Raw genomic sequence first — 141,855 nt, 5'->3', positions numbered from 1 at the left:
GACTTCAGCTCAGGTCATGATCTCGCGGTCCATGAGTTCGAGCCCGGCGTCAGGCTCTGGGCTGATGGCTCAGAGCCTGGAGCCTGCTTCCCATTCTGTGTCTCCCTCTCTCTCTGCCCCTCCCCCGTTCATGCTCTGTCTCTCTCTGTCCCCAAAAGATAAATAAACGTTAAAAAAAAAAAATGAGGACACAGAACCTTGGCTGTTCCCATGTCAACAAAAGAAGTTATGGAAATATTCCACACCTCATAGAGCATGGTCCTTAAGAGTGCCAGAATGCTTGGCTACCACTTGATTTCCAGTATTCCTGCCCACTTACATGACTTTGGACATTTCTATGTGCTGCTTCCTCTTCTTTCATGTGAGGGACAATAATCTGCTGTGCGGAGTTGTTTTCAGAATTACACTTAGCACAGGGTCTGATGCAAAGGCCCAGGAATTATCATCAAAACTTATAAAGCGCTATGGGCGAGAGACTTTTGTGAGTGCTGTTATTATAGGTAGGTATTAACTCATTTAATCCACCGAAAAGCCCTGAGGTAGGAATAGATATATTCCCATTATACAGATGAAGAAACAGACTCCATGTCAAGACAATACCTATCTTAACTGCAGTTTCATTCTCCATCCCACTCCCCGGATGTGAACTTCAACCAGCCACATTGGAATATCTCGGTCAACCCCTTACCCTTTGGCAGGGATGCATTGCCAGAACAATGCAATCCTTGGTAATAAATTGCTTTTATGCCCTCTCTCTACCTTAAAAACAAACAAACAACCCAAAGCCTTTCTGCAGCTCAGCAGAGCTCCTTTTGATTTGCTAGATGGGCGCTGCCCCACTCAGGAATCCTTCAGTAAAGCCAATTTGATCAATTACTCACTTGAATTTTTGTTATTTAATAGTGACTAGTGTAGGCTTAAGCCACAAATGAGTGGCACAGGCAGGACTTAAACCCAAGCCGTCTACTCCACAGCCCCTGCTCACAAGTGCTGTGCAGTATGATACATTTTCACTAATGAAGAGGAAAGGCATCCCTTCACTCAGACTCGTGGTTATTGGAGGCGGAAAGCACCATCTATTCCAACACTTTCCTCTTAAGCCCGGGAAAGGCACATGCACAGAGGGCGTGTTCCCTGCGAGACGACGACAGGCCCAGCAGGTCAGAGGCCAGCAAGCCTCGCTGTCCGAGTTTCCCAACACGCAGGTGCCTCGGGCTCCCGGGAGTAAGGAGGGAGGGAGGAGCGCTCGCCCAGGCCCCGCCCCGCCTCGCCGCGCGCAGCGGAGCGCCCCGCCTCGCCGTCTCGCTGAAGTGTCGCAACCATGGGGACAGCGGCAGGCGGTAAAGCGTACTTCCAGAGGGGCAGTCTTTTGTGGTTCACCGTCATCATCCTTTCATTTGGGTATTACACGGTAAGGGCAGCGGCCGCCCTGAGCGGTCCGAAGAGCAGAGCAAGCGCTCCTCAGAGTGCAGGACCCGGGCCAACCGGGCCGGAGGGGTCGCGCAGGCGCAATAAGGCTCGGAGCCCCGGGGGCGGGGACCGGGCCGGGAAAGAAGACGCAGGCGCACTCGTGTGCCCGCGCCTCTCCCGGGTCTCGCGGTCCTGAGAAACCTGCTGCCCAGGCTTTGTCGGGATGGGGGCGGGGGCGGGGATGGTTCCCCATCCCACGATTCAGTGTGTAGATCTTTCAAGATGGTGGTGACGAAGTCCGAGGCCGGCAGGGCTGCTTCTGGCTACTTCCGTCGAGCCAGACGTTTGCCCTCGCTGGTCACCGTCCTGGGACTGGGCTATTTCGCGGTGAGGAGTAGGGAGGGGTGGTGCATCTATTTGGGCCCTCCAGGCCCTCGTAGGGCGAGGGGAGCACAGGCAGCGAGGTCTCGCGCTTGCGCGTCCGGCGGTTGCCTAGGTTACTATCGTAAGCGGAAGGTCGGTGGGCTCAAGGGATGGTTTCTACTCCACCTGTCCCTCCTTTGCGTCCTCGCCCCTCCACACTTAACTGCGGCATAACCGGGTGTGAGTAGAGTTCACCGAGGAGGAATTCATGTTGACAGGCTGTCGTAGGCCTGCCGGCTCAGAATAGGGCTTCCGAAGCAGAATGTTTGAGGCAGTTAGAATTGTTTGGAAAACGGGGATAAACCTAAAGAAGGAATAGACAGGATATAAATGTTATGGCATAGATGTGGTATCAGGAAGAAGGGATCTCTGCTGAGAGAGGAGCGACTTTTGTCTGGCTGACAGTTCGTTTAAAGGATAATGGGAAAGATCCCTGGAAAAGTAGCTTGGGGACTAGGTTGGTATAACTTTGAAGAGAGGGAAATCTATTTGGATCTTGACGGGGAGATCCTTGGACACTGGGGCTTAGAAGTGTGTTGTCGTGTCCACAGTGTTGTTTGTTGTCAAATCTGAGCTCCTTGACTCTGATTTCCTCATATGTAAAATGGAGGGATTGAACCGAAATTCTGCAAAGGTGCATTTCTGTTCTATGGTTCTGCATTCCTGACTAGTTAGAAAAATAGATGGAGGAAAGCGTTGGGGACCTCAAATTGGGATATTATGGGGCTGGTAGGTGCTGCCCCTTCCATTCCCTTTGGTTTTGGAAGGTGCAGTGATATTTTAAGCTTTATTTAAATTTTAGATGTGTTACAACATAATGGGAGAGGTAGGACTGCTCTTGCCTGAGATCTGAATGAGACAATAACATTTTGGACCTGTTGGCATTTAATTATTCTCAGAAAAATCCGGCAGAGGTTACAACATAGAGATTAAAGGAAAGTCGATCAGATTACACAAACCTAATGTGATTAGGTAGTTGGTGTTAGCACTTCACAAACTTGGTTCACATACTTTTCAGCTCTGAGGTGGATCATTCCCAGTTTTAGAGGTAGGAAGAGTGAAAGAAGTGAAGGAATTCTAAGTTAAATGGGGGTTTTGTTCAAGCTGTAGCTTCTGTCATAAAGAAGCTACCAAGGACGCAGAAACTTAAACATTTATTAGTAACCTGTATAAAAATAATGTTTTGGGTGGAATTCATTAAGGATAGAAGTCATCCAGCCTGGACACTGAGTCTGATAATCACACAGCTTCCTTGTCATAAATCTCCCGGCCAGATAACTTTTAGGAAATATTAAGTGGAGGGGCACCTGGGTGGCTCAGTCAGTTAAGTGTCTGACTGTTGATGTAGGCTCAGGTCCTGATCTCACAGTTTTGTGAGTTCGAGCCCCACATCGGGCTCTGTGCTGACAGTGTGGAGCCTGCTTGGGATTCTCCCTCACTCTCTGCCCCTCCCCCAGTCGCACTGTCTTCTCTTTCTCTTAAATAAATAAAACTTCAAAAAAAAAAAAAAAGAAAACAGAAGTGGAGAATGGAAACCCAAATGACTTAATTCAGAGTTTCTTTGGTCTTTAGTTGTTTTTGTAGAATCTGGGTTATTTCATAGTTTCTTTGAAAAATAAACCTGTGCTGATTTCAGCACCCTAATAGGTATTCTGTGCCTCTGATTCTCTTTCAGTGGGTTGTCTTCTGGCCTCAGAGTATTCCTTACCAGAGCCTAGGGCCACTGGGCCTCTTCACTCAGTACTTGGTGGACCATCATCACACCCTCCTCCGCAGTGGGTAAGGAAAGCTCCGGAAGTGGAGTGTGGCCAGCTCCAGCCCTACCGAAGACCTGGAAGGCCTGCACTTGCCTTTAGATATCTAAGAGTGTTGCTGGTTCACATTAAGGCACCTTTCTTTTTGAGGTTTCTGTGTTAGATTTCATCAGCAGATAACCATCACCTTAAGCAAGGCTGACTTTTGTTTCAGGTATTGGCTTGCCTGGCTGATTCACGTGGGAGAGGCCTTATATGCCATGGTTTTGTGCAAGTAAGTGTTGGGGTTTTTTTGTTTGTTTGTTTTTTGCAAGTAACTGTTTTTAATAGGTCTTTATCATTTTTCTCTTGGTATCTAATGTAAGTTAAGAGTAGCCACATTTAAATAATTCATGCCTTTGTAGGCCAAGAGCATTCCCAGGGTAGGGTTGAATCACCATGCCTAATACTGAGCCTAGCCCAGAGGGAGTGCTCAGTAAATATTTAACAAATGGATTCATTTCATTTGTGTTGGCTAGTCAATTAATTAGCTACTTAATTTAGATGTTTTTTCTCATTAAAAAAAAAAAAATTCTCTGAATAGCCCCAACTAGAACAGAAGATTTGGAGTTTGCTTTCTAGTTTGAAAAAGAGCCAAGTTAGGGGAGCCTGGGTGGCCCAGTTGGTTGCGCATCTGACTTCGGCTCCGGTCATGATCTCACAGTTCGTGGGTTCAAGCCCTGCGTCGGGCTCTGTGCTGACAGCTCAGAGCCTGGAGGCTGCTATAGGTTCTGTGTCTCCCTCTCTCTCTGCCCCTTCCCCTATTTGCTCTTGTCTTTCTCTCTCTCTCTTAAAAATAAATAAACACTAAAAAAAATTTTTTTTTAATAAAAAAAGAAAAAGAGCTAAGTTATGGACATAGGCCATCGATTCTCAGATTCTCAGTCCTAGTTTCATGACTGAATCACCTGAGGAGCTTTCTCGGAATACACATGTCTGGTTTCCAGACCCAGAGATCCTGATTTGGTAGGCCTTGCTTCAGAAATGGGAATATGGGGGCGCCTGGGTGGCTCAGTCGGTTGAGCATCCGACTTCAGCTCAGGTCATGATCTCGCGGTCTGCGAGTTCGAGCCCCGCGTCGGGCTCTGGGCTGATGGCTCAGGGCCTGGAGCCTGCTTCCGATTCTGTGTCTCCCTCTCTCTCTGCCCCTCCCCCATTCATGCTGTGTCTCTCTCTGTCTCAAAAATAAATAAATGTTAAAAAAAAAAAAAAAGAAATGGGAATATGTTCTTTGTTTTCAAGCTCCACAAATAATTCTGGGTTAATTCTGCAAGTTAAAAAAAAAAAAAGAAGCCTCTGGACTAGACCCTACTCAGCAGATGCCAGCATAAGTTAATACTATGTGAGCATATTTGGAAAGATTCTCTTTCCATTAGTACTTTACGTAAGCGTGTAGAGACAGCATGCTGTCATGAAGCAATGGTTACCGTCATGCCAAATTTACTTTGCAATTAATTTTTTTCTGGTCGAGATGAACTATCACCTCTATTATTGTATTCTAAAGGTGAGAACTAAGATACTTTATAACAACTATCTTTTAATAATAAAAGTAATTAATATTTATTGGGTGCACACTCTGCCAGACCCCTGTTAAGTGCTTCAAATAGATTATGTCACTCTGTCTTCTGATTTATGAAACAAGCTGGGCTTTCTAGGAGAGGAGCAGAAAGCTGCTTTATTCTTTCTCACCCCTCTCCAGTTACACTCCCCCTATGGGTTATTGTCTGCCTCCCACTGGACCGTGGATGAAATCTGAAGTGGTTCCATAGGTTTTCCAGTGACTCTCTGATGTAATCCAGTCTAGTCCAGGCTATTTATTAAGACGATGAAACTGTTAACCAAAGTCAAAAGTGTCTGTTCTCATCCAGCTGGGTCTCAGGAGGCTGCCCTGGGGAAGAGAGTGTAGTTAGTGTCTTCTCTCTCGGGCCACCTCTTTTTCCTATTTGTTAGCGACAGCTGCTTGTGGCCCACCAGGGTGGGAGTAAGTTTGGGGAAACAGGGCACGGTCCGCCTTGTGGTCAGGCAGCTGGGGGCTGTGGATGTTGCATGCCCGGTGTTGGCTCGTTTTCTCCGGCGGAGGCCCGGTGGGTTTTTGAGAAAGCAGCCATCACTGGGGATCAGTCTCCCTTCTGCATTTCCCTTGATGGTTCCTTCCGCTGCCTCCTCCAGCCTGCCACCTGCAGTTTCCCTGCAGGATCTGTGGTTGAGGGGAAGCTTTCTTTTACTGAGATCTCTTCTACCCTTCAGTTAGGGCCTCTGGGCCAGGGTCCCTTTTCAGCCCACCCACGCCTGTGGCCTTCCACCAGATCTGGATGGCTCACAGTAACAGCTTCTTTGTCCTCCCAGTGGGATAATCGGCAGATACATGCACTTCCCACTGCAGTCATGTATGTTTGGTCTCCCATCAGGCAAGCTTTACCTGAGTCTTAACTTTAGAGTCAGATATTAATCTCTTCCCCTAAATTCCAGGGGACTCGGGTCAGGCTCTCCAAGTGGGTCTGTTGAAGCTGTTCTTTGAGTCTGACTTGTGACGGGAAATGCCGCAGCACTTGGCCCCTTCAGCCTTGCATTGAAATCTTAGCTTGGAGGCGTGTGGTCTAACCCCTCGAATTTACAGTGTTGGAGTATTTGACGCCTGTTCTGTTATGGGCATTTGGAGCCTCTAGTGAAAACCGAAAGACTCAAATTTAACATCCTGCTATCCAAGTCTTTGAAGGGTAGAGGAAGAGCAGGCATAGAGAGGTGAGGTCACTCTTATTATGTTCTTGAAGTTATTTCTTTATGGTCTCACATGTTGCAGTATATCATTAGTCACCGTACATCAGAATAAATACTCCATTTGAATTGTGAATGAATGAATGAATGAATGAATTTAAGTGAATGTATTTTTGTAACCTCCCAAATCACACTATCAAGCCATAAAAAGGAATTGGTGAATCCCTTTTAACCAGAGAAAAGATTGGTCTATGTGTTTGACTTCATAGCCACCCTAATATATATAAATGTAGATATCAACTCTTCTGTAACTTTTTCCATTGTCGTATATGCCTATTTTTTCATGTCTACACCTATAAATTTACCTCATTCATTTTATTAGTGCATAGTATTCTGTTCCATGGCTGTGCCTCACTGTATTTCACAAATACCCCCTCTGATGGACTTTTAAGTCTCTAGTTTTTTATTATTATAAATAATACTGCATGAACATGAATTCCTCATATATCCTGGCCCTTGTGTTGTTGCTGATTAAAGGGAAAGCTTTCAAATTTTGCACTGTTTTTTCTAGAGTCACGTAGACCTCCTCTATTAGAGTAAGGAAGTTCCATCCTGTTTCTAAGTTAGCTGAGAACCTGTATTCAGAATGGATGTTGTCATTTCTCAGATGCTTCTGCATGTATATAGATGATCATAGGATTTTTCTCCTTTAATCTGTTAGCGTGTAAAACAATATCATTTCTATGTATACTATTCTAAATTAGAATTCATCCACATAAGACTTATTTATATATAGATGAGACCAGCAAGCCATTCACTCCCATTAGGCCATTTTCTTTTGAGCTCTGTTTCAAGCAATTTAGTTTGCAGCCGGGTGTTTATTATTTCCGTGAGCCAGGCTTTTGACTAAGCACTGTGTGTATGTTATCTCCTAAATCATCCCCAAACTTGCTGAGATAAATACTGATACTTCTGTTTTTCAGAGGAGGACACAGAGTCTAAGAGAGGAGTGGCTTGCCCAGCCGTCACAGCTGGTAGTTGGCCAAGCTAGGATTTACATCTGGTCTACCTTCAAAACTCTTCCTCTGAAGGCATCCCAGTGCTTTTTAACCCTCCGCTCATCGAAGTCACAGGAGAAACTTTAAAAAAAATTTTTTTTAAACATTTATTTATTATTGAGAGACAGGGGAGGGGCAGAGAGAGAGGGAGACACAGAATCCGAAGCAGGTTCCAGGCTCTGAGCTGTCAGCACAGATCCCGACACGGGGCTCAAACTCACAAACCGCAAGATCATGACCTGAGCCGAAGTCAGACGCTTAACCGACTGAGCCACCCAGGTGCCCCGAGAAATAGTTTCATAATTCCATGCCCTAGGCAGTAGCCAGACTGCGTCTGAGGGAAGAGTGTACCATCCTGAATGCATAAGAAAAATGAAAATAAATGAACTAACCATGCGAGTTAAGAAACTAGAGGAAAATGGCAAAAATAAACCTAATGAAAGTAGATAGAAGGAATATATATATATTTTTAAAGTTTTTTTACTTATTTTGAGAGAGAGAGAGTAGGAGGAACAGATAGAGAGGGAGAGAGAATCCCAGGCAGGCTCCATGCTGTCAGTGCAAAGCCTGATGTGGGGCTTGAACTCATGACCTGAGCCGAAATCAAGAGTTGGACACCCAACCGACCGAGCCACCCAGGCGCCCCTAGAAGGAATACATTTTTTAAGAAAATGGAAGACTAGGGGCGCCTGGGTGGCCCGGTTGATTAAGCGTCCGACTTCGACTCAGGTCACGATCTCATGGTTCGTGGGTTCGAGCTCCACGTCGGGTTCTGTGCTGCCAGCTCGGAGCCTGGAGCCTGCTTTGGATTCTGTGTCTCCCTCCCTCTCTGCCCCTCCCCTGCTTGTGCTCTGTATCTCTTTCTCTCAAAAATAAATAAACCTTAAAAATTTTTTTAATAAATAATTAAAAAAATAAAAAATGGAAGACTAACTCTTATGAAACCATAACATAAAAATTCTGGTGGTTAAGTTTTTCTTTTTTCTTTTTTCTTTTTTCTTTTTTTTTAGGTCTAAAGGCATCACGGACGGTCGGGCTCAAGTGCTGTGGTTCCTACAAACTTTCCTCTTCGGGGTGGCATCTCTCTCCATCTTAATTGCTTACAGACCAAAACGCCAAAAACAAACTTAAGGAAGATATTCAAATGCTTTCTCTACACGTTTGGCCTTCCACTTCACTGTTTTGGGGGCAAGGAAGATGCTGACTTTACTTGATCTTTCTACTTTGCAGAAGTTGAAGACCGTCTAGTTAGTCATTATTCTTTCATATGCTCTGGTTGAGCTTGACTGGATGACAAGAAAGGATTTAAGCTTCCCAGTTCTGTAGACAGACTATTAGGCAGAGGGTTTCCAGGTCTTGGGACCTTCTTGAGGTCGTTGGCAGTGCTGGTGCTCATTCTGTTGTCTGGTTTAAGCTGTGCACCAGAATTGTCTGGTGGTATAATTTTGCTCCCACCTTCTGAGTAAACCCCATCTCAGCTCTCTTTTCCCCCAGTTTTTTCCACCTTTCTGAACCAAGACAGAGTGACATTTCCACGACACCTCAATTCCACACACGGTAGGCATCTGTAAGGCAGGATCTCATCCTCTTGAACTTCCTTTTCTCACACCACCAAGAAAAGATCAGAAAGATGAGCAGGTGCATGGAATGGGCCAGGCTGAGCAGTAACATAGAGGCACAGAGGACACGCTGAGTACCGAGAGGAGAGGATTGGGGGACCCCTTCCCTGATCCTGCCAGCCCGAAGCCGTCCTTCCCTCCACGCGGCCTCTAGGACATAGCACTCTGTGGTGTGCAAGGGTCTGAAGGCCACTGCTGGATTGCTCCTTCCAGGCAGGATCACATCTCAGATTTATTTTTGTTTCAGCACCTGGCCCATTGCTTTGCACACAGGTGTCTTAGCAGTGTTTTCCGAACAAAGGACAGAAACCGATGTAACTTTCCACATGTTCAGTGTCATTCCAGTTGTTCTATGAAAACTGCAGAACTCACTCAGTGTATTCTCTTCTCAGAGAGAAGCACAGGACTGCCCTTGGCTGGTAGCGCCACCTTTCTGTCGGTTCCCCATTAGGAAACCTGTATCTTTTTCTTAGTCATTTTCTCCAGACTCTAACATCTCCCTCCTGCTCTGGCTTACTCTAACACAGATGTTCCTGAGCTAGAGATTCTAACTGGAAGCTAGCCACTACCTCTCCCATTCACCTGATTAGACCTTTTTACTACTGACTGGTCAGGGCAGAAGGCTCACTGACTCTGTCCCCTGACCTTGGCCAGAATGGCTCAGTCACCTAGGAGCCATTCAGATTCCTTCCCAGGAGGATCTGTTCCCCAGGGACTAGACCTTATTTTCCTTCTATGATGCAGGAGGGCATGTTACCTGTTTTAAGCAAACGTTTATGAGAGGCAGCCCGCTCACCCCTAAAGAGGCCCCAAGTAAAAGTACAACCCTGAGAGATGATGGACTATGAATTGTTTCTGGTGGCGATCACTTTCTACAACTAAATCTCAGTCTTTCCAGTTTCTCTGGTGGTGAAGGGGTTGCCTTTTGGTGAAGAGACAGATTTTTAATCATAGAGTTAAACATCATGGAAATCCAACCCAGATTTTTTAAACGCATGGCCCTGTCAAAAGAGAAATAGTAATGACAATATTACAGTAATGGTGACAGCAACGATATGGCAGATTATTGAATAAAATGGATTAACTTGAATAAATGCTGTGAATTGCCTTTTCAAATACTTTTTTGTATGTTAGTTTTGTTATTGTCGCACATTTGATTTTACTTTTCTAGGTAGACTCTATTATGGAACTGTTCGTACAGTTCAGATATTGAGGCTTTTTTTCCATGGATAAAGAAATGTAGAGGGGCGCCTGGGTGGCTCAGTGGGTTAAGCGTCCGACTTCAGCTCAGGTCATGATCTCACGGTTTGCGAGTTCAAGCCTGGCGTTGGGCTCTGTGCTGACAGCCCAGAGCCTGGAGCCTGCTTCAGATTCTGTCTTCCTCTCTCTCTGCCCCTCCCATGCTCATGTTGTCTCTGTCTCTCAATAATAAACGTTTAAAAAGAAAAAAAGAAATGTAGAATGCCCTAGTTGCAGGGCATATGCTCCTCGTTATGTTTACAGAGCTGCCCAGGGCCCGCTTACCTCCATGCACACAGAGTTGTGGGTGGACGTGAGTGTCTCCTTTCACTGTAGGAGTGTTCCCCTTTTGTTTTCATTTATATTTCATTCAGCATCTGATACAGTCTATGCAGCTCTTGTGCTCTATTGTGCTCTCTATTTGTGTTCTTTTAAGTGCCAAAAGTATAAACTATAATCTCACTTGCAATATTATCATGGCTTACCGCAAAAAAAGGATCTTTTTTTTTTTTTTTCAATGTTTTTTATTTATTTTTGGGACAGAGAGAGACAAAGCATGAACGGGGGAGGGGCAGAGAGAGAGGGAGACACAGAATCGGAAACAGGCTCCAGGCTCCGAGCCATCAGCCCAGAGCCCGACGCGGGGCTCGAACTCACGGACCGCGAGATCGTGACCTGGCTGAAGTCGGACGCCCAACCGACTGCGCCACCCAGGCGCCCCCAAAAAAAAAGGATCTTAATGAGCACACAGTGTAGGTCATTTTATTGACCCATAAACTGCATCCCATCGAGGTGAAGTAACTTAACATCACATGGAGAGGCCAGACCTCAGCTGGATCTTGTGTCTCTCCCCTCCTCTGCAGCCCAGGAGCATAGAAATTAAGCCTGTGAAGCAAAAAATAAACAAATACAGAGATCTGTTGGCTTTGTGTTGCAGCTGTAATGGTGATAGGGGAGAAACATCCTTGTTGAGTTTGGATGAGAAAGGACCAGAAGCACCTTAATGGAAGCAACCGTGGGAGGCAGACGAACTAACCTGTTTTCTCCTGCTCCTACCCCGAAGATGTTGGGAGCATGTGTAGTTTGGAAGAACAAAAAAGAAAGGACTAATGGAAAAAACTAATGACCTCACCACTTAAATAGTAACAGACCTGTTTATAGTTTCTCCTTATAAACATTCAACTTATTTAGGACTCCATGCAGTCTACGTCTAAACATGTTTTCAAGCCACGGTTTTAAAACAAGTCTTGGGCTTAAGAGGTTCTATTCCAGATGGAGGTTCTTTGGCAAAACAGCTTGCCATCTGCGGGCCGTACGTATTTACATGGGGGGTCTGAAGACACACAAGGACAGTCTGAGCACCTGCCGTTGAGATTAGAGAACCCTGCAATCACGTTTTTATCTTTGCCTGGACCCTTCCTGGAACCTTGTTAATTAAAGCTCTTAGTTTGGCATAAATATCATTGATCTGCCCTTTATTGGCCCAGGCAAAAAGATGCTGGTAGGGCAGCTGAGTAATGTCTGTGTAAGCATAGGAGACACCTGTCCGCAAGGCTCCTTGTCTGCCTCAAATTGGGAATTATGGTTCTCTCTTCATCAAGGTTAGACAAGTGAGAGACTAATTGTCATTTCACATTTCTCTTTATGAGGAAGAACGCTATCCTCTGATTCCACAGCGGATATTTGAAAATCCTATTCAAAATACTGTATTTGTCATTTCTATGACCATTTTAAGATGGCTACTAGGCTTTCTTGATAGGATTGAGTTTACCGATTGCCTCCTTTTTGTTTGTAGTGAGGCATAAAGGTGGCTTAGGGAAAAAGCCTTTGACACCCTAGTACTGTCAGGGAAATGTTCATGTAAGTGTCAGGGGTGAGAGAGTGCATTGTGGGAATGGAGGTCTCAGTCCTTGGATTTCCAACGAGAAGATTCACATGGGGGAACCGCACTGCAATAAGGACAGCCAGCCAAAAGGAAACAGCGAGCACCAAGCAGTTTCCTAAAACGAAGGTATGCTCTCAAAATGGGAGAGAGAGCCAGCAGCTTCCCCAAGGTGGAACCAGCCCCTAGGTTGTTTTGGGTTTGGATATTATTGGGTCTCTCTGGGCCGGGAGCTGGGACACACAGTGGGGAAGCCTCTAAAGGAGGTTTCTGCCAACAGGATGGGAAACTCCTTCCACAGTAGGGCGATCACTGCCTGGTTTGTAGCCTGATCCGGCCCTTCTCCACGGGCAGGGCTGGACCCAATGCCAGTGCATATATTGAGTGTGGGGGCTACCCTGGGGCCCAGGTGGGAGAGGAGAGCACTTGTCCCGTACCTGTGGCTCTTGATCTGTCAGGCCCAAGGTCTTAGAAGCCTCAAGTTCAGCCTCAAGCTCCCAGGCTTTGTGTAGCTTTTTCTTTTTCCTTTTTTTTTTTTAAATCACCATCCTTGCCTCCAGCTCATGTCTCTATTGTTCCCCTTCAGGGGCTGGGGACTCTGTCTCTGGGAGTTACATTCACTTTTTCTTTGTACCAACAGGTTGCACAAGCCGTTCTTACTAAACAGAACTTAGTTGATAAAAACTGCCACCAAAGCTTTGATGTTGTTATAAAGGAGAGTAATGATAAGATAGGGAAGTGTTCCCTAACCCTCAGGCATGTGGGGACCACCCCCGCAAGGCTGGTCATGCCTATGCTACACATGAATTCATTTTAAGAAATCTTCCTAGGGAAGAATAACTATGAAATGCCCTGCTTGGTTTGTTCATTATATTTTTTTTTCCTCTGATACGTATGAGAATAAAGCACAGTTATTACCTAACTCACCATGCACATTAATGATGCATTCAGCAAACTGTTAACGATTTAAGAGTATTACACTACGCAGTGATACTGAAGTGTGGCATTTCACCTGGCTCCAGGCACGAGATTTTAGGCAAGTCTGTCACCTTCCTGGACCTCAGTTCCATCAATTTTACATCGCGGCTGGGATGAAAGTAGAATGGTAAACTTAAGTGAAAGAATCTAGATAAAGCAACTTCATACACTGTATCGTACTGAACAATAGTTTTATTGGAAGGCTGGTAATCACCAGTGATGCGTCCTGTGCTTGTTAAATGTACCCATGCAGATGGGTCACGTAAAACCTTGCAAAAATGCAGGTTCTGTGTGGGTTACGCGTGTGTAGGGGGGAGGGCGGGCACTCGGTAAGTTAACTGGTCTTGATGTTAAATTGAAATAGTTCCCTTTTTAAGGGGAAATATACTGATCAGTTTAAGAAAATGATTGGGGTAATAAAACGTGAGCTGTGGAACTAGGTACAACTCCCAGAAGAACAGAAATAGGATATATATCATTGCTTTTATTTGAAAAGTTGTAAGCCTTCAGAAAAGTTACAAGATGAGTATAGAGAACATCCATATACCCTTCACCTCCCAGGTTCACCAGTTTTTAACATTTTGCTGTGTTTGCCTTATCCCTGTCTTTTTGTTCCTCCATATATAATTGTTTCTTTTTTTCCCCCTGAATCATCTGAGAGTCTTTGTAGACACCACTGCCCTTCACCTTCAGTGTGCATCTCCCAAGAGCGGAAGCGTTGTGTTACATAATTATTACACCCAGGAAATGTAATGTTATCTTCTACACAGTTCAGATTGGAATCTCCCCCCTTGTGCTGATAACATCATTCAGAGCCTTAGGGATGATGGGGGTGGAAGGGTCCCGGATCCCGTCCAGAATCACACATACTGTTTAGTTGTCAGCTTTCCTTAGTCTCTTTAACCTAGAAGGTTCTCTGCCTTTTTTGGTTTTGGTTTTTGCCTTTAACGACCGACATTTTTGAAGTGCCCAGGCCCAGGCAATGTTGCAGAATGGCCCCCAATTTTGCCCGCCTTCTCACGATCAGACTGAAATTAAACGTGCTGGGAGGAACACTGCCAGGTCCTTTTCAGTGCATCACAGTGAAAGGTATTTTCCCTCCCTTTGAGTTAATAAGAGATGTGTGGACCGACACTTCAATACCACATGACCACATATTCCCTACCCATTGATGATTATCCATTATGATTATCCATTGGTGATTCTTGCCTCAACCAATTTTTTACCATGATGTTTATGAACTGGTGATTTTCCTATTTCCATCATTTCTTCTACGTTTATTAGTTGACATTCTGTAAAGAAGAGATTTCCTTGGGACATCTGGGTGGATCAGTTGGTTAAGTGACCGACTTTGGCTGACGTCACGATCTCGCGGTTTGTAGGTTTGAGCCCCGCTTTGGGCTCTGTGCTGACAGCTCGGAGCCTGGAGCCTGCTTTGGATTCTGTGTCTCCTTCTCTCTCCGCCTGTCCCCACTCACACACACTCTCTCTCAAAAATAAATCTTTTTAAAAATTAAAAAGAAAAGACTTCCTTTCTCGTTGTTCCACCCGTTTTCATTTTTTGTTCGTTTAATATTGGAGGTATCACAATGAACTTATGATTTCTTTTAAATTTTATGTATTATAAACCCAGTGTGGGGCACTGGCCTCCATGATGTTTACATTTTGAAGAGCCAGCTCGGGACCTTTAAGAAAAACTTTGCTGGGTACTAATGTTGTTGAGTGGCATAGTTAGCTTATTTCAAAGTTTATTTTATTTTGAGAGCAAGGGCAAGCAGGAGGAGGGGCAGAGAGAGAGAGAGAGAGAGAGAGAATCCCAAGCAGGCTCCACACTGTCAGTACAGAGCCGGATGCAGGGCTTGAACCCACAAACTGTGAGATCGTGACCTGAGTCAAAACCAAGAATTGGATGTTTAAGCGACTGAGCCACCCGGGTGCCCCAACCTTTCTATCTACCCTTACCCATAACAGGTATCATTAATTTTGATTTATCCCTCCTGTGTGTAATTTTGCAAATGCAAACAAATAAATGTTCTTACTTCACCTTTTCCTTAGGTACCAGTTCCTGTGGTAGATAGATGCCCACCATGGCGTAGATTTTCCAGACAAAAATGGGCTGAGGCCCTTTCACAAAACACCTGGCAAAAGATTGGGGGAACCCATCCCCGGGAGAGTGGTATATCGAGCGAAGCACCAGATTTTGTAAAATTTTCCGCTTTCTAACACTCCAGAGTCCTCTAAAATCTCCATGAGCCAGAGCTGTGCCCCTGATATAACCCCAGAAGACTCAAGTTGAACTACCTTACCTTACCTTTCCGGCTACTGGGAAATGAAGCCACCCAAAAAAGACAAGATCTAATCAGGAGAAAGCTCCAGAAGGGGGACTCCTGCAGATACTTTACTTTCCAAGGGAAAAATAACAACATAGCAACCCTCTGAGACAACTGATAAAGTCACACTGCACCCCTTTGTTACTGTTGTTTCCCCTGAAGAATGAAAGGCGGCAGGTGTAATGGAGTAGGGTCCTTGGCTTTTGAGCCACAGCTCTGTTCACATTGTTACCTGGTACTTATTACCTATGTCACCCTGGGTGAGTTTCATCATGTCTTTGAGTCTCAATGTCTACTCGCCCCTTGTTTCGTTTCCTTTTATCCCCATTTCCTGCCTGCCCCCACTCCCAGGCAACAATTCCAGTGTGTTTGCTGGGCATGCATTCTTGCAAAATGTACGTTGTTTTGTGAGCAAGTATCTTTAATGTAAATGAGTGGTATTGTGATACATTAAGACTTAAAGACCAGATCATGTTGCAATATGCCAATTGCTACTAGACTTTGGTCTCCAGAAGGACTTCCAGGACAGTGTGAGTTTGGGAACTTAATCTGATTCTTGTTTAACTTTTGACAATTTGCCAACAAGAGCTGGGTTGCCCACATTCCACTGGAGGGAAGAAAATCTGTATGTTCCTTTGGAGCGGGGAAAAATCTGTCTCCAATTCAACATGAGAGCCAGCTGGAACCTGTCTGTCTGTGAACAAGACAGGTAACAGTAGAAAAAGAAAGTCCAGGTTGGCCAACTAAAAAATCTTAGTTTTGCTCAACTTAGAGAGAATGGCGTTAAACTACAGAGGAGATGAGATGAAATCATGTTTGTGGCCCTCTTGTAATCAGAAAGCTGGAAGGGACTGCTTAAATGTTCAGATAGACGCCCCCTTCATTTTAGCTTTGGAGAAACTGAGTGCCAGTGACGTCACCACCAGGGTCACACAACCAGTTTGACGGCAGACCTAGGTCCCTGACTCCTCCATATGTCACCAAGCTGCAGGTCAGCGGTGTTGGAACAGACATCCAAAGTGCTGTTCTCAACAGCACGCCTCACCTCCCAACTATTTTACAAATGTTATCCAAGAATGATGCACGAAGAGTGAGAATTATCTCCGTCGTTGTTAGCTGCCCTAAACCCCTACGTCCCGTTCATGTTATGGGTGCCTGCCTTTGATGCCGTCTCCATAGCAATGTACAAATATTATAAACACTCCGCAGACCTAGGGATTTTCTTGCTATTGGTTAAAGATGCGGCAATAATATGTTGCACATGTATACAGAATAGGGGTATTTATAGCCTTTGCGAAACTTTAACATCTGCGATGTTGGCGAGTTGGCCGGGCTTATGTTCTGGTATTACAGAATATTTCCTAGGAAACTGAAAATAAATACATTATGAAATTTCAGTGTTCCACATGTCACTGGCGTTGTCCTGGTGTCCTGTCACGCCTATTACAAAACACACTGTTGGCCAGAGACCCGAATTCCTTAAGTAATCCCATGATATCCTTTGAAACTGCAGGAATCTCACAGAATGGCTTCTCTGTTGATAATAATGAGAGCAAACATTAATTGAACTCTCCCTGTGACCCAGGCATTATGCTTAGAGCCTTGCTTGCATTCTTTCCTTGAATCCTCACTAACCTTTGGGAAGTAGGCGCTGCTCCCATTTTCCAGGTTAGAAAACTGAGGTCTGATGAAATTGAGTAGTTCTTTAATAGTCAGAGCCAGTGAGTGGTAGAACCAGGAATCAAGTCCGGATCCCTGTGAGTCCCAAGCCTACGTTTGTAATGGGCATTCATTGACGTTGTGTTGTTTTGTTTTTAGCTCAGCCCTGTTATTGTGGTAGCTCATGTCTGTCCGTCCCTGACAGTCCCCCGGTTTTGATTTCTGACTAGATGCATTTTCGCATGAAGGCACATGGATCAACCACAACTAATTGGAGATTCACAAGGCTGGTAATTATTTAAATTCCTGTCTGTTCTAAAACTCTGAATCTAATCTCACCCCCATACAACCAAATTTACCTCGTACTGATCCTGAATCAGCATTCCCGCTTTTAAGCACACGTCTTCACTAAATTGACCCCGAATTACATATTCCTGCCTACTGTATTTTGCCCAAGTCCTCAGCCCGCTAGAATTCCCCCCCCCCCCAACAGCCTTGGCTTATCTGCCAGGGCTGTGAGTTCCTGCTCACGTGCACCCCCAAGGGAACTGCAGTCACTGGAACACTTAGTTTACAAACTAAATTTATGCCTCAGTCAGAGACATGTGACCCCACTCTGCTTTAGAATCCCCCGCTCATCTACCCTTTCAGTCCTACGGAACTGAGGGAAAAGCAGAATTGTTCCAGGGCAAAGATATTTGCCTGTACCTTCTTTTTCCTTCCCTCCCTCCCTCCTTCCCTTCCTTCCTTCCTTCCTCCCTTCCTTCCTCCCTCCCTCCCTCCCTTCCCTCCTTCCTCCCTCCCTCCCTCCCTTCCTCCCTCCCTCCCTCCCTCCTTCCCTTCCTTCCTTCCTTCCTTCCTCCCTTCCTTCCTCCCTCCCTCCCTTCCCTCCTTCCTCCTTTCCTTCCTCCCTCCCTCCCTTCCCTCCTTCCTCCCTCCCTCCCTCCCTTCCTTCCTCCCTTCCTTCCTTCCTTCCTTCCTTCCTTCCTTCCTGTCTCTTATTAGTTCAGTGGTTTCCAAATTTTAGGTGCAAAATTCTTAATTTCAGTATGATTGAAAGGGTGTCCGAGGACTGTATAACTTTAGGTCACATGCTGGCGTGAGGACCAGCCCCTTAGCAAGCGGTCCTTCTGATGGGGTTCTTGTGCAAACGGCTAAGAAAGAATTCTTGAGACATCTTTGGTGCAAAAAGGTGATTTTAGTAAAGCACAGGGACAGGACCCATGGGCAGAAAGAGCTGCACTGGGGTTGTGGGGAGTGACTGATGATATACTCTTAAGTTAGTGGGGTTAGGGACAGTCCTAAGGAAGTTGAAAGCAAGGTTTTCAGGCCCTTGAGGGGTAGCTACTGTCTAGATAGATAAGATTACTTTTAGTCTTTAATGAAACAAAAACCTTAAGGAAGTAAGGCAGCCCTGAGTTCCTTGAGCAAGGTCACGCTCAGCAGGTTTTAGGTGTCTATCAGTGGGCAGCAGGCTTTAAGGAGATTTAATTTAAGCTACATTTCTCTCCCCTTTGTTTCCTCACCACTTCCGCAGTCTGGAGCACTGTTTACAGTCAGGAGCAGGCTTTGGAGTCCAGTGTGACCTTGGGCAGGCTTCTTATCCATTCTCAATCCACTTCTAAAATGGGGGTGATGACAGGACTCCCTCACAGGACATGTTTGCTGAAGGGGGAATTAGTGGGTCTGGGCCTCTGCACCCTGGTCTCTGTCACCTGCTACAGGTCCTACTTCACCCTCAGATGTAGAGACTGTCGTCAGCATCAGCCCCAGCTGGCGTCATGGCCGCCTTCACCGGCCCATCACACTCAGGAACTGTGCCCAATGCCACAGAACTAGGGCCCAAAGCCCTGTTTTCCATTGCTGACTGGACAAGGGAACTCTCAGAGTTTAGGGAGGCAGGGCCCAGCCCCTCCTGTGCCCTCCCATAAGGCTCAGTGCATTTCCTACAGTCTCCCAGGCTGGGCCTCCTCTGCTCCCCTCTTCTCCTTCCCACCCTGCTTCCTCAACTGCTCCCTGCCCCCACGCATTGCTGCTAACCCACTGGCTGGCCTTTGAGCAAGGCCCTTTCTCGGGGCCTCAGTTTCCTTTTCTGGAGAAAGAGGAGCTTGACTGCAGCAGGGGTTGTTTCTACTGCTATTACAAATGTATCGCATGCTTGTAGTGAAACGTGGGATCGATCAACAACGTGCCGTCGGCCACGTAGAGCTCCCAGGCATGCGAGGACCTCACTTTCTTTTTTTTTTATTTAAAAAAAAAAATTTTTTTTTAACATTTTTATTTATTTTTGAGACAGAGAGAGACAGAGCATGAACGGGGGGAGGGCCAGAGAGAGAGAGGGAGACACAGAATCGGGAGCAGGCTCCAGGCTCTGAGCTGTCAGCACAGAGCCTGATGCGGGGCTCGAACCCACGGACCGTGAGATCGTGACCCGAGCGAAGTCGGACGCTCAACCGACTGAGCCACCCAGGCGCCCCGAGGGCCTCACTTTCATCCCAGTTTCTGTGTTGAAGAGATTCCACTCTCACCAGTTGAATGTCAGGTTAGTTTTCTAGGTATCAGCAATGGGTGTATGGATGGGCATGCGTGAAAGAGTATGATACATATGCACACGCGCTCATTCACACACTTTGGTCAGGAACGGGATTGTATCATGAATGCTCTTCTGAAACTTGCTTTCTCTTTGCAACACTAAGTCTTGGAGGTAATTCCATTCTGGCATACGTAGACAGAGTTCCTTCATTTTAGCATCTCCTCAGTATACTGTCTACCATTTTTGTGCATTCGGTTCATTACCTATGGACTAGATTCTTGAAAGCGGAATTGCAGAACCAAGGGCATGTACATGTAACGTTGTTGTAGATGTGGGCAGATGGCCCTCCACAAAGGCTGTACAAATTTATGTTCCCACCAGCAGAATATGAGGCTAACATCAGAGGAAGTGGGAGCCATCAGGAGAACCAAATCTGAGGTGATGGGTCAGTACTAGGCCCATCTGAGCTTGAAAGAATGAGGCTTCAGCCCAGAGGATCGGGAGAAAGGTTACTTCCATCGGACTGAGGATGGGCAGGATAGTAACATCCTCAGGGCGGCTCCCAGTGACTTAGGATTGATTGCTTCAGAACCCAAGGTTGGAAGATGCTTCATGCCGTTGAGAAGGGAGAACAAAAACCTTTATCTCAATTCTGTGGCAGCGGGATCACAGCCTTTGGTTCTCCATCTCTTTTGGATCATGGACCCCTTTCGGGATTTGACAAAAGCATGGGACCTGTGCCCTGAGTACGCACACATACTCAGACAAATGTGCACATGCAACTTTGCATATAGTTTCCAGGAGCTAATCCCAAATCTCAATGTATATGAGACATCACACAGAAAGCCCAAATTGGCCTTCTGGAAGGTAAGATATGATGCAGAGTCCCAAGCTATTCTAATCCTCTCAAACAAGGCCATCAAAACCTCCTAGTGCCAGCTGTCCCGCCGCTGATTACAGGTCCATCAGTGAGCCCACCTGAGATCAGTGGCGACCAGCAGAAGGACCATTTAGCAGAGCCCAGTCCAAATTGGTAACCTGCAGAATCATGAGCTAAAGAATGACTGATGTTTAAACCATCAAGTTCGGGGATGGGTTGTTATACAGCAAAAGCTAACGGATACAATCTCCATGAAGAACACTTGGGAATGCTATTGGGAGCCTCAAAAGAGGAGTAGAACAAGCGGGAAGACGTTCTATGTTCTTGAGCGGGAAGAATCAAGATCATGGAGATGTCGATTTGCCCTAAATTATTCTATAAATTAAATAAGCTGCAAAGGAAACACAAATGGGATCTTTTTATAATCAGAAGAGCTGATCCTGAAGATCCCATAAAAAAAAGAAAGGGTCAAGAAGAGTCGGGGGGAAAATCTGGAAAAGAAGACAGAGAGGACCTATTCCTATCAGATAGCACAACACATTACAAAGCTTCAGTAATGAAAAGCGGGCTCATGAATACAGCAACATATTAGATAAGCAGAATAGAAAGCCCAGAAACAGATCTAAGTATATAGGAGTTTGGTATATGCTGAAGGCAACTTTTTAAATCAGTAAAGGAAACAAACAAATATTGTGCAACTAATGTCGCTGGGGAAAGTAGATAGCCATCTGAAAACATATGAAATTAGGTAGGCACATTTACTTCGAGATTCAAATGTAAAAAAAAAAAAAAGAAGTCATATTAGAAACAAGAATCTATTTTTTTAATAAAAACAATCCCACAACATTTGCTGTCATCTGATAACAACGTAAAGGTAGTCAAAACAATTATGAACAAGTGTTTCAGAACGACTTGTTCTGAAGCACGCCTGAAAAAACAAAGTATATTGGGGCACCTGGGTGGCTCAGTCGGTTGAGCATCCGACTTCAGCTCAGGTCACGATCTCGCGGTCTGTGAGTTCGAGCCCCGCGTCAGGCTCTGGGCTGATGGCTCAGAGCCTGGAGCCTGCTTCCGATTCTGTGTCTCCCTCTCTCTCTGCCCCTCCCCCGTTCATGCTCTGTGTCTCTCTGTCTCAAAAATAAATAAATGTTAAAAAAATTTTTTTTAAAAAAAAACAAAGTATATTTGCCTTCTCAAGAATTTCTCACTTCACCAATCATTTCTAGTTGGAGATACTTTGGAACAGGGTAATAGTATCTCTTTTTAGCATGATCCGACCCAGTTGGTTTCTCGACTTTGTTTTAGAATGAGTCTGTCTGCATTATCTAACACAAAGTTCATACACTCATCAAAACCAATGATACAGCCCTCTCTCTGAATTTACTTGCTCATAAGGCCACACCGGAATCCAAGATACATTTTGCAAGTATCTGAAGATGAGGTTGATGGGCTCTATGATTACCTTGTACATTTTGTGACCCCGGGCCATGGTGCACCATGGTGAAAGCTGACAAAGACCACACACAATACTGTGTAGTTTTTTTTAAAGCTTATGGTGGGAAAGGGTTGTCTAACTATGATATAAAACACAAAAGTCATAAAAGGACATTAAAAAGAAATACTGGTAAACTGTATTATATAAAAATTTTATTTTATTTTTTATTTTTTTTAAAAATTTTTTTAACGTTCATTTATTTTTGAGACAGAGAGAGACAGAGCATGAATGGGGGAGGGTCAGAGAGAGGGAGACACAGAATCTGAAACAGGCTCCAGGCTCTGAGCTGTCCGCACAGAGCTGGACGCGGGGCTCGAACTCACGGACCGCGAGATCATGACCTGAGCCGAAGTCGGCCGCTTAACCGACTGAGCCACCCAGGCGCCCCTGTATTATATAAAAATTTTAAATTCAATGTTGAAATTACTATAAGCAGACTAAAAAGACAATAATGAAACTGGGATAAATATATGGAATTCATAACATAGACAAAGGGGAACGTCCTTAATATGTAAAGAACTCCCACAATTCAATAAGGAAAAGCTTTACAACACAACAGAAAAAGGAGTGAATGATATTAATATCTAGGTCACAGAAAAGGAAATACAAGTAGTTCCGGATATTTTAAAAGATACTAAATCTCACTCATAATAAAATACATTAAAATTAAAGTTCTACTCAGAAAACAATTTCCCACCTGTCATGTTGAGGAAACCACCCAAGAGTTTTATAACACAATCTGGAACTCGTGTGAGGGGAAAGGCATTTTTACATACTGCTGTTGAGAGTGAACATTGGAGTCACCTCTATAACTCAATTTGGCATTATCAATCAAGATTGCAAATGCGTATAGCCTCTGACCCAGAAATACAGATATATTCTGATTCACGCAAGTAATATACAGACAAGGTTTTTCACTGCAGCTTTATCTGTGACGGCATATCATAAAATATTATGCAGCTGTCAAATGAAGAGAATGAGGAAGTACTTTTATGTGCTGATATGGAAAGATCTCTAAAAAATGAGTGGAGAAAAATAAAGCGTAACACAAACCGTGAGATCATGACCTGAGCCAAGGTCCGACGCTTAACCGACTGAGCCACCCCAGGTGCCCCTAAAATTTCTAATATTTTAAACACATTTCACAGTGTCTCAGACTCAGGTGTTATAAAGCAAGGCAAATGAATTTCATTTCATGTTAAGTTTGTGGCTAACATTTGTAACGAAACAGAATGTATGCATGTTTCTCGGCTGTTATATGAATGAAATAACTCTCGAAATGTGTACCGGAGCATACATTTTTGTTCTGCTTGTGTTTTTTTCCTCAACTTTCGCATTTACTCCTCAAATAAGCCAGCACTCCTTTTACTAATGGTTACATTTGCAAATGCAAATCCGTGTTTAACAAAAGTTACATTGTTATACTGTAGAATTTTATTTTTCAAGTTATGTTTTCTAGTTGACCAGCTTGAAAATAATTTCTGGGATCTTTAGGTAACTTGAAGCCTTGGACTGATTGATTTGATTAGTGGATATTCACTGGGCACATAGATTATTTCTAAGCAAAATGGGATACGGAGGCATGCAAACTAAGCATAATTTTAGTTTATATTCTTTTGCTTCTTCTTTCATATGCTACAGGTAGCCTCTATCTTTGGGTCTCTTAATGCACCTGTTCCTTTTCGCCACTTGGAGAAGCTGTACTATTGGGATACCCATGACCACAGAAAATTGTGTTTGAGTACTCATGAATTCTGCTCATCTGCTGAAATGCCAATGGGTGACAGTGGGTAGTTACGAGTATCTCTCTGTGAAATGGAAGTCACTTTGCTTAAAAGTTATCATCGATGAGCATGATTGACACTATGCTTAACAGTAATAGTTTCAAAGAAAGACAACTGTGTGTGCTTCTGTTTTCCCAGAAAAAGAGTAGTGTTTCCCTAAGGCACCAGTATTCACATTGGTTTTTTGGGGTTTTATTTTTGTTTGTTTGTTTGGTGAAATTCCCTATACATTCTTCAAGCATTTTGGGGACACCGAACAGCTTTTCTTGTGTTATAAATAGTGATATTTACTGCCTTGGACATTGAAATCGAAAAAGATTTTAACGCTTATTTAGTAATTCAGTTGAAAAAAGCAATAATGAATGCATCGCAAGTTAATAGCGTCTTAGCAATGTTAGGAGATTGGTTCTTACCTCATGGGTCCTCTGAGATCATTCCTAAAGAGTCAGTTTGTTGCAGAATATGAAAGAGCGTAATGAAAGACTTAACAGTGAAATTCATTTGCCTTGCTTTATAACACCTGAGTCTGAGACACTGTGAAATGTGTTTAAAATGTTAGAAATTTTAGGGGCACCTGGGGTGGCTCAGTCGGTTAAGCAGCCGACCTTGGCTCAGGTCAGATCTCACGGTTTGTGGTTTCAAGCCCCACATCTGGCTCTGCGCTGACAGACAGCAGGGAGCCTGCTTGGGATTTTCTCCCTTCCTCTCTCTCTGCCCCTCCCCAACTCAGGCTTCGCTTTCTCTCAAAATAAATAAAAATAAACTTAAAAAAAAGATATTAGAAAATTTTTAATTTTGGTGGCCCCGTTTCCTTGCTTACCTGTTCTATTGTTACCCATTATATGAAGGGTTATTCTTTTTCCCATGTGATCTGCCTAGAGAGTAAAGACTCTCAGTTTTACCAGAATAATGATCTGATTTTTATGTTGATGTTATTACGCCTTTAATTATTTAAGAAAACAAGGTTTCTTAGGAGGGTGCTCAGTGTGCTTTACAGTCATGTCACTTTCTGTATTTATTCTTAAATGTTTTATTGTCACTTTCAAGTAGATACACGAGTATTTCCCACGTACCCGTGATCCTACCTTAAGTGTTCAAATCTCCTGACAACTTTGGATTTTTGCCTTCCTCAGATCAATCCTAAACATAAAACAAAATAAAATTATAATGATATCTGAGATTTCCCAGACAGCCCAAGGAAAATCACAAGAGATTTGTTATTTCCCCTTATAAAAAGGGAGGTGCCAGAAATAATTAGATCTATTTGATACATTACTATTGATGAAGTTGCATGGGAAGGGATGGAATTATTTTTGATCGAAAGAGGAGGAAACTATAGGAAATTTTCTTTCCGTGGAAAACTATGCATTGGCTGTAGTATCCCCTTCTGCATTCTGGTTTTGATTTCATGGGGGTTGTTTTGCAATTCTGTAAAATGTAGGTAACTGACAGCAACAGAAAAATAATTCTTGTTTTTAGACATGCACATGACCAAAACAGGTTTCCACCCTGGAAGAAGCTGGTTTGGCCTTCATTCATGCATTTGTTGTAATATTCCTTTACTTCTACACCTTTGTGCTTTTGGACTTCTCCTTTGGACCAATTATAATTTGCTTTGTTCCCTTATTGAATCAGTGAAATAAAATCCTTAACACATGTTTGCATTATATCTGTTTGAGAGTCACTATTTTACCTTTTTTTTTTTAAATGTATCTCTTTATTATTTTTTTAAATGTTTATTTATTTTTGAGAGAAAGAGAGAGCACGAGTAGGAGAAGGCCAAAGAGAGAGGGAAACACAGAATCTGAAGCAGGCTCCAGGCTCTGAGCTGTCAGCACAGAGCCTGGTGTGGGGCTCAAAGTCACGAACCATGAGATCATGACCTGAGCCAAAGTCGGACACTTAACCGACTGAGCCACCCAGGCGCCCCAAAAATGTATCTTTTAATAATGCATTGAACAGAAGCCCTACTCATCACAATTCATTACAAAAATGAAAGCTTTAGGCATTTGAGTTTGATTCTTTCCCTAATGCTAGTTGAGAAAACCTGGATGGTGGAAACTGAAAGATCAGTAGCTGACATTGACCTTCACCATGTAATCTGGCCCCTCCCCAGCATGGGGTTGCCTTGGGCAAGTCACTTCCTTTCCCTACACCTCCCCACCCTTCTAGTTGGGTGGGTCTAAAATAATCCCTTCCCACCCTACAGCACCAGACAGGACTGGATCAAGCATCTTCGCCCTGGAAGGCTAGCATCAAACACATACGGTTTAGGGGTGCCCAGGTGGCCCAGTTAAGCATCTAACTTGATTTCGCTCAGGTAGTGATCTCATGGTTCGTGGGATCGAGCCCCGTGTTGGGCTCTGTGTTGAGAGCACAGAGCCTACTTGGGATTCTCTCTCTCCCTCTCTCTTTGCCCTCCCCCTCCCCCTTTCTTTCTCTAAGTAAATAAATAAACATTAAAAAAAGAACGTGTGTAGTTTAGATGTCAGTATGCAGGTGGGGGCCAGATTAGAGGCGATAAACGTTAATACCAATTTACATGAGCTTTCAATTATTGCCCTCAGGTTTTTTCAGCTGGGATTAAGTGAAAGAATTAAACTCTCAAGTGCCTAAAGTTTAGAGATTGGTCCTATTCTATTCAGTTAATGGGGTTGCTCCAGCAGCTGAGCTGAAATGAAGGCAACATGAAGATTTTTAAAAACGTTTTACTGAAGTATGTTCATCTTAAGACTGGAACACACCCATGTGACCAGCACCCAGACTGAACTGCAGACCAGTACCGGCACCTGAGGAGTCCCTCATTTTTTTTTTTTTAATTTTTTTTAACGTTTATTTATTTTTGAGACAGAGAGAGACAGAGCATGAACGGGGGAGTGTCAGAGAGAGGGAGACACAGAATCTGAAACAGGCTCCAGGCTCTGAGCTGTCAGCACAGAGCCTGACGCGGGGCTCAAACTCACGGACCGCGAGATCATGACCCGAGCCGAAGTCGGACGCTTAACCGACTGAGCCACCCAGGTGCCCCAGGCGTCCCTCATTTTTACGGCCACTGGCCAGCACCAGCCCACATGAGAGTAACTCAATACCCAGTTCTCACAGCATGGGTTAATTTTGCCTGTTTTTGTACTTCGTATAAAGTGAATCATACAGATTTTTTGGTGAATATTTCTTTTCATTAATTATACTTCTGTAAGATTCAGCCTTGCTGCTGGATACAGGTGTGCTGTTTCAAAGGGGCGATTACACCCCAATATTTATAGCAGCACTATTGACAAGAGGCTAAGTATGGAAAGAGCCCAAATGTCCATCGATGGATGAATGGATAAAGAAGATGTGGTATGTATATATATATATACACACACACACACACACACACACACACACAATGGAGTATTACTCGGCAATCAAAAAGAATGAAATCTTGCCATTTGCAACAACATGGATGGAACTAGAGGGAATTATGCTAAGTGAAGCTCGAGAAAAACCAATATCATATGACTTCACTCATATGAGGACTTTAAGAATCAAAACAGATGGGGAGGAGGTGGTGCCTGGGTGGCTCAGTCGATTGAGCGACCGACTTCGGCTCAGGTCATGATCTCACAGTTTGTGAGTATGAGCCCCGCGTCGGGCTCTGTGCTGACAGCTCGGAGCCTGGAGCCTGCTTTGGATTGTGTGTCTCCCTCTCTCTCTGCCCCTCCCCCACTCATGCTCTCTCTCTGTCTCAGAAATAAATAAACATTTAAAAAAAATTAAAAAAAAACAAACAGATGAGGGGCGCCTGGGTGGCTCAGTTGGTTGAGCGTTCGACTTCGGCTCAGGTCATGATATCACAGTTTGTGGGATCGAGCCCTGCATCAGGCTCTGTGCTGACCGCTTGTTCAGAGCCTGGAGCCTGCTTCAGATTCTGTGTCTCCTCTCTCTGCCCCTCCTGCGCTCACGCTTTGTCTCACCCTGTTTCTCAAAAATAAATAAATGTTAAAAAAAAAAAAAAGACACAAAACAGATGAACATAAGGGAAGGGAAGCAAAAAGAATATAAAAACAGGTAGGGGGCCAAAACAGAAGAGACTCATAAATATGGAGAACAAACTGAGGGTTACAGGGGGGTTGTGGGAGGGGGGATGGGCTAAATGGGTAAGGGGCACTAAGGAATCTACTCCTGAAATCATCGTTGCACTATATGCTAACTAACTTGGATGTAAGTTAAAATAAATAAATAAATAAATTTTTAAAAAGGAAGAAAAAACGATTCATCCCTGTTGTTACATGTCGGGGTAGATCTGTCCCTGATGTAGTCAGCTGTCGATTGTAATTTGGGTAGTTTCCATTCCAGGGCTATTGTGATAGTGCAGCTCTCTTGGTATTGCTGTCCACGTCTTTTCGTGGCCACGCATTTCCATTAGGTATATACCTGTGAGTGGAGGTCCTAGATCACATTTATTTCTGCATCTTTCGATCTGCATATGTATTTAAAAAAAAAAAACAAACTTGAATTCATGCTGATCTCTCCAATTCTGATCGAACAGAACAGGGCCCATGTTATCCTTCCCCCTTTCCTTATTTGTAATTCTTTTCTTTGAGAAATCTACCTCCCATTAAATACAATATATTTACTTATTTGCTCAATCCTAGGATACCCATAACATAGCTTCAGAATTGCTAACCCACAGTCCTTAGTCCTGTCTGCTGAGACGGCCTAGAAGCAGTGACACCCCAGTAGCAATGAGCACACCCAGCACTCAGATGTTAGTTTCTAAATACCATTCTCCAAAAAAAGGAACCAGGGTTCCTTGGAGAAATGACCGAGTCTGGGGGCGGGGGGGCGGGCCATGGGACTACAAGATGAGCCTGAAACATCCTGTGGTCTCAGGAAGTATGAAAGTGCTCAGAATAGAATAGGAGTATTTCAAAAGGACACAGGGGTCATCCTGAAGATGCTCCTAATCGCCATATCTGGGACAATGTGAGAAACAAAACAAATAATGTTTGTAATGGATTAGAAGCCACAGAATAAAAGAAATATCCACGAGTCCATACTTAAATAAACAACTGAATAAGTCACTAAATGGGAGAGAAGGGAGAGCCCTTCTATACACTTGGATTTCAACTCATAAATGTAGAAGGAATTATGGAGGTGGAAAATCACCTTTGGAAAACCAACGGTAATAAATATTGCAGATAAGAGTCAGCAATGAACGCTAAAATTACTGGGTTGAAAGTATGATGAGAAATAGATTTATATAGTCTCAGAGCATCTCCACATAAGGTACTTACTAATTACAAAAGGAAATGCAGTAATTTTAGAGTGGAGAAACCTGGCACACAACACCTTTACCACAGCATCCTTCAAAGTTAACAGTACAAGTAATGAGACAGCAATATCACATGTGCCTTCTGGTCTGATGCACTGGGAAGGATGCAATATCATTTCTGTGGGGCTCCCACCAAAAATGCATAACTTCAGGGGCGCCTGGGTGGCTCCGTCTGTTGGGCGTCCGACTCCGGCTCAGGTCATGATCTCTCTGTCCATGAGTTCGAGCCCCTCATCGGGCTCTGTGCTGACAGCTCGGAGCCTGGAGCCCGCTTCAGATTCTGTGTCTCTCTTTCCCTCTGCCTCTCCCCCATTCACACTCTGTCTCTCTCTCTCCCTCAAAAAAATAATAAACATTAAAAAAAAATTTTTTTTAAATGCATAACTTCAACCTCATCATGAGAAAACATCAGACCTAACTCCAGTTGAGGGACAGTCTGTAAAACAATTGGCCAATACTCTTCAAAAATGTCAAGGTTATGAAAGAAAACATAACTGACCCGGACTCATAAGAGCCATCAAAGTTCCGAGACACAGGGAAAAAGAGCAGCTGTTCTAGATCTGTGGAATCCCGGACGGCATCCTGGACCAGAAAGAGAACAGTAGGGGGACAATTGGCAACATCTGAGTGAAGTTTATAGATTCTTTAATCCTATTGTATTGCTGCTAATTTCCTGGATTTGCTAATTCTTCTGTAGTCATACAAAATGTTAGTATTTGGGGAAGCTGGTAAAGCCTATACAAGAACTCACTGTATTATTATTTCTAAGTCTAAAATTATTCTGCAGCGCCTGAGTGCCTCAGTGGGTTAAATATCGGACTCTTGATTTTGGCTCGGGTCATGATCTTGTGGTTCGTGGAACTAAGACCCCATGTCGGGCTCAGCATTGACAGCACAGAGCCTGCTTGGGATTCTCTCTTTACCGCCACCCCCCCCCCCCACCCCAGCTTGCAATTTCTCTCTCAAAATAAATAAATAAACTTAAAATAAAATAAAATAATTTCAAAAGAAAAATATTTTTAAAGGAAGAAGAAAGGGATTGGACACGACTGTGTCATCCTTTGGCCAAAATCCCTTCCAGCACCTCCGCCCATAGCACGAAAGCAGACTCTCCTGAGAGTGGCATTCAAGGCCCTCAGTAATCAAGCCAAACATTCCCCACCAATCTCGAAAGCATGAGGTGCTTGGGAGAAGCCTTATATGTTTAAAGATCACCTTCATGGGACCGTGACTCAGAACCGACCTCAGGAAGCAGCATCTTCTGTTGGCTCTTACTTGGTCAGCAGTTGACTTTCCTGACTCGCTGGGAATTTGAACTCCTTCCGAGGGCCTCCGCAGGCCTTTTAGGCATTGCTCACACACCCTTTCTATCCCCAAGAAACTCACGACACACAAATAAGGCCAGGAAACAACAGTGACAGGCTCAGGGACACTCGGAAAGCAGGTCAGAGGCTGGCAGGGGAATTCACACTTTCTGCAGTGAGGCAGGTGTTGCTGTGATCCCCTCTTTGCTGGTGAGCAAATTGAAGCTTAGAGAAAGGAGGGCATCTGCCTAAGGCTACATAGCCAGTGAGGGCAGAGTCAGGGCTTAAACCCGATGCCTTCCTTTGCTTACTGACGGATTCGAACTGAAATGCTTTGAATAGTTAGCCAGGCAGGGTCCTGAGACAGTCTACATTTTACCCCAACTCCAGCCTTGAGCAGCAAAATGAGCTCTCCCTAGAAAGCAGTGCAGACAAGATTCTTAAAGAGCCAGGGTGATGCCAGCCGACTCCCCACCCACCAAGCCTCGGAGGATGCTGGAATCGAGCATCAACACATTCTTGGCAAATGTCACTGCCTCTTACGATGACCTGAACGGACACTGAGCAATGTGAATCTGTGTAAAATACCTCTGGGCAGGCGGGATTCCTTGCTAGACCCCACTCGGCGGGTCTCCTCCACTTTTAAATGTGGATTCATCACTTCAGAAAATGCTGGCTGGGAAAGTGTTCTTGCCAAGCTCCGGGATGGCCACAGAACCCATCTCCCAGAGTGGCAGCCGCAGTCACTGAGAAACGGAGCACACGGTGCTTCCAACGCCGTCGGGATCGGTGAACGTCAGCTCTCAGGGCTGTGATTATTGACATTATCATTATTTTTATTTTCTAATGCTTATTTTTGAGAGAGAGAGAGAGAGAGAGAGAGAGACAGAGCGTGAGTGGGGGAGGGGCAAAGAGAGAGAGAGAGGGAGACACAGAATCCGACACAGGCTCCAGGCTCTGAGATGTCAGTGGGGCTCAAACTCGGAATGACGAGATCATGACCTAGGCCGAGGTAGGATGCTTAACCGTTGACTGAGCCACCCAGCGCCCCTTGATATTATCAACGTTAAACCTCTACCCTCCCTACCCTCCCCCACTGCTCGGCCCCTTGGACTCAGCAGATCTTCCCTTCTTACAGAAAGATCTTCTTACATCTTTTCCTATCTGGGGAGATTCAGGACCGCATACCAGAAAGGGAGCAGAGTCAAAACCAAAAAGTTCTAGGGTGGGGGAAATGGGTGACAGACATTGAGGAGGACGCTTGTTGCGATGAGCAACGGGGGTTGTACGTGAGTGAGGAGTCACGGGATTCTACTCCTGAAGCCAAGACTACACTGTATGTTAGCCAACGTGACAGTCAAAAAAAGTTCTGAAATTTCAGCTTGTCGATCCTACCCCCCCCCACCCCCCCACTGGTATCTAACCCCCAACCTCGGCAGACATCCATGGCCACGCCCCACCACCCCACTGGGTTGCTTCCTCTGACCTCGTCTTGCATGGCCCTGGGCTAGTAGCCTGCTCCATCTATGCTGAGAGGAGGCGGCTTGGCCCACCAGCATTGAGGGCTCTCCTGGAATGGGTCTTGCTTGTGCCCAGACGAGAAGACGAGGAGCCTTTGTGAGGCCCAGCTCTGACACTTCTAGCTCCTGAGACCCTTTCTGTTGGGCTGTCCCTCCCCCCCCCCCCCCCCCCCAGCCCCCCAGAGATGGCCCCTTGCTTTGGTTGTGGGCTGGGAGAGCAAGCCTCTGCCTGACTCCCCTCCCATCATCCCGGAGCGCAGCCGGGTGGGGGGCCCGTGCCCGGTTGCCTGTGGAGGCGTGGGCTCCCTGGGAGCAAATCCCCACATTTCTACATGGTATGTGTCTAACCTTGGGCCACTTCTTAACCTCCCTAAGCCTCATATTGCGAATCTTGACGCTATCTGCCAGAGTGACGGTAGCATTAAATGAAAAACTCTGCAAGTTACAGCATTCCATTGACACAGGATGCTATGCGTGTCCCCCTAATGGCCAAGAACTTGCCGCTCGGAGCCCTCAAATACCCTGTTTGCCCTCTACTCACCCACCTCCCTCCAGACTTCCTAACTCCCTGCTCACCTGGGGCCTGAGAGTCAAGAGGCCTAATATCACACAAGAGCATGGATTGTAACATCAGATCTACCTGGCTTTCGAGCTGAGATCTGCCCCTCTCTGACTTTTACCAAATACATCTTATTTGAAAAATGGGGATAAGGATACTCACCTTATAGGTTTATTGGTACTAGGATTAAATGAGATAACCCACGGACGGCCTTTCCCCAATACCAGGTTCCGAGAAGCTTAGCAGATAACAGAGTAATAACACATAATGATACTTACTGTCATTAGTCCAGCTGGCCACCAACTTGCTTTGAGACCTGGCATATGGTTGACATATTTCCCTAGTTCCTGGCACTTTCCCTAGTTCCTGCCAGTTTCTTCTATTTTTTGTTTTATTGCCCATTTCTGGAGAAGGTCAGAAGGAGGATATTAACAAACGATGACCTTAATATCATCTGGCCCAGAAGTTTTCCTTTGCGTGTTGTAGGCTGATTTCCGTCGGTATGCGGAAATAAATTGATTTCCAGACACTTAAGTCAATCCAGCCAGTTCATGGAATCATTTGAGTTGCCCTTCTAAGGATTTTCTAAGAAAGCAATGGACCCTTCTACTATTGGCAATATTTTGTCCCCTTCACAATGCCTCTTCGTTTGTGTTTCGTTGCATGGATCATGCTAAGGATAGCTAATAGTGACTCACGTTGCCTCTTTACCTCATTCCTGGCTTAACAAGGAATGCCTCTCTCCTCTCTCCTGTACGTACGCGTCAACTATTTGTGTGAGGTAAAAGTAGCTATCTTGTTAAGGCAATATCCCTTTATTTTCTTTATTTCTACCTCTTAGAGTTTGTTGTTGTTGTTTAGTCTGGGAAGGCTGTTTAATTTCACCAAATAATAGTTTCAGTGTTCGTTGAAATGATACGGTTATTTGATTTTTGTTTCTTTGACCTTATGACAGACACGATGGCTAGAGATTTTTCTGGAACTCCACTTGGGAATGAATAGCTATTTAATTTTGTGTTCCAGTTAGTGGCTAAAGGATGGGGGACACAAGAAGGAGCATTAGGCTGCTTAGATGCCCATTCAGGAAAATATTTAAGTTTGAATCTTTCTTTGCAACCACATTAAAATTCTAGATGGATCAGAGATTATACCTTTAAAAAAGTTTTAGACTAGTTGGCAAAAAAAATATTGGAGAATATTTTTTATAGTCTTGATATGAGGAATCACAAGCAAGTTGTAAAATCTAGAAGCCATAAAAGAAAATCCTGAGAGATTTGGTCACCTAACTATCTAAAACTTCTGTATGATGAAAGACACCACAGAGAAAGTTAAAGACTTGGGAAGAATGGAAAGAAACATTGCCAACATACGTAACAGGCATTGGATTAATAATCAGAATATGTCAAAAGAGGAAAATAGAAAAAAGTATTTGACTAGGCAAACAAATACTAAATAGCATGTAAACGAAAATAGTAAGGTAATATTTTTCATCGTCAAACTGTCCAAGTTTTAAAAGTTGTTTCCAGCGTTGCGAAATGTGCATGGCTAGCTAGATCTAGGACTTCAGCGGTATTTTAGGTCAACAAGTATTTTATGTAGACGGCGCCCCCTGCAGCCCAACTGCCTTAAATACATGGAACGTTAGTTCCATTAACTACAATGGAATTGGGTGCCCCTTGGAGTCAGGCTCTGAATGCCTGCCTCCTCCCTCCGGCTGAGTGTCAGTTTTCGCATAACCAGTAAAATGTGACAGGCCCTCTAACTCAATGATTCCTTTTCCAGGAATCTAGCCTTTCAGAAATATATGAGTATGTAACGTGGGCGTAAAGATACACGCAAAAGGATGCTCATTGAAGCTTGCTTTATATTGGGGAAAAACAGGAAAGAAAGTACATGTCCTTCGACAGAGGGCTGTCTGCACAAATAAGGGGGCATCCGTTCGTGACATATTTTGCAACTCTTCAAAGGGATGAAGTGGATTTCTGTGTACTAACAGAATGATCTTCAAGGTTTAATGTTCTGACTGAGGTGAACATGAATGTGAAAGCAAATCCCCCAGATATCTATTATTCATTCCCATGTACGTACGTTTGCATCTGAAAATGCATAGGCAAGGAGCTGGAAGAGTCCACCAGGCTGACAGAAGTGGACTGGAATGGCTGCGTCAGGGAGGGTGGTGACAGGGAGGACTATCAGCTTTCACTCTACCTGTTCTATGTGTGACTCTACCACAACCAGAAAGTATAGTACATGTGCTGTTTTTCTCTGCGACTTCAACACCTTAAGTCCCCCCACTTGGCCCGAGTTTCGAGAATCCCTGTGGGTTCGGCTGTTCTTTGACACCTTCCCACCTGGCTAAACTACTGAGGAATGTCCTACGGAAGCGGGAGACATTGTTGTTGGCATTCTGAAATAGATTTTTCTGAGCCGGCTCATCTGGGCATCCTAATCCCCACGAGAGCTTTCTAAAAATTTAGATCCAAGTCTCTGTGCAAGATCTGCTGATTCAGAACAGGAATTTCTGTGCTGTGGCTATTATCTGGAGGAGGAAGTGACGGGTGAGGGTCCCTGGGTAGTGTGGTGGCTGTGTGGGACAGCCACAGGTGGGAAGGAGAAGGCAGAGACACAGCCTGGATCTGCGAGGGCTCCAGTGACCCCCAGTGGAGACACCTGATGGATAAAGGTGTGCTCTCGGGCCAGCGTAGCCAGGCCAGGCCCTCAAAGCTGTGCAGAACAGACGGTAGGACTGCAGCCTTCATTTCTTGTTTTCGCTAAAAGTTAGCTTTTCTTGCACTTTTTGGGTGGGTGCTATTGTGTTCTAAACTGGAGGGAAGGTGGAGAGTTGAAGTTCACCCAAAAACTCACCTGGGTTTGCTTAGATGGAGAAAGAAAACCCGGCTCTCGGGGACAATGTGTAAGCATATCCTTATTTAAGGATAAATAAATAAACTCCGGCCTGCAGAGGCAGTAGAAGTGGATTCAAATCCTGACTCCGCATTTATCAGCCACGTGACTGTCACAAGGTTCTTAACCTCTCTGAGCCTCAATATCTTGATCTGCAGAATGGATGTAACGATGTGCTCCTCCTGGAGTTGCAGTGAAGATTGGAGAGGTTGTGTGTGTAGAAGCGAATCAATCAAAGCTGAGCTGCGGCTTATTAATATTACGGCAGTTCCTAGACCATGAACTCCTGGAGGCAGACATACGTGATGCCGAGAATTTTTTCTCTCCTCCCTTCTCCAGAGTTTACCTAACACTAATCTAGTACAGACCTTAAGTATTTGCTGAACACTGATTCTGATTTTGATCCTATTAGGGCTCTGGGTCTTTCCTTGCGATGAAGCCATTTCACAAGTCTGTGTGTTACAGAGAGCAGTGCAAAATAATTGTTGTCTACAGACGGGCAAACTATTCCTGTTATAGGTTCAATTCTCCGTCTCCGTGTGGAAGAAGCCGGTCTCACCTCCACCTGTGCCTTCTTGCCGATATTCCAGACCTATGTCTGTTCTTTGGACTGGGTGTCGCCTCTTACTGGTTCCCTCCTTAATAGTGAGTGAAATAAAATCTTCAGCACATGTTCACTTTACATCTGTATGAAAGTCACGATTTTACCTTTTTCTGAAAAGTATCTTTTAACACTTGCTATTACCTGTTAGCAGAACAGGAAGTTTCTATGAAAGGCAGACCCCACCACTGAGACTCTCAGGGTCCCTGTCCCCTTGCAGTTAATTACGAATTAAAATGCGTAGGTGGACGGATGAAAGCCTCCACACTCGGTGCGTTCGGGGTTCGGGAACTGGGGGTGACACCGGGGAAGCCTCGGTCTGCGGGTCTGAGATGGGCTCCCGCGAATACCCGGGCCGGGGAGCGGTGGCCCCGGGGTGGGGGTGGGGGTGGGGGTGGGGGTGGGGGGCAGCCCTCGCCCCTCCCGCCCTCCTGCGCCCGGGCCCCCGGGCGCCGCAGGGAAGGGGGGCGGCGGCCCCCGGCTGGGGAGGCGCCCGGGGTTGGCACGCCGGCCCCTCCGCCCGCGGGGTCTCTGGAGGGGGCGGGTCGCGCGAGCCGGAGAGCCCGGAGCCGCCCAGGAATCTTGGCTCGGGCTGCGAGCATTTCCTGCGGGCGGGCCGGCGCGGGCCCGGGGGCGCGGCGGCGGGCAGACTCCGCGCTGCGCTCGGCCGGCCGGCAGCATGCGGCCCCTGCTCTGCGCGCTGGCCGGGCTCGCCCTGCTCCGCGCCGCCGGTGAGTGGGGTCGGGCCGGGTGGGACCGAGGGGACGGAGAGCGGAGAGATGGAGAAAGGGGGGACCTCCCGGGAAGGGGGGGTGTGTGAAAAGAGACGTGAGAGAGAGCGCCCGAAAGAGGAAGGCTGGAGAGATCCGACGCCCCGCAGGAGAGAGAAGAGACAGGCATCGCAGGGCGGGGAAGTCAAGTCTGCAGGGAGGGCACACATCCCCCCAGCGCCCCCCGCCGCCTTCCGGGCCAGCTGCATCCCGAGGGCCTGTGGAGGCGCCCGGGCTGGGCTTACGGGCAGGGCACTCCCTTGGAAGCTGAGTTCCGGCAGACGACGACCCAGGCTTGGCCCAGCAGAGCCAGCGGGCGGACAGGCGGCCCCAGGAGAAAGGCCACGACTTCACCTGCCATCTGGCCGGCCGAGGGCTCTGCGGCGTGGGAGAGGAGGCCAGTGTCTCTGCTTCCAGAGATCTCCCCTGAGGCCCCGAGCTGCCTTGGGTGGGGGTGTTGGGGTGCGGGAGGGAGAGGCCCTCCGGGTGCTCCACAGGCTGGGGGAGCTCCACAGGCTGCTGCTCCCAGCAGGGCAGGTGAGGGGAAGGCTCGGCTCTCACAGCCGTGCCATGGCAGAGGCCTCACCAAGTACCCAGGCCTCCTGCCCCCTCAGGCAGACCCTTGCCCCCACCGGCTTGCCTGTCAGCCTGGAGCCAGTGCAGGTGAATCGCCTAAGTGAAGTACCCTGAGCTAAGATGGGAGCCTCCCAGGCCAGTGCCTTTCAGGGCACAGCCAGCTGTGGGTGTGAGCACCCAGGGGCAGGGTGGAGGCCTGTGCTGATCCTGGGCAGCCCCCCCGCTGAGTAAGTTGGGTCGGCTGCCTTATCTCTGTGAGCCTGCTTCCTCCTCTGTAAGGTGGGGAGAATGACACCCACCCTGCGGAGACTGAATGAAGTCCCCAGCACGGAATTCAACACACACGGGCTCCCTCCCTCATCCCCTCAGCTCCACTGATCTCTCTGAGCCTCGGTTTCCCCACCTATTAATGAAGGAGGACCAACAACTGCCTCCTCAAGGGCTGTATGACGAGTGGCTGGGATTGTGCTCGGCACAGAGCCCATAGAGCCAGGCCTTCTTTCCCCCTTCCTCCCCCGCTGCTCCTGGAGCCCCCCCCCCCTCCCCTCCAGGAGCCGAGGGCACAAAGCCGAGTCTGTGCTCCCCCAGAGGGAGGATCTGGCTGCCGCCCACAACTGGCCGACTTTATTGTGGCCCCTGCAGTCATGACCAGTATATGCGTTTTAATTTAAAACCGTTCTTAAACATTCTTTCTGATTATGCTTGCTTATTGCTACGGATGTTTTAAAAAGGGGGAAAGTATAAATGTATAAGTGTAATCTCACACCGTGTTCGCACAGTGTTGTGTATAATCTTTCAGCCTTCAGACAATTTACCATTGTGTTTCTTAACGTTTGACTATGAAATGTCTTGGATGCAAAGGCAGAGCAGCGGGGCAAACCCCGGTGTTCCTGCCATCCTGCTTCGGCGAGTATTGGCCTGTCTTGTTTCCTCTATCACCCCACATTCTGTCCCCTCCCTCCAATAGTTTTAAAGGAAATTCCGGGCACCATATATTTTCATCCGTAAATATTTCCTTCAGTATCTCTAAAAGATAAGTAATCTTGTTCTTTTTAAGTTTCGTTTATTTAAGTAATCTGCATACCCAGTGTGGGGCTTGAACTCATGACTCCAAGATCAAGAGTCATATATGGGGCGCCTGGGTAGCTCAGCCGGTTAAGCGTCTGACTTTGGCTCAGGTCATGATCTCACAGTTTGTGAATTCAAGTCCCGAATCGGGCTCAGAGCGTGGAACCTGCTTCAGATTCTGTGTCTCCCGCTCTCTCTGCCCCTCGCCTGCTCATGCTCTGTCTCTCTCTCCGTCAAAAATAAATAAATACACATTAAAAAAATTGTTTAAATTCATATGCACTCTCAGCTGAGCCAGCCAGGCACCCCAAAGATAAGTAATATTTTAATAAACACAACTGCAATACCATTATCACACCCTAAAAAGGGATGAAAATTTCTTAATATCATCAAATGTCCACATCCCCCATTGTGTCATGTTTACATTTGGTTTTGTTTTGTCCAAATAAGGTTCACATGTTGCTTTTGGCGGACATGTCAGTTATGTTTCCTTTAACACGTGAGTTCTCTTCCCCCCTTTTCCTTAAGATGTATTTGTGGACGCAGCTGGGTTGTTTTGTCCTATAAAGTTTTCCCACGTTTAGATTTTAGCTGATTGCATCTGCTGCGAGTCATTTAAATGTTCTTCTCTCCCTTGTATTGTCTATAAACTGGCAGATCTGGAAACTTTTGCTGTTCGGCAAGAATATGTTAAGATGGTTTGTTGCTTTAATTTGTATTTCTTTGATTACTACTGAGGTTGAACTTTTTCTTTAAGTGCACATTGGTCATTTCTACTAATTCATGCGAATTGTCTCACACTTTTCAGTTGCGGTACTGGGATTTTTCATATTGACCTACAAAAGCTCTTTATGTATTGACTGAAGCAAACTGCTTGGAATACTGATAAGAGCCCTTTTTCAAAATTAAGTTTTCTGTTGAGTTCCTTTCCTGTTTTCCTATCAGAGACATCTAAACTCCTAGAGCCTGGTTCTTTTACCAATTGTCACCCATGCCTTGGGGCCCTTTGGGCATTCTCTCATTGTCCGCCCCTGCTCCAGATCCCCGTGGACTGGACATCTGTCTTCCACTGGAATTCTGCTTTCTGCTTCAAGTGAAGGAAGAAGATGCTGAAGGGCTGTCGTGAGGGTCACAGCATTTCTTCCTACAAAGATGGATATCGTGGGAGTGAACCAGTCAAAGACATTTCGATCCCAAGCACACATTTGGGCTCTTATGGGGCCCCAGACAGCTGTAAAGGTCATGTGAACAGGTCCTCTTTGCCCCATACCTGTCCAACCCCTCATTTTGTAACTGTGTTCAAGTGTATTTGCTTGCCGAATGATAGGCGAGTTGAGAAGCAAGATGTTGGTGTAGGAAAGCGACTTTATTTGGAAAGCCAGCCAACTGAGGAGATGGTGAACTATTGTCCCAAAGAACCATCTCTTAGAGTATGTGAGTCGGGCTTGTTCTATGTTAGGAAGAGGGGCAAGGGAGTCAAAAGATGACTGATATCTGTAGACATTGAAAACAGTCGTGTAACTTCTTTGCCCTTGGTCAGTTGATCTTTGTGTGTAGGAATCTGGTGGTGTCGTTCCCGTAAATCTTAAACATAGCATAGTCATTTCTGTATGTACTTCTGTATCTCCTCCAATGAGGCAGGTTTCAGGTAAGAAGGCGGTTTTTGCAAATCTCAGTTGTAAGCAGAATTCCTTCCGTGATTACCATGCCTGTGTGTGGGGCTAAGCAACGTTTCTAAGCTACAGGTTACAGTGACAAGGGAAATAAAAGCAATATGGAGACAGGCATGCTAAGTTTCTCTCTGTTACCTTTTACAGAGGAGGCAGCTGAGGCCCCGAGAGGGGAGGCCCTTAACTTACACAAGGTCACATGACTGCCAGTGCACAGTCTAGACTGTGTCGGGCAGGTAGGATTCAAATCCTCTCCCTACCACCTACTAGCTATGTAATCTTGGTCATGTTACGCAATCTCTTTGATCTTTAGTTTTCTAATTTGTAAAAACATGATGTAAGCGTTAAATGGGATAATGTACGTAAGCGCTCAACGGAGAGCTTGGCGCACAATGAGTGATCGCTAATTGATGGGAGCTTCCCGTATAGAGTATGGCTATGCCTATTGAAAAGGCGAAGGACCCAGGAATCCAGTGAGTGGGACTGGCTTGTAAGAGAGCCAGAGAGCCGCGTCAGCACCGAGCCCTCTGTGTCCTTGTTGGAGAAGCCCCTCCCCAGCATCCCTTGGACCCCTGCATAGGTTTATCCTTAGAGCAGATGCCTCTCCATCCTGAGAACTGGTCTGTATGACCCTGCAGAGAGGCAGAGCCCTGGCAGCTTCCTCTGCCTTCTTCCATCTTCAGCTCCCCTGGTAGATGCCCTACACGCCATTGGCACAGCACTTGGCAGTTCCAAGGCATCTTCAAGGGCAGGAGTCCCTTTAATCAACACAGCAGTCCTGCCAAGTAGACCTGGCAGGACAGCTCCCTCACCGTCTGAAAGAGAGGCAAAGAACGTCCTCAGTAAGTCTCGGAGGTGGGGCTGCGTCTCTGACTCCCAGCCATGTGTGCTTTTCACGGTGCACAGAGAGAGGTTTATTCTGGATGGCTTCTTACACCTTCTCCGTCTTGTGGGGCTTTTGGAGTGTTCTAGTACATTATGACCCCGTGGACTAAAAGAGCATGGTATTCCAAGATAGAAGGAATCAGGGTTCCCATATGGCTCGGGGAGCAGAGCTCTCTGCCAGCCCTGACCACCAGCCAATCTACCTCTGAACTCACATATGAGAAAACGAATAAATACATGTGAAGCCGAGGCGGGGAGGGGGCTTTTTTATGGTAGCCTAGCTTACTTACTGCAACCAGATACTGAATGTACTGGAAATGACATTGAAGTGTTCTCAGAGTGATCAACAAGACTCAGACCCCCATTTGGAAAATGACCAGAGACCAGGGGAGATGGGAGGGCGTGTCTCTCCCAAGAATGTGCCTCAGAATCTGAGCTCTTTCTTGGGGGGCTCAAGGGTCTCTCTCCTGGCTCAGCCAGAGCAGTTCCTCATACTGGAATTCTTCATATACTTGTTTGAAAATAGTATTCTTCTGCTTAAAAAAATTTTTTTTAAACCGCTGGTGGTTTTAAATGAAGTACCAATTTTAACACGAATATTAAATGTGGTAAATTTTATTCTATTATAGTGAGTGCGGTCGAACACAATTAACTCCTAACTGATGGATGTTGCTGGTCAAAGCAGAGTGTGTCTTTGATGATTCAGAAGGCACAGCAATCTTCAGGGTCTCCTCTGGGAAATTATGTGTCATCCCAGAAATCATTGGAGCTGTGCACGCTTTCTTGGTGTTTGAGTCCCAGATACAAGAGGTCCCCTATGCCTGTAAGTAAGAGGGGCCATACTTCCTGCCTCAGAGGATGGGGACCCAGTGGCCATGTCTCTTTAACTGAAGAAGTTAGCCCAGCACCTCCGCTGGGCCTCTGGCCTCCCCAACAGCCTGCTCTCACCAGCCCACTGTGTTCCACCCATGGCCGCCATCCAGGGTGCGCATAGGCCCTGAGTGGGAGCCAGGCCAGGGAAAACAGCCCGGCGTCCAAGAAGGTCCATTTCCCAACTGGCCGGGCAAGGAGGGCGGGAGCAGAGGAAGGAAGGGAACATGGAGACCCACAGCCTTGGCTCCTCCAGCATGCTCATGGTAACCCTTCAGCCTTCCCCACTCCTGACTGTCCCAATAACCCCGTGGGGCAGGCATTATCCTGAGCCCCTTTCTACTGACGGGGAAGCTCAAAGACATGGCAGACGCCCAGCTCTTGTCTCACTGGAGCTTCTGATCCAAGAAGCAACTTGTCCTTGACTCACGCCGGTTTTGTCCTGGTAGCTAATTTTTGAGGCCTCTCAGCAGGCTGTGAGAGACAAAGCGGCATCCCCCATGAGCCAGATGGGGGTGGCGGTGCATCAGGCCTCTCCACCCCGAGTTAGCAAGGAGGCAGCAGAGACTCAGGGAGGAGAGGAAAGCTTCCCACAGGCCCGCACCAACTCGTGGCGGAGGGGGGTGAGAACGGGGCTCTCCGGTGTGTTTGGGGCCCTTGTGCAGTGAGGTCAGTGCCAAGTTAGGGACCCACATGGGGGAGGGAGCAGCAGCACAGGCCCCGAGGCAGCTTTCTCTCTCAGATGAGCTCGTAGGGAGGCCTGGATGAGCTCACGGACAGTTGTGCAGCGGAGCCCAGGGCACAGCTCTGTCCAGATGTGAGGGATTAGTGCTGTGTGATGTGGAAAGCAACCTCAGCCAATCCTTTCCCCTGGAGGGCTTTTGGAGCCAAATTAGACCTCACTGCAGACTCGTACAAAACAGGATGTTTTAGGCCGGCGGAGGGGAGTAGATTCATGTTGCTCAGGACTTACAGGGCTGGCGGACCCTCACACTTGGCCAGCCAGGTCAGACTGTTTCCTCCTGGCCCAAGCTGGGGCTGGGAGAGGGCAGGCCGGGCTCCGGGGAGAGGCTTGGCCAGAGGCTCATGGGCGGAGCCCACAGTGGCTGTGTGTGGACACAGATCCACACTGGACAGCCCCCCTTTTCACGGACAGTCCTCCCTGGGGGTGAAAGCGACTCTTCTTGCCCCCCAGGAAACCCTTCCTCTCTAGACTGGGCTCTCCAGTTCTTTCAGCTGAGACAGATGAGTCAAACTTTCTAGTCCCTTCACCATGGCTGCTTCTAGATCTGCTTCTGCCTATCAAAGGCCCAGAACAGAGCACAACCATCCAGGTGGGGTCCCTCAGACCACCCCCTCCCTCTTCCTGAGCCTTTCCCGTCCGTGTATGTGGCCCGCAATGGCTTCTGCTTTTAGCTAACAACCCTATCAGACAACTGGCCTTTATTATGGAAAATTTCAAACCATATATACAAGAGCAGAGAGGGTAGTGGGAAGAACTCCAATGTCCCCGTCACACAGTTTCAACAATTATCAATTTTGGCCAATCTGGTTTGGCCACCCATGCCCCCGCCCACTCCCAGGCCTGGATTACTTTGAAGTGAATCCAAGATATAACATTTCATCTCTAAAGATTTCAGTATGGATCTCTAAGAGACTCCTTTTTAAGAACATAACCAGTCCTCACGTGAGCCGCACATATACTAGAAAAAAATAACCAAAATACCATTGTAATGTCTACCCCCCTCCCCAAAGTCAACAAGACCATTGTCTTAAAAAAAAATTTTTTTTTTAATGTTTATTTATTTTTGAGAGACAGAGAGAGCGCGAGCAAGGGAGGGGAAAAGAGAGACGGAGACACAGATTCTGAAGCAGGCTCCAGGCTCTGAGCTGTCAGCACAGAGCCCAACGCGGGGCTCCAACCCACAAAGTACGAGATCATGACCTGAGCCGAAGTCAGACGCTGAACCAGCCGACTCCCCTGGCACCCCAAGACCATTGTCTTTTGAAGAGGCTTTTCTAAGTTCAGTGGAGGGAACTAATGGAAAATACAGAAACAAATTGTTCTCCGTGAAAGATGCTCAGGGTTTGTCTCTGCTGTTAGTTCTTACCCCTAAGTGGAAAAGCTGGGATCCAGAGAGAGTTGGGACAGGAAAGTCTCAGGACGGGAAGCCTCTGGCAGAGATCCAGAAGGCCAGCTTGCTGCAGTGAGATCAGGAGAAGGGTGCTAGGGGTCCAGTCATTTGCTAACCATGTGACCTTGGGCAGGTCACTCAACCTCTCAGAGTTACACATTCATCACCAGCAAAATGGCTCACCATCTCTGTCCTCACCTCGAGAACTGTCAACCTTCTAGGCGATTCTGTATGTCCCCTTGGGCCATCCAGCCAACACCTGGGTCTTACGGTTACAACAGTTTTGCACCTAGACAGATCAAGTCCAATAACTCTTTGTCCCGACTGTGCCTCAGATGCCCACATCTGTTGCCGCAACCTTGATATTGCCACCAGGAAGCTGCTTCACCTCTCAGAGCTGAAGCTGCAATGTCTTTTGCCACTCATTCCTTCCGTTACTGCCATCACCCTTCAGCCCCTCCGTTTCTCCCAATTTATTGGCCCTCTTCTTGGCCTCTCTCCTTCCTTATTCAAGCTAGACTCCAGAGCTCATCCCCTTAACTGCTTGCTGGTCAAATCCTCAATCCTTTTCTCGCTTGCTCTCCCCCATACTCTCTCTGCAGACTCCCAGCTTCCGCTCCATCCAGCCACCTGTCCTGGCCACTCCCAGCCTGTCAGGTGGCACACTGTGGGTCTGGGGTTTCCAAAGTTCTTCCCTGAGTCGCGTCCTTCTACATGGCCCTCCTCATTCTCCTCATCTCCTTTTGAAGTCCTCTGTATATTTGCGCCCCCTCCCCAGTGGTCTGCTGATAAAGTGGCTCGCAAAAACAGACAAAAACCAAAACAAGACATTTGCTGGTTTCCATGATGTAAGTGCTCTCACTGCGCCTCCCATTTTAGTGACTGTGTTCAACAACCCCCCTTACAGAATTCCTGAAAACGTCACAACTAGCTTCCTCTTTCACAAGCCAACGCGTATTACCAGCAGATGATTCCCCTCTTGCTTTACAGAGTGAACAGAGGCCAGCAGGTGAGAACTCACTCAACTTCTTGGCCCTTTGAGTAGAGGTCTGCTGTGCCCCTTGTCCTCTGCTCAGTTCTTTTTTTTCTTTTCTTTTTCTTTTTTTTTTAAACTAATTTATTTATTTATTTTTACAATTTACACCCAAGTTAGTTAGCATATAGTGCAACAATGATTTCAGGAGTAGATTCCTTAGTGCCCCTTACCCATTTAGCCCATCCTCCCTCCCACAACCCCTCCAACAGCCCTCAGTTTGTTCTCTGTATTTAAGAGTCTCTTATGTTTTGGCCCCCTCCCTGTTTTTTTTTTTAAATTCATTTTAATTTTTATTTTTTGAGAGAGAGAGAGAGAGCACAAATGGGGTAGGAGCAGAAGAGGGGGGGGATACAGAATCCAAAGCAGGCTCCAGGCTCTGAGCTGTCAGCACAGAGCTCAACATGGGGCTCGAACTCATGAACGATGAGATCATGACCTGAGCTAAAGTTGGACACTTAACCGACTGAGCCACCCAGGTGCCCCTAAATCTTTTTTTTTAATTTAGTGATTTATTTTTGAAAGAGAGAGAGCACTCGAGTGAGCGTGGGAGGGGCAGAGAGAAAGGGAGAGAGAGAATCCCAAGCAGCTCACAGCCGGGAGACCGAAGAAGGGCTCGAACTCACAAACTGTGAGATCATGACCCGAGCGGAAACGCAAACACAAACACAAATATGGAAGCAAATAAGCCCAGAACCGTGAGAGGAACCTTGACTGTGGACCCTTGGGTGGATGATGTTTCTCATTGAAGTTCTGGGCTTGAGAAGATCTGTGAGACAGCTTCCAAGGGACCTGCACTTCCTGCCGTGCTCCCTCTCAGCCCGGTGTGGTGGGCGAGCACGCCCGGAACTGAGACTGCTATGTCTCCTTTACTTCTGGAAACTAAGTTGACATGAGAGAATCAATCCCCTCACTTGAATTATTTTGACTTAATATGTTCCTGAGACTTTAACTTTGTCATTTCTGGCTGCTCCCATCATTCAATTTAGATCATTAATATAAATTAGTATATGCCATTCACCTTTCTGTGAGAATCCCAGATGTGAAAGCCTGAGTGAATCTTTCTTTATTTTGAACCGTGAGTTCCATTTCCCCTTCACAGATGGGCTCCTCCTGTCTCACGATGTTTCTTTCTTTCCGATGACACTTGGGCCCTGGGGTTTCCTCAGGTGCTCATTTTCAGCCTTCCTTGGGTAGCCTAGAAGAGTTTGCTGCAGTCACTCTCATACATCTTGCCTAGCTTATTTTTGCCAAATCTGATCACTTATGTATTTAAAACTTCTGAATAATATACATATATCATCAATCTGCAATAATCCTGATTCAAAAAAAAAAGTTCTTCATTCATTCAGTCTAATCTGCACTGAAACCCTTTTTTTAAATTTTATTTTTTATTTTTTAAAATTTACACCCCAATTAGCATATAGTGCAACCATGATTTCAGGAGTAGATTCCTTAGTGCCCCTTAACCATTTAGCCCATCCCCCCCCCACAACCCCTCCAGTAAGCCTCAGTTTGTTGTCCATATTTATGAGTCTCTTCTGTTTTGTCCCCCTCCCTGTTTTTATATTATTTTTGTTTCCCTTCCCTTAGGTTCATCTGTTTTGTCTCTTACAGTCCTCGTATGAGTGAAGTCATATGATTTTTGTCTTTCTCTGACTGACCAATTTCACTTAGCATAATACCCTCCAGTTCCATCCACGTAGTTATAAATGGCAAGATTTCATTCCTTTTGATTGCCGAGTAATACTCCATTGTAGATATATGCCACATCTTCTTTATCCATTCATCCATCGATGGACATTTGGGCTCTTTCCATACTTCGGCTATTGTGGATAATGCTGCTGCTATAAACACGGGGGTGCATGTGTCCCTTTGAAACAGCACACCTATATCCCGTGGATAAATGCCTAGTAGTGCCATTGCTGGGTCGTAGGGTAGTTCTATTTTTAGTTTTTTGAGGAACCTCCATACTGTTTTCCAGAGTGGCTGCACCAGCTTGTATTCCCAGTCCTTTGTTAAGTTCTTTCCTTCAGGCTGTAAGTGTGGTTGTTTCTTCGACTTAAAAGAACAGAAATGACAACAAGAAACATTCTGTAGACCATGTGATCTGATCTCCCTTCCTTCACAGCCAAACTTCTTGAAAAATGTTTCCCAGGGTCCAAGTTTCCACCTTCCAACCTCTCTTTCCCTTCCCATCCCACAGAATCTCGGCTTGGCTTTGCCTCCACGACTCCGTGAACAGGGTCGGGGTGGAATTTAGCAGGACTTTCTTGTTGCTCTGTCTTTCCATCCTTATCTTGCTAGACTTCCCTCTGCTTTAGGCCATGCTGACCACTTCATCCTCAGGGAAGCTCCTTGCTTCTCTTCGTTTCTGGGACAGTGGCCTTCTTCCTGAGTATCTGCATTCTCCAAGGATCCAGCCAACTCTGCTGCCTCACAGGTACCTGGGGGTCACTGACACAAAACCTGAGCTCAGAACCTTCTGGTGTGATGGCTGGTGGTGCCAGGAGGAACCAAGGGGGAGCCAGCGTTGGGGAGGAAAACAATGAACCAAAATCCGGACGGGTCGGACCTCAGATCTTCCATTTAACTAGCTGTGTGACGTAGGATATAGCATTTCACCCCTCTGCATCAACTGGGGATAATAAACAGGTTATTGTAAGGATTGAATGAGTTCGCACACTTGTTTAGCGGGCCATGTGGTACATAGTAAGTGCTCATCAAATGTCCAATATTAATAACTGGTCATCAATGTCAGTGTGACGACTAAAATATCTTCCCTTCATCCTCTCTATACCTACTGCCTCACCTCATCACTTCTCACAGGGATTCCTGCAATAACTTCCTGCCTTCAAGGACAAATCCCTCCGATCCATTCTCTGTATTTAAAAAATTCACATAGGACCGTGTGACTCTTGTGTTGAAATAAACCCCAAGAAAAGCACTGCGGTTGGCTTATTAGGGCCTCTGGTTTTGTTTCCATGACCCAGTGTCCTCCCATCCACCCTGTACTTTCCAGCCACGCCAACTCCCTGAGGGTTTGCACATGGAACCGTGCCGTCGTGTGCCTCTCTCTTTGCACACGCCGTTCTCTCTGTCTGCAACCTTGCCTCCCTTCCTTACCTCATCCAGTTCAGGCAGCAGCTTCTTGAAGAAGCCCACCTGGGTATGGAGGTGACCATGGCCATAGAGACAAGCGAGTGATTGGGCCAGCCCCCCGGCCCCTCACACCCTGACCCACACTGAGCCTTCCTTTGCTTCTCTGTGACTGTTTTCAGGACCCACCTCACGGAGCCCAGCGCTTTACGGGAGTCTCTAGTGTCACAGGGAATGGTGACAAGGCTTGTTTCTCCACAGCTGCTGAACCCTTCATGCTCTCCCATGGAGACCCAGCTTGGAACACAGGGTGTGACAGACACATGGCTATCCACGGCCGTTTAGACGTCATAGAGGAGGTAATCAGGGTGACTTGGGAGGACGTACAGCTTCAGGACCACCTGGCAGGCTGGCAGCTTTTTTTTTTTTTCTTTAATTTTTTTAATGTTTGTCTATTTTTGAGAGGGAGAGAGACAGAGTGCAAGTGGGGGAGTGGCAGAGAGAGACACACACACAGAATCTGAAGCAGGCTCTAGGCTCTGAGCCGTCAGCACAGAGCCCGACGCAGGGCTCGGACTCATGAACTGTGAGATCATGACCCGAGCCGAAGTTGGATGCTTCACCGACTGAGCCACCCAGGCGTCCCCAGGCTGGTAGATTTATAGGGCTCAGGACAACCTGGCTTTGGAAAATCGGGAAAACCCATGCCAATTCTGCTCCCTGGCCACCATGTGAAACATCTCCCTGCCCTGTCTGGGCTCTTAGGCTGACCAGCCCTCAACAGACCCTGCCCCTGGTGGGGGGTGGGGTGGGGTGGGGAGAGGGGCTTGCTTAAACCCAGCTAGAGATCGCCACATAATTACACAACGAGATGGTGGAAATTCGGTCACTGTGTTTTGTTACACAGCCATGGTTTGTAACCGGGGGTCTATAAACTCGTGTGGGAAAAAAATTACACCTTATTTTCACAAACCTTTAACTGGAATTTAGCATTCCAATTCACTATAAATACAGGCAACAAACCATAGTAGTATTAACAGTACTGTGACTTTGTTCTCAATAGAAATCACAGATAATTTCACTCCATCATAGTTGTTGTGAATATATCCACATATCATTCATCCTTGCCAGCATGACGTAATTACAGTCGTCGTTAGACCTGATGTTAGATCGTGTTATTTCCTAAGTTAATAAATACATACATTTTTACATCAAAGATTTAATTTTTAGCACTTGAACAGTATTTTAATGCAGTGGGAATCCTTGGAGATCCTGTATGCTTTATTTTGTTTTCAATTACGGTATTTTTCTGAGAAGGGGGTCTGTAGGTTTCACCAGACTGCTTTTCATTCATGAAAAGGCTAGGAACCCCGAATAAAGAACATTTCAAAATCCCCCACCTGTCATTTGGCAGAATTACCACCAGGGGGCGGGGCGACAAAAGGAATGTGAGCTCCTAGTGGTGAAGAACGGAAAGGAAAACAGGAAAAAAGGGTGGCTCCTTGTCAAACCTGTTGTGACTGGGTGAAGCGCTTAGGGCCCGAGCCAGCGGCGGCCTTAGAGAACAGAAGCCCTAGGATCCTGTCATCAGGGGAATGGCGAGGCCGGCAGGGGCTGAGCCTGAACAAGAAGGGCCCAAGTCCCCTGGCGCTCAGTTCTCTCGCGCCCCACTGGGCCGCCCCGTGCCCCTTAGGATGTGGCTGATGGACTTGGCTCCACTCTAGTGCCCCACTCCTGCCCCCCTGCCCCCGCCCCGCTCCCATCTCTCTCGCTCTAGACGGTGGAGAAGACGGTGGAACACCTGGAGGCAGAAGTGAAAGGCTTGCTGGGTCAGCTGGAGGAGCTGGCCTGGAACCTGCCCCCGGGGTCTTTCAGCCCCACGACCCCCGACCTCTTCGGAGACGGTGAGCGGCTGCCTCGGGCTGGGGTGGGGGGTGGGGGGAGGGATGGTTGCCCACCGCACAGGTGTGGCTTGGACAGGCAGGGAAAGGCCTCGGGTCAGAGTTGGGAGGGCATCACCCCCTCCCCGGCCCACCCCCAATGTTCTCTGCCCTCGCCCCCCCCCTCCCCCGCGGAGGGCGCTGCAGCCTGGCATCCGAAAGGGGGTTCGGGAAGAGCTGGCACAGTTCACCCGGGTCCCCACCCAGCGCCGCCGGGGGCACAGCGCTGCTGCCTCCTCCGCTGGCCATCTTGCCGCCTCAAAGCTCCTGGTCTCCTTTCAGGTCCCTTGCAGGGAACCACTCCTGCGCCACCACAGAACCCTCCGAGGACGCGGCGGAGGGGCTGCCCCCTGCCCTTCCCGGAGCCCCGAGTTCCCTGTCACAGGACTTGGGGGGGGCGGGGCCTGGGAGCGGGGCCGCGGGGGGGCCTTCAGCGCTCCCGAGCCGTCCCTTCTCTTTCAGATGACTTTGGAGCACCGGAGCCAGAGCTGCCCGGCAACTGGAAATGACACGCCCGTGGTGCAGCTTCTCTGGGCACAGAGTGGCACATGGTGGCCTGCCTTCCTCAGCTTTGTGCACAATAAAAGCTACTCCCTTGGTCCTCTGTGTCTGCTGACCGTGACCCCTATAGCCACAGCGCCTTCTCTGTCCACTCCCACGCCCTGAGGCCCACATCCTCCTGCAGGCTCAGACCTGGGGACTTCTGGCGGGCTGCTTCCGCCCGTCTTCGTTATAGGGGCAGACAGGGCAGGAGCTGGTGCGGAGGTGAGGCACCTGAGGCCCAGACTGGCAAGGGGACACAGTGGAAGGGCCCTTGAGTAGCCTCACTACTCAGAATGTGGCCACAGATGAGCGGCAGTGGGAGCCCGTCACAACCCAGACCTCCTGAATCAGAACCTACATTTCAGTGAGATCCCCAGGGGACAGGTGTGCAAATTTCTGTGTGACTTAAAACCTTTTCTATTGAGGTAAAATTCGCGCAACGTAAGTTTCAGATTTTTAACCTTGTTAAACTTCAAATTCAGCGGTTTCACACTGTTGTATACTCATTGCCGAACATTTTCATCACCCCCAAAAGAAACCCTGTACCTACAAGCAGTCACTTTTTAAAAATTTTTCTTTTTATTATTATTTTTGAAAGAGAGAGAGAGAGAGAGAGAGAGAGAGAGAGAGAGAGTGGGGGAGGGGCAGAGAGAAAGAGGGAGACATAGAATCTGAAGCGGGCTGGAGGCTCCGAGCTGTCAGCACAGAGCCCGATGCCGGGCTCGAACCTCCAGATCGTGACCTGAGCCGCAGTCGGTCGCTTAACCGACTGAGCCACCCAGGCGCTCCCAAGCCGTCACTTTCTATTCCCCTTCCTGCCATCCTTCAGAAACCACTAGTATTTCTGTCTCCATGGACATTTTATATAAACGGAATCATACAATATGTGGCCTTTGTGTCAAACCTTTTTACCATTGACCATAATGCTTTCAAGTTTCATCCGTGTTGTGGCATGTCTCAGTACTTTATTCTCGTATAGCTGAATGATACTATACCATTTTTCATTCTCCCCAACAATGTGTATAGAAGGGTTTCGATTTTTCCACATCTTCACTGTGTATCTTTTTAAGTATAGCCATCGTACTAGGTATGAAGTGGTAACTCATTGTGGTTTTAGGTTGCATTTGCCTAATGGTGATGACCATCTTTTTTGTGTGTGTTTCTTGGCCATTTGTCTTTTTGCGGAAATATCTATTCACGTCCTTTGCTCATTTAAAAATTTTTGTCTGTTATTGAGTGGCAAGAGTTCTTTATTATTGTGGATACTAGGCTTTTTCAGATATATGACTTACAAATATTTTCTCCCATTCTGTGGGTTTTTACCTTCTTGGGTGTCCCTTGAAATACAAAAGTTTTAATTTTGATGAAGTCCAATTTATCTATTTTTTTGTTGTTTTTGCTTTTGCTTTTGGTGTCAGCAAGAATCCATCGCCAAATCCAAGGTCATGGATATTTATTCCTGTTTTCTTCTAAGATTTTTATAGTGTTTGCTGTTACATTTAGTTCTCTGATGTTTTGAATTACTTTTTGAATATGGTGTGAGGTTGGGATCCAACTTAATTCTTTTGCTTGTGGATATTCAGTTGCCCCTGCATTATTTGTTAAAGAGAATATTCCTTCCCTATCAAATGGTTCTGGCACCCTTGCCAAAAATCAATTAAACGTAGATGTTTAGGTTTCTGAATTCTATCCCATCTATAGGTCTATCTTTATGCTGGTATCACACTGTTTGAATTACTGTAGCTTTGAAGTAAGATTTGAAATTAAGAAGTGTGAGATCCCTGACTTTATTGTTCTTTTCCAAGACTGTTTTGGTTATTTGGGGACTGGTCCTTTGCAATTCCACATACATTTTAGGATCAGCTTGTCCATGTCTGCAAAAAGGCTGCTGGAATTTTTATAGGGATTAGATTGAATCTGTAGATCAGTTTGCAGAGTATTTGCCTTGTCAATACTGAGTCTTCCAATCTGTGAGCACAGGGTGTTTTGTATTTTTGTGTTTTCAGTGTACAAGTCTTACATCAACAAATTTAGCCTTACGTATTTTTTGTTATTATTGTAAACGGAATCTTATTTTCAGATGGCTCACTGCTAGTATATAGAAACACAACTGATTTTTGTATTTTGATCATGTATCCTATATCCTACAGCTTTGCTGAATTCGTTTATTAGCTCTAATAGTTTTTGTGTGGGTAGGATTTATAATTTCCTATATAAGATCATGTCATCTGTGAACAGAAACTTTTACTTCTTACTTCCAATTTGGATGCTTTTTCTTGCCTAATTGCCCTGACTAGAACTTCCGGTACAATGTGGACTAGTGGTGGCAAGAGCAAACATCTTTGTCTCGTTTCTGATCTTAGGGGAAAGATTTTCTTCTTTCACCATTAAGTATGTCAGCTGTGGCTTTTCATAGATACTCTATCTCAGGTTGATAAATACTCCTTTTCTTACAATTTTGTTTTTAATCATCCAAAAGCGTTGGGTTTTTTCAAATGCTTTTTCTGCATTAGTTGGGGTGATCGTGCGGTTTTCATCCCCCTTTATCCTACTAACAATGTGTATTACATGGACTTATTTTTGTATATTGAATGGTTCTTGTATTCCTTTGATAAATCTCACCTGGCCATGGTGGCTAATCCTTTAAATACCCTGCTGGATTCAGCTTGCTGCTATTTCATTGAGGATTTTTGCACTTCCCTTGTGATCTCTTTGTCTGGCTTTGGTATCAGGGTAACATTGGTCTCATATGAGTCAGGAAATGTTCTATATTTTGAAGAGTTTGAGCAGGATTGGTGTTACTTCTTTAAATGTTTGATTGAATTCACCAATAAAGCCTCCTGGTCCTGGCTTTTTCTTTGAGAGGTTTTTATTATCGATTTAATCTCTTCTTATAGGTCTATTCAGATTTTCTATTCTTGAGTCTCATTTGGGAATTTGTATATTTCTAGGAATTATCCCATTTTATGTAGGTTATCTCATATGTTGACATGAAATTATTAACAGTATTTTTGTATAACTTTGTAATCCATTAAAAATAAATAACATTTTATTTCTATAAGGTTATCAGTAATGTCCCACTTTCATTTCTGATTTCAGTAACTGAGTCTCCTCTGTCAATCAGTCTACAAGTTTGTCAATTTTGTTGATCTTTCCAAAGAATTATTTTTTTGTTTCATTGATCCTATTGTTTATCTATTCTGTTTATTTGTGTTCTAATCTTTATTATTTCCTTCCTTCTGGTTGCTTTGCATTTAGCTTGTTCTTCTTTTTCTAATTCCTTAAAGTGAAAAGTTATTGACTGGAGATCCCTTTTTTCTTTTTTAACGTAGGCATTTGCAACTATATATTTCCTCTGAGCACTTTTTTTTTTTTAAAGGATGTTGTTTAATTTCCACACATTTTGTAAATCTTCCAGATTCCTTCCTGTTATTTATTTCTAATTTCATTCCACTGTGGTCATAGAAGATATTCTGTGTAGTTTCAATCTTTTAAAATTTGTTTAGGGGCACCTGGGGGGCTGTCGGTTGAGCATCTGACTTCGGCTCAGGTCCTGATCTCATGGCTCGTGGGTTCGAGTCCAGTGTCCCACTCTGTGCTGACAGCTGAGAGCCTGGAGCCTGCTTTAGATTCTGTGTCTCTCCCTCTTTCTACCCCCTCCCGCTCATGCTCTGTCTCTCGCTCTCTCAAAAATAAACAAAAAAATTTTTTTTTAAATTCGTTTAGATTGTTTTGTGGTCTATGTGGAAAGTTTTCCATTTGCACTTAAGAATGTGTATTCTGTTGTTGGGTCTACTGTTCTATATATGTCTGTTATGTCTAGTTGGTCTACAGTGTCGTTCAAGTTTTCTGTTTCCTTGTTGTCTTTTGTCTACTTGTTCTATCCACGAGGAAAGTGGGGTGTTGAAGTTTCCGACTATTATTAACTATTTCTCCCTTCAATTCTGTCGGGTTTTGTTTCAGATTTTCTGGGGCTGTACAGTTAGGTGCATACATGTTTATAATTGTTCTATCTTGATGGATTTAACCCGTTTATCAGGATATAATGTCCTTTGTCTGCCAATCTGCTTTTTTGAGAGTTTATGCCATTTATATTTAAAGCAATTACTACTAAGTAAAGGCTTGTGCCATTTTGCTATTTGTTTCCTATGTTATGTATATTTTGGCTCCTTAATTCCTCGATTATTGCCATATTTTGTCTGAGACAGTTTCAAGTGTACCATTTTGATTCCCTTCTCAGTTCTTTTCCTATGTTTTAGTTATTTCCAGGGATTAACATCTTAATTTGTAACAACCATTTTGAATTAACACTAAGTTTCAACAGTATATAAAAACTGCTCCTACATAGCTCTACCACCTTCCTTTATGTTGTTATTGTCACAAATTACATCTTTATGCATTTTGTGCCCATCAACAGAGTTATATTTCTTGATTGGTGTCACTGTCTCTAAATCATGTAGAAAAAAAAAAGAGCTACAAACCAAAAAACATATTAATAGTAATGTTTATGTTTACCTAAGTAGTCGCCTTTGCCAAGGTCTTTTGTTTTCCTCAAGTGGATTTGGGTTACTGCCTGCTGTCTTTCATCTCAGCTTGAAGGACTTTTAGTGTTTCTTATAGGGCAGGTCTATTAGCAGCAAACCATCTCCGTTTTTCTTTATCCAGGAACGTCTTAACGTCTCCTTCATCTTTAAAGAATATTTTGCCAGATATAGGATTCTGGGTTGACATTATTTTTTCTTTCAGCACACTGAATAGGTCATCCCACAACCTTCTGTCCTGCACAGCTTCTGACAAGAAGTCAGATGTTAATCGTGCTGGTGATCTCTTGTATGTGACAAGTTGGGTTCTCTGTTGCTCTCAGGATTCCTTGTCTCTTGTGTCTAGTTACGTGTCTCGATGTGGATCATTTTGTGTATCTTGCTTATAGTACATCGAGCTTCCGAGATGTGTAGATTAACTTGTTCCATCAAATTTGGTCAGTTTTCAGCCACTGTTTCTGCAGATATTTCTGCTTTCTCTCTTCGCTGACTCCCATTACATGCATGTTGCTACACTTGATGGTGTCTCACAGGTCTCTTAGGTTCTGTTAACTTTTCTTCATTCTCTTTTCATTTTGCTCCTCAGACTGGGAAAGCTCAACTGGCTTATCTTGAAGTTTGTTGATGCTTTCTGCCTTCTCAAATTTCTTCTTAAACCCCTCTAAGTGAGTTTTTCGCTTTTACTGTACTCTTCAACTCTAGACTTTCTACTTGGTTCTTTTTTTGTAGTAACAGAAATTTTCTCTCTCTTCTATTCTAATATAGATTTTATTTCTATTAGGAAATTACAAAAGGGAACCAAATAGAAATTGGCATTTTTAAAGACAGTCGATTTAAAGTCTTTGTTTCGGAAGTCCAATTTCTGGGTTTTCCTGTTTCTATTCACAGATTTTCTTGGTTTCCTGCGTGCGGCTCATGCTTTCTTGTTTTGCATGCCTTATAATTTTTGTTGAAAATTAGGCATTTTGAACATTATAATGTAACAACTCTGGAAATCAGTCTTCCCCTTCCCCAAGATTTATCGTTGCTGCTTGCTGCATTAGTTGTAGTTTAGCGAGTTTTCTGAACTGATTTTTTAAAGTTTGTATTCTTTGTTAGGTGTCACTATTGAAGTCTCTGAATTCAATAGTGGTCACTCGTGATTCGACACATTTCCTTAAACTCCTGGAACCAACTCCCCAACCTCCATCCCCAAATCTCCCAGTCTTTGCAGATGTGTTCTGTGTGTGTTGGGGCTTCTGACACTCAGCTAAGTGGTCTAGGACTCGACCTAAGCCTTTACTTCCTGCTTGTGCAGAGCCTTAAGATCAGCCAGAGGTGAGCACTGAGAGCCTTCTCGAGTCTTTGTTAGGCATGCGTTCAGCGCTGGGCATGTGCGTGCCCTTCCAGATTGCTAGGGACTCGTGGTGCTCTTGGAAACCGTTATCCCCCAAAGTATTTCATGCCCAGCCTTTCTTCCCCAAACTCTTCAATTTGTCTCCTATTTGCCCCTACTGTTACCCCTTCCTCCAGGCATCAGTGGCTAATACTTTTGCCTTCAAATGTCCCCCAGGGTTGCCGCCTCCCCCCCTCCCACCCACCTCCACCAAATTAGGTGAAATAAAAGCAAGTCATTCGAGCCGGTTGCTTTCAGGGAGCAACCAGATGGATCAAAATATCCATAGTTCTTGAGGACAACAAGATCCATTCTGTTCCCTCCAGTGCTGAGAACTTACAAGGACCGTGGGATATTGTTTCTGAGGCTGCTGCTGAGCTAGGGGTGTGTGGGGGATAGGGCCGGGGTAAGTGAACATGCAACAAAACCCTCTTAATGGAGCCTTTTTTTTCTCAAGCATTTGGTTGCTGCAGACTTTCATTTAGTTTCCGGAGTTTGAATAAAGTTGATTCTGACTGTTCTCATCACCTTATTTGTTGCTTTTGTGGGGGAGGAACACTTCTAGAGGCCCCTACTCCACCATTTTTGCTGACTACATTGAAGTTTAAGACACTCTGATCTAGTCTTTCATTTTACAAAGGCACAACAAAGGCCCAAAGCAGGGACACATGACTTTTCTAGGATCATAGAGCAAATCAGCGGCTGATCTGAGATCGGGACAAGATACTTGACTCCCAGAATGGTACTCTTTCTGCTTCAGGATGTCCAACTCTTACTGTTAGGAGGAACGAGGTTCAGAGTGGACACCCGTGTTGGGCCAAGGCTAGCTTTCCAGGGAATGGGGGCTGAAGGTAAGAGCCCCTTGCAAACCTGAGGGCTTCAGTGATTGAATCTTTTATGGAGAGGGTCCCTGTAAGGGGCCAGGCAGAAGACTGAGCAACATGGCTAGAGAGAGCTTTCAGGTTTGATGGGGTGAAAACTTAGCTGTTATCTGCCCGGTGAAGACCTTGGTGATGATTTAGCTTGGCTTCTTGTTTCCAGGTCTGACTCCACTTCCATCAGCCAGGGCAGGGAGGAACCGGCAGCAGAAATAAGGGGCCGAGTCCTAAGCTAGAGCTGTAACCCTTTGCCAAAGCAAGAGGAAGGACACAGCACGGTCACCCAGCGGTCACCGCCCGTGGGCATCTGTAGAGGGCCAACCTGCAGATCCCTCTTGCCCCCTCTTCCATCACCTGACTGAACTCCAAACACAGCCTTCCTCGAGCTCACCTGCCCGGTGTGTGACCCAGCACCTCCAGGCTCAGAAGTTCTGTCTCAGCTCAGGAGCGTTTAGATCAGCATCAGAATGACAAGGCAAGCACGAGGCAGGAGCGGTTTCCTGGCCCCCAGGCCCGCTCAGATCTGTGAGGTTGGGGCCCAGGGACCTGCATTTTGACAAGCGCCTCAGATAATCCTGATACACGCTGGGGTTTGGGAACCACCACTTTAGGACCATTTCTCCACCCGCAAAGTAAGCACCTTTATTCAGCCTAATATACAGCAGGGAGGATTTCTTCAATTGTGCACCCAAAACAAGTGACCCCTTTGTCTCGCCCTCGCCGTGCTCCTGCCCCCAACCGTGTTCCTTCCGATGCCCCACAGCTGCGGAGAATTCACTCAGGGCTGAAATTCACTGGGTATCTCACCCTCTGGTAGCTCTTCTGGAAGTGACATTAGATGCGTGGCAATGAACTGGCCTCGGCCACCATTTCCAGGGGGCAGAAAAAGACCCAGGGTAGCCCTCTCCCAGAAAGATGGCCTGTAAGGTTGAATGTCTCCCTCCCCATCTTCTTTGTCCTGGGCATAATCAACGCAGTTAATAACCTCCTGTCGACCTTGGAAGGCAGTAAATAAATGCCTTTGCCCCTGAAGCGAACTCACCGAGGAGGTCATGCAGTCTTCCAGCCCATACTTATTATGGGTTGGGTTCCGTGGGCGTGACCAAGAGGGCAGCCTGAGGGACAGGAAGGTAGAGAGAAACCAAGACCGGGATGAAGGCAGGTGGTCCCCAAGTGTGTGGACCAGGGGTCTCAAACTCCGACACCTACAGGGGCCAAACAGGTAACATGCAGTGGGGTGTGGTGGGGCTGGTGGCAAAACAGAGAGCGCTGTGCTCCAAGGGGGCAGCTGCGGCCTGGCTCCAGCAGCTCCTGGTCTGCAGGGTTGCCAGAGCTGGGTTTTTCGAGGGAAGCCAGCATTGTGTATTTTTACAAAACGTAAAACCTCTCAATACCTCAATGTTGGCAATAAATTCGAATGTCTGAAAAGACGCTTTGGGGACCAAAGTAAATGCGTGTACAGTCAGGTACTGCCTGCTGGGCACCAGGCTACAACCTTTGGTGCAGACAACAGGGCAAAGTAATGTCACGGGACACTTACCGTCACCTTGGAGGGGGCTGAATGCAGGCCCTGGCAGGGCTCAGGAGGCAGCCGGGGTCAGCCTGAGTTCAGTCATGTCGGGCCAATCAGTCCATCCCAACAGGCAGGGCCCCCCTGGCACCCGAGGGCAAGGGGCCTGCCCTAGGGGGGCAGCACCTGCACCGGGCATGCTGGGCCTTGTTCAAGAGGCCACGGGCATGGAAACGGGGAAAGGAGTGAAGAGCAGGGCCTAAAATCGATATTCCAGGGCCCACAGTGACTTCTCCGGCTGGGCAGTGGGTCTAGGGGGAACAGGCTGGGATCTAGCTCACGGCTGCCCCATGCCCCTTGGGCCATCCTCTCCTCTCTTCTATGTCCAGGGGAGACTGAGGGGTCGGGTGGTATTCCCAGGCAGACGTCTACTCCAGGGACAAGGCCTCCCTGGACCCTGCCAGGGCCCAGCTGGCTTGATCTCCCACCTCAGTCCCTGAATTCTCTCCTTTCTAAATTCCAACAGAGGTCAGAAAGAGAGTGAGTGGAGACCCCTGGCAAGGCAAGCTCCAGGCTTCTGGAGAGAACAATGATGTCTAGAAACTGTGACCCTTCTAGACTCACCCTCTAACACTACTGACCAAGGGGCCAAAGGCTCACCAGGACCACAGCCACGAGCACCTCTCAGACCGAAGGGTCCCTGAAGGGAGGCGCCAGTCTTGTGCCTCTCTGGGTTGTCCCCACCCTCCTCTCCAGTGCCTGGCCATGAGGAATGCCCCAGGAGTCCCACACACACCCTCTTGCCCGTGCTCCTTCCTCAGGACCCGGATGAAGGACCACACTCTTCTACCTTGTCCTCAGTGGACTACACCACACCCGTATCTGACCAAACTCCACACATCACTTCAGCAGCTGGGCCCTGGGCATGGATGTCGGGAACCTCCCTTCTCGTTCCTTACAAGCCGGGGCTCCGTAAATCACCCACGCTCAGGATTTCCTGAGCATGTTTCTACTTAAAGTCATATACACTTGCACTGGCTATTAAGGCCGAAACCCAGAGCTGCAGGCAGAATCGGGAGGCAGGAGAAAACAAGCTGGCACCAGGGAAAACATTTCCAAAATGTTCCAGAGCTGGCTGACTTTAATTTAGAAAGTTTTTGGCTATTGACATCCAGGTTTAAGGCACATTCACGTAATTTACACGAAGCCCTGTCACTGGCAGGGAGCTGGCCGTGTCCTCATGGCTTCGCACAGAAGAAGGAACAGATGAGTTTCTGGTCTTTTTCTTCTTCTTCTTTTTTTTTTTTTCCCTTTTCTAAGAAAACTCTAAGGAATGGGTTTGGCAATGACAAAGCTGATGACACATTCTCACCAGATGCAAAGATTACTGTCAAAGGTCTTCCCTTTTACTCCTTACCGAGGACACGGTGCTCCCCAGCCAGCCTCTCTGACCCGAAACGTGCACGCAGCACAGACCTGTATGCATCTGTCTGGCAGGGACTATTATAAAAAAAGATGCCTCCAAATAAAAATGAAAAATTACAGGACTAATATGAAGCCAAGAGTCTCAGCCACAAGCAAAAGGGGATGACTGCATGAGTCAAGAAATAAAACATGTACTTCAGCAGCAAGCGGCCGTGAGGGCTGGGGAGGGGAAGGCACCCCGAGGGAGGGAGGGACCCAGGTCCTTCAGCTCGAGCATGATATACGGAGCAGGAGAGGTGGCGGAGGATGGGCCAAGGCTCTACGGACGGACGGGCGGCACTGGGGCACCTGGGGGGCTACTCTGTGGATTTGTTAGAAACAGATGGACATTCTCTTGACCTTTTCCTGGCATCGCTGTTGCCCGCAGGCGGACAGAAGGGAGCCACCAGTCACAGCTCAGTCGTTGCCGCCACAGATCTTCAGCAGAATCTTCTGGTAATCCCCTGAAGTGTCTCCCTGATCCCAGAAACAAGGAAAACATCAGCTGAGGGCGCTGTGGCCCAGTTTCGGCCTCCTATCTTCTGATTTTCTTCTGCCCTGAGCGCTTTTACAGAGAGGCAGGCCCCACGGGGGAAATTCCCCATCACGTGGGTCCCGCGGCGGGAGAGGCTCACTCGTACTCTGCGTCACTGGAGACCCAAACCCAGTGTGGTGCAGTTCGGCTTCCCCAAACCCCCGCTGAAGAAAACAGAGCTGCACTTACCCCGGTGATCAAAGTCGTAATTTGAAAAATAAATACACAAAAATTATAAAAAGCTCCCCCCAAGCCCCTAACTCTGAGCTAACTCGTGGTGGTCTCTCCCCAGTGCAGTGTCATTGTGCTAAATTGAGACTGCCCCTGATGTGGCACTAAGTGTGCTCTGGAAGAGTAATCTCCTGTGGCAGGAGGGTCTGCTGCTATTATTCGGGCATCCCTGCTCAGGGGTGCCTGGGTGGCTTAGTCAGTTAAGCGTCCAACAACTCAGGTTATGATCTCCCGGTTATAAGCTCAGGTTATGATCTCACGGTTCGTGAGCTCGAGCCCCACATCAGGTTCTCTGCTGTCAGCTCAGAACCCACTCTGGATCTTCTGTCCCCCACTCTATCTACCCTCCCTCACTCGCATGCGTGCACTCTCTCTCTCTCTCTCAAAAATAAATATTAAAGAAAGAAATTAAGAAAATATGCGGAACACAGCTAACTTCCTTTTTTTTTTTTAAAAAGAGTTTTATTGATTTATTTTAAATAATTTTATTTATTTTAAACTAATTTATTTTTTAAGTAAGTTCTATGCCCCAGATGGGGCTTGAACTCACGACCCTAAGATCAAGAGTCGCATGCTCTACTGACTGAGCCAGCCAGGTGCCCCTCACTTAGCTAACTTCTCATCATTTCCTTCTACCGTTTCTTTCCTCAGGGGTGAGGCCTATGGCGTCTTCCAGTAGCCCACGGGCACACAAGACCCACTCTGTGAATAATTACTAATCCTCTGCTGTCAACATCATCATTTTTATAGCCAGGAAATGGAGATTAGCTGTTCTCCGCGACAGGCCCAACATCACATTTGAGGGAGTCTGAAATCAGAACCTGGTTGTGGTGACTTTGCTTTCAAGGCTCATATGAGTTCAGAATTTAATGGTCAGACCCCCCCCCCCGCCCCACCCCCTGCCACCAACAGGAATGCATTTTGTCAGACCAGCCCTGGAACACGGTGATAAGAGTAGCTAGCGTTTCTTAGACATGTCACATGTCATGATGTGCTTTATAGGGGCTGTCTCAATCAAGGCTCCCCGAACTCCTGGGGGGAACTATAATCATCCCCATCTTGGGGATGATGGAACCGGGGTTCAAGGAGGGTGAGGAACCTGCTTGAGGTCACACAGTTAGCAAGTGGAAGAGCTGGGCTGGACTCCAGTCTGACGAGGAACCGCGTTCCTGCCCCAGGGCAAGGGGCACCCTCGGTACTGGGACCCTCATGGATAAAGGATGGCTGAGCGGAATGGCTGTGACCCCGGCGCCCTGTTCTCAAGTGCCTTCTTATGCTGCCCCTGCCATGAGGCTGGGTGAAGGAAGTACTTGTCAGTGGGCTGAGCTCCAGGGAGCCTCGGGATGGGAGTCCTCACTGACGGGTCAGGGTCACAGGGTGACCAAGTACCCAGGTGGGGAGGCCCTGCGTTTTCTCACACACCGGTGTTTGCGTTCCCCCTCTTTCCACTTACTGAGCAGCAGGTGTGCTGGAGGCTGGGGAGATAGGGACGGGGCGCCACGCAAGGTCAAGGCCCAGCCTGCCCTCGGGAGCTTACAACAGTCTGGGGGCAACCGGACAAAGAAGCAGAAGCTGAAGACGGCCAAGTACGCAGCCCACAGGCAAGATGCCCGTGCAGGGCAGAGGCCAGAGTTGTGAGCAGGGAGGTATAGGAACAATGCGGGTGACCAGGGAGGTCCACAAGCATCCATCCCCCAGAGGGCCCTTACCGCAATGTCGTGGTACAGCGACTTGCCGTACAGCCGCTTATACTCCATTCTGATGTCCAGGAGGTCGATCTCACTGCGAGACACCATGATGCGAATCAGGGTCCGGTCCTTTGTCCCCGCTCCCTGGAAAGAGTCCACCAACGGCGTGAGCAGTGGGCATCCTTACTGTCCCACGCTCCCGCTGTGGGCCCTCTGTCCTCTTAGCTGAGGGGTGGCTCTCCTCGGGCCCCAGTCATGGGAGGGGCTGAAACTCCCCACCCAGACCCCTGCATGTGGGAGGCACATACCCTCATGGCCTTGTTGAGCCTTTCAGCAAAGAAGGCTGGGGTATTCTTGAGACATTTCACTAGAAGAGAGAAACAGCATAACTCAATCTGCAGAAAACTCTCAGTCCGAGGGGCCTCAGAGAGAGCGAGTGTCCTTCCAGGAGGCCGCACGTGATGCCCGTCACTGCATCCACCTTCCTCTCCCCATTTCTCCTCCAGGCTCAATTATCTGTGATCTTGGCTCCGGCTCTTTGGGATAGAATCACGCAGGGCCTAGAAACCAACCTCAGCCTCCTTCCTGGCAACCCATGTGGTGAAAGGAGCCATGTAGGGAAGAAGCATGGCTGGTGACGGGGAACCGCGTTCCTGCTCCAGTGTGAGGGGCAGCCTTGGGACTGGGACCCTCACGGAGAAAGGACGGCTGAGTGGAATGACGGTCTCCTTAGAGACCTCAGGCCACGATCCTTACATCAGAGAGGACACGCCAGGAAACGAGGAGCCAAAGATGGGCAGACTGCTACGTCCCCACAGGGTACAGGGAGGTCACGAGGGCTACGCAGCCGGGGCCCAAGCCCTGACGGTGGGAAGAAGCGAGCCCACCCGGCCCTGCCCTGAAGGGCACGGCCCCGCACTGTTCCGGGAGCTAAGCCAGCTTTCCTCAGCAAGGGCCTGTTTTGCTGTTGCAAGTAAAAATCTTTCCACGTGTTTCCATCACCGACATCTGACAACTGCCTGCAGGGATGTATTTTTAGAGGGAACTTGGCAGGATGTGAGTCATCTTCCTCCGGGAGAGGAGCTGGCTGCCCTCCCGCGAGTGCCCGCGCACCGCGGCTCCCTTCCCCGGAGCTGCGCCCGAGACACAAACAAGACACCTCGGGGGCAGCGGGAGGGGCGGTGCGGCAGTGAGCGGGGAGCGGTCTTGTTTCCCACCAAGGAGGCCCAGGATTCAGCATCTTGGATCACGTGGTTCGCTAGCTACCCCTCAAGCAGAGAGCGGCGAGCACCCTGAAACCGACAGCGCCAGCGACCCCAAGACACCGACCCACGGCCAGCATGCCCTGCTCCAGGTCCCCGGACATCTCCCGGCAGATGCTCTTCTCAATGTCTCGACCCGTCATCCGCTGATACTCGTTGAAAACTAGCGGAAAGAGAGGGAACAAGTTACGGACTGAATTCTGCCCCCTGAAATCCACATGGTGGAGTCCTAACCGCTGGTGCACCTCAGAACGTAACTGTATTTGCAATGCAGACTTTAGAGAGGTGATTGAGTTAAATGAGGCCCTTACCGGGGCGCCTGGGTGGCTCAGTCGGTTAAGCGTCCGACTTCGGCTCAGGTCATGATCTCCTGGTTCATGAGTTCGAACCCTACGTCGGGCTCTGTGTGGAAGCTCGGAGCCTGGAGCCTGCTTCGGATTCTGTGTCTCCCTCTCTTTCTGCCCCTCCCCAGCTTGCACTCTGTCAAGAGTGTACTCTCTCTCTCTCAGAAATAAATAAACATTAAAACAGAATTAAAAAAAAAAAAAATTGAGGCCCTTAGTGTGGGCCCTAATTCGATCTGACTGGTGTCCTTATAAGAAGAGGTTTGGACACACAAGGAAACACCAGGGACATCCACACAGAGAAAAGATCGTTTTAGAACACTCCAAGAAGCTGGCCATCTGCAAGCCAAGGAGAGGCCTCCGAGGCTGACACCTTGATCTTGGACTTCCAGCCTCCAGTACGGTGGGAAAGTAACTACCTGTTGTTTAAGTCACTCGGTCTGTGGTAGTTTGTTGTGGCATCTGGATCAAACTGACACAGGACACACGGTAAGGAGGCCACCCCGCCTCGCCAGAGCCCGCCTTCTCCCCTCTGCCTGCAGCACCCCACGTGGCCCCACTGACTGTGCCCACCCAGCTCTCGAGTTGGGCAGGGTCTTTACCCCACGAGACGTGTGCCCCCAACTCCCGCCTGCTCATGTGATCCCCTCACCAGACTGCTTTCCCAATCACACCTTACTACCCCACCCAGGACCCCTCCACACACACCAGCAGAATGTTTGCTCTCTTCCCAAATCCTTTCCCGTCTCCAGGCGGACTATATGTGCTAACTCCTATCCGGCCCACATAGCCTGCGCTAGGACAGGCCAAGAACCCACGGGAACAGGACGCTAGGTTCCTAGAGAGGCAGATGGCACAGTAGCGACTTAAGTCCTAACTCTGGCTCTGCCCCCGGATATTAATCCTCCCTTCTCCTGACCGGGTCTCCCTTTCTATCACTGCTTCCTAACCTTTGGACATTTGCACCTCTGTGTCGTGAATTCTGCTGTACCTGTATTGGTCTTCGTTACTTCCTATTTTCTTCAGATCAGCTCCTCTTTTTCCCCTAAGTAATAATACTTTTGAAACCACGCGTTTGATGTACTACTTATGTATTCTATACGCATTGAAATAAATAAAGACCAAGATGGAAATCTGTTCCCTCATGCTCCATGACAGCGTAGTGGAGGGATTAAGAAGTGCTCTGGAGCCAGGGGCCAAGTTCAGACCTGAGCTCTGCCACGTGACCGACTGGGTGGCCTAACTTCCCACCGGCCCCGCACTGCCCCGTGGCTTCTCCCTCATCTGTACCAAGGGGAGAACACCAGCACCTGCTGAATGCAGTACAGCCTAGGGCACGTACGGAATGGGTGCCTGCGTTTTCACTCGGGCTCCCACCGTGCCGCTGAGTGTGGCTGTCATTCCCAGTCCTCACCGCCTCACATACTAGCCTTTCCGACACAGCTGGCCTCCAGGACTCCCCTTCCCCTGGGTGTTCCTTCACAGCCAGCTGTGATGGCCATGGCCCTGTCCTCCGCTGGTTTCTCTCCAGATCCCCTCCAGAGGGAACCTCTTGCGGTCCCAAAGCCTCAAGCACCGATGACCCACTCAGAGCTCCCAAGCTTCCATCTGGAGTGTAGGCGTCTCCTGACCTCCAGAATCCTAAACCCAGTGGTCCACCTGGAATCTCTGGACAGAGGCTCCCGACTTCTTTCCCTCCTAAAGCCTGTTCCGCCCACAGCTTCCCGATCTCGGGGGAGAGGCAGGCACTCCGCTCCTCCTCCACCCACCCTCCATGCTTTGCTTCTCTTACACCCCACATCCAAGCGTCAGCAAACAGGGCCAGAATCTGCCCCTCCCCGCCCCGCCCCTGCCACCCAGTCTGGGCCGCCAGCCTCCCGGCTGCTTTCCTGCTCTGCCACTGAACCCTCCACCCTTGACGACACAACAGCCAGTGAACACGCAAAATCTAAGTTAAATCACCTCCCTCCTCCACTCTGAGCCCTCCAGGCCCTCTGGCTTTACTCAGGATGAAAACCCAAGTCCGTGCAGTTGTCCCCAGGGCTGTCCACCACTCTGATCTCGTCTCCTCTGGCTCTCACTCATGCCACCCGCCCCAGCCTCAATGACCCCCTTTGCCGGGAGCCCCCCTGCTCAGGGCCTTTGCACCTGCAACTCTGTCATGTTTTCATTTTTTAAACAAGTTTTATTTATTTTGAGAGAGAGAGAGAGAGAGAGAGAGAGAGAGAGAGAGACACGGCACAAGTGGGGAAGAGGCAGAGAGACAGAAAGAATTTCAAGTAGGCTTCACAATGTCAGCGCAGAGCCTGATGTGGGGCTTGAACCCATCAACTGAACCGTGAGATCATGACCTGAGCCGAAACCAAGAGTCATTCGCTCAACTGACTGAGCCACCCAGGCGCCCTTACTCTGTCATGCTTTTAACTCAAATGTCATTACCTCAGCAAGGACCACCCCAAGCACCATCCCTGACCCCTGTACCATTTTCTATCCCCGTTTCCAACTTTATTGTTCATTTCTAAAGGATCTGCCATCTGGCACAGACTTTATTTCGTTTTTGTTTACTGCCAGAATGCGAGCCTCAGGACAGCAGAGATTCCATGATGCTGTTCCCTACCGCTTCCCCACACCTCCTCCTTGACCTGGCACGTGGCAGGAGCTTGGCTTATAAGTGCTGAGTGAAGGAGTAAATAAATGCTACTTTTGTACAATGTACGATTGTTCTGCTTAGGTTTTTATGCAGGCGCTGGATAACTTGGAACAGGTGCTCTTGAGGGCTGTCTGAATTCTAATTTCCACGCTCTGGTGTAGAAAGACACCAGCCCACAGGAGGCTGCCATTCCTCTCACCTCTTCCTTTGCTTTCCTCCAGAACCAGATGCACGCAGAAACTCGGGAAACCCACCAATAAGATCTTTTAAATCACCACCAGGGGGCTCCTTTAAGGTGGAGTAAAGCTCCATGCAGAGTAGGATTGCCCAGTGTCTCCCCATCATATCTTGTCTGCTCTTATCTATCTGGCCCCAGGGAGGCCTGGGACTGCCTTACCTGCCACCAGGTGGGCCCGGCTCCGGGAGCACAGAATTGCGTTGAACTTGGATTCATCTGTCCCCAGGCGGTTCTCCCCAGCTGCATACAGCTCCTAGACAGATGGGAAAATGGCCATGCAACGCAGGCCTCACCCCAGAGACCAGGCCCAGGCCACCTAGGACGGCCCTGCAGGCCCAGAGGGGAAAGAAATGGGAGCGCACCCTGGCCGCGCTCCCTTCACCCTGGCCGCGCTCCCTTCACCCTGTGGATCTAGACACCATTCACACATCCTCTCGGTGGCAACACAGAGGATTCTGAGGCAGGGTGGTGGGAGGGGCGGGGCACAGGGATGGGACACCCTGGACCAGGAGAACCGAGGCCGACTGGGGCCAGGACAGGCAAGGAACAGCTTTAACCCAAGCAAGGGAGTAGCAGCACAGGGGCAAAACAGAATGAGGGCCGGGCTACCAACTTGCCGTAGGACTCTAGGCAGGCCACCGGCCTGCTCAGAGCCTCACTTCCTCATCTTTAAAATGTGAAGGTCAGATTAGATCCAGGGTCACAAACTTGAAAGCCCAAAGGGGTCAGCTGGGTAATTGAAATGAGAGAAACAGGCCAGTTGTCAGGCCAGGGGGTGGTGGCGACTGAGGCCAACCACGGGGAGGGGCGATAGCTTCTTAGCACCTGCTGTGCACTTTAATAGAGAAGCTAGGCTCACAGCCACCAGAAATCCAGATTTCTATGTAAAATTTCCCAATCTTTATAAGCAGTTTTCCTATCTATAAGGGGGAACACACGAAACAATAAATATTATGACAACTGATAGACTCCAACCGTGGATGTGGGATTTCATGTGATAGGTGCTTTCCCTGCGTCTCACTGTGGGTACCATGATGTTTGCAAATGGGCAGAATTTGCACTTGCCTGTTAAATCCTTGAAAGTTTAAGCCAAAAATATTTGCCAACTTGCAACCCCAGTACCAGATGGCCCGAAGGTGCCCTCTAGGCCCCAGGTAGTGGCTCTTGGACCTAAAGGCACCGAGAGCCAGGAGAGGAGGGCAGCCACCAGGGGCCTGGAGATCCCATGGGTCAAGGTGAGGCAGGAGCAGGTCTACAACTAAGAAGACAGAAAAGCAGGCACAAAACCAAGAAACTGAGGCAACTTCTGCCTCAGCTAGGGAATGGACTATCTAGGAAACAAGAAAACAGGAATAGGAAAATTCCCACTGGGATAAGAGCCAGAGCCTGGGAGCTTGGGGGTGCCCAGCCCTATGTCCAGAAATGGGAACCGATGTCGCAAGCCAAGGAAATGTTAGGGTAGGCCCTGCAGGAGGGCATCTGGGACACTGTCTGGGCACAGGGAACAAGCCAGGAGTTTGGGCCCTTATCCGGTCTCTGCCTCCAGGTTTCTCTGGGCACAAGGCTCAACCTTTTTGAGGTTCAGTTTCCCTATCTGGAAGGAAATGGGCCAGAGCAGACAAGCAGCTGCCGTCTAGCCCTAAAAAGCGGGCCCTCCACAGAGGTCACCTTCAATCTGGCAGACAGCAGAGGTGAGGTGACCACTGGCAGCTTCTGGTGGGTGCCGGGCTGGGGGTGGCAGGAGTGATGAAAGGGGAGAGGCGAAGCCAGCTCTGTCTCTCCAGCCAGCACTGCTGTGGTCTGAGCTCATTAGGGGGAAACCCAAACTCCCCTAGAGAGGCACTCAACGCCTGGACAAAGAGGCGCAGCGAGAGACCTTCGCCTTTTGTCCGCAATCATACCAGGCTGGGGAAAAGGGCAGAATTCTCAGGCTGTACAACGAATGTGACAGCTGGCTCCTAGGCTCAGACCTTCAAAAGCATTATGAGGCAAGTGTAAAGTCTGCCCGTTTGCAAACATAATGATATATGCAACCAAACACAGGAAGAGGACTAGGTCACATGACATCCTGCACCCATAACTAACCTACCGACTCTTGCAATACTTACTATCTCTCGGGTTGGCTCTGAGAACGGATCAGAAAGGGGGGTGGAGGGCGGGTCGAGGGGGAGGGATAAAGATAGAGAGGCGGCTGGAGCCGAAGCCCAGAGTCGCTCAAGGTCACACGGCTGATAAGCAGCAGAGCCCATCTGCCCATCCCAGAGCTCCTCCCTCCAGCAGCAAAAAAAGTGGGAGGAAGGGGAGGGCGCCTGTGTGGCTCAGTCGGTTAAGCACCTGGCTCTTGGTTTCTGCTCAGTCATGATCTCACGGGTTCGTGAGTACAAGCCCCGCTTCGGGCTCTGTGCTGAGTGCGGACCTGCTTGGGATTCCCTATCTCCCCCGCCCCCCTCCCCGCCTGCCCCTCCTGTGTGTTCTCTCTCTCAAAATAAATAAACTCAAAAACAAAAAGAAATAAAGTGGGGGGGCACACCCCAACGCAGGAAGCCCAGGAGGGGCCCTGGCCAGCACACCCACCTGGGCGTCTCTCTGGACGAGCGACATGTCCACACTGGTGCTTTCATCCCGGTTTCCCTGAAAGGAAGCAGGACGTGTGGTCAAGTCTCCACCCCGCGGTTGTGTACCTGTTCCGTCCCCGAGCCCTCTCCTTGCTGCTCACAGGTCCACCCCGCTCCGCTCTGAGCCCCGAGCTCTGTCGCGGGAAAGGTACCTGAGACAGAGAGATGAGGAGCCGCTGGAAGTGCCCTGACGTGTCGCTTCGGATGGCCTCCTCCAGGGTCTTTTTGAATTCTGAAAGGGAGACACAGAGAAGGCCCCCCCTTGCAGCCACAGTCGCCAGCTGGCACTGGCAGGAGCAGGGCGCGGGTGCGAGGAGAGAGGTGTCTACACGGCCCTTCAGGGACACAGGGGTTGTGACCTCCAGGCCCACCTGGCCTGGCCCAGACCACACCCAAGAAGTTCTCCCCCCCATCCCTCCCTTACCTCAGTCACCTGCCCCGTGAACAGCAGGCAGGGGCGGGTCTTGGATCAAAGCCCCATGTGTTGGGGGAGGCAGAAGATGAGGTGATAAGAAGGCCAGGAAAGTTTAAGAGGCCATGGGAAAGGGTGTGGCCGGGGCCCAGAGAGCACAGGAGTGTGCGGAGGGCGGGTGCCAGCCTAACCTGTCTTGTAGGCTCTGCTTAATTCCCGGATGTGCTCGTTGTTGCGGGAAGCAAAGATCTCGATCAGACAGGCTTCGTCGGTGCCAGCCCCCTGAGGTGGCAGACAACACAAACCACAGGCTTGTCACCGCTCCCTCACCAGCATCCAGGGAAGGAGCCGGTGCCCTATGCCCCACGGCACAAATCCCAGAAGCAGCGGCCGCCAACACAGCCACACGCCCCTGCTTGGCTGCTGAGGCCCCAGGCCCAGAAAAGTACCACACAGTGACAGCGACATGGTGATGGAGCACAGATCACATGAAGGGCCACCCCACTGCACCACCAGGAAACTGAGCATCGGAGAGGTGTAGTGACCTCCAAGGCCACACGGTGAATGGGGGGGGTTGAGATGCGGACCCAGATCTGTTTTTATTCCAAGTTCGGCCAATGAACGAGACGAGAAAACAACTGAAAAACGGCTATAAAGCAAGAGCAGACGTGTGGACAAATGTGAGTCCCAGACTGGACTGTGGAGAATCTAAAGACATCTAGAAGAGGCAGCAACGAGGGCGAGAGAGATGACCAACCACGCCAGGGACAGGGAGAGAGCCGAGGACACGGTCAGCATCCTGGCTCCTAGGCTGGCTTGAATCTTGGTCTGCTGCTTATTAGCTGTGTGACCACGGGCACCTTCCTTAACCTCTATGGGCCTCAGGTTCCTCGCGCATCAAATGGGAACAACGCTAACACCTAACTCCTGGGAAGTCATGGGGATTAAATTCGGTTAGCTACCATGCCCGGCCCTCACCACACGCCACAAGAAAGAACATCCACATTCCCGTTTTACAGATGCTCAAAGACACATAGCTTGGCAAGGACAGACGACCCCAAATCTGTGTTGTTTCCTGTACTCAACAATTGCCTCCACCTCACGCAGCTGGCTGGGGGGCAGGGGCTGGGCTGAGGTCTGGGCTGCCATCCCCAACTGCCTCCCGACACGTCTCTAGAAGCGGGCATGTCAGGATTTCGGCAGGGTCCTCTCTCCCTCCGGGCTCCGTCCTGAATTCTCTGCCTCTCCTCTTGGGGACAGGAAAAGTCTTTCTGCCTATCAGGCCCTCTGAAAAATGATGGATTCCTTCTGGAGCCCCTGTTCAATTCACAAGGGTTTCCTCCTTCTGTGGGAGCCGCCTCCTCCCCATCCACTGGACTAGGGGCAGAGATTAACCCTAACTAGGTCAGTCAGAATCTGACTCTATGTGAAATTTGGACCGAGGGACAGCTTGTCTCTTCTGTGGCTGAATCTCATAGGTAAATGGAGTGGGGTCAACAGGGGTCCTCTGCCCCAGCAGATGAAGAAAGAAGGGGACACTCAGGAAGCAGCAAAGACCAGAGAAATCCTGCCTGGGTCCCTGCCCTCTGCTAATAACAGAGTCCTAAATGAATAAGGGTGGCACCACCCAGGGCCTCATATCCCTCTTCCTATCTCGGTGTCACCAGCTTCCTCTACAACCCAGCTGCCACCATGCTTTTCAGATGGAGAGACCCAGATGCTCCCCGATGATGAATGATACCTGTGCTGCCTCCCGGAGAAGTCACGAGAACTTGGGCTCCAACCTGAGAGGGTCCAGGAGCCACACTCACAACAGCGGCTAATGAACGGCTTAAGCCACACCATGCAGGCCAGGGAAAGGCCTGGCCTTTGCACGTCCATGCGTGCCAGCGGACACACTCGTGAACACACACACGTACATACCTTGATGGCATCCTTGATCTCATAAACGTCAAAGAGGACCGGGGTCTTCATTAGAGCCAAGATTGTCCTCTCGAAGTTTCCTGACAGTTCAGATTTCAGATCTTTGATCAAATCCTGGTCGAATATTCAAACAAACAAACAGACCGATCTTGAGAATCCACAGGTCTGGGGACCAGCGGCATCTGCGTCAGAGAAGCCAAATCTCAGCCAGCCCAGATCTGTGGAGCCGGGGCCTCCACGTGAGCCAGCTTCCCAGGGGACCCAGGCATAGTCAAGCTGCAGAAGCACAGGGCTAGGACACCAGCCTGTTCAATTCAGCCAGTGTTTACCTAAGATTCCAAAGCCCAGAAGTTCAAAGCACGTCCCACTGCATTTGTTCAGAGCTGAAAGCCTTTTCCTTCAAAGCTCGTCTGTCAGCTACACCTCCTGGGGCGGTCGTGATGAGGGCAGGGACTAGCAGCCTGGGTCTCCAGGAGGGAAAACAGGCCAGGTGGGAGCGGAAGGGCAATGACTTGTCTGCAGTCTCTGTGAGTGATGGCAGAGCCAGGGCGAGAACCCGGATCTCCAGGCGCCTCTCATCAAACCTCACCCCCGGCCTTTGAGATTTCCCCCTCAGAGTATCCTTCCGCTCTAGAAAATGCCATGAGCCGAGAGGCCACCACTGGGCGGGCAGCAGGAAGCGCCCTAATGGGCCTTACTACCCATCCAGGAGATCTAGACTCGCTTGGCACCAAGGAAAAGCAAGGGTGAGTAGGGCTGTGCTGGAGGACACGCCTCAGTCCCGCAGGGAGCAGGCCTCCCTCTGCCCCGCAGTCCCCCTCACCTTCCCGTAAGCGGTCTTGAAGGACAGGAGGATCTGCTGCCGCTGCTTGTTGGAGCGACTCCCCAGGCAGTCGATGATGGCCTGCTCGTCAGTCCCTGGGGGAAGAAGAGGTAGGTGTGGGCAGGGCTGTGGTCGTGGGGCCACCCTGGCCTGGGCCCTCCAATTCTCCTGGACGTCCCAACAGCACCCCCGTGTCCTCCTCCTCTCCCGCCACCACTGGGACCGGGTTCCCTCTTCCAGGCAACCCCGGAGGGGGCCCGGCGAGCCAGGGGGCCGTGAGGATGTCGCCCACCGGGGGTTTCTCACCGAAGCCTTTCATAGCCTTCCGCAGAACCTCAGCATCTCGCAAGGGGTCAAAGCCGGGAGCATCTGTGATGGTGCCTCGGTTTCCAAACTGCTCAGACAAACGGACTTAGGTAAGATGGCGTATCTCCGAAACACAAGACTTCCCCAGCCCAGACTCTGGAAGTGCCCTGACCACCACAAGTTGGGGTACCCGAAGGAGCCTGCGACCAATAATTGAGCGGGCCTACGGCGATCATTTCGTGTCCTCGTGTTCTGGTACTGAGCTTTCTGCCTGGCTCCTGTGGCTAGGAGCCCTGCTCTAGCTGAGTCCTGATGCTGAAAATCTGCCCTCTGCCCAGGTTCTGCAGGACTGGGCCTGGGTTCCCGATGAAGGGGGAGGCCCCGGGAGCAGGGGCCACTGGCCTCTTCTTGATAACTCACTGCCACAGCGCATGTGAGCATATATTCGGGTCTTCCTGACAGGGTCTGGGTGGTCCATGCAGCACAGCACCTCTGTGCAAATGAGAAAAAGGATTTCCCCCCAGAAATGCAGGTGCCCAGCCTTCGCGATGGTACACCCAGCCCCGCCACCTCCTGGGCTAGCGCTGATTTCCAGGCTCTGTGACCCGCCTGCCGGACTTCCTCATGCTAACAGCTGTACTCCCGGCAAACAAATTTTCCTGCCTAAATGGTCTCTTGGTGGACTACCTCCTGTGGTCAGTACAACGCCGGTTTTAACAGAATTAAGGAAAGAAGCTCCGAGAAGGGATGAGGGGGAAGGCACAGGGAGGACAGAGAGTAGGGCGGGAGTAGGGGATTGTGGGGGCAGGGAAGACAGAGACCCTCAGTCTAAAAATAGTAGTCCAGCACTATGCTTGGTTCGTTTGGCCACGTAACCATGACAATGAATTCTAGGCCCTGCAAACATGAAATGCTCTCCAAAATGAGCCCAGAGCAGTCCCGAAGGAACGGCCAACACCCTTCCCTCACCAAGGGAGGTTTTAAGAATCCTCTAAACCCAGCCTGAGAGGCACCTCAGGGGACTAAAGGCTAAGCGCTGTTGGGCACAAAGCCTTGAGGCCAGCGGCCTGGCAGCTCATACAAAACACAGAGCCCGGGCAGTAAATGACAAAGGAGTGACGAGAACCCCAGGACATTCAGATCCAACTCTCACATGGAATATCTAACCGAACTGGGAGAAACAGGCCGGCTCCCTCAGGTCTTTTCAGAGCACAAACCAGGGGTGGGGGGTTTGAGAGAACGCAACACCCTGTTAAAACAAGATACTACGGGTGGAGGACCGAGCCCTTATCTGGCCCCTGCACCCTCCCTGGCCTTGCCGGTGGAAGACACTATGCCACATGTCGCGGGCCTTTGGGGCCCAGGCCTGGGCAAAGGGCAGTGCAGGGCGGGCACTCACCTGGGCTGGAGGCACGGCAGGGGTGACGGTCCCAGACCCCAGGTATCCTGGGTAGCTTGGCACTGGCTGCTGCTGCTGCCCAGGAGGCGGCATCGGCGGCTGCCCGGGGTAGGTCATTGGCGGCTGTCCAGGGTAGGGCCCTGGGGGCTGCTGTCCAGGGGGCGGCATGGGCTGGCCTGGCACAGGGGCCCCTGGGTAGGGCGGATATGAAGGCATCCCGGAGGGCGCGTTTCCTCCAGGGGGTGGATACATTCCATATGGAGGAACAGGCTGCTGGGCAGAAGGGGGCTGCCCGAAACCCCCAGGGGGGATGGGAGGGTAACCACCCCCAGGGGCCCCAGGGTACAGATTTGGCACGTTGGCTCCTCCAAATGTCCCGGACATGTTGGATGCCTGAAAGTCCACAAAGCAAGCCTAAGATCAATGGCCGTCCCTGATGAGCACAGCCACACCCGTGCATCTGTCCTTCCCTGCCCTGAGCTCAGAGTCCAAGCAGCAGCGATTTCTTAGCGAGGCCCAACCCGACCACCCAGCTTGCAACTATTGTCCCCCGGCCCCGTCTGCACTCCTGACCCCTCATCTGCCGTTGTGCCCAAGGCACCCATATTTGCTCTAAAAACACACAGTTTACTTATGGCGACTGTCTTCCCAGTAGGTTCGTACTTCAGGGTTGAGGTTTCTGTTTGTTGTATTCACGTATCCCCAGTGTCTAGAACAAGCCCGGCACAGGTGAGACTGCGTGCTGACTGCACTGTTTACACTGTGCCAGCAGTTGTTTTTAGATTACAAGCCAAGTAACAATAAAAGGAGCATGTCCGGGGGTGCCTGGGAGGCTCAACCGGTTAAGCATCAGGCTCTTGATTTTGGCTCAGGTCATGATCTCATGGTTGAAGCCCCACACACTGACAGTGTTTGCAGCCCGCTTGGGATTCTCTCTCTGCCCCTCCCCCACTCTCTCTCAAAATAAATAAACTTTAAAGAAAAAAAAAGAGGTGCGCAATACATATTCTATGAAGGCACCACCCCCACCCAGTTCAGAGCGGAAAGGGACTTGAGAGACCATGCGGCCCAACACATTCCCCTTCCCCTCATTTTACAGATGGTAAATCAAGATGCACAGGGACGGTGAACTGGAGACAGGCCTCACGGAAACCCTTCGTTCTCAGATGCAGTTCCGTACCCGGTGCCTGCCCATAGGTACGCACACACACAGACACCTCTGAAGCCACCAAAGCCAGCAGTCTTTGTCCCTCTGGCCATGCAGGTGTGGCCCCCAGGGGCAGCCCCAGCAGGAGGGCTGGACTCACCATTCCCGAGAGGTAGTCCTGGTTGAACTGCCCTGCGTAGTTGGCCATGTTATCCAGCCCGATGGGGGGCATGTTGGGCGGGGGGTAGCCAGCACCTCCCCAGGCACCGCCACCTGAAAGCAACACTGAGCCCTTTAGCACCCTGCTGGCACCCCCAACAGGGAAAGGCAAAGCATCAAGCTCTCAGGGGTGGGGGGAGACCAAAGCAGGGCCTTGGGGACAGCACAACAGACCCCACGGAAAACACTCAGGCGAGAGAGTTGAACCCAATCCCACTGCCAGAAGAAGAGAAGAGAGGGACCCCCACCTCCTTCCGAGAAAGGTGGGGTTCAGCAAACACTCCCAGGACCTCTGTGGGATATTATTAAGGAGGTAGGAGGGCCAAGGGCAGACCTGCCCTCCTGGGCTCACCATCATGGAACAGGAATACAGACATAAAAAAAAAACAACAACAGGTCTTTGGGGATGCTGTGCTGAGCCCATGACAGCGGTGAGCTCAGAGAGGACCGAGAATCCACAATGCAGCAACAGCATGGCAGGGAGGGGTGGGTGTCCTGCTGACCGGGTTGTTTGCAATCATAAGTCCGTGAAGGGCAGGGAGAGCAGGATGGGAGGGTGGAGGGAGACAGGGTTGAGTCACAGAAAACACAGACACCCATCCCTACAAGGGGGGACGTTAGGGGAGAGCAGTAAAAAGCCCCAGCTCTGAACCCAGAGGGACTGGGTGTGTGCCCTGGGGCAAGGGACTCAGCCCCTCTAGTTCAGCTTCCTCAGCTGACAAGTAGGGATAAAAATTCATTTGTGCCACACTGCTGTGAGCAGGACTAAGACCTAAATGCCCATGCAGGGCTCCCATGCTGCAGCAGGCGCCGGAACAAGGGGCATGGCAGCTAGCATCACGGTGCGGGCCGCTGGCCTGTTATATGCCTTCCTGACCAGGGCTCTGGGACACTGAGGACAGACCCTGCTGGGAATCACCTCCTCTCAGTGCTGCTCAGTGTGGCAGGGGTAAGACACAAGGGCAGGATCCCTACTGGAGAGAGGCCCATGAGGCCAGTGCTGGCAGACCCAGGCCGTGTCTCGTTCAGAGGGAAATGGCCCTACTTAACTCGATATGCCACACAACAGTGGCCAAGCCACCTCCCTGCTCCCGGCCTGTTTTCCACCTGTCGGATGGCAGGGTGGGCTCAGGAGGCCTGCAGGAGCCATAGGTGCTCAGACTCAAGGACCTCGGCTCTGGGGAAATGAATGTGCCTGGTGGTCTTGTGGGGGCGAGGGGCAGTGCAGCTCAGGCAACCTCAGGATGACCAGCCTGGAATGATCCCCTCTCCCCCTCATCTCAGGAGACCTCGTTTCCTCCCCTACCATGGGGACCAGTCTCATTTCAGGAACCTAGGAGGGGCTGGGGCCAGAGGAGCCAACTTCTAAGTGTGAAGAGAGAGGTGTTGGAGCTGGGGCCGGGTTCTGACGGCCCGACAACTGGTGCAGCCCCGTTGCTACCAGGCCACAGCATCTGGCAGCTGCAGGAGGCCCATCTGACCCTTAGTGACTGCCTCCTCTTCCTCCCTTGGCAGGAGGGACCCTGCCGCTGCACAACCATGTGTTTGAGCCCAGGGTAGGAGAAGTGACAAGGGGCAATGGTCACCTAACAGTGCTTTGGAGGACACGGTGCCAGAGGCTTTACCTGGCTACCTCATTAGTATCTGGGATAGCCCAGTGAGGAGAGATACTTGAAACCACTTGCAAAGGAGAAGACTGAGAAAATGGAGTCTCTGAGAAAAGAAGGCATTTGCCTCTTGTTATCAGCTAATAACGCAAGAAACTGGGTCTCGGCCTTGTCCCGGCTTTCCAGAAGTGCTTCCAATCCAGGCCTTTCGTGGCCCCTGGGTCCAGGATTTTCTCCAGCCCCTCCCCACCTGGCTGAGCCCTTGGGGTAGTGAGGAAATGACTGGAAAGCACCATTCCTCTCTCCCTCTCCACTCCTGGACTTCGGGCAGACAGGGCATTCATTCCCTTCCCCGCCGGCCCCGACCCTCTTACCTGGTGCAGCCGGCGGGTAGCCGCCTCCGGGCGGGGGATAACCTGGGTAGCTCATGGTTCGATCTGAAGCGGAAGAGGAAGAAACCATGCTCAGGCTCTGCCGGGAGCCGCCACCAGCCTTCCCGACAACGGGGACACCCACAAGCCAGGCCCCTGCAGGAGGAGGGGCCGCCTCGGGCGTGACCTGGGCCAGCCCAGTTCACCTTCTACTTGCTGCGTGGGCCCCCAGCTAGAACAGGGAAGCAACGGTAGACCCATGCCTGCGCCCACACCCATGACAGGCTTCACCACGCACCAGTGGCTGCATTTCCTGGCAAACCCCTTTCTCCCACGCTTCGCTCCCACCTCGGCCGACACAGGATGCTGCACGTGGGGAGCTGTTCTCTGACCTTAGGGGCGAGCGCGCACTGCCTTGTTCTCAGGGGTCTGGGTCTATTTGTCTTTGTTTTCCAGTGTCTTCATCACCATCCAGCCAGAGGCCCTGTCCCCTGAGCCCGACCGACAGACCCCAAGCTATCCACGATGGCCTCCGAAGTGCATCTGCCCCAAGCTACATTTTTCATTCTCCAACCTCTGGTTCCTCAGGCATAGGACTGTGGCACGGAATCATCATTTCTAGCAACCAGACACCTCAGGACAGCTCATCTGACCCAGGATCTGGAGTGAGGGCGAGCGAGGCAGTTGGGAGCCCAGAAAGGGTAAGTGTCTTGCAGATCAGGAGTAGAGAAGGGGAAAGGCCGGGGACCCAGGACACTTGCCTGTTGGTGGCCGGTAGGATACCTGCTCTCACTAAGTCCCTCTATATACAGATCCCTCTGCCTGCGCCACGCCACTTGAACTGCCCAGGGGGGACACAGACCTGCTGTGACCCAGACCACTCAGACTGTCACGCAGCCTCCTTCCTCTTGCTCACTGGCAGCTGCCACGGTTTGCAGAGGCACTCAATGACAGGTGGGAGTGGCAGGAAACCCGTAGGCCCCCTCAACAGTCATACCTGCTGACCCCCGGTGACCGCCTTCTCCCTGTACATTGGGCCCCAGCCTAGTTCTCAAACTGCAGCGTGTGAACCCCCGAGGGGCTTTTAAAACACGTTGCGGGGCCCCACCGCAGTTTGGGTCAGCAGAACCAGAATCTGCATTTCTAACTAATTCCCAAGTGACGCTGCTGGTGCGGGGAGCCCGCTCCGAGAACCACTGCTCTAGATGCCATCGTCCACCCACAAGATTCTAGTTGCCCTTCATAGCTCCTTTGGAGATCTGTGCATGTCGTTGTCAAGGAGGCTGACGGGCTTCCTTAAGGTGCCACTCACTGGTCCCCACAGGGCCCACAGGAATGATGGACGTGGGATGTGTCACCAGGGGCGACTGTAGGCAGGGCAGCAGGAGGCCAGATGATGGCCTGGTGACCTTGGAGAGAGCTAGAATTGGCCACGAGCAGAATGGGCCAAAGACCCTTCCCCTTGCACACTGTGGTGAGGTAGGTGGTTGAGGGTCCCAGTGGTGCTGCCCTCAGTCTGACTCATCCCCCCTGTGGCTGGCTGAGCCATCAGCATAAAGTCCTCCTAGGTCCTGCCCTACGCCTGATCCTTCTGACAGAATCCCCAGACCCTGCTGATGAGGAGAGCCTGGAAATCTGAATGATGGATGAACCAGGAACCTTCTGATGGGAGGAAGAGGAAGCACCCTGCATGAGGTCAGTGTGAGCTGCAGTTGTGTTCCAGACGCCCTTCTCTCTGGAGACCACCATTAAGCAGAAGCTTTGGGCACCAAAGACCCTTCCATGCCCTTCTCGTTCCTCCCAGAAGACTGAGGCCAAAAGGCCCATCCATAGCCAGGAAGGGAAAAACAAACAAACAAACAAACAAAACAAAACCACGAACAACCAAAACCTAGATACTACCCTGTTTCCACACATCAAAATTAATTTCAGCTAGAGATTTCAATATGAGAGGTGGCCCCAAGCCCCAAAGACATAAAAATAAGTTCTGCACAATAAGAAACAAATAAGGAAAACAACAAAAAGACAAGAGAAATGAAAAATTTAAGAAAATTATTTTGTGATTTAAAAAAAACAAACAGGGGCGCCTGGGTGGCTCAGTCGGTTAAGTGGCCGACTTCGGCTCAGGTCATGATCTCACAGTCTGTGAGTTCGAGCCCCGCGTCGGGCTCTGTGTTGACAGCTCAGAGCATGGAGCCTGTTTCAGATTCTGTGTCTCCCTCTCTCTGACCCTCCCCTGTTCATGCTCTGTCTCTCCCTGTCTCAAAAATAAATAAAAATGTTAAAAAAAAAATAAAAAAATAAAAATAAAAAAACCAAACAAACCCAACAACCACTAGAGGAACTCAAATGATGTGAACAGGCCATTCTAGAAAAGCAACTGAAGGTGTTCACCCATGCTAATACGCTAGGAGAGCTGCCAATTACAAACACAGAGATGTCAGAACATAACACGCCAAGTTCTGACCCAGAAACTCACCTTCTAGAAATCGATTTCCCAGGCACACTGACACCTGGATGAAATAACAGACACGTGGATCTCACTGGGGCATTCTGTTGCAACAACAAACCCCTAAATAACCATCTGCAACGGGCTGGTTAAGTTCATCAGAACAGACCCATACAGTAAATCCGCTGTAGCTATTTTTAGAATTAGCCAGCCCTACATGTGGGGATAGGTAATGGTCACCGTTATTAATCAAGGTGTAAATGGTGTATACACTAAGCTAACATCTTTTTTTTATATATATATAATTTATTGTCAAACTGGTTTCCATACAACACCCAGTGCTCCTCCCAACAGGTGCCCTCCTCAATGCCCATCAGCCACGTTCCCCTCTCCCCCACCCCCCATCAACCCTCAGTTTGTTCTCAGTATTTCAGTCTCCTATGGTTTGCCTCCTTCCCTCTCTGTAACTTTTTTTTTTTCCCCTTCCCCTCCCCCCTGGTCTTCTGTGAAGTTTCTCAGGATCCACAGAAGAGTGAAACCATACGGTATCTATCTTTCTCTGCCTGACTTATTTCACTTAGCATAATACTCCCCAGTTCCATCCACGTTGCTACAAAAGGCCAGATTTCATTCTTTCTCATTACCAAGTAGTATTCCATTGTATATATAAACCGCATCTTATCCATTCGTCAGTTGATGGACATTTAGGCTCTTTCCATAATTTGGCTATTATAAGCTAACATCTTTAAAAAAAATGTAAACATATAAACTCAGTGGTGTATATGTATACACACACACACCATCCCTGGAATGATAAACAAGAAACTTGGTAACCCCGGTTGCCTTTGGAAGGGAAAACTGGGAATAGAAATGAAGCTTACAGTTTATATTTACACTTTTTTGCCACATGCATGTATTGCCTATTAAAACAACAGCTTTAAAAAAGGCCTGATTCAGGTGCGGATTTCTGAGCTCACTTGAGGCCATGGCTGTCCTTCCAAGATTTAAATAACTCACACAGGGTCTATTCAGCCCCAGGCAGCCTGGCTCAGAGCCTGGGGTTAGCATTATTACATAAATGTACCAGGGGACCCAGACCCAGAGGATCCACTAGTGTGTCCCCGCCCAGGGCAGGACCACAGGGCAGCCTCAGGCTGCTCCCGGAGTGATGGCACTCATTCCCAGGAGGGCTTTGCAGACTTCCCAGCAAGAGTCTAAATTTGTCCCCTGTCAGTAAGCCGGGTCTAAACCCATGTCCGGGGAGCAGGCTTTCATCCCCGGGTCTTCCCCTCCCCTTGTGAGTCCACCTCCAGTCCACGCCCTCTCCTGCAAGCAGCCTCATTTCCCCACCACTTCCGGTCTGCAACTCACTCCCTTCTCTGTCGCGGAGCCCTCTTTAGAAGCAAAGGCCCCAGTTGTGGTCCCCCAAGAGTACAGGGCAGGACAGGACCACCGCCTCCCTCTTCCCTGCCTCTCTGGGGGGTACACTGAGAGAAAGTTCTGGACAAGGAGACCTGATGCGGATTCCTGTTAAACTCCCGATCATTCAGCCTGCTGCTCAGCCTGCTGATGTGCGGACATTCCGATATCAAACGTCTTCATGCTCAGTTTTGTTTTATAGCCGCTGATTTGGTAAGCATGACATCTGCTTTCTTCCAAGTAACTGGGAGAAAAGGGCCAAGGACCACACTCTTGAACTGTCACTGCCGACCACACGCCAGCCCCACAACAGCAGGTGCAGCCACTCAGCCGGCTATCCGGCCCTCAACTCTACCACAACACCACACACGAGTCCCCATCAACTTCATGATGGTTTAAAGAGGGCCTGCGTCAAGTGAGGATTCTAACACACTGCCCATGCCTAGAGTCCTCTGGTTTACCTGCCTAATAATCCCCAGGAGAAGGGCGACGGCAGCTGGATGACCTAGGGCACCCTTGGGGTGCACCATCCCTGGCCCCAGTGCCTACCCAGCCAGGAGGCTGCTGGGATCCAACTCTCTGACTCACAGTGCCCACATGCTTTCCCCTTTGTGAACATTAAGAAATCTGCTCATCGTCCAGTCTTTGTGTAACTTTGAGCCACCACCGGGGGTGCCTGGGTGGCTTGTGGCTCAGTCGGTTGAGCGTCCAGCTTCGGCTCAGGACATGATCTCGGTTTGTAGTTCGAGCCCCGCATTGGGCTGTCTGCTGTCAGTGCAGAGCCTGCTTCGGATCCTTTGTCTCACTCTCTCTCTCAAAAATAAATAAACATTTTTTTTTTAAAAAAGAGGCCACCACCAGGGCCTGCTGTGCTCGGTGGAGGTGTCCCGGCACCCCGGGGCTGCCATATCCCCGCTCGGAGGTGAGCTCAGGCAGGGCTGCTAGGGGCTCCTCACCGTCCTCTCCCAGGGCCTGTCCAGCCCTCGTCCTCCACTGCAGAGGAGAACACGGTGAGCTACAACCTAGCAGATCTGCTTTCTCTTTGGCGTCCACAAGTATGGCATCTTCCGCACTGACCAGGCCCTTCTCCTACTTCTGTCCTTCAGCAAAGGAGAAAGGTGCCTGGGGAGGAATGCTTCACATTGCTGATGCAAGTCTCACAGACTGGGGCATATCCCCCATTCTACGGTGGCTCTGGTCAGGACGCTGACCCGGGGACTCACTGGAGAGAGCTTATTCCACAAGGCAGGCAGCCGGCCTCTTTCAGGATTGCTCCAATTCTCAGACACCAGTCTCTGGGGAACGTCCAGCCTCCAGTCCTGCCACTTTTGGGCCCATGTGAAACAAACACCACCCCTGCTTCCTCACTGGGGCCATCCACCTGCCACTGGACACTTGATTTCATCCAGCTGTGGCCTGTCTCTGGCTAAATTGTGCTTCTCCAACTTCAGTCTGCAAAACAATCCCCCATCGGACTTGTTAAAACCCAGACTGCTGGGTCCCTTCCCCACAGTCTCTGAATCGGTAGGTCTAGGACAGGCCTCCAACTCTGTATTTTCCACATGGAAGCTTCCAGGTGGTGCCGATGCTGCTTGACTGTAGACCACACTTTGGGTAGCACTGCTTCATCACGCACGAGAATCGTCTGGACTGCTCACTGAAAATGCCTGTGCCGTGGCCCCAGTCATTCTGGGCCCTTCAACCTGGGAAGGACCGAGGAATCTGCAATTTAAACAATCACCCCATCCCCATCCCCAGTGATTCTGATGTAACTGATTCTGCGCTCCACACTCCAGGAAACACTCTTTCCTTTCAGGTACTGGGACACCTTCTAGCTTATACTGCCTAGCCTTTCTTCCCAATAGCAAGCCCTGAAGATAAGCACCTAGACCTGGGCATCCCAGGATCGCATCAGAACTGAGCCTCATAGTGCCAGGCTGATGAGGAAACAAAAAGCAAGAGAAATGTAGCTTGAATTACATCTCCTTACAACCTGAAGCCCACTGACACACATCTGATATACACAGAGCGTGACCTTGCTCAAGGAGCTCATGGCTGCCTTCATGCTTTTTTTTTTTTTTTAATTTTTTAATGTTTTATTTATTTTTGAGACAGGGAGAGACAGAGCATGAACAGGGGAGGGTCAGAGAGAGGGAGACAGAATCTGAAACAGGCTCCAGGCTCTGAGTTGTCAGCACAGAGCCCGACGCGGGGCTTGAACTCACGGACTGTGAGATCATGACCTGAGCCGAAGTCGGCCGCTTAACCGACTGAGCCACCCAGGTGCCCCCCCTTCATGCTTTTTATTACAAACCACAAGTAACCTTATCTCAACAGCAGCTAGCCCCTCAAAACGCTGAAAGCCTTGCTTCCAAATTCCTTTAAAACACACTTTATCTTGGGGAGCCTGGGTGGCTCAGTCGGTTAAGCGGCCGACTTCGGCTCAGGTCATGATCTCGTAGTCCGTGAGTTCGAGCCCCGTGTCAGGCTCTGTGCTGACAGCTCAGAGCCTGGAGCCTGTTTCAGATTCTGTGTCTCCCTCTCTCTGACCCTCCCCCATTCATGCTTTGTCTCTCTCTGTCTCAAAAATAAATAAACGTTAAAAAAAAAAATTAAAAAAAAAAAACAACACACTTTATCTCTATCCCCCTCCCTCCACAAACTTAAAAGTATATCATCAGTCACTCCCCACAACCCCAGTGCAGCTCTTCCTGCCCACGGGTCCTGTCCCTGTGCTATAATAAAATCACCTTTTTGCACCAACAACGTCTCAAGAATTCTTCCTTAGCCGTTTGCTCACGAACCCCACTTCATAATTCCATCAAAGCGAATGCTGAAAGTATACAGCAGGCACACACTATATACTCTACAGTCTCAAGGACTGTAAAAGGGCCTGTTTCCTAAAGCTGTGTATACGTATGCAAGCATATGGTTACATTTCAAGGGCTCCACAAGGACAGGAGCCAGAGTCCTCAAACACAGGAATCTAGAAATGCTGTGTTGGCAGAAGAGGCAAAATCATCCAGAACGAGAACCTTACTCCTCCCGCTCACTCGCCCCCCTCCCGTAACAGAGAGCCTCATCGTTTCCCCACCTCATCAAGGGGAGAGGGAGACAGGAGCCTCCAGCAAGGCTGGGCTATGCACACCTCCTGGTGTCCAGGCTGACTTTCCGGGACATGGAAGAGAAAGGGAGGGTTGGGTGGTGGCAGTGCCATGCTGGGCACAAGGACACAGAAGTATCTTCCCCAGAAGGCCAGCACAGGACTCAGGTGGGGGACAGAGCTTGCAGCAGGCTAATGCTGAACAGAAGGGGAGGCCTGAAAGCATCATCCCTGAGACCTCCCGCCCCTCTGTGCCCTGCAGCAAGCCAGGCAGGCCTGGACCAGAGTGGAAGCTTTTGGGGGATGACCTCTCTATTGGCCTTCCCCAGCCTGGGGGCTGGAGTATTCATTTGTGTATTCATCTTTTAATATTAAATCCTCAATCTGGTTGTATGCAAGAATTTAAATATAGAGTTTAAGTCATGCAGCTCAGATGATTCTCGGCTGATATATTTTTAAAAACAAAAAGAAGAGAAGACAAGCCACCAACTGGGAGAAAAAGTTTATGCAAGACACATCTGATAAAGGGCTGTATCCAAAATATAGAAAAGAACGCTTAAAAACTCAACAGTAAGAAAACAACCTGATTTTTAAAAATGGGCCAAAGGCCTGGACACCTCACCAAAGAAGACCCACAGACGGCATTTGAGCAGATGAAAAGATGCTCCCCATCAGACATTAGGGAATTGCAAATTAAACAACGAGATACCATTACACACTTATCTGAATGCCCCAAATCCCACACAGTGACAACACCAAATGCTGGTGAGGCCGGGGAGCAACCAGAGCTCTTGCTCACTGCTGGTAGGAATGCAACAGGGGACAGACCCCTTGGAAGAGTCTGGCAGCTTCTTATCTTACCCTATAATCCAGCAATTCTTGGTACTAACCCCAGTGCGTTGCAAACCAGTCCACGTAGAAACCTGCACACAGATGTTTACAGCACCTCTATTCAAAATGGTCAACATTTGAAAGCAACCAAGAAGTCCTTAAGTAGGTGAATGGATGAATACCCAGAATGATGGAATATTATTCAGTGCTAGAAAGAAATGAGCTGTCAATCCACGAAAAGACATGCAGTGCATATGAGAAAAGGCTACATACTGCAGGATTCCAACTCTTGACAGACTGGAAAAGGCAAAACTCATCAGGGGTAAAAAAAAAAAAAAAAAAATCAGTGGTTTCCAGGAATTAGGGAATAGGGAGGGATGAATAGGCAAAGCACAGAGGAATTTTTAGGCCAGTGAAATACTCTGGATGATACTAAAATGGTGGGTATATTAGTTAAAATTCAGGGAATGTCCAACACTAGAAGTGAACCCTAAGGTAAACTACGGACTCTGGATGATTACGATGTGTCCACGTAGGTTCATCAATTATAACAAATGTACTTGTCTGGTAGGGGTGTTGATAACAGGTGTTGATAGTAATGTACTTTCCACTCAATTTTGCTGTGACTCTAAAACTGCTCTGAAATATAAATTACACTTAAAAAAATAGAAAATAGAATTAAAAAAGAACAGGGGTGCCTGGGTGGCTCTGTTATTTGAGTGTCCGACTCTTGGTTTCGGCTCAGGTCATAATCTCAAGGTTTGTGAGTTCGAGCCCCACATCAGGCCCTGTGCTGACAGCTCGGAGCCTGGAGCCTGCTTCAGATTCTGTGTCTCCCTCTCTCTCTGCCCCTCCCCTGCTCATGCTCGCGTGCTCTCTCTCTCCCTCTCTCTCTCTCAAAATAAATAAACATTAAAAATAAATAAATAAATAAAACTAAAATAAAAGAATAAAATAAAAAGATTAGAACATATTGTAGGGAAATTCAAACCCAGCCAGAAAGACACAAAGTGAAAACAAAAGGTCTCTCTACCCAAGGTTGCCGCTGAGCAGTTTCTCATGTATAATTCAAGACCCCCTCCCCCAAAACATACACATAAATGCATGTGTATGCGTGCGCGCGTGTGTGGTTTATGTATGTTCCTATGTGTATACAATTGTTTTAAAGCAAGAGATTTATTTGCTTATCTGTAAACTCTCCTCGCTCCAGTGCAAGGCTAGGTTTGGGCAGACTCGGGTGTAATTAATGGTGCACATTCTTACCTGGCACTGTTTGCGGAGATAAAGTTAGTTCGCCCCCAGCCAGTCTGAGCAACTTCTGGCCTCCATACACTGCCCCAGGAGTGGTGGGCCATTCTCCCTGGGTTAGTGGGCAGGACAACAGGAGACAATGACCCAGACAGGATGCGAATGAAGCCCAAAGCAAGCAGAAACACCTACCCAAAGTAATCCGCTTCCAAGAATCTTACATGGAAAAGGATCCCAAATGTGACCAGGAGCCAGGTCCATCCAGATCTCCGCAGACCTCACTAACCCATGGGCGTGAAGTGGGATTGGGAGGGGGGCTGGGAGGAGGGCTTTACCTCTCAGGGCTCGTCCTTCCTTTTGCATTCTAGGACTCCTAAAGGGGTCTTTAGATTTTTACTCCAGTCCTAGGTCTATAGACTCCCAAATGTTCACACTGGAAGCGACCTTGAAGAATATCTAATTTCCAACCCCTTTGGTTTTGCAGCTAAAATACACCAGGGGCACTGTTTACTCAAGCCACTAACACACTAGGGAGAGGGTCCGTGGTAGAACTCTGCTTGCTGCCTGCTCTCTCCTAACACAGCCATGCTGCAAAACCTGTGGCCACTTCATCCTGAGCTAGGCTGGCTTGTTTGGTGGTCCCAGTCGGTCCCGCCACTGGAGACCTACTTTCAGGCCCCTCTTCCCAGGGCAGAAGGAAATGCAGTAAATATGCTCTGAATCAGGGTTTGCCAAGGCCATTCCTTATGGCCAGAAGGCTCCAGAGATCCTCAGGTGCCTAGGCTCACACCACTTCCCTCTCCCCACACCTACAGGGTAGGAGGGAAGCCAGGTACAGGCTAGAGCTATGCCACATAGTCATTCAGAGCTGGCTCAGCACTGACCTAGACCCCCCACCCCCAGCTCAGCCTTAGCAAGCAGAAACAGGCAGCTTGATGTACTGTTCAGTGTTTCCTGAACTGTGTTCTTAGACACCAGCTTAATATCTTGCAAGTTGAGAATTTAGACGGATGCAAAGAGAGAGAGATCAGTTGTCCAAAAACTTTGGAAAATGCTGCCTACCACATCCCCTCCCCAAAGTGCCAATTCATAATAGCATAATAAAGGCTCTGAGAAATCCTGTAACAAAGGAGCCTACTTAACTTTATCCCCAAATTTCCCAAACTTATTAGGCAATCATGACAACAGTTACCATTTATTGAATAATTATGTGCTAGGCACTGTGTTACGTGCTTTTGTGGAATTCAACTTTACAACAATTCTACAAAACACTAAAATAATGGTACCCTATTAGAGATAAGGAAACTGAGGTATGGAGAGATTAGGAAACTTGCCCAATGTTACAGCTAGCAAATGACTGAGCCAAGATTCACACCCAAGCAGTCAGACTCCAAAGCCCAGGCCTTTCACTGCCCTCCCCCCGCCACCCCCCCACCCGGCTATACTATACTTCCTCCAGCCCCAGAAACTAGTATCTCAAAAACTAAAACACACCAGTTGATGGAAGAGTATGGGATTAGGAATTGGGACCATCAAGCCTCACTGCGATCCCAGGTGCTCCATCAAAGGCAGGATAGGGTGGTGGGAAGAAATGAACTCTGATGCCAGACTACACGGGTTCAAATTCCAGTCCTGATCTCTACTAGGTGTGTGGCCTTGGGCAGGTTACCTAACCTTTCTGAGCCTCACTTTTCCACATCTGTAAACTGGGGACAGTAACAGTTTAATATCAGAAATGTTCTCCTTGTACCACTTAACCTTTCATTAATATCTCTTTCCCCGGTATAAAACAGCAAACAGAGTTTGAGGGTCCCAGAGACCCCCAGACCGTTTGATAACACTCATGATGAGAAGTGTGCGGGCAGAGGGGACAGGGTGTAGAGTTGGGGAGCGAAACTAGAGGTGGGGGCAGAGGACGTGAAGAGTAGAATCCAGGCCACCAGTCCCTTCTCTCACACCAAGCCCAGCCCTGGGAGCAGCAGGTCCTGGGAATGGCTGTGTTGGATGTTCTCATCTCCCCAAGGAAAAATCACGAACATGAGACTGGCAAAGTTTTCTTTCCTTTCCCTCTGCACACCTGGGTGCCCTGGGGGGCCTGGTGCAAGCCCCAGGAATGGCAGGGGCTGGGGAAACAGAGGCAAGAAGCTGATGGGGGGGGGGGGGGGGGAGAAGAGCATCTCTGAAAAGGCCTCTTGGAGATGAAACCTGCTCAGGAGGAGGGTGCTGGGGAAGAGCCCCCGCGCCCCTGCATAAAGCTCCAGCCCTGCAGGCACCCAGGAACTGGCGTCGACACTTCTACCTGGGCCCCGCACTGACGGAAACCATTTTCTCTCATCTCAGCTGGGATGAGAGAGACCACAGCACAGCTCTCCGACAAACCTGGCTCGCTCCTGTTCACGGGACGGTTCCCTCTGACACCGCGCCGAACGGGCTTCGGGAAGAGCCGACGCTCAGTCAAAGACCGATCCCCGATTCGGGATTTCTGAGCGATGGAAAATGAAGGTGAACCCAGATATGGTGTCACCGTCTGGCTCACACCCAAAGCCCAGAACGTGACAAGGGCTCAGGCCTCGGTCATTGCCGATGCCAAGGGTCTTGTGACAGACGCAGTGGCAGTGAAAAGTCCAAGTCACGGTCAGGACCTGAGGAAACCCACCCCAAAAAAGGGAAACCGTGGGCTGTGTTTCCAAGTGCAGTTCAGGCTGAGAGCCAGGTCTGTGTCTGCCTCACCACTTCCGCCTGGGGAGGCGCCTCCTGGTTACGCCACCTGAGCAAGAGGGGCTGCTCCTGGAACCACCTGAGAAACAAGGAGGAGGGGCCCGCAGACGTTAATCAGGCACGAGTGCCAGGGATGCCTGGGCCCTCCTGGCTGCCCCCTTTGCTCTCAAGTCCCTCGCCCTTTCCTGCAAAGCCCAACCCAAGGCCGTTTCCTCAGGATCACCTGGGCCCCCAGGGGTGCAGCGCATCCACACCCCAGAGCGGTTACTGTCTGTGCAACACAGCCTTTCAGTGGCTCGCAGGAAGGCAACTTGGGGAGTTCCTTCCCTGGACCCCGCCTCTGAGTGGGGAAAGAGGAAGCCGAGTGGCTCATCCCACGTCTTGTAGCCTAAGCATCACCAGCGTCCATCCCCAGATACTCTGTAGGTCCTGCTACCACCAATTGCTCTCCCTCCCGTACCCTAAACCAGTTCCCCGTCTTCACACAACCCACGCTCCCCCATCAAGAGCCACAAATATCACAGGACAGTCACAAGAAACATCTCGGCTCTGCCGTATGAGTTTTGCCCACAGCCCACACAGATCTGATATCATCTTCTAACACTGCTGAGGAGGAACCAGGGTGACACGCGGGGTTTTGAGCCCGACGACAATGATTCCAAGTCTAGCTCTACCACTTGCTGGCTGGGTGACCTTGGGCATATTGCTTGACCCCTTTGAGACTTTTTCTTTACCGGGAAAATTGGGGAAGAAACATCTATCTAACTATGTGGCTGGAAGGATTCGATACACTGATACCCATATACAAAGCTACCCACCATGCAGCTTATTAGCATATAGTAGGCACTCAGGTAATTTCAACTTTCTCCCTAAAAAACATTAGCCTGGAAGCTAGGATCTGGGTCCTGGCTCCACCACTTGCTGTGTGACCTTCTTGGAGCAGCTCTACCTCTCTCAATTTCGATGCTGTCTGCAAAGATACGACCTGCCCACCTACCTTGGAGTTGCCGTGAGTACTGAAGGAAGCAATAAAAGAAAAAAAAAAAACTTTGTCAAGTATGGGACAGCTCTCTTGACTCTGTGACCAACTCACACAGTGCTGGTCTCTCCCAAGAGGCCAAGAGGACAGGCGGCGATGTTCGGAAAGGGGGAAAAGGGTCATCGAAGGTCCTGGACATACACCCCAACTTGGTCAGTGTCTGGTACTCACCTGCCACGTGTCCAGCCCACACAGGAGGGGCGTGCCTAACCAACTATACAACCATGGGGTGTCCCAGGACAATGTTGGTAAGGAGGAGGGCTTTTCAAAGCCTGAGATCAAGGCACCATCACGTTCCTTAATTAGGTCCTTCAAAAATATCCCAGACAGTCCACACCCTGATCCCCCAGAACGTGTGAACATGTTACCTTACATGGCAAAAGGGCCTTTGTAGATATGATCAAGGTTACCAATTATGAGATGGGGAGGTTGGCCTAGACCACCCAGGTGGGCCTGATCTAATTACATGAGTCCTTTCCTGAGCGGAGGCCCCTTCCTGGCTGGGTTAAGGATGAAAAGGAAGAACAGGGGCGCCTGGGTGGCTCAGTCGGTTGGGCGTCCGACTTGGGCTCAGGTCACGATCTCGCGGTCCGTGAGTTCGAGCCCCGCGTCGGGCTCTGGGCTGATGGCTCGGAGCCTGGAGCCTGCTTCCGATTCTGTGTCTCCCTCTCTCTCTGCCCCTCCCCCATTCATGCTCTGTCTCTCTCTGTCTCAAAAATAAATAAAACATTAAAAAAAAAATTTTAAAAAGGATGAAAAGGAAGAACAAAGAGGATGGATTTGAAGCACCGTGGAGGAAGGGGCCATGAGCCAAGGAATGCAGACGGCCTCTAGAACCTCACAAGACAGGGGTGCGTTCTCCTCTAGAGCCTCCAGAAAAGACACAACCCTGCCCAACAAACACCACGAGGCCTGTGAGACAAAAGCGTAAGACAGAAAGGTTGAGCGGTAAATGGTGCAGCCGCTGTGGCAGACGGCAGGGTAATTCCACTTTGGGGTCACAGACCCCGAAGACCAGAAAGCAGGGACCCAAACACACGAGCACACCACTGTCCACAGCACTTTACAAGCGCCAAAAGGTGGAAACAACTCAAATGCCCATGAGAAGGAATGAATGAACAAAATGCTGTGCACAACACATGACAGAATATTACTCGGCCTTAAAAGGGAAGGAGATTTGGAGATTCGGACGTGTGCTACAACAGGGATGAACGCTGAGGACGTGATGCTCAGTGAAATATGCCCATCACGAAAAGACCGATACTGTGTGATCCCACTTCCAGGAAAGAGGTGCCGGAGTGGCCAAATTCAAGAACTGTGGGTGCCAGGGCCTGGGAGGAGTGGGGACTGAGGAGTTTCTGTTTAATGGACAGAGTTTCAGTTTGGGAAGATGAAAAAGTTCAGCAGGTGGGTGGTGGCGATGGTCGCACAACAAATGTGAATGTACATAATGCGGTGGAGCCACACACCTTTGAGAAGTGCTTGAAATGGTGAATTTTATGTTTTTTAAAAAACATATATATATATTTTAAATGCTTATTTATGTTTGAGAGAGAGAGAGAGAGAGAGACAGACAGACAGACAGACAGAGTGCAAGCAGGGGAGGGGCAGACAGAGAGGGAGACACAGAATCTGAAGCGGGCTCCAGGCTCTGAGCCATCAGCACAGAGCCCGATGCAGGGCTCAAAGCCATGAACTGTGAGATCATGACCTGAGCCAAAGTAACGTAACTGACTTGAGTCATACAGGCACCCCAGTAAATTTTATCTTTTATATATTTTACCACCAAAAAACTGTGTGTGGTTTTAAGCCACCAAGTTTGTGGCAATTTGTTATGGCAACAATAGAAAACGAATGCATACAATGATCTCCTTCTTTCCAGATCCTCCCATTGTGTTCTCTTTGAAAAGGTCCCTGCCCTCCTTGTGTAAAAGATTCGTGAACAAGTCTATGTAACTTGGCAAGCTTTCTTTGACATGGGAAGCAATAAACCACCAAGACCAGAGAAAAACCATTCCAACCGAGAAAGGGAGGAGCAGGTGCTCGCCTCTCCTGTATGTCTGGGAATAAGAGCTCAATAAAGCTTTGCTCCCTTGTATTATCAGTCAACATGAATCACCATGGTGAGACTTGGGGCTCCGAGCGGGTTCTGTATGGCCAGGCCAGACACACCCAGCCAGGAATGCAAATGCTCTGGGGAGGGAAAAGCTCTGCACAGGCAGGCAATCACACTCCAACTGGCCAGGACCCCACCAACTAGGGCACCAGAGCTCACTCCCCCCTAGCGATGACTCAGTTCATTCCTACCCACCCCACCTCAGCCCTCATTTCACAAATGGGGACACTGACAACCAGGAGGGAAGAAGGGACATGCCTAGGTGACATAACAAGATCTCAAGAGGGCCGACCCAGGACCCCCACCTCCTGCCTCCAAGACAAGAGCTCACTGTCCAAAAGGTAGGACACCAGTCAGCCGCTGCATCTACAGGAGTTGGTCCTGGTTTGGGGAGGTCTGGAACTTATACAGTTTTAGGGGCCCTCCTTAAGCAATGACACGATGTCAGGGTGTCTGGGTTAAGCATCTGACTTCAGCTCAGGTCATGATCTCACAGCTCGTGAGTTCAAGCCCAGAGTCAGGCTCTGTGCTGGCGGCTCAGAGCCTGGCATCTGCTTCGGATTCTGTGTGTCTCTCTCTCTGCCCCTCCCCTGCTCGCATCCTGCCTCTCTCTCTCTCAAAAATAAACATTAAAAAAAAAAAAAAAAAAAAAGAAATGATAAAATGTTTTGCAAATTTTACAAAATGATAGGACTTTGTGAATCCACTGCCAGGGCCCCTCTCGTGGAAGGGCCAAGGCAAGTGAGGAGCGGGTAGGGGTGTCCCCCGAAGCCAAAGCTTAAATTCCATTAGCTTCAAGGTAATGCCATTCCTGGGCTCGAAGAGGCGCCGGGGCTGGGCTAGACCATCGTGGGGAAAGAAGAGGAGAACACAAAGTCGGGCTTTCCTGTGCCGGGCTTTCGTTCTGGCTGTGGACACACACAATAAAGCAGTTGCAGGAAGTTACCCACAAGCGCTTTAGGAGCCATTCCTAGTAAGAATGGAGATTCCGGCTGAGAATCAGGAAATGCATTCTTTGGGAGAGGAAGGTGGGAGAAGAGTCTAGACAACCAGCTTCCCTCTGAAGGGTCTTGGTCAACCTAAGGCTCTCCTGGGCCTCTCCCTCCCTCACCTATTAAATGGGTGAGCCTGCGAGGGATCCACGGTCGTGGACGTGTGCTGCCCAGAACCTGGGGCTCCGTGAAGGTTTTGTAGCTCACGCTTATTTCCTGGTGGGGAGGGGGAAGAGCATAAAAGAGACTCTGGGCCTGACTTAAAGTTTTTTTTAATGTTTATTTATGTTGAGACAGAGACAGCACAAGCGGGGGAGAGGCAGAGAGGGAGAAAGAGAATCCCAAGGAGGCTCCACGCTGTCACCGCAGAGCCCCACACGGGGCTCAAACTCACAAACCATGAGATCATGACCGGAGCCAAAACCGAGAGTCGAATGCTTAACCGACTGAGCCACCCAGCCATCCCTGTTTTTTTGTTTTGTTTTGTTTTGTTTTGTTTTAATGGAAAAATAGGAGATCTGGTAACACGGGTCCTAAACTTCCTGATGGGAGCACATGGCTAGGGAGGCAGCAGCTACCCTTTCGGCCAGGTGTGCCTGCTTCAGCTGCTCACTGTTCCCCACTTGCACAGTCCCAGGCACCTGCACACATAGTCAAAGGGACAGGTGTCACCCAGGGCCCTGCCAGTTAAGATACAACGAGCCATATGAAAGCCCAAGGCCTATCATAGATCCTCTCTCACAGTGAAGTAGGGGAAGAGGGGTAGCGGACAAGACTGAAGGCGGTGGCTGTTCAAATGGCTTTGGAGAGGCTCAGTCCCTTCAAGCCTAGGAGACAGGAGACAGTATCTATCCCAGGTCCAAATGGCTGAGGCACTCCCCACTCACCTACAAGCCCCAGGAAGCCTCTCCTTCAAATTATACTTACCAGCGGCTTAACGGTGACAAAGTCCTGGCCAACCTTCTTACTGCTGAAGTGGAAAGAAATCCCCACCAGAGCCTATAGATCAGAGATCTATAAAGATCCGTGAAGATTCTCTTTTAGAGCTCAAGTATGGGCTGACCCCTGTGTAGCTGGGATCCTAAGGTTTGCCAAAGGGCCCTGGGCCAAGGGACACACTGTGCCATGGCAGGAAAATGGCAGGCTCCTGGAGGTCTATGGGCGATGGAAAGACTCACAGGAAATGGCATGTCCGTGGCTCAGCCAGGGCATTTTCTTGGCACTTCTCATCTTCAGGACTTCTGTTCAGGCAGTTCCTTCTACCTGGTCTGTCCTCCTTGTCTCCTTTATCCTTTCCTTAAGGCTGGGTCAGTCTTAGCCTTCCTTTAGCCAAGATAGAGCCTGCCCCCCCCCCCCCCGCTTCAGGAAGCCCACCCGAATCTCTCCACGCATAATGACTGCTCTTCCTGGAACTTATCAGCACTTGGCCTAAAACGTTTTCTATGTTCTCCAGTGCTCTAACAATACTCCCCCTTTTCCAGTACCTATGATAGGCACACATATTAGCTCAAAATAGATCACCTCATTAATCGTCACAATGTTCCCTCAAGATCGGTAGTGTCACCTTAAGGGAGCTAAGGCTTAGAGACGACTGACAGACAGGCAAGGGTCACACACCCAACTAGTGCCAGGGCCAGAATTACTTTTTCCTAGGGGAAGAGCGAGTGTCCAGGCTGTAGGATAGGCCCCTCCTCCTCCTGCCACTGGCTAGCATACGGCTGGGCACAGCGAGGGCCTCACACATTGACAGGATACGAGTGGACCCTGATTCATCGCTTCCACATCCTGGGTGGCACCTGTTCTGATGGCCTCTTTGGTCAAAGCTTCTGGTGCACGGGCTTCAGGAATTCCGGGGGCAGAGAGGACTCATCAAGGACATTCCCTTCTCTCCCTCCCACACCAAGGCAGGACCTCAAGCGTTTTGAGAGGGTGTATGAACATCCCTAACTCTGCTGGAGAAAGGGGGTAAGTGGCCTTACCCTCTGCAGGGACCGCAGAGCCTCAGTGCCCTGCCCTCATGGGGAAGCTGCCTCTCCTCTCAGGTGTGAGCACAGTGCCATTAAGTCACAGAAACAAGCCAGAAAGCCACCAGGCAGCACTCCACAGATCCTGACCACATTTTCCCAGGCACTGAACAAAAACCCTCTGAGAGGTGCGGTTAAACATTCAACTCCCCACCCAAAGGTCAAGAATTAAGACTAGATGGAGCCTATGTCAATCATTATCCAGGCAGTGCCTCAGGCTGTCCTCTGAGGCCTGGCACCTGGGGCTGACCAGCCTGGAGAGGTTCTGGGCAAAGCAGGCTGGGAGAGTGGCAATGGGACGGTGTACAGGCCTTACCATGGGGCTGAACTTGAGCAAGCCAGTTCTGAAAGATACCTCTTAGAAATAAAAAGTCAATTCCCGGGGTGCTAGCATTGGATGACGCAGGAATCCTAGAATACTGAAATTGGAAGCGGGCTTCATGAAATCATTTGCTTCAACCGGCCTATTTTACTACAGTGGGGAACCAAGACCCAGAGAGCAGAAGAGGTCTGCCTGACGTCTCAGAATTGACTAGGGGCAGGACACAGACTAGAACCATGTCTTTTGACTTCCAGGCTGATGCATTAATGGCCCACGGGGGCTCCCCTCCACTCAGCACACTTCTGGGCTCCAACCCACTTTCCCGGGCTGGAGAATGGGCTGGGGAAATGTACAGGCTGTCAATAAGGAAGTGACTCTGCGGCCTCCCAAATAAATTCCCGTAAAATCGAGCAGCACAGAAGACAACCTTTGCTCCGCGGAAGCCTCTGGGACATTGTTTCCCTCCCTATGAATTAACAACAGCAGAGAGTGGGGGTTGGTGGCCACTTGTTCTGACCTCTCTGGGGTCCGTTCGGAGTTTAAATGGCCTCTTCCCCCAAGCTCTCCTGGAAATAGTCACCTACGCCTAATACCTGGAGTTGAGAAAGGTGAGCCAGGAGGAGGAAGCACAGCAAGATACTCTCCATCCCAAAGCTGGGTCTTGGAGGGGCCATCCAAATCCCTGCGCGGCCTGTAAGGTCAGGAGGTGGCTCCAAGCGACAGGATGTGCAGCTGCCAGACCTGACTCCTGGGGGCAGCCCAGAAGGAGCGATGATTCTCAGAGCATCATCAAAGTGGCGGCAGCAGCTGCTTGCCTGTTCATTCTTGAGCCCACGGGTGGGAGGCTGCCACGCCCAGCACCACGAGCTGGCCTGCCACTGTAGCGACAGACCATTCCTACTTCCTAACCTGAGGGATAGGGGCTTAGCCAATGGCAAGACTGATAAGCACAGCAGGAGTTCAAATTATAGACAGCAGTGGGTGGTGTCCCAGGAACTTCTGGTTGTCCCCCTCAACCATCTGCCCTCTCTTACTTCCGTAACAGAGCACAAACTGTTGCCTGGCACACGGTGGCTTCAAACAAGAACTGGGTTTCCAAGCCTCCCTTGGCAACTTAAGCAGGGCCCTGCCATGAAAGTCTGCTGTCCCGGGCCATGCACGCAGGGGAAGCTCCTGGAGCAGGGCTACCCAGGGTGGCCCCCAGACCGACGTATCAACACAGCCCGGGTGGCTGTCACAAATGACAATTCTCAGTCCTCACCCCAGACTTCCTAAGTCGCAACTAGGGTGGGGCCCAGAAACCTGTGTTTTAACAAACTTTCCAGATTATTCTTATATATGCTCACATTTGAAAACCACAGCCCCGGAGAATGCTGGAAGCAACTTTACAGAAGGAGCCTGGTGCCCGCACCATCTCATGGAGCGGACATTGACTCGGGCCTTCAATTTCTGAAGAGAGGAGCTCCTCTCTCAATCCATGACCACACCCGAATCCTAATGCAGGTAGGTTAGGGAAGCAGGATGATGAGAAACCGAAGCAAGTCAGCAGAAATCAGAAAAGCGATAACATCCAAGTATAATAAATAATGAACAGAAAACAAGATGCAAGGAATAAAATCAAGAATATCTGGTATGTGGGGTGGGGGGGGGGGGGCCTGGCTGGCTCAGTTGATGGAGCGGGTAACGCCTGATCTCGGGATTATGAGTTCCAGCCCCATATTGGATGTGGAAATCACTAAAAAAAATAAAAACAAAAATAAAATTTTATGTTTATTTTTGAAAGAAAGAGGGAGAGTGCATGCACATGAGGGGGAAGGGCAGAGAGCGGGGGACAGAGGATCCCAAGTAGGCTTCACGCTGACAGCAGCCCACACTGGGCTCAAATTCATGAACTGTCAGATCATGACCTGAGCCAAAGTCAGACACTTAACTGCTGAGCCACCCAGGAGCCCCTTAGAAAAATAAAATCTAAAAATAATAAAATAAAATAAAATAAAATAAAAAAATATATATGTCTCTCTATAGGTAGATAGATAGATAGATATAGTATGTAAACAGTATTAGGTAAACAGAAAGAAAAACTATTAGTGGAAATACTTATATTAAAAATATGTTGAAGACTGTTTCAATAACCCTGCCTCAGCAGGCTGAGGGTTTTTTCCAGCCTGTTTTTCAGCCTTTTGCCTTTACCTGCAAATACAGGACTTGGAAAACTACTCGCTAGGATTTCCCCTGAAATCGCTGATGTGACTTAAAACACAAAGATACAAAAGGGTGTAAGATTTGGGGGCCCACGTCTTTGTATCTGACATTGGGCCCTCGGACATTTTTGTGTACTGACTATTTTGTCACATACCTTGTGGAATCGAGAAGGGTCACGTGCTGTCCCAAACGAGGAAGGAACAGTGTAATTGCCAGTCAGAGCTGACTGTGACTTTGGACATAAAGGAAGGGGCAGATATGGAGAGATGCGGCACCTGGGCCTGTCCTTGGGGCTTGCAGGCAAATCTTACTTTACCCATCCCTCCTAAGAAGTTGGGACTGGATTATTTCATGATTATCAGGGAGCTGAGAAGCAGGTGGGGGAGACCTGAGCACCACCTACTCCACACAAACCTGAAAGGAAACTAAACAGACCACGTTGTAAAACGTGCAAAACACTGGAAAACCCCTAGCTGATGCCTCCCTCTACATTTCTGAGCCTTTCACTTACTCTCTTAAAAAATACACATATTGGGGCGCCTAGGTGGCTCTACACCCAACATGGGGCTCGAACTCACAACCCTGAGATCAAGAGTCGCATGCTCTTCCAGGTGAGCCAGCCAGATGCCCCACCACGTAGATCAGTTTTGATCCAAGGATGTTTTAGAAGACAGCATCCTGGGTTTCTGAGTATTTTCGTGGAGCAGTATGATCATATTTTAATGTTGACTGGGGCTTTTATTGGGTTATAATTACTAAATGTGATCAGGAAAATTTCTTCTCATTGGGCTGTATTAAGATTTTCTTTGTGGCAACTACATGACCCATACCAGAAGGTTTCACGGACGGGGAAGGCTGTGTATTCTCTGTGGGACACATACTCTAGATGTATCTGTTAACTTGAGCTTCTCTGCATTTCCTTGAGTATCTATCAATTATCAGAGGTGCTCCAAAAATTTCTCATTATGATCTTTATTTAAGTCAAGCTGTACTTATATTTATTCTAGATGTATTAATCTGGCATCCGTGGTTGGTGTATACACGTTCATCACGCTTATCTTTGCGGATTGTAAGGGCGTCTGCGTGGCTCAGTTGGTTGAGTGTCTGACTTCGGCTCCGGTCATGATCTCAGGGTTCATGGGTTCAAGCCCCGCGTTGAGCTCTGTGCTGAGAGCTGGGAGCCTGGAGCCTGCTTTGGTTTCGGTGTCTCCCTCTCTCTCTGTCCCTCCCTCACTCATGCTCTGTCTCTCTCTCTCAAAGATAAATAATAAAACATTAAAAAAAAAAGACATTAAAAAAATTAATTAAAAGACTAAAAATAAATGAACCAATTTAGATATTAAAAGTAGAGCAACAAAATAACCAAAAGAAGGAATGAATAATGATAAAGGCTGAAATTAAGGACCAACAAACAGAAAAAAGTGGAAAGGACACACAAAAAATTATTTTCCAGTTAGCATATCCAGTTGGATTCCCATTCATAATATATCGCAAAGATGTATTACAAGGCCTGTGATCTGTCCCTGATTTGGAAAACTTAATGTCATAAAAATGTCAACTCTTCCTTATAAATAAATACATTCAATGACATTCCAATTCCAATTTCAAGTTACAAAAACAGTCAACAGTCTCAGTGCCCATCGATAAGGGAAAAGTTATATAAATTATGGTCCATCTGCACTATAGAACATTCCACAGCTGCTACTGACCTGGAGGAATGCAAACCCAGAGTTACTGCCCGTGATAAATTAATCAAAAACACAAGCTACAGAGTAAGGTGTGCAGTATGAATCCATTCTGTGAAAGAAGCAAACATTTACAGGTGCCTTTGTCTACATGACACAGAGGGACACAGGGAGAGACCCTTGGCTGCAGGCCACCCACTGTGCTAACTTCCTAGGTGGAATGGGAATAAAAGAATGAATTGAGAAACAGAAACAAATATCCCCTCAGTGCAGGCCTCCTGCAGCACCACCCAATCCCTCTTCTTCCTTTCAAAGCCAACATTTTCAAAGCCTGTCTACACTCAGTATCCCCAGATCCCCACCTCCTACAGCTCCTGCACCCGTTCATCCCAGTCTGGCTTCTGCTCCAACATCCCACCAAAACTGCCCTGGCTAAATAAAGTGCCGAATATCCTCCTTGTCGCTTCCCACAGCAACAATGGACACCGCTGGCCATCCCTCCTACTGAGGTGGACTCACCCTGGCCTCTGTGATCTGACACTGTCCTGCTTTTCCTTCCCTCTCATGGACTGCTCTTTTTCTGGCTCCTTTATAGGCTCATCTTCCTTGACTCAGCTTTCAAGGTGAGTTCCTCAATCTCATCATGCCTTAAATCAGATACAATCCGGACAAAAAAATGTCCCTCTAGCCCAGACCCCTCCAAAGCCCCCCACATACCTGCCTACTTGGTACCTCAGAGGCACGTCAAACGCTACATGTCCAAGACTGAACTCATATGATCATGCCCACTCTCCAGACCTGGTTCTCATCCAGTGTTCCAGGTCTCAGGGGAATCCAGGGGGACAACCTAGGGTGGGTGGGGTGGCCTTTGCTTTTATGCACACAGCACAAGGCTAGGCAGAGAGTGGGTGCTCACTAATGTTGAGTTCAACAGAAACACGCCTTGTCACCCACTTCCTAAAAATAGCCATGACCTTTTAGGTGGACACAGCACGCTCACATCTGCTACCACCAGCCCCCCCCCAAAAACAACCACCCCCCCCCCCCCCCCCCCAGAGATGCCACTCGCGGGCTTAACCTGCCACATGCTCCCTCCACCCTGCTACCCTCCTCTGGGTTTCTCCTCTCCACCTTCACTCAGATTCCTCTCATCTCACTGTCCTCCTGGCCAGCCTCTCCCCAGGCTGTAGGTGTCAAAGGCTGGAGCCACGGGACTTCCCTCTCAATTTCAGGAGCAATTCTTCCCTTCTTTTCTGCTAAGGCGTGGCACTTTCAGGAGCACAAGCCCATGGAAGACCAGACACTAAGGGATCACAGAACCAGGACTCAACCACCTGCACACTCCAATCCCGTTTCAAGTTTCCTTGCAGTAACACCCTCAGGGGTATCAACATTGTCATCACTACATCCTAACTGATCTTAAACTCCCTTTGCAAACAGTTTCCGCAATCAACCATCTGAGGTAGGCATTTTTACCATTCAGAACACTGGGACCCTGTGTGGCTCCATGGCTTGTCCCAAGTGACCCACAACGGATGAGAACTCTGTCTATCGACTCCTCGTTTGCCCTCACCCCGTTACTTTCTCCCATCAGTGTATCTGAGTCACTGTTCAGGCGGTACTGTTAGGATCCTCCCAAATACAAGCCACCAGGTGACATCAGACGGTTATTTTGTGGGGTAAAGGGGCCAGAGTCAGTAGGCCTACGGTGGTCGGTTTCCGGTAGTTATTAGAAAGTTCCACTGAGTTTCAACAACTCCCTTTAACAATGCAAATTTCCAACAAAGAAACTTCAGTTTTTTTCATTTCCCCTAAGGACTTTCCTATCTAGGATCATTCAAACTCCCAGTGCTCCAGAAGACAACAGCATCAAGAAGGTCCTGTAGAGAAAAATCCGGGGAAACCTGTCGGCTTGCCTGGTTGTGATTGTGTAGCACACCCGCACACAGACTCCTCCCTGAGTGCTCCCCATGGGACCAAGTGCCTGGAGCTGCTCAGGCTTAAGGGGGAAAGACAGAAGCTAAGGAGAGAGAGAAGGAAGTGAATCCAAGGGGAAGGAGGGGGAGTTCCAGAAAGGCTCTGGGTCCTCTGAACATCCAGCACTCAGCACAGATTTTGTTTCTACATTTACCTCCTGCCTACACTGGCTTCCCCGCCCCCCCGCCTCCCCTTCACCCCCCCCACCCCACCCCCCCTGTTCTGCAGTGAACAGCAAATTGCCAAGAACCCACACTAACCTATTCTGGCTAGATTCTTACTGCTGTCACCAGGAACTACCCATCCTCCCCTGAATCACAAGACCAAGGCATCACTAATCGATCTTGGCCTTCTAGGTACAGCAATCCAGGATGGGCTCTGTCACCCTTGCCCTGGCTACATAAGGGAATCAAAGAGGACTCTCAGCCATCTCCTACTCTCACCTCTCAGTCTGAACTTAATTCTATTTCATTCTCCTTTTTTTTTTTTTTTAAACCAATCCAAACCCAGCCTTCAAGGTCTAATATCAAAGAAAACCTTGCTTCTCTGGCCTGCCTCTTTCAAGCAGCTAACATCTGCTGAGCACATACATTAGGCAAGGCCCATCCTGGGTATTGTGAGACCAGAGATGGATAAGAAACAGACCCTACCTTCCAAAGAGGAAGGACAGGGCAGAGACAAGACATGTGGTCATACAAATACCAAGCAAGGTGAGTACTGAACAGTGGTGCCAAAGGAGTGGAGGAGGAGGACTTTGTGGGCTCAGGGGATGTCATGTCCCTTTCTGCTAGGAGGAGGCACTCGGATGGCTCTCAGGAGGGTGGTGAATAATGGGCAGAAATGGGGAAGGAGGGCATTCCAGGAGGACAGAATGACATGAACTGAAACAAAGGAACTGGCAGAAGGGCAGTTCAATCTGAACCCTCAGCTGCATGAAAGAAACAACAGCTATTATTATTGTATTATTATTATGGCTGACACAGATTATGACTTATGAACCAGGCCCTGCTGTAAGCTTTATCTACTGTGGGTGCTATCCACCTGGAGCACAGGGGTATGGTGTACCAGTCACCAGTTCAGGTCAATGCCTGGGTTGTATGGTTGCAATATAATAACTCACTGAATTCTCAGTGACCCTGTAAGGTAGGTACTATTATTACCTTCACTTAAACGATGAGGAAACCAAGGCACGGAGACTAGTAAGAGACAAGATTCGGGAGGGATGCGGGACCCCAGGGACTGAGCACCCAATGCCAAAGCAACAAATTTCCCTGGCACCTCACTTGGCCGGTCTTCTCAGGGACCACCTAGAAGCACAGAGAGTGCCTTTGAGGGAAGGAGCACTGTCATTCCTCCTGGAATCCCCAACAATTGACTTTAGCAAGGAAGGAATGAAGGAACATAATGAGAGCCATTTAGGACTGAGCAAGAGAACACACCCTGCCGGTCCAGCTCCTGGACTCAGCCCTGCCCTCCCCTGCAAGTTTTGTTCCTTGTTGCGTGAGCAGGGAAGAGGCTCACCCCCACAGCACCAGTCCATGCCTAGGTCAGGGCAGCCAGGAGCAAAGCGGGGGCTCAGGAGAGAGAGCAGAGTGTCTGGCTACCTAGGATACCCAGAGTGTCTTAAAACACCCAATCTCCATAGCAAGGTCACTGATGGGGAGAGGAGGGGGGGGGGGCATAAATGCTCCCGGGGCCAACTGTAACCGTCTTGGGCTAGAATTGGCTAGCTTAACTCCCCTCCTCGGAAGGGGAACTTCACAACTGTCCTTTAAGCCAATAGACTTGGTTTCTGCCTATTTAAGCCTTCAAAGGGCTGGGTAGGGCCCAGGGGGAGAGAAAAGTTCAAGAAACCCTCCCTGAAACTGTGCTCGAGGGGAAAAGCAGAGAAGGTAAACACACTGGTGAACACAGTACCCCGGACGGTTCCGCATTCTCTCAAAGTGCCTTACAAACACTCTCCAACGGCGGCAGCTCCCAGGATTTGCGTCCTCCCAGGTTCAGAAGGAAAGTTCCTGAAGCCAGCCTCCCCTACTAGCTCTCCTTAGCACAAGCCTTTCCGGGAAGGGCACATACACTCTCGAGAACTCAGCTAGGTCAGAGGGGCCCGGGCCATAGGCCATCCCCATACCAGCCAGTCGCCTTCTGGTCACAGATTCACCCGGTCCCAAGTTCACCCAGTCGTCTCACGCCGACCCCGAACCTGCAGAGCCCCAGACCCCCGCCGAGCAACACAATCACGTGGTCCTGGCTACGGGGGCCCGGCCTATGCACCTCCCACCCCACAGGGAGGGCAGCCATCTACTGACAGCCAGGCCGACGCAGCCCGTCCGGAACCGACAGCCCGACACCATCATCCCCCCCCACCACCATGCCTTGCAACCAGGAAGCCGCAGGGCGGGGGCGAGAGCGAGCGCGGGGTAGTCCCGGGCCTCACCGGGCGGGCCACCACGCACTGCAGCCGCCCGGTGTCTGCCGCCGCCCCGCCGCGTGTCGGGCAGCCCTCACTTACCTGGCCACTGACCACAGGGGTGGGGGCCGCGAGGGACAAAGGGGGCCGCAGGCAGCGGCGTCTCTCTCCGCGGGCGTCCGGCCGCGGCGCCTTGGTCGGCCTGGAGCTCTGTCCCACTCCGGCTTTCTGGGCACTCGGGGCACTTCGGGCACTTGGGCTCCGCAACACCCAGGGCGGGTCGGGAGGAGGAGCCGGGCGGGCGGAAAACTCGGCTGGGCCCCAGCGCGCCCCGGGGCGGAGCCGCTCGCACTGGGGGCGGGGCGGGGCTGGGGGCGGGGCCGATGTGCGGCCCCGCCCCTAGGTCCTAGCCCAGAGGGCTGAAGAGCTGAGAGCTGCCTCCTGAGGCCGGGGAAGAAACACTCCGGCTTGCCGGCTCTCTTTAACCGGCAGGGGATCCCGCGGGCTCTCGGAGGTCGGCGAGAAGTAGCAGCTCCGCCCGCCTTCTCCGACGGTCTCGCTCTCCGCCGGGCACGCCCTGCGCCGCGATCTCGGGGCGGGCGTTCCCCAAGCCCGCTCTGGCCTGTGTACCGTTGTTAGCGACTCTCCTTAAGGTAAAGAACACTTTGCACGCTAAAATGGCCACGCAACCGTATGGAAATGGTGGGGGTAGGGCGAGTGGCTGTACAGTGGAGAAACCCAGCAAACTACCTTAGCCAGGTGATCAAGGTCAACATCAAGAGAGAGAAATCAGCTGTGAGAGTAGGTGCCGATTGTGGTCTTCCTCCCAAGAATACATATTCCCAGTCTATGGGAAAAACACCAGCCAAACCCTGGTTGAGGGATGTTCTACAAACTACTTGGCCAATACTCCTCTAAATTGTCAAGGTCATCAAAACCAAGGAAAGTCTGCAAACACGTTGTTACAGCCAAGAAAGCCTACGGAGATAGGAAAATAATGTAGTGTGGTATCCTGGATGGGATCCTGGTAAAAGGACATTAGGTAAGAACTAAGGAAATCTGAATAAAGTATGGACATCAGTTAATAAGGCATCAGTATTGGCTCATTCATTGTAGCAAAAGCACCATACTAATAGAAGATGCTAATAATAGAAGAAACCAAGTATTAACTTCTCATTTTTTTCTGTAAATAGAAAACTATTTTTTTTTAATGTTCATTTTTGAGACAGAGCACTAGCAGGGGACAGACAGAGAGAAAGAGGGAGACTCAGAATCCGAAGCATGCTTGGGGGTTGGGGGAGAGCTCGAGCTCACCAACTGTGAGAACATGACCTGAGCCCATGTCAGACGGTTAACCGATTGGGCCACCCAGGTGCCCCAATATAAAAACTATTCTTAAAAAGAATAGTTAAAATTCTTAAAAAAATTTTTTTAAAGTTTATTTTTGAAAAAAATGTTACACAGGTAATAAATGAACAAATGGTAATTTAAAAGCAGTTTTTAGAAACTGAAATTCTTTACTCTCCCAAGACTTTTAGGCGTGCCCTTCCAGATCCTTCTCTCTGCAACACTCTACTTCTACTCTAGGTGAATATATTCACCTAGATGTACTGTTTAAAATGATAATTGCAGTAATTTTTTTTCAATGTGTTTTACTCATTGCATCTTGCAGGGTCTTTCCCCGCAAGCGTACCTTGATCTACTTGATTCTTCCTAAGGATTGCATGGTGCGCGCCATCGTGCGTGTCACCTAGCTCCTTAGGGAAGGACATTTAGGTTGCTGCAGGTTTGGGGCTATTGCAAACAGCGCTGCTGGTCTTGTTTCCATTTTTCAGAGCGCACGGAGTGGGAGAGACTGGGCGCAGTAGGCCAAAGGGGAGACTCTGGCCTCGGCTCTGCAGGGGGCAGGGGTGCGGGTGCCTTGCGGCAGCCGCGCCCTCCGGCAGCCTGCTGCCTCCAGACTCGGAACCCCGGGACCCAGTCATTTTCCACGGCCTCTGCAACACCCCTCCCTGCAAGGCGCGGCCCGTTTTCGGAGCTGGACTGCATTTTTTAGAGATGAGTGGCCGGGTGAGCCTGAAACCCTGGCCAAAGGCTCCAGTGCGACACGGAGGAAATGCCCCGCCCCCACCCCCAGCAGAAGAGAGGCCGAGGTCAGTGGCACCTGGAGACTCTGCCGAGGTTGGGAATTACTGCGGTGGGGGCGTCCGCGGCGACACAGGAACGGCGTCGGGGTGAAGCTCCCACCGAGCCCGCGGGGTTCCGAGGAAGCTTCCGTCGCCCGGCGCGCTCTGGGCCGGGGGTTTTGTCGGGGAAGGTCACCTGGCGCCCACCAGGCCTCTGCCTGGGCACCCTGCCCCGGCGCCGCGCGTCCCGGCGGCCTCAAAGTCAAGCTTCTTCGAATGGCTCACTTTTTTCGTAGATGAGCGACTGCCTCTTTAAATACTACCTTAAAAAAATAAATAAATAAACAAATCAGGGTTGGAATTCCTTCTGCACGTAGCACACACTTTCTGGCATCGCAACTGAGCTCTTCAAGGCCAGGATGGTGAATAGCTACCACTGTGCTCCCCTTACTGTGACTCAACCGTTTACTTTCAACAAACGTGTGTGGAGCTCCGACTCGGTGGGAACACTTGGGTGGGGGAAACGACTCTAGGTTTGGTGTGCAAACACCTGGGTTCTGTCACTTGAAGTTACATGTTCTTTGAGCCTTGGTTTTCCCGCCTAGAAAATCTTCAAAATGATCTCTGAAAACCTGTAATCACTGCTTCATCGCTGAAAGGAGCTGCTAACAAGCATCAAACGAGGTAAGGGAGAGTAAGTGCCTTATGATAAGTCCGGGGCTGCACAGCCCCGAATAATAGTAGGAGACTCTTCTGATCGTTCTTACATTGAGTCATTCGACAATGATTGAGTATGGCCAATGTGACAGCCCTCTGCTGGGTGCCACAGAGAGGGACAAAAGGAAATTCTCTTGCTCTAGACTCCCATCTCTTCTCATGTGGGGAAACAAATCGTAAATACCTCACAGAATACAGGCTTGTAAAAAGAATCGTTCTGGGTGAATGAGCAGCCAGTGTAGAGGATGGGATGCAGAACGGCTTCTTCTATCTGTCTGGCCAGACTTTTCAATCGACTTTTAATTTTCAAAATCATGTTTATTCTCCCCCCCGCCCCCAAGTATCTATTGCTTTCATTTCTGCTTTTTATCTTTGTGGGTTTGTTCCTTCTTTCTTTGGATTTGCCCTAGTGCTCTTTCTCTGGTTTCTAGAGTTGAACTTTAGGGCCATTTATTTTCCAAATCTTTCTGTTGTTGCTTTGTAATAAATATATATAAGACTATAAATCTCCCTCTACATCCTGCTTTAACTACATATCACAAGTTTTTAATATGCCATGCTTTTGTTATCTCTCAGTTATAAATATTTTGGTGTTTTTTTTTTCTCTTAGGATTTTATCCCTAATTCATGGATTATTTAGAAGTGTGTTTCCATTTTTGTTTCACAGTCATGGCTTTTTAAGAAAACATTTTGTCGTAGATTTCTAATTTTAATGCTTGGAGATGAGAAAATGTGCTCTTTTTAGAATTTGTTGAGACTTCTTTGTGACCTGATAGACAGACTTTTTTTTTTTTAATGTCCCAGTTTTTGTAAAGGCACAAGATTCTAGTATTTCTCCATCCACTTTGCTAATCTAGTTATTTAGCTTGTTTATACCCCAGGCTTTTTTCCGTTCAATCTGCTGATTTCTGAGAGAGTCAATTTAATGTTTTCTGCTTTTATTGTACTTTACCAGTGTTCTCTATAATTTGGTCTCATTTTGCATTATAATTTTGAGAACAAATTATTAGGTTCACGTAAGTTCATAATCGCTTTATCTTTTGATGACTTATCTTCTTTTATTGCTTTTCTCCTTGAAAAATTATGATGCCTGATATTAGTATTGCTATCTAAGATAGTATTTGTCTCGTATGTTTTTCCTCTCTTTTTTCAGGCTTTACTCTTCTTTAGGTTCGTCTCCTGGAAATGACATACAATTTTTTGTACCAATCTTAAAAAAAAATCCATCTGAGTATCTGCTCTTTTTTAAGTTTATCTGTTTTGGGGAGAGAGAGAGGGAGGGGAGGAGAGAGAGAGGGAGACAGAGAATCCCAAGCAGGCCCCACATTGTCAGCGCAGAGCCTAACCCAGGGTTCAACTCACTAACAGCGAGATCATGACCTAAGCTGAAATCAAGAGTCAGATGCTTAACTGACTGAGCTACCCAGGTGCCCTCTGAGTATCTGCTTTTAATTGGTGAGTTTAGTTTATATGAATAATGATTACAGAAATATTCGGACTTATTTCTGCCCCTTGTTTTGGTTACACACACACACACACACACACACACACACACTCGCACTCAGGGCTGGTATTCACCTAAAACACATTAATAAAATGTGTAAATTGTAAAAAATTGAAATTCTTTCATCCTGCTTGGTAAATAGCTGTTGCCTTGAGACCTCACAGGGCCCCCACCCCTGACATTCCCCTGACCTAGCAACAAAAGGGGCAATGCTTATCAGAGGGGACCTACAGCACCTTTTCCAACTTTCTAATTGGTCAGCAAACAGGCCATGCAGGTGGCTTAATATTTTGAATATCATGTGAATTATACTTTCTCCTTGTTTCCTTTTTTTTTTCCCTTTCCTACTTCCCTTTGAATTGTTTGAATTTTCTTTGGTTAAACAGAGAGGTGATACTAGAATTAAAAATGTATGAATAAATAACTACTTACAAGACACCCTTCCCAGGATATCCCTCAAAAAATTCAAATTTATAATGTCAAAAAATGAACCATCTTCTCCCCTCAACCTGCTTTTCTTCTTGGGTTCTGTATCTCTGGTGAGATACCACAGTAGTGTCCCTCATGTCTGTGGGCTCCTCATGGGAGAGGCTTGGCAAACTTTTCTGTGGTCTAATGTTCTTGTAGAGTTTGCAAACGTAAGCTATTTTAAGTACAAACAGTTAAGACATCTGGCTCTTTCTACCCTGAGTTCTCCAAAACCCTCTCGTGTTGGAGGGGCCATAGACATTTTTGGGATTTAGCTAAAAAAAATAAAAATAAAAAAATAAAGTGAGCTGGAGATACACTTAGTTAGGGCTTAGTAGGAAATGTTTATGCCGTGTGCAATCACTTCTGTGTGTACTTAACATTATTGCTAATCTTCCCATGTAGAAAATGGTTTCTATGGACGTGGCTCTGATTCAGCCAGCAGAACCAGAGATGGCTCAATAACAAACATGTCCTGTAACACCTGTTTTCAGAAATATGCAGAAACAAGATTTGACATCTTCGGAACCAGAAACTAGTCTATGGAAAACTCTTCCAACCATTGTACGTATGGAGTTTTAAGCATGTAAGTCTATTCTACTCCACGCCTGTTTAAAATGGAAGCTCTCTCTTATAAGGAATATACTCAATAAGGCAACGTAGACAATTGTAATATACAAAGAGATATAAATACATCTTTTTAAAAAACAGTTTCAAGAAATATATTTTACTAGAATTCTGTGTAATAAGGCACAAACTGTAGGAGTGCAGTGTGTGAATTAAATGCTTTCTGCACCTCACTGTGTCACATCTCAACTTATGCCATGTGTTTTATACTGATGGAGTCTGTAAATTCTAGATGCGCACACCAAGAAAGACAAAATTTTAGCATGACTTTTTTTTTCTTAATGTTTATTCATTTTTGAAAGAAAGAGCGCAAGTGGGGGAGGGGCAGAGAGAGAGGGAGACAGAGGATCCAAAGCAGGCTCTTCACTGATAGCACAGAGCCCGATGTGGGGCTTCAATCCACAAACCAAGAGATCATGACCTGAGCCGAAGTCAGACGCTCAACCAACTGAGCCACCCACGTGCCCCTAGGATGACTCTTATAGGAACTACATCAGATGATACAAAACTCAATTTACCATTACGATAAGAACATCCATGACAAGCTGGAAAATACGGTATCGATTCAAGAAATATTTAAGATTAGACATTGCACAAGAAAACTTAAAATGCCTAGAAATCTCCTGGCCCAGGACACCTGGCTGGCTCAGTCAGTAGAGCATATGACTCTTGATCACAGTGTTGTGAGTTCAAGCACCACATTGGGCGTGGAGCCTACTAAAAAAAAATAAAAATAAAGAAGTAACAAGGTCTGTTTCTATAGCCTTCTTGGCTTTAAAGTTCCTATCTGGTGATAAGGATGTCTTTTTACTTCTTAGCACAGGGAGGGTACCTTTTGTATGGGAGATTTATTTCCTGCTCTCCGGGGGACGGAGGAGGGTCTAAGTGTCTTGCACCTGCTGCTTCCCAAGTAGCTTCAAATATCAAAATAATCTATATTCCATTGGGGTACCTTTTGGGCAGCCTGCCCCTCACCCCTACAACATGACTCTACCAGCAGTATTAATTGTTTGCAACTCAAGTAGCTTACTTGTGCAAATTCTACAAAACCATATGACCGTACTAGAAGAAGACTGGCATCCCTTTCTATTCTACGGAAGAAAACATACTATCAGAAAAGCCTCCCTATAGATAGATTTCTCTGCGTTTTTTGCGTCTGACCCATACTCTCCGCCCCTTAAGCACCACTGTTGTAGTTTCCAGGCCCTTGTGGTTTCTCACCTGGACTCCTGCAGGGCCTTTCTAACTGCTCTTACTGGCCCCAGTCTCATTCTCCTCAGATCTGTCCTCCAGGGCGGTATAAGATGCACATGTGACTGTGTCACTCTTTTAGGCCCATCGTGAGCTCTCCAGGATGAGGTTAAGCTCTTACCCTGCCCCATCAGTCCATGTCCCGCCTCTCCTTTTGCAATGCAGGCAAGTCTTGCCTCTCTCAAAATGTCGACTTGCTTACAATCCATCCTTCCCGTCCTACCCTGCCATGTCCCCATACCTTTGCTCATGCTGTCCCCTCAGCCTGCAGAAGCCTTCTCTCCGCTTTTCACCTTGGTTGCTCCTACTCATCCTCCAAGACTCTGCTTAACTGTCATCTTTTCTAGAAGCTCTCTGACCTCCTCTTTCACCCTAGTGGACTGAACACCTGCTCTCGTCTCTCTCCGCAGCCCCAAACTCCAAAAATGAGAGGAAAGGACAAAAGTTGGTATTTTTAAAAAAGAGGACAAGGAATGTTCAGAGGAGCAGAAGCACTGAGCAATTTCTGAGAGACTGAAAGTAGACAGGATGAGATATAACATTTCAGCCGAGCACATGAGCAAACGGTGCTTATATTCTGGAGTGTGTATCCTGTACTGTACATTATACCTCATATTCTGGAATGCGTATACTGTACTATATATTACAGAAGCAGGAGCAGCAACAAGGACACTCCATGCCAGGTGGGGGAGGCCTGGGACAAGAAGGAGCTAACGGGCTATTGATTGGCAGGTGAGATAAGCACCCCCTTGGGAGCAGCTAGATGAGTGGACTCCTCAACATCTCCTTAAATCCAACCTTGGAGACAAGATGGCCGTGACAGGAGTATCTGTCTCTAGGTATGAAGGAGTGAAGATAGGACGAGGCCCAGATGGATGGCAAAGCCAAGGAAGAAAGGGTAGCAGCTAAGCTCCAAAGACCAAGTATGAGAGCATCCACCCAAGGAACCATCCTGCCCATCCTGCACATTCTGAATGTGTGGTGCACACATTTGCAAAGTGGCTTTCACCCCTTCATCACAGTAAGTTACGTAAATAGATCTTTTTTGCAGGAAATCTCATGGCCAAACATGAGTTCACTACCAAAAAATTAAATACCCTTTGAGAAGCACCAACACCATGAAAGGAAGATTTATAACTGAAGAAACATAATCATTGCTAATGTTTACTGAGCATTTATATGCCAGGCACTATTCTAAACATATTGAATATATTTATTAAAAAAAAAATTTAAGCTTATTTGTTTTGGGAGGGGGGAACAGAGAGAGAGAGGGAGAGAGAGAATCCCAAGCAGGCTCTGCACCATCAGAACAGGGCCTGACGTGGGGCTCAAACTCATGAACTGTGAGATCATGATCTGAGCCGAAATCAAGAGTCAGATGCTTAACCGACTAAGCCAGCCACAGTGCCCCATATTACATGTATTTAAACTTTAGGGACACCTGGATGGTTCAGTCAGTGAAGCGTCTGACTTCGGCTCAGGTCATGATCTCACAGTCGGTGAGTTTGAGCCCGCATAGCGCTCTTTGGTGACAGCTCAGAGCCTGGAGCCTGCTTCGGATTCTGGGTCTCCCTCTCTCCCTGGTCCTTCCCCTCTCACGCTCTGTCTCTCTCTCTCTCAAAAATAAATAAACATTGAAAAAAATGTAAAAACTTTAACCCTACCAGAAATCTTTTAGGGTAAGACTATTTTTATCCCATTTTACAAAGGGGTAAGCTAAGGTGTAAGTGATTAAGTAACTTCCTGCAAAGCCATACAGCTTTACACCCGTACAGCCATACAATTCTTCCTGCCTCCAGAGTCAAAGATTAAAAAAAGCAAATAGGACAACTGGTACTGAGCTTTGAAGTAAGTATAACTAATTTTCTCAAATAAGAGAAGATGAAAAAGAACCAATTAGAGATGTTGGAAATGAAAAATATATTTATTTAAAAAAATTTTTTTAATGTTTATTTTTGAGAAGGAGAGAGAGAGAGACAACGTGAGTGGGGGAGGGGCAGAGAGAGAGGGAGACCCAGGATCTGAAGCAGGCTCCAGGCTCTGAGCTTTCGGCACAGAGTCCAACATGGGGCTCGAACCCATGAACCGTGAGATCATGACCTGAGCCAAAGTTGGACGTTTAACTGACTGAACCACCCAGGCATCTCCAAAAATATATTTATAATTAAAGAAAGAAAACCACGCCAAGTGGATGAGCTAAGTAGTAGAACGTATGCCCCTGAAGAACAAATGAACTAGCAGCTTGGACGAAGCAATTTCCCTTGAAAACAGAAAGGGATTAATAAATAGAATGGAGAAAAGATAACAGACATGAAAGATAGTTCCAGAAGAACCATGATCCATCCATTAGGTGTTGTAGAAAGAGACTAGAGCAATGGATGTCCAGTGAAATGTGGTTGATTGGCAACACAAGTTTATTTCCTCTCCCTCCCCAAATCCCAACACCACGGCAATAGAAGAAACCCGCAAAAACAAAAGGAACAAGAGAAAAGAAAATGGTAGACAAAATTTCAACACACTTTTTGAAGACAGAAATTATATGGAGGAGTGGTAACTGATTCGATAGAATGGAGGATGCTTTAACTTGGGTGCACTAGAGGGAGAAATCAAGAAGTCAGCTGATTCTCCCCACCCACCCCCAGAATCTCAGCCAGGCTTAGCCTTACAGATGTAAGCTAGAGTATGAGGCTGCAATGAGTATGGGAACAGGGACATAGGCAGAAACCCTACTCATTTTCCCTGCCCCCTTCAGCAGAGGTTCCCCCCACCTATGGAGAAAGGGGACTCATTTGTCATATAAATTAAACTGTGGGGACTGCAGAATGGGACATGTAAGGCACAATGAATTTGTGAGGAGGAAGTAGAGTATGGGGCTAAATAAGGATCCAACCAAAATCTGCATATTGAGTGCTGGGACCCTCGTCTCCAAGAAGTAGGCAATCCGCAAACAGGGAACTGAAGGATTCCCCTGGGGAGAAAATGAGCCCCCCAGACAAATGTCCTCCAGTGGCTGATATTTACTGATTCCCTCAATGCAAAAGCTGATTGATGCTTAAACACCCTCCAGTGAACACCATTGGTCAACAAGCCCTACAGCCATGCAGATTCCATTTACCATTGTGTGCCTCATCCCTAAATGCGAATGTCCAGCCTAGGATCACCATCCTGGGAGGAAGGCCTCTGAAGAGGGTGACCAACCGTCCTGGTTTGCCAGGGACCAAGGGGTTTCCCAGGACACGGGACATTCCTTACTAAAACTGGAAGGTGTCTGGCAAGCCAGGATGAGCTGGTCGCCCTACTCCACATGTATAAGCGAGATCCATATGCTTGGCTTTTGCTTAATAATCTGCAAGCCTGGCCCACTTGCCCAGCTCACAGCCTGTGAGCACAGTCATCTGCTATAATTTGTAGGGTGTGGTGGCAAAATCTGCCAAAAGTTATATTAAATGGTTCGTGACTTTTGCTGATCCTTTTCCAGCCTTTGACATGATATAGAGGGGGAAATACGGACTACGCTATTTGTAATTGCCAGGTGGGTAAAACAAAGCTGGATCAAAGATGGCTTCTTTAACTTTTAACTTTACCGTTAACCACCTGATACCACTTTTGGATGGGTTACAGGTATGTTTTCCTACCGAGCGCAGTGCAGCCCGCCTGCCAGTGTGGATTCCGAAGGGTCAGCATCTGTGCCATACAGGTTGTTAAATGTGGTAGTAACTGTGTCATCCTGCTCTGTACTTGACAACAGAAAGCAAAGCGTTCTCTGGGATGCAAATTATCTGCTTTTGACATCATGAACTCAGAATGGTCTTAATAGGCAATCGATACTGCTATCTTATGACCTCCAAATACAAGGGCTACTGATTTTGGATCTGAAACAATCATTTTAATAGATACCCACCAACCTTAGGGGGTTTATAGAAAAGAATTATTAATAGTAAGTTACCTCGTTTAGTTCCCTTGGGAGTGCATTTCACAACCAGTTTAACTAGCAGGGTCTGTTGTTCAAAACGAAATGTGCTGCAGGTTTTTATGTGTGTCGCCAAATAGGGTGTATGGTTACCCATCTCCTGTACAGTTTCTCCAGGCTGATTTTTGTTGCCAACACACATTATGATGTGGAGCTGCGGGGCCTCAGTTACTCACTTGTTGCATTGTTAGGGAACTCTCAGTTTCTCCTAAAGCAGCTTGTGGCTCTGCCAGCAGGGACTCCCTTGACGACACACTTTGGAGGGGATGTGTGTTGGCCTTTGGTCGAGGAACACGTTCTTGCAGGCACCTGAGTTTTCATAAGAGGCTTGAATCGAAGTTCCAGCTCCATTTATTATGAAGGCATGTGGCTCCTGTCTTAAATGGCAATGGAAAGTACCAACATTCCAAGTAGAATCTCAACCTCATGGCCACAGTGGACTTTTTTAAAAAGCTTGGTTAAAAGAAATGCTGTTTGTGGATGAGTGCCTACAAAATATGTATTGTATTCAGTCTCTAGACACATGTTCTTAAATATATCACCAATTCAGCCAGAGCATCAGACTTGTGTGCTTGACTGCCTCTCATGGCTTCTTGACGACCGACTTTTAGTGGATTGTGTTTGGGTCAATGTCCCTCAACCTCTACTGAGGGACATTATGCAAAATATGGCTTTGAACATTGATCCGTTGTCTGTTGTAGGGATGCTGTTGAGCACATTGCTTCTCATGCCCACAGTGGCCTCTCCATGAGGACCATTTGTAGAAGTGAATGCACTAATTGGTCTCATGTATCTGGAATTATGGAATAGTTGCATTTTTTTTTTAGCAACTTGCAAATACTCTGGATCTTATAATAGGTCATATTTCCCTCCCCTTATAATAGGTCACATCTCCCTCTGCTGCTAGGTCTTAGAGCTAGGTTGATAAACAAGCGTGAGACTGTACAAAGGGGACTAATCACTCACATTGGCATAGTTGGTGAAATGGAATCAGAGCACGGGTGTTGGCAAGGTTCTCTGGAGGATGTGCCTGCCATGTTGAGTGTCAGGGAATCCCCTCCCTGGACAAGGGTTGGAGACCAACATAGGTCTCTCCAAACCAGTCTTATAGAAGTGCCTACAGATTATCCCTCTCATGTAGGGTTGGGGTTAGGATCAGGTATAGTGGGGCGATGACATGGGGAGAGAGACCCATCTAGCTCTCTACCCTCTTCCCTCACCAGCTTTCTATCTTTTATCACACATGGCATGGTTGGAAACAAATGGGCACCATATGGGAAGTTAGGGGCCAATTGCTGTCCAATGCTTCACCCACCTCGGTCTCCAGATCTAGATTCCAGTGTTCACTTCTGTTATGGGAGCCAGGGAACCGTAGATGTTGAAAGTATAGCTCTGGAGTCAGAGGGCCAATTTCAAATTCTGCCTCCATGCTCAATAGCTGAGTGGCCGCGGGTAAGAAATCTAGTCTCGTCATCTGTAAGGTAGGAACGAAAACACAGCTTGCCAAACACAGTTGTTACGGAGACACATTATGTAACTACTGTGAATCATCTGCCACAGAGCTTGACGCAGCAGTAGATGTTTGCTATGAAGAAATGCATCATGGTGGTTAAGAGTTTGGGCTTTGGAATAGGATATACTGGGGTTCAAATTCCAGCTCTTCCTGAGCCAGCTATGAAACCTTGGGCAACTTTCTAACTTCTTTAGTCCTTAATCTTTTTCTGTCTCCAAATGGGACAAATAATACATATAAAACTCTTTTTTTTTAATTTTTTAATATGTATTTATTTTTGAGAGAGAGAGAGAGCAAGCAGGGGAGGGGCAGAGAGAGAGGGAGACACAGAATCCAAAGCAGGCTCTATGCTCTGAGCTATGAGCACAGAGGCTCGAACTCACCAACCGTGAGATCATGACCTGAGGTGAAGTTGGATGCTTAACCAACTGAGCCACCCGGGTGTGCCCCTGTACATATCAAACTCTTAACACACCATTTAATATGAAGTGTGTGGTCTCTAAATGATTGCTCTAATTTCTTACTTTACTGCCGCCCCGGGAGAGAATGTTTCTCAAGTCAAGCAGGCAGGAGGAAATGCCTAAGAGAGAGTCCCCAGAGCTGCCAGCACTTTGGTAACAGGGGAACTGATGTCCATCTCTAACGTACTTTGGTAACACAGCCACTTAGATTTATTATTTTCTGTGTGCTCAACAATGAGCTAAGAGTTCTATATTTTTGTTTTACCTGGGACAAGGTGTGGTGGATCTTTTGGGAGCCACCAGTGCTGTATCAGTCTGGGTCCAGTCAGGAGACAGAAACCACATAGGGGTTTAAGCAATGGACGTGTAATATAAAGAATATTACGCGATGGTGAAAGAGTAACTATAGGATGTAAAGAGAGCCTTACAGGGCTACTCTCCCTACAGCTGAGGAAGGCTTCCCAAGGAAGGACAACCTCGGAAGGGGTCCACCTCTCCAAACTGTGGATCAGGCCTTATTGGAGAAAGATTCGTGGCAGCCCCTTGGACGGCAGAGAAATTTCCCGGTGCATTGGCCACAACTGCTCTTTGGTTGCCAGATAAGGATGAAGCAATCTGTGGGAGCACAGGTGAGTCACAACCTGGAAGGTGGGGCTGCGGACATGTAGAAGGAGTCAGGCAGCAATGTTAGATGGGCAGCACGGAACACACAGTGTCAGTGTTGGGAGGTTCATGGGAAGGTGATCACCAGGCTGGACAGGACTCTAAGGTCTCTGGGGGACCTCCTGGGCACGTAGCCAGGGAAGGGCACCATAGGATGTCCTACACTTGCCAAAACCAGCAGCAGAAGCCCCTTCTCCTGCAGAGTTCTCCCAGTATACCCTCTGCAGAGAAGGCTCACTGTAAAGGAAAGATGCTTATGGGGATTCTGCCCGTTATCACCCAGCACATATTCTTGGGTGAATTTGGAGCTGAAAAGTAGTAAGTTGATAACCAGCGGCATTTGAAGAAAGTTGGAAACACATACGTGTGGATACATATGTTCATGCATGTGCATATATGTGTACTAATCCACCCTGCTTGGTGGGGTGGGGGTGGGGGGCGGATACTTCTAGAACGTTCACAGACCCTAAGTGAAGAACACCACTCATGGTTCCCCACAGCCACAAGAAAGCCTCCATAAAGCACTGAACTAACTCTCCCGGGGAGGTGGGGCAAGGTGGCATGAAAGAATCGACCAAGAGACTTCCAAAACCCTGTCCTAGTTATGGAGGGTGACATTTCTTCCTCCTTCTCCATTCCCTTCTGTATTGGTCATGCACCCAAGGGAGACCTGAAGACTCCAGCAGGGCAAGGCCTGTTTTTTTTTTTTTTTTTTTTTTTTTTTTTTGCATATTCATTTCCCCCAACATCTAGCTAATCTGTCAGCTTGGGCACACAGAGGGCATTGTGCTCTGAACATCAGGCTTCCTGGGTTACTACACAGACTCAAGGCCAGTCATTTTCCTCCACCAACTAAACACCAAGCTACTTGTTGGGAGTGACAGACACCAGTTTCCATACTTTCTACTGTTCGTGGCACGCTAAGTTCCCACTCATGGCCCTGCTGAGAGTAAGGGCCCAGAGGCTGAAAAGTCATCTCTCGCCCTGCTCCAACCTCATCGAAAGGACTGGATGTTGGCAGTGGTCAGAGATGTCCAAAGAATGAAATCGATTCCATTAGGTGCTCAAATGTATGACGCATGAATGGAACCCTGCCTCCATCCCACATCTACCAGAACCAGAAGGGGGCCCAGGAGCCTGTGTGTTCTGAATAAGACTGCCCTTCCCCCAGCCACATCACCTTTGGTAGAGTGAAGAAGGCCTTAGGAGCTCCACATGTTGCTGGAAGGCCCTCATCTCTCCTCCCCAGGCTTACTCTTCACCACCATTATTTGCCTAGAGAGCATCAGGATCCATCTTATCTTTAAGGCTTTATTTTGATTTGCCTCAGTCGCTCCAAACAGTTCAGGCCCCCAGGCCATCCTTTATCTCCCAGACTGGAAAGACCTTATAGCTCTTTATGGCCCTCTCCACCCTTTATTTTTCCCCACAGCACCTGACAAATAGGCCGATTCACTCATGTGTTAGACTTCCCCAACTGAGGGTGAGGTGTCTTGTTACATTTGTTAACCGCTCTGCTCCCAGCATAGAAGATATCTGGCATATAGTAGGTGCTTAATAAATACATGTCCCAGGAATGCATGAACAAACAAAGCATCTCCGATGCCCTGTGTTTTGTGGGACTCAGTGTCCACTGCAGACCAGTTAGTCTTGTCACTACCTTCCCATCAAGGGCCTCAATTACAGCCCCCCTGCAACCCCCCTCTCCCCCCCCCCCCCCCCCCCCCCCAGTGGCTTATCACAACTCTCTGGCATTTTCAGAGCATGGGCTTTGGAGACACACAGGCTCGGGGTTGCATCCTGGTGCTGCCACCTGGAGGTTTTTAGCACCTCTATACCTCAGTTTTGCCTATTTGTAAAACTCGGACTTTGTGGTCAAGTGGATTAAATGGAAGGCTTGTGTAAAGGACTCCGCACAGCTCCAGGCACCCAGTTAAGTGCGCAGTAAAGGATAGTGGGCAAGCAGGGAGGCCACAGAGCAGGGTGGGGAGGCACAAAGAGGCTTCATCTGCCTTCCATCTGCTGTGGGTTGGTAGCGGATGCCTGGAGCCCTGTGCTAAAATGGATTCTGGGCAGGCACTGAGCTCAGGGGGGAGTCCTGCAATTGATTAATGATGTCTGCCATGGGCATGGGTGCTGGAGGGTGTGGAAGAACAAGGAGAGTAGCAGACCCAGGCCACACATTTGCCATCCTGATCTACAACTTGCGCCACGGCTCCTTTCCTTTTGTATGTCTTGACTGCTTTCAAGAGTAAGAGCTCCTCTCTTTCCAGGAGCTCTTCCCTGACCTCACAGTTCTTCACACGCCCCCACCCTGAAAAGGGTAAGGTTTGCTCCTCTGAGCCCCCACACGTTTTCTGTGCTGTTCCTTTGTTAGTCACCATATAGCATTTTGGATGATTTTTTTAACTTTCAGATCTCCTGTCTGTATATATGAGCTGAAAAATGCTTTCAGGGAAGGTTTTGCCTTTGAGAACGGATGTGGTAAAATGAACATGGTGCGCTGGAGTAGGAATCAGAAAATTTGACCTTGCTGTGTGAGTTTGAGCCCATTGGCTTGCCTCTCTGAGCCTCAGTTTCCCCGAATGAAAATGGGAACCTTGAGTAAGCTGCCTTCCCCGCCCACTGTATCGCAGCATTTCATAAGGCTCCGTAGAGAGTAAAAGCGTTCATGTTGTGGTTGCATACCCCTTGTGCTCTCCTTCTGTGGCTAAAACTGGAGCTTCTGCAGATATATGTTGATTTCAGCAAAGGAGTAGACAGAAGAGAGCCTCAAATGGGAGCAATATGCACTGTGGACGCCCTGACGGCAGTCTGGAGAACGGAAAAGCCAACTTTTCTCCCCTTGTGCTTGCAATTGGGGAAGAGTGAGGAGCCGGGAAAGGTAAATGCTGTCATCTGCTGGTCATTTCCTGTGTAGCAGCATCAAATTAATAGTTTTGCAAAGCTCTCGTTCAAAGTTAGCTAAGGACCTGGAGGGAGGAGGAGGCATTTGCTGAGCACCTACTGGTTATAAGGGACTATCTTCAAGGATGCTATGAACAGAGATATGACCCAGCCCTGGATGCTGCCAATAAGGAGGACACGGACCCCAGGGAGCCAGGGCCGCCTCCATGTGCCTGTGTGCCTCAAGCACACCCTTTGACCTCTCTGAGCTTCAGGTTTCTCAGCAGGTGCGTGGACTAGGATGGTCTCTAAGGATCTTGAAAGATGAAGAGAATATTACAGATGGGCACTGGGAAGGAAAGGAGGAGGGCATCAAGAGAAGCCCTTGGAAAGTCTGACAGATGTCCTCTTCCCTTGTGCCCATGTTTGTGACACCGTGGGCTAGGCTCCAGATCGCTAAGCACCTGCCCTCCTCTGACTTCTGTTCAGGGGAAGGGACAGTGGAGTCGGAAAGACTTCTTGAAGGAAGACTGGAACCAACGCCTGCGTTGTCCCCACCAGTTTTAAGAAATGGAACCATATGGTTGCCTCTGAAGTCATCCGTTATATGAATATATTATCATTTCTTTATACGTTCTGCTGTGGATGGCATTTGAATTGTTTCCTATTGTTCCCAGGCTTTTACTCCTTTGGACATCCTGTCTTATTAATCTGTAGGAGTTTAAAAATATATTTGAGATACAACTCTTTTATCATCTATGTATATTGGAAAATGTTTATCCCACTCTGTAGCTTGCCTTTCCACCTTCTTACAAATGTCTTTTGCAGGAGAGAAGTTATTAATGGTAATGCAGTTGTAGCAGGCAGACTTCTAAGATGACCACCATGCCCATCACCCTGGTATAATGTCCCCCCACTGGAGTTATGGAATATGATAGGTATCACTGGGGATCATGTTCTAGTCTGTGGCAAAAGGAATTTTGCAGATATGGCTGTGATTACTACTCAGCTGAGTATGAGTTAACCAAGTGGGATGTTATCCAGTTGGGCCTGACCAAGTCACATGGTCCCTTCAAGCCTGAGTCTAGAGATCAGAAACGGAAAAGGTCAGAGATTCGAAGCATGAGAGATTTGATGTCCCATTGCTGGCTTTGAAGATGGAGGGGCTCCATGGCAATGCAGATGGTCTCCAGGAAACTAACAGATCTTGATGGACAGCCACCGAGGACCCAAGGACCTCAGTCTTACAACCTCAAGGAGCTAAATCTGCCACAACTCCATGAGCTCGGAAGAGGACCCAGAGTGCCAGAGGACCCAGAGACCACAGCCCAGTCCATTCCTTGCTTTCGGCCTGTGAAACCCTGAGCAGGGAACCCAGCCATGCCGTGCGTGGGTTTCTGGGCAACTCATCTGTGAGCCAACAAATGGGCGTGCTTTTAAGCTCTGCTGAATTTATTGTGCAGCAATAGAAAACAAACACAGTGGTTGTATTTATCAGCATTTTCCTATATTTATCTCACTTTCTGAGTTAAAAAGATCATTCTCTACACCGAGGTCGTGAAGATACTCTTCTAAAATTGTTACAGTTTTGCTTTTTCACGTTTAAGTATTCCAACTTCCTCAAATTGATTTCTCCCCTTGCTGTGAAGTAGAGCTCGGACTCCATTATTCCCCACTTTCGATAAAAATTTGTCCTGAGACTACTTATTGACTAGTCCATTATTTCCTCATAGATCTGCAAGTGCAGTCTGGTCATGAAGGCGATTTCCGAACAAACGAAGGTCTGTGTCTGGCCTCTTTATTTTGTGTCATTGTTAATTTGTCTATCTTTGCAACAGAGCCACACTGTGTTAATTGCTATAGCTTTCTAGTAATTCTAGATGTCTGGTGAAATAACGTGCCCGTCTTGTTCTTCAATAGTGTCTTGGCTTTTGGCTCTTGCAAATAGATTTGAGACGGTTTATCAAATTTCGTAGGAAAACCCGTTAGGATTTATATCGGAATCATAATATTATATCTCTAAATCAGTTGGAGGAGAGATTGGCATCTTTAAGATACTGAATATTACAATCTATGCCTATGGTCTGTGCCTCCTTTACTTGTCTTCCTATCTTTCCTAAAGACTTACAATTTTTCCACTCAAACATCTTTCCCAAAATTTGTTTCTAGGTACCTTCTATCTCTTATTTCAACTATGAATGGCATCTTCTAAAAATACATCTTTTCTGTTTGTGACTGGTGAATGGAAATGCAAGCCATTTTTATATTCTCATTTTGTAGCCCACAACCTTGATAAATATTCTTATTCATTCAAATAACTCAGTTGTAGATTCTCTTTGGTTTGATTTCTTGAATGGGTATAAGACAATTCGGATTTGGTAATTTGTGTCTTTCAAGGAAATTCATTTCATCTACGTTGTCAAGTTTGTTGACATCAAGTTGTTTATAATATTCCTTTATTATCTTTTTAAAAATTTTTAATGTTTATTTAATTTAATTTTGAGAGAGAGAGAGAGAGTGCAAGCAGGGGAGGGGCAGAGAGAGGGAGACACAGCCTCCGAAGCAGGCTCCAGACTCCCAGCTGACAGCACAGAGCCTGATGCGGGGCTCGAACTCATGAACCATGAGATCATGGCCCAAGCCAAAGTGGGATGCTCAACCGACTGAGAGAGAGTGAGTGAGAGTGAGCATGTCAGCAGGGGAGAGGGGCAGAGGGAGAGAGAGAGAGGATCTTAATCATGTCCTACACTCAGTGCAGAGCCTGACACAGGACTTAATCCCACGACCCTGAGATCATGACCTGAGCCGTAATCGAGAGTTGGAAGCTCAACCGACTGAGCCACCCAGGTGCCCCCTTTATTATCTTTTTAATATCTGTAGGGTTTAATTGCTATCTTCTTTTTATTCCCAATATTGGTAATTTTGATCTCTTCTTGATCAGTCTTGCCAGAATTTTTTGGTTTTGTCTTTGCTCAAGTTTTATCTATTTTCGCTGTGTTGTCCGTGAGTTTTTGGTTTTGCTATCCGGTTGCTCTGTTTACCTGTGACGATTAGGGGAGATTTAAAAATGATGTCATTGTCATCATTTTCCTACAACCTCACACTTTGATTTTTGAAGTGTATTTCAATGGGTGTAATTCTGTGTTGGCAGATTTTTTTTTTTTTTTTTTTTTTTTTTTTTTTTTTTACTTTCAACACTTTAAAAGTGTCATTCCATGGGCTTCTGGGGATGAGATTTCTAAGTATGTATAATATATGGTAAGTCAATAAAGAAGAAATTATTGACTCCAAGGAAATTTTTTATATGTACAAATTAGGAAAAATAATCATGGTATACTTCAAGATATATTATAATATATATTATATCCACAACCTAGTGATCCTTTTTTTTATACAAATGCTTGTTCTGTTTTTGGTTACCTCTCGGAGGACTGAAACACTACCTCTCTCCACAATGTTGTAGGAAATTAATTATGTGGAATAATTTTCAAAAATTTGGAAGGAGGGACTATGTAACACTTATTATAGCATCTTATTGTTCATTTGCTTATTTATGTCTTATTTTAGGCTCTCTGTTGGTAGGGAACATATCTTTTTAATTTTTTTTCTTTTGGTGAAGCCTTAATATATTTAAAAAAAATCTTCGTGTCTTCTGGAACTAGTATGTACTGGAAGCATGTTATTTCTTTGAATTAACGATGACACGTGGGTATTGAGATCACGTAAGGTGAAAGGGAACTAACGTTTCTTGAGCACCTACTGTGTGTCCAAGATTATGGGAGAGTGTCTTGGAATTTGGTTGAGGTTGAGGATAGAGACAGGTGACAGAAATGTTCAGAGCGGGCCTTCAAAGGAGGGGAATTTGCTGTGTTTTGCTGGCCATGGAGTATGTTCTTCTCCACCTAGGAGTCACAGGGGAAGGTGTAGCCTTCACTGGTCAGATGTGGGGCTTAGTGACCAAAACCCTTGTGAATTGTGCTGGTGCGCAAAATCAAGATCCGCATGGAGGGTGGATTAGACACGAAGTGCCTGGAGAAAAGAAGGTTCAGGAGGACACGGTTTTTACTGAAGTCTTTGAAAGGCTGCTGTGCTGTGTGGAAGATGGCGCAGACTTGTGGGAAGGTCACGGCTGTGTCCTGTGGGCAGAAATGTGAGGGAGACAGATTTTGCTTCGAGTGTGTCATTACAGCATGCCATTTGTAAATAGAGTGGACTGCGTCAAGAAGCACCGAGCTCCCCGTCTCTGGAAGTACACAAGCAGAACTCGGCTGGCCATCATGACATGACTCTTGCATTAAGAAGGATGTTGGGGCGCCTGGGTGGCTCAGTCGGTTAAGCGTCCGACTTCAGCTCAGGTCACGATCTCACAGTCCGTGAGTTCGAGCCCCGCGTCGGGCTCTGGGCTGACGGCTCAGAGCCTGGAGCCTGCTTCAGATTCTGTGTCTCCCTCTCTCTCTGTCCCTCCCCTGTTCATGCTCTGTCTCTCTCTGTCTCAAAAATAAAATAAAACGTTAAGAAGGATGTTGACAGCTGACTCTGGGGTCCCTACGCTTTTGACTGAGGCTGAGAAAGGCAGTCTCGTCACCTCAGGTTCTCAGCCAATTCATTCAGGCGCTGAGATAGCCATTTTTGATTTAATAGAAGGTGTTCAGACCAACACTTGGGTGTCACACGGCACATCTAGAAAGAGAGACAGTAGGAGAAGCAGAATCTATAGGGAGAGAAGAGGGAGAGGGATTGCTGCTGATGATCCAGAGCTTAGACACCAAGAGTCAGTAACACTCCATCTGGACCAGCTGTTTATACATCACTCTCCCTTAAGGGCTGTATCCAGTAGGGTCTCTACAGGACACAGAGTCACCTCGGGTGACACCCGTGAAGAAGCTGTAATAGATTACTGACAGAGATGTGGGTGGGGGAGGGAAACAGGCAGGAAATGGAGAGGCTCCAGAGACTAGCCACAGTGGGAAGCCTTTACTACCCCCAGGCTGCTGGGATCAGAAGAGGAAACTGTGTTCTGGACCCCTTGAGAGCCGGAGCCATGGAGGAGGGGTCTCCTGAGGGAACTGCCATCATGGAGGTCACATCTGCCAATGGAGACATGTTTGTGAGGAAGGAGAGGAGCCAGGGAGGAATACCCCTGGGGCTTGCTCCTCTTGTCCTCCAGAAACCCCCCCCCGGGCCTCCTTTTGGTCAAGCTGATCAGAAACCAGAGGCAGAGGAGCCAGGAAGACTCAGTCTACAAGGATGAGCCTCCCCAAGTTCATAGCAGAAAGGGGAAGAGAGACATGGGGGGAGGGAGGGGTGACAAACAGAATGGCCAGCGAGAGGGCTCCTTTCCCCACCCTTTGGGGCAGAGGCTACGGGCTGCCCCACGATCTCCTGGACCAGAATGCAGACACATCAGAAGATGAGGGCAGGACCTCAACAAGACAGAGAAACTAGAATGAGTGAGCCTGGTCCCCAAAGCCCCAGGACTGCTGCCCTCTCTCCAGAGGGTACCATTAGGATTGTTACAGGAGAGAGACCCAAACAAAGCAGTGCTGGCTCAGAGCTGCCAACCTGGGCCCCCCACCCAGACTATTACAACCTTTGGTGGCTTTTGACAAGGACAGAGTCCCCATTTTCCAGGAAGCTTTAAGAGCCTCCTGCATGTTTTTACAGCATGCCACAGGGATCTAGTCACCTTCTTGCCTAGGACCCCCAGCTCCGAGACCGCTCAGAGCAACTGCAACCTTGCACTAAGAAGCTCTCTTCCAGCGCCAGCGTCCTTCCAGCGCTTTCTGCAGAGTGCTGGTGTCAGCCCCGAGCAGGGTGGGCAGGCCGCGCCTTGGTGATGCTGTAGCTCTCTGTCTCTCCTCCTCAGCTGGGCTCTCTGCCCTGCCTTGGCGTCCTCGCCATCCCCAACCTCTCTGCCCTGCACAGCCCACGGGAGAATGACGGCTGGCAAGAATCACTTCCTGCCGGGTGCCGAGATGAGAAGAGATGGCCCGCGTTGCAAGCACCATCTCAATTTCTCTGTGACTCCAGTGAGCCTCCCCCTAGAAGCAGCAGGGGAGACAGAAGAAAAGAAGATAGGTTCCCCCCACCCACCCCCCAAGCCTCCTGCCTTGGTTAGGCAACAAAGCCTGTACAATTTGCCCAAATTACTGGCAATCCTATTTTGTATGGTATTTCTTCAAGTTGCAAAGCAACTTCACACGGAATTTCACCCCGGCGGCGAAGTTTGGCAGAAGCAGATTCCATTCCCATTTTGCAGGCGGAGAAACTAAGGTTTAGAGGAGGACGGTATCTTACCCAGTGACACACACATGTACCCAGTAGCCAACAGGCTAGGAGTGAAACCTGATTTCTGGTATTTATGCCAGAGGACCTTCCCCTTGTCCCAGAGAGCCCCACGTGATGAAAGAAAAGGTCCCTCATGAGTGGGCATTTTATGAAGTGACACATAGAAAATTCTGACCTTCTTCCTCTGTGCTGCCTTGGAACAGAGAGACAGTGGGTGCCCGATGGATTCCTCATCGGGGCCAGTCAGGAGGTCAGAACCCGCCCGGCTCCGTAAGTGACAGAGAAAGTTTTGGACAGCTAGTCTAGGTGCTCTCGGCCTGTGCTTTATGTACAACAAAGTGTTTTGAGGGGCCGGGGGTGGCCTGTGTGTTTGTGGCAGTGGGTGGCTATACGAGGTGGGTCTGTGATGTGCGGTTATGAGTGTGTTTGTGTAGACCTGTGCGTGTGTGCGTGTGTGTGTGTGTGATGGGTCTGTGGCGTATTGTGCGTGTGTATACGGCGTGTGTATATGTGCTGTGGGTCTCCGCTGTGTGGCATTTGTCTATGTGAGTGTGCACAGGGGGTCCTTCGGAGTCTGGCGGTGCAGTACGCGTGGGTATGTGTGTGGTGGGCATGTTCTCATCGGGTGGATGGGTGTGTGCTGTGCCACATGTGTGAGTCTGTGCGGTCCAGTGTGTGGGAGCGCGTGTAGGAGGGGAGGGCAGGTCTGGGACAAACACCATGCCTCTCGAAGCACCCGTGTTGTGGCTGCCCCGCCCCCCCCTTGCCACGTGGCTCGGCGTGCCCAGCGAAGGCCTGTGTCAGTGTGTGTCCACTGGGGTTCTTTTGTTTTAAATAAGGCCCAAATGCTTGGCACGTGCGGGGGCTTCACGCTGGCCTCATCCCGACCGCGGGTCTCCCTCTGGGCCCACCTGAGCTCCAGGGGCTCTTACACCTGCAGGAGAGCCTCCTCCCTGCCCAGGACAGGGAGAAGCTGTTCCCCTAGCTTGACCCAGAATAGCCATGTCAACAACTCTATGTCCCTCCCACCCCTGCAAAAAGTCAGAACTAGCGCCAGATGCCGGCCATCTCCAACCTTAACCTTGCTTGTGGGGGCTCGGGTGGTGGGGGGGGTCCGGAGGCCTCTTCAGCTGTTTTCCTCCCTGGGAAGCCTGTCCAGACCTCCCTCATTCAGCCTGCAGTGCTTGCCCCCTCCGCCCCACCGCAATCCTGACCCCTTCACGGATGTCTCCTTTTTCTCTTTTGTCAGCGTAACACTTGCACCTTCTAATGCTGCTTCCTTTATAGCCAGTGTGCTCCCTCTTGGTCCCCCTCAGGGGAACATAAGCTCCCTGAGGGCAGGGATCCGTTTTATCTTTCATGTGCCTGGAGGAGCCTGCCCGGCATTCAGAAGGGGCTGGAAAAGTATGTGTGGAAGGAAGAGGGGAAGGCTGGTGGGCGGGGCTTAGCCTCAACATTCCACCTGGGCTTGGGCTGTGGTGAGGGTATGGGGGTAGCTCCCTTCCTCTTGCTGTCCCCCCACTCACCACCCAGGGACAGCAGGGGGCCAGAGGACAGCCTCCGGGGCCGAGGCTGGGAGGCCTGTCAACTCGGCAGCCACCTGGCCTGATGGAAGGCACAGCTGTGCGTGGGGGGAGGGGGGAGGGAAGAAGAGCGTGTTGGGTTTCTAGGGACGGAACTACTGCCTGGGATGCACTTAATTTAGCCTAAGTCCGGGGAGGTGGGCAGATTAAGGCACGTTGCGTGTAGTTCTTTCCCGGAGCTGGGGACCGCGGCCAGGAGCCAGGTTTGGTTTAAGTGTGTTACTGGCCAAAGGGGCCCGAAGCCAACCGCAGAGACGGGTGAGGTAAACACCCACTTGGGTCAGTCCTTCCTCCAGCAGCACAGGACAGCCTGACCTCGCCTTCCCCAGGGCCACGTTGAGCCAGAGGAGGCAGTATGCCTGTCTCCCCTCGGCGTCACAGCCTGCAACTCCCTTCCGTAGGTATGGTTGGTCTCATTGGGTTCCGCAACCACCTGCCAGGGAGATAAAGTTTCCATTTTAAGGATGGAGAGGGAAGCTGCTAGGGCAGAATAGGCTTGCAGGGGCCGTAGGGGGCAGCTGGAACAAGGGCCCCAGCTCCAGCCCTCGCTCTTCCGTCCCCTGCCCATTTGATGGAAGGAGACCGACCCACTCATCTCCTTCCCCACTGTAGAATGGGCCCACAGGGGAGGCAGAACATCCCCTCCAAGCCTGCACTCAGGCGCCACGCTGATGTCAAGAAGGCAGAGCGAGCCCAAACTGGGAATCACAAGATCTGGGTTTGATCCCTGGTGCGGCTGCAGATTGGGCAAGCCACTGCTGATCCCTGGGACTGTTTCCCCACCTAAACAGGCCAAGCCCTGTCCAGTTGATGGTGTTCAGGAGGGCTTTGGTGGGAGCTCAGGCACATTAGGCTTCATACATCACAGTATGTGATGGAGCTTCAGAGGCTCCCACGGGGGCTCGTTCTCACCCTTTTCCTCCTTCCCACTTTCCTTCTCTTCCCATCTCCTTGTCCCTCAGCCCCAGGGCCACTGGATCTGAATAAAGGCCAAAGCAAGTCAGACTCTCCAGGACGCACTGCCCAGCCGCTGCCCCGGCAAGCAGGTGATGTGCTCCTTCGCATTCATAGTCCCCATGAGAGGACTAACACTTTATGGGGAGTTGGGACTCCCTGGTTGGGACTCTGCTCACCCCAAGGGTTGATTGATGATGGAGGGGCTTTTGGCTTTTGCTGCTGTGCACTCTGACTTACTTCACTTAGCGTAATACCCTCTAGCTCCATCCACATTGATGCAAGTGGCAAGGGCTCATTATTTTTTACGGCTGAGTAATATTACAGTGTGTGTGTGTGTGTTTGTGCGCGCGCGTGTGTGTGTATATACACAACTTCTTTATCCATTCTTTTATGGATGGATAGTTGGGTTACTTCCATATCTTGGCTCTTGTAAATAATGTGATAAACATAGGGGTGCATGTATCTTTTTATATTAGTATTTTTATATTCAATGGGTAAATACCCAGTGGTGGATAATATAGTAATTCTATTTTTAATTTTTTTTAATTTTTAATTTTTGGAGGAACCTCCCTACTGTTTTCCATAGTGGCTATACCCCACCAGCAGTGGACAAGGGTTCCTTTTTCTCCACATGCTCACCGACACTTGGTTATTTCTTGTTGCTTTGATTCTGGCCCTTCTGACAGGTGTGAGGTGACATCTCATTGTGGTCAATTGATTTAAATTTCCCTGATGATGAGTGATGTTGAGTATCCTTTCATGTGTCTGCTGGTCATCTCTGTGTCTTCTTTGGAAAAATGTCTATGCAGGTCCTCTGCTCATTTTTTCTTAATGTGTATTTACTGTGAGGGGGGAAGGGGCAGAAAGAGAGGGAGAGAGAGAATTCCAAGCAGGCTCCATGCCGTCAGCACAGAGCCCAAGTTGGGGTTCGATCTCACATCATGACCTAAGCCAAAATCAAGAGTTGGGTGCTTAACCGAAGGTGCCCTCAAGCTGTTTGTGTTTTTGGTGTTGAGTTGTATGTAAAGACTTGATTTTCAGCCTGGTTCATGATAAGCACCCAACACGAGGTCACTGCTGGAATTACTATTATTATTAGAGCCCCTATCTCAAGATGTCAAAGCTGAGGCTCAGAGTTGAGGTGACCTTTCCAAAGTGACCCAGTTGGTATTGAAGGATAATTGGGGTCATGACTATTTCAAGCCAAAATGTAGACTTTGAAACACAGGAAGAGGGCAGAGGGCAGTTCTTTGAGGAAATGGGGGTGCCTAGTTGGTTATGGGGGGTCCTGCGGGCACCTGGACCTGAGGCTCTGCAGAAGGGCAGTCCTGGCTAGGACACAAGACACAGGACATGGGGACATCACAACAGAGGGACAGAGGGAGGATGGAGGTGTTGGGAAGGGGAAGGCCCCAGAGGCAACACAGGTGTTTTTCTCACCTGGAAAATGAAGTGATGACACCGTCGCTGGAAGCAGGTCTAGCAGCCGGCCCCGAATCAGAAGCAAGCACCAGTAGTGGGCACAGGCTTCTGGGAGCCTCAGGCAAGACCAGCAGTCTTAGAGTCAGTGCTGCCCCCCTGGACCGGGGTTTGGGGCCCTGCCCATCCCAGAAGCAGCCCCCAGGGGCCCCAGCATCTCAGCAGGATTACTCGTCCAACAGCCTTGTCTGTCCAATGGGGAAGCTGGGGCCCAGATGGACGATAAGTGACCTGCTCAGGGTCCCTCTGCAGAGCCACGTTGGAGCCCAGATCCCATTCTCTGTCCAACGCTCCCGCATTACCCCACACCAAAAACCTAGATGGGGAGAAGCAACAGGGAGCTCTGGGGACCCGGTTCTCTAAAGACCCCAGGTCTCCAGTCCCTCCTAAGACTTCTCCCCTGTCCTGGGATCCCACCATTAGAGACAAGTTCCCTGGGAGGAAAGGACAGCTCTTCATATTTGGACTTAGTTTGTAATTACAGGCAGAGATTGCATAGAGTCAAAATTACCCTTGAAAACAGCTTAGGAGACACCTGGTGGACCCCTCCACACAGTCCTTCAACAAACCCGTGACGGCAGGCGTTCCCCCGCCTTGGCTCAGAACCCGGTTTCTTTGGTGGACACCAACTTCGGTGGATGAGGTCACTCATGAAAAGTCCCCTTATGTTCATTTGGAATCACTCCCAGCACAAAAAGGGACAGTCCTATGCCAGGGACTGGGGACCTGGCTGAGAACGACAGATTCTGCCACCCCATCACACGCTCCATCCCAGCACACTGGGATGGTGGGGTCCCCCCCACTAGCTCAATCAGGATCTCCTCGGACTCAACCCTGAAAGGGCATACACACATCTGTGGCTGATGTGGGCTCAGTATCCGGATGGGGATAAATCACGCAGTTGCCCTGCATGCTCCCGGGCAGGTGACTGATCTGGTCCTTACCAGGCCCCATGGTTGGCTGGAGAAAGGGCATAGTGGGCTCAGAGGTCATCAGAACATCAAAACTGGGACCAAACCCTGGCTTTGTCATTTCCTATTTCCATGAATAAGTCAAGATTCTCACCCTGTCTTCTCCACTTCTGTATTTGTCAGAGAGAAAAAGTGAGATGACGGAGGATAAAATAAAGCAAGCTTTTCATGTAACAAGCATCCAGAAAATGGTAGTGAGCACACACACGAGCACGTGCACCCACATGCACACCCCTCTGCTGGGGGTGGTGATGATGGGGTGATGATGGGGAAGAGAGGTCAAAAGGCCAGCACCTCAGGAGGCAGTTGGAAGAGGCAAGCAGAGACTTGGGGGGAGGAGGAAGCTGGGGAGGCTTAGAGGTGGGGTTGCTGTTGAACTAAGAGGCCCCAATTCCAAGCCTAGTTCCGCTCCACCACACTGGCTAGAGTTTATCTTGAAAAGCCCACCCAGCCAGGGAGCAGAGGGGCAGACAAAAATCCGAGCATCAAAGCTGGGCCCGAGGTTTTCCGCCAAACGAAGAGCAGCAGGAAATGTGTCCCCAAGTTGAAAGGCCCCCAAAACTTCGTGGGTCTGAGCTCCTTAAGGCTTCAGAGAACTGGGTCGAGTGGCTGGGAGACGTCTGGATTCTGTCCAGACCCCTGGCTAGCGCTGCTCCGCTGTCCATTTGACTCATGTCGGGGGAAGAGAGAAGAGAAAACAGAGGCAGGGAGGGGAAGCCACGCAGCTGTTCCTGAGCTGGGGGCCTCGGAAATTTGAGCCGAGCCACAGGCAGCCGGCAGGCAGGAGAGGGCCTCTTGGAAGCCTACTTCTGAGGCTCTGGCCCAGCCTTGCCAGCAGCCTCGGGATTAGCTCAGCAGCCTTCTCTGAGCTCTGAACATCTGCAACCTAGAGTCCACTTCCTTCTTTCCCAGCCCCATGGGGCAGCCCCCTGGAATGGGGACTGGGGGGGGGGGGCAGACAGCTGCGACCTGGAAAAGGGAGGGTGGGGGGCCCCTGGCTGGCCTAAGACTTGGTTTAGGGCACAGCAGTGGAATAGGAATCACCTGGGGCCTCATTCCAGAAATGCTTTCCCCTTTCCCCATCTTGGGAGCCTGAAGAAGGAGGTGAGGGGGAAAGGAAGGGAAATAGTATCTGCACAGACCCACTGGACACCAGGGGGATTCTGGGTACTTTACTTGATACTTAAAACTATGTCAAGGTCGGTCTTGTTATTTCTGTCCTTCGTTTGAGAAAAGGGCTCAGAGAGGTTAAGTAACTTGCCCACAGTAACCCAGTTAAGTTAGTAGCAAAGTCCAGATTCAAAGCCAGGTCAGTCTAATTCTAAATCCTGAGCCTTCTCTTTATCCAGGGCCCAAAGAATTAGGACCAGGCAGGTGGGAACAGAATCGGTGGCTGGGACTACCTCATCTACCTGATGAAGGCCCAGTGGAACCATTGGCTGCATCACTAGGGGAGGGCACTGAGGACGAGGGAGGAGGCAACAGGCTTTGCCAATTGCTCCTGGACTATTGTGCCCGGTTCTCACATCGCGATGTGTCCAGAGGAAAAGAGCAGGTAGGTAAGAAGTCAGCTAACCAAGTCATGGGAGGCTCAGCCGAAAAAACTGGGGCTACATAACTTAGCGAAGACTTGGGGGAGGCTGGGTTGTTGCTGGCCCCGAGCAGATTGACTTGCTCTGTGGGACCCAGTCAGCCAGGATAGGCGAGGCATTGCTGCTGTAACGAACAATCCCCAAATCTCAGGCTTACCCAGCTAAGACTTATTTCTTGCACCCAGCACAGATCAGGGCAGTTTTGAGAGGGGGGCTCTGCTCGTCCTAGTCACTTGGGGGGGGGTCCAAGCCAAGTGGGTTTTCCTCCAGACAGACATGAGCCCCCCAAACCCTGCAGCATAGGAATGTGGTGAACTTTACACTGCCTTTTAAAGTGTCTGTTCACATTTCCTTGGTTAGAGGAAGTCATGTGGGAATACCTAATTTCAGGAGGCCAGGAAGTACAATCCTACCCAGTGCCCAAGAGTAGGCAGAAATGTTTGACGGGCAGCACCAACAACTATCTCAGGCCCCAAAGGGGTGACTGAGTGTGGGTGGATGTACTCAGAAGTCAACCTTAAGTTCATTTAAGCATGATCTTCCTGGGAAAATAGTGAGTACCCGCCAATAGATGTGTGCAAACCAAGGCAGGATAGGTGCCCTGCAGGAAGGCGGGGGAAGAGACTCCCCTGTCACTGGGGTGATGGGAGGTGGCCTGTGTGGCAGTAAAGAGCAGTAGTGGTTGAGACCTCGGGCTCTGAAGCCAGAGGTTCCTGATTTCAAATCTCGTTCTTGTCTTACTGTGTCACTTTGTGCAGATCACCTAACATCTCTGGACTCCAGTCCACTCCTCTGTTACATGGGGGCATAATAACTCCATAGATTGTTGTGAAGGTTAAATGAGATAATATATGTAAAGCCTGTAGCACACCACACCTGGCACATGGGAAGCTCTAATCAAGTCAGCTGCTTTTACTGTTAAGTTCATTTTCCCCCTGAGATCCTATGACCCACTGCTCAAGGAATCTTTGGCAGTGTACTTTCTGGGCCTGTCACGTCCCTAAGACATTAGTCAGTGGCCAGGGCAGGGTTGGGAGGGTTCTGTGTGCTGGCTGAGCAGGCTGATCTTTCTCCACTACTGTCATGTGGTCTATGGAGGTAGGGTGCTTTCTGGAGCCTTCTCTAACCCACCCCTCCTCCTGCCTTGGAGCCTGACTGCAAAGCATTTACTCTTTTCAGTTCAGCCCCCAATCTGCCCTGATAACCACTGAGCTAATGTATGTCTCCATGAGTTTGCCTTTTCCACAATGTCATATAAATGAGCCTGACAGTAGGTAGCCTTTCTGCTGTCTCTTTAAAAACAATTTTTTTTCATGTTTATTTATTTTGAGAGAGAGAGAGAGAGAGAGAGAGAGAGACTGTGTGCACATGAGCGGAGGAGGGGCAGAGAGAGAGGGAGAGAGAATCCCAAGCAGGTTCTGTGCTGTCAGAGCAAGCCCCCTGTGGGGCTGAAACCCACAAATTGGGAGGTCATGACCTGAGCCGAAACCAAGAGTTTGAGGCTTCACTGACTGAGTCACCCAGGCGCCCCTCTGCTGTCTCTTAATTAATCTACTTTATTGAAGTTGAGTCCTAATGGATGGGAGATTTCTGACTCCCCTTCCCCTTCTCCCTGGCCAGCTATGTCGCTGGTATTTGTCCCTCGGTTGCTGTCTTTGTACCTCTAACTGCAGTCCATAGACCTTCAGCTGTCGACAGTATCCCTAAGGCTCCCCGCTTCATGAGACAAAGCGATCAGTGTTTGCATAAGCTTGAAAACGACTGTTGTAGAGACATCAGGAAGAGGTGTAGCCAAGGGAGATCGTGCGTTTCAGAAATGAGCACTGCAGGAGCGTAGAAAGGAGGAGTAAGTCAGGAGAGGCTTCCTGGAAGAAGCAAGGTTTGAGGGGAGCCTTGTCCGCTTACTTTTCCGGGGGCTGCTGCGGGTGCTCTCTGGGTCTGTGAGCCCTGACCTGCAGTACCTGATCACAGACACCAGGGGGGAGACGAGTGGCTTTGCTGGGACCTCCTCTGCTCTACGGAAGGTAGGCAGCTCAGCTCTCCCCACCCCCATCCCTTAAAGCAGGGGGAGGTGGAGTGACCGCAGGCTCTCAGCTCTCAGCCCTTTACCCCGACAGAGGCTTGAATCCGTGACTGCCGTCTGAGCTGTAGTTTCCAGGCCCTCTGAGCATTGATACTGTCTCATCTGTACTCCCAGTTCTGAAAGTGTGGTCACTGGAACCCTCACGTGGGCATCAGCTTGTTAGACGTAGATTCCTGGGCCCTGCTCCCCAGCTCTCATCAGGAGATGGGGCCCGGGAATCTGCATGTTTAGTATTCAGCCCACCTTCCTCATACACAGGAAAGACTGAGCACCTCAGTCAGGCTTGTCGTGATCTTAGCCCGTCAAACCTCTTCATGTTTTCTTCCTCGTTTCCGCAGCAGTTTCTAAATAAAGGGTCCCTGACTGGGGGAACATGGAATATTTGAAACCTGGAGATTCACAGGTCATACCACCATGTTAAAAGCTCTGTGGTAAAGAAGACTGCGTGACTTTGTTAAACGTAGCATTCCCCAAATTAACCTACCCTCAGGCCAGACCTGACTCTTGCCTCCGTAGTCCCTGGGGACATCATGCATTTTGCCACTTCTATACCTCCCCTTAACTCTCACGTGGACACACAGGCTTCAACTGACTCCTCCTTCCCCAGGAAGGCCTCCCAGATCTCTAACACTGCCCACCCCCACCCCCACCCCCAGGGCTGGGGCGTCTCAGAGCTCTGGCAAATAACTCCACTTTATATCTTCTCTTTTGTCACTTCCTGGATGCTCTGCTGTGCCTATCTTAGTGTAACAAAACTTATCCCCTCCCTTCATTCTTGGGGAGAAGTACAGGCACAGGACCTCCTGGAGGACATCTCCGAGAGAGGAAAAGACCAGGCTCATTCCAGTCCTGCACAAGACAAGCCCATTCTGTAGCCAAAGCCCCAGCATGCTGGCCCCCGGTCCCTTCCCAGTTCACCATCTCAACAATCAAGGTTGCCCTGGCTCACTCGCACATACCCTGGGCTGGCCTCCAGAGCAGCGAAGGTAACCGCTAGGAGAGGACCTAAGGGCATTGCCCCGGAAGTCTGAGACCGCCAGGATTCCCATTCTCCACCCATTTATTTAGCCCGGTCGCTCCTGGCTTTTGGATTTCAAGGGCCTACAAGCAAACCCACCCCCACATTCCCAATCTAGAAGACTATATGAGGTTCCTAACTGTTAATATTTCCAAGAAACCCATTAAAATATTATCTGACCTGCACTTCAGTTTTCTCAAAAATGTTCCTGGAGCCTTTACATGGGAATCACTCATCATTTAAAAAAAAAAACATTTTTTAATGCTTATTTATTTTTGAGAGAGACAGAGCACAAGCAGGGAAGTGGCGGGGGGGGGGGGGGGGGGGGACACAGAATCTGAAACAGGTGTCAGCACAGCCCGATGCAGGGCTCGAACCCACGAGCTGTGAGGTCATGACCTGATGCTTAAGTCGGATGATTAACTGAGCCATCCAGGTGCCCCGGGAATCACTCATCATTTAATAAAATGATCAAATACAAATTTTAAAGGGGCAACTGGGTGGCTCAGTCCATTAAGTGTTTGACTTTGGCTCAGTCACATGTTTACTGTAAATGTTGAAATGGGCCTTGAGCCTGTGGGCAATTGGAGACACCGCCCTTTGGGCCGCATGGTTAGATGCTGAAGGTTGGGAACCTGCATGGTGGGTGGAAGGAAGGGAGGAATTGTAGTAAAATGCTTTCCTAGAGATAAGCCCAAAGAAGGTCATGATACAGCGATCCTATTTCTGAACAGCTGACCCAGGAAGCAACAGGCTACCTGACAGTCGGAGACCGTGGAAAGAAGAGCGCGTGGAAAGAAGAGTGGCAAGAAATTACGGAGAGATCCTTTTAAACTGGACAGAGGAAAGATGTTCTCGGAATCAGAGATGCCCAAATATAGAAAGTGAGCTTCTCATTACTGCACACAGATGTTGAATCATCATTAGCCTGGGAGGTGATGGAGAGGATTACTACATTTGAGTAAAAATAAGGAAATTAAGTAGAAATAATGAAAGTCATTTTACGTTTATAGTACTTGACATTCATTAAGTTGTTTTGAAGGGGCCCCCGGGTGGCTCAGTCAAAAAAGCGTGCAATGCTTGATCTTGGGGGTGTGAGTTTGAGCTCCATGTTGGGTGTGGAGCCTACTAAAAAAAATAATAAAATTTAAAAAATAAAATTAAAACATAATAAGTTTATTGGGGCGCCTGGCTGGCTCAGAAGAGCGTGAGAATCCTGATTTCCGAGTCATGAGTTTGAGCCGCATGTTGGGTGTAGAGATTGCTTACAGTTAAAGAGAAAAATCAAGTTTAAAAAAAAAAAAAGTTGTTTTGGTACAACTGAATTAAAAAAATTTTTTTAAATGTTTTATTTATTTTTGAGAGCGAGAGCGAGAGCGAGAGAGAGAGCGAGCATGAGTGGGGGAAGGGCAGAGAAAGAGGGAGACACACAGAATCTGAAACAGACTCCAGGCTCTGAGCTGTCAGCACAGAGCCCGATGCGGGGCTCAAACTTGGAAACGACGAGATCATGATATGAGCCAAAGTCAGACGCTCAACCAACTGAGCCACCCAGGTGCCCCGGTACAACTGAACTTTTAAATAGTTTTGGGAGGTAGATAAAAATCATTCTGATTTCAGGTTCAAGATAGCACATTGAGGACACACAGCACTGACCGAAACAGATAAAAATGCCTGCCTGGTGGAGCTTACAATCTAGAAATTCCATAGATTTTATATCATCCTTGTGATACTAGAACTTAGGGATAGGACAAAATAAGACAATGCAAGGAAGGGGGCACCTGGGTGGCTCAGTGGGTTAAGTATCTGACTCTTGATTTCAACTCGGGTCATGATCTTGTGGTTTGTGGGATTGCGCCTCACGTCTGGCTCTGCGCGGACAGTGTGGCACCTGCCTTGGATTCTTTCTCTCCCTCTCTCCATCTCTGCTCCTCCCCCACTCACGCTCTCTCCCTCTCTCTCTCAAAATAAATACATAAACACTAAAAAAAAAAAAAAAAAAAAAAAAAGGCAATGCAAGGAAGAAAGGCAATTATCGACTCCAGGGAAAAAAGGCAAGAAAAACAATAGAGGCAATGTAATTATAGCATACTTTTGATTCCATAATAAATGATATTAATATAGTCATAACAATATAAATGCTATTTTTGATGTTTTAAAACAACTTGTAGACGATGCATAGAAACTTAGTGATGATTAAAGACAGATACCAGTGTTAATCATCTTGACAATATAAAAAAATACATGTAGAGTCCATGGAAGACTGGAGTTGTGGGGGACAACGAAATAAAAACTAGAGGAGTTAATAGTCAAATTCTCAGAGTTGTTGAGCTACTGAATAAAGTTGAGAAAACAAGAAATAGAAGTATAGGTACAATGTTTCAATGTTCAAATGTAACCACTAGAAGACAGAATTAGATGATGATGATAGATAAATAGATGAGAGATGGATAGGTAGATAGATAGATAGATAGATAGATAGAACAGAGAAGAAGGACAAAGGAGGGAGTTTCTGTGAACCAAATTCTTTTTTATCACACCATGAAGTCAAGAGACTACCTAAAGTTGGCAAATCAAGAAACAGATCCATAAACATTTGATTTAGATTTTTAGAGGCTAACCACCTAAATAAACAAAAACATAAATGATTAAAAGAGTTTGCCTTGGGGAGGTAAGTCAGAGGGAGGGAGGACTGGACCAAGAAACTTGTTTTTTATCACACACATGTATGTAACATATCTTTTTTTTTTTTTTAAGAACACAATGTAATATATTCTTTTCATATTGTTTTTTAAAATTCAAAACTACCCTCGTCATTAAAAAGGTGAAGAAACTGAGGTTCTGAAGAGGAGGTGACTTTCCTTAGGTGATAACACTAGGAAGGACCAGGAATGGAGGCCATATTTCATGACACCCGGTCCTCTGAGCTATATGGGGCTGTTCCAAGCAAGAGTTCTTTCTCACCCTGCCTCTATGATTCACCATCCATGCAGGCCACTATGCCTTTGCACCTGCTCTTTTCTCTGCCTGGGGTGTGCCTCCCAGCTTCTTGCCTTGGCATGTGCCTGTTCATATTCCATAACCCAGCGCCATGTCAATTCCTTCGAGACTATGACTCTCTCTTTTCCTGTACTGTTCCTGACTCTACTATAATGTTTATTTCTGATCCCACTGGATCATAAATATTTGGTTACCCATATGTCTGCCCATCTTACCATCTCATTTGCTAGACCGTGGATCCCTCAAGGCAGAGGTCTGTGCCTGATTCAACGCTGTACCCCAGCTCCTACCCCAGTGCCTGCCACAGGGCATTCAAAAGTGTTTGGGGAATTTGTGAATGGGTGGAGCACACGAGTCTCTGCCTCGAAGATTCTGGGCTGGTGGCCCAAGGCCCAAAGCCTGGCCACAGGCCTGACAGCTGTGCAGGAGTCTCCTCCTTCAGGTTCAAACCCATCCCTAAATGACTCCCCCACCCCCAACCATCATATGCTGTCACCCTCCTGTTTTCTTGTTCTTCTCTGACATGGCAAGGTTTATCTGCAAATCTCAGCACTCCCCAAAGGCATGCTTGAAGAGCCAAGTGGAGCCCTCCATCTGGATTGAATTAAATCACTGACAGAGCTATGTTCCCAAGTCAGCAGGGGCTGGAGGAAGGCTTTGGGGAAGGGACCAGACCTTGACTCCTTAGAGGAACTACCTCAGAAGAAAAATAACATGCTGGTAAGAGCTGCCCAAAGCGGTGGGAACAGGGAGATGCACGGACTGAGCTTTTCTCACTAGACGTGTATCTCCAGGCAGGATCTCGGTGTCTCTGGGCTGTTCATGTATCACCTATATCCTACAAGAGGTGATGCATGCTTTGTGGTTGGGGCATGTGGTGTGGTGTGGGGAGATTCATTGAGGAAAAGCACGAGGAGGTGTCTGGAACCGTGCTGGTCAGCGGTGCTCAGTCTATGTATGAGCTTTTTCCTCCCTCTCCAGTTCATTTTCTATTTTTCTCTTTTTTCCTGTTTTTATTTTTATCACCGTTATCCATGGACATAGTCAAGGAAGCCAATTGTTCTTTCGCTACAACAAAAACAGCTTTCCCACCCTGCCCTCACTATTTATTTTTCTCCCAAAGCAATGACTTCCAACTCTTTTTAACAGTTCTTTCCCGTTCTTCTTAACAATATGGTATTTACTTCCATATTTCAAAATAACTTGCTCGCATCGATAGTTTCTAAATGCACCTGCTGAAGGACATCTTGGTTGCTTCTAGTGTGGGACAATTATGAATAAAGTTGCTGTGAACATTCACGTGTAGGTTTTTGTGTGGACACAGGTGTTCAACCTATTTGGGTGAATACAAGGAGCATGATTTCTGGATTGTGTGGTCGGCTGCGGTTGGCTTTGTAAGAAACTTCCAGACTGCGTTCCAAAGTGGCTGTGTCGCTTCTCATTCGCACCAGCAATGAACGAGAGTTCCTGCTGCTCCCCAGGCTCGCCAGCACTTGGTGGTGTCAGTGTTTTGGATTTTAGCCATTCTAATAACTGAGTAGTGGTGTCTCGTTATTTTCATTTATAATTCCTAATGGCATGTGATGTGGAGTATCCTCTCTTATGCTTACTCAACCTCTGTATATCTTCTTTGAGAAGGAACCTGTTCAGATATTTTGCCAATTTTTTAATTGGGTTGTTTGTTTTCTTACTGTTCAGTTTTAAGACTTCTTTGTAGACTTCTTGGTATATATATATATATTTTTTAATTTTTTAATGTTTATTTATTTTTGAGAGAGAGAGAGAGACAGAGTGTGAGTGGGGGAGGGGCAGAGAGAGAGGGAGACACAGAATCGGAAGCAGGCTCCAGGCTCCGAGCTGTCAGCACAGAGCCCCACGGGGGGCTCGGACTCACAAACTGCAAGATCATGACCTAAGTCGAAGTTGGTCACTCAACCGACTGAGCCACCCAGGCGCCCCAAGACTCCTTTGTATATTTTAGATACAAGGCTTTAACACATGTGTGTTTTGGAAGTATTTTCTCTCATCTTGGG

The 141,855-nt window shown here is 48.5% G+C and overlaps 3 protein-coding genes, 1 long non-coding RNA gene and 1 pseudogene across 12 annotated transcripts; 3 read left to right on the top strand and 2 right to left on the bottom strand.

Moving 5' to 3' along the window:
* Positions 1–1,273: 1,273 nt before the first annotated feature.
* Positions 1,274–10,131, top strand: TMEM254 (transmembrane protein 254). Of its 2 annotated transcripts, none has more exons than XM_049645274.1 (4): positions 1,274–1,411; positions 3,509–3,612; positions 3,802–3,861; positions 8,410–10,131. In XM_049645274.1, the coding sequence occupies exons 1-4, from the start codon at positions 1,322–1,324 to the stop codon at positions 8,528–8,530; spliced, it is 375 nt and encodes a 124-aa protein (XP_049501231.1). In that variant the 5' UTR covers positions 1,274–1,321; the 3' UTR covers positions 8,531–10,131. The 2 variants fall into 2 exon arrangements, with proteins under 2 accessions (XP_049501231.1, XP_049501230.1); XM_049645273.1 differs by lacking the exon at positions 1,274–1,411 and adding an exon at positions 1,427–1,797.
* Positions 10,132–21,741: 11,610 nt separating this feature from the next.
* On the bottom strand, positions 21,742–22,008 carry LOC125933122 (small nuclear ribonucleoprotein E-like; annotated as a pseudogene).
* A 14,621-nt stretch (positions 22,009–36,629) lies between these two features.
* Positions 36,630–50,650, top strand: PLAC9 (placenta associated 9). Its single transcript, XM_049645272.1, has 4 exons — positions 36,630–36,734; positions 48,371–48,468; positions 49,887–50,013; positions 50,512–50,650. The coding sequence occupies exons 1-4, from the start codon at positions 36,683–36,685 to the stop codon at positions 50,556–50,558; spliced, it is 324 nt and encodes a 107-aa protein (XP_049501229.1). The 5' UTR covers positions 36,630–36,682; the 3' UTR covers positions 50,559–50,650.
* A 9,354-nt stretch (positions 50,651–60,004) lies between these two features.
* Positions 60,005–104,953, bottom strand: ANXA11 (annexin A11). The gene is made up of 15 exons (XM_049645271.1): positions 104,768–104,953; positions 78,134–78,196; positions 76,094–76,206; positions 74,787–75,179; positions 73,388–73,475; positions 73,082–73,176; positions 72,259–72,372; positions 70,527–70,617; positions 70,076–70,155; positions 69,883–69,939; positions 67,468–67,561; positions 64,144–64,239; positions 63,123–63,181; positions 62,836–62,958; positions 60,005–60,837 (listed from the first exon to the last, which is right to left on the bottom strand). Exons 2-15 carry the CDS (start codon positions 78,186–78,188, stop codon positions 60,778–60,780), a joined length of 1,518 nt encoding a protein of 505 aa, XP_049501228.1. The 5' UTR covers positions 78,189–78,196; positions 104,768–104,953; the 3' UTR covers positions 60,005–60,777.
* A 44-nt stretch (positions 104,954–104,997) lies between these two features.
* On the top strand, positions 104,998–138,905 carry LOC125932749 (uncharacterized). 8 transcript variants are annotated; one of them, XR_007460737.1, is made up of 4 exons: positions 105,057–107,475; positions 109,886–112,379; positions 117,750–117,931; positions 137,557–138,905. It is a non-coding gene; the product is annotated as an uncharacterized LOC125932749 (long non-coding RNA). The 8 variants fall into 8 exon arrangements; XR_007460739.1 differs by lacking the exon at positions 137,557–138,905 and adding an exon at positions 129,685–130,017; XR_007460740.1 differs by lacking the exon at positions 137,557–138,905 and adding an exon at positions 120,382–122,554.
* The last annotated feature ends 2,950 nt before the right edge of the window (positions 138,906–141,855 follow it).

This window comes from Panthera uncia, chromosome D2 (assembly GCF_023721935.1).
Source record: "Panthera uncia isolate 11264 chromosome D2, Puncia_PCG_1.0, whole genome shotgun sequence".
In the NCBI taxonomy this organism is placed as follows: domain Eukaryota; kingdom Metazoa; phylum Chordata; class Mammalia; order Carnivora; family Felidae; genus Panthera; species Panthera uncia.
Note: the sequence above shows the minus strand (reverse complement) of the source record. Positions and strands in the feature narration are given on the sequence as shown.

What these genes read in the sequence shown, in the direction of transcription:
- TMEM254 (XM_049645273.1), top strand. Translation starts at nt 1,693, where the DNA reads ATGGTGGTGACGAAGTCCGAGGCCGGCAGGGCTGCTTCTGGCTACTTC. An exon ending in CACACCCTCCTCCGCAGTGG is followed by an intron (nt 3,613 to 3,801) that starts GTAAGGAAAGCT and finishes CTTTTGTTTCAG; the next exon opens with GTATTGGCTTGCCTGGCTGA. An exon ending in TATGCCATGGTTTTGTGCAA is followed by an intron (nt 3,862 to 8,409) that starts GTAAGTGTTGGG and finishes CTTTTTTTTTAG; the next exon opens with GTCTAAAGGCATCACGGACG.
- ANXA11 (XM_049645271.1), bottom strand. Translation starts at nt 78,188, where the DNA reads ATGAGCTACCCAGGTTATCCCCCGCCCGGAGGCGGCTACCCGCCGGCT. An exon ending in CTACCCGCCGGCTGCACCAG is followed by an intron (nt 76,207 to 78,133) that starts GTAAGAGGGTCG and finishes TGTTGCTTTCAG; the next exon opens with GTGGCGGTGCCTGGGGAGGT. An exon ending in CCGGGCCCACCTGGTGGCAG is followed by an intron (nt 64,240 to 67,467) that starts GTAAGGCAGTCC and finishes TCTTTCCGCTAG; the next exon opens with TTTTCAACGAGTATCAGCGG.
- PLAC9 (XM_049645272.1), top strand. Translation starts at nt 36,683, where the DNA reads ATGCGGCCCCTGCTCTGCGCGCTGGCCGGGCTCGCCCTGCTCCGCGCC. An exon ending in GTTTAGACGTCATAGAGGAG is followed by an intron (nt 48,469 to 49,886) that starts GTAATCAGGGTG and finishes CTCTCGCTCTAG; the next exon opens with ACGGTGGAGAAGACGGTGGA. An exon ending in CCCCGACCTCTTCGGAGACG is followed by an intron (nt 50,014 to 50,511) that starts GTGAGCGGCTGC and finishes CTTCTCTTTCAG; the next exon opens with ATGACTTTGGAGCACCGGAG.